The 144179-nt window shown below is 42.9% G+C and overlaps 1 protein-coding gene across 4 annotated transcripts; it reads left to right on the top strand.

The window, feature by feature from the left end:
- The first annotated feature begins 44716 nt into the window (after positions 1-44716).
- CCDC85A (coiled-coil domain containing 85A) lies at positions 44717-113990 on the top strand. 4 transcript variants are annotated; one of them, XM_021527516.2, is made up of 5 exons: positions 44717-45058; positions 47577-48492; positions 96894-96970; positions 106343-106462; positions 111998-113990. In XM_021527516.2, exons 1-5 carry the CDS (start codon positions 44840-44842, stop codon positions 112085-112087), a joined length of 1422 nt encoding a protein of 473 aa, XP_021383191.1. In that variant the 5' UTR covers positions 44717-44839; the 3' UTR covers positions 112088-113990. The 4 variants fall into 4 exon arrangements, with proteins under 4 accessions (XP_021383191.1, XP_021383192.1, XP_021383193.1 ...); XM_021527517.2 differs by lacking the exon at positions 106343-106462 and having other exon boundaries at positions 44720-45058; XM_021527518.2 differs by lacking the exons at positions 96894-96970; positions 106343-106462 and having other exon boundaries at positions 44722-45058.
- Positions 113991-144179: the final 30189 nt, after the last annotated feature.

Here is a 144179-nt window from a genome sequence, read left to right as displayed (position 1 = left end):
AAATTCAGAAGCTGTTGACAGAGCTGGTGTGGTTTGCATGAGATAAAAGAATCAGATGTTGTGCACTGTGAGTTTGGGAAATGATAGCAAAGAATGAATGCAATTACAGTAACTACAAATGATCACTGCCATCTCTCCAACTGCTCAGGGGGCATTGATACACCAATATTTAAGACTTTTTATATGGCAAATATCAAGGCTCAGTTTCCCTTTCAGATTTTTTTCCCAGAACTGAAGCCATTCCTGGAGAACACCAGGTTGTTTCAGATTGGGTGCTGCTTTTGTGATCCAATCACTTCCAAAATCAGGGCCTTACAATGCTTTTGGGCTGATTTTTTCCCCATTTTACTGTGAACTAAATTTGACACCTTGCAGACATTGCATTTCTGTTAAATTCCCTCTTCATTGTGTTAGGGCTGTTTCATTTCTCTGGGAACTGGCTTTAGTTGGAGCGGACAGTGCTGCACTTTGCAGAAGTCCTTTAGCAGTTTCCAACAAATATCGATGGTCCTTTGATGACACCAGGACAAAAAAATGATGACGACATCAAAAATCCAGATGTTGCTGCTTCACAGTATCCCAGTTTTTACAGCACGATAAAGCATTTCAATATGTGACATTCTGTGATATTTCCTTATTCATGAGTCAAACTACAATACTTTAATATCAGAAAAAATTGTGTGTGTGTTTCTATAGGTGCATCCCTAAATAATTTTAAATTATTCTGCTGCTTTGAGAGAAATGAGGAATTTCTGCACATTCATTTGAAAAATTAACACACAATTGTATACATACATTTCCTGGTATACAAAATGAATTAGAAATTGCATCTTTATGAAAGTCATACACCTGCTTACTTTTTTTAGTTGTTTCCAAAGCACAAATATTAAAAATGCTAAGAAGATATCAACAAGAATAATTTAGTTTTATGGATAATCTCACCATTAGTATAAACGGGAGCAAGCCTAACTGTGTATTTCTCCTAATAGAAGCTGGAAATCATGCTAAGGAAATGAATTGCAGTAAACATCAGATTAAAATATTTTCCTTTAAAAATGATAAATAAGATTTTTTTTTTCTTCTAGTATTTTATATGCCAGCTTTTAAAAATTCAGCTGTGGATTTCACCATATTCTCTTCAGTTTCAGGGTATTTTAAAATAGTGATTTGCAAAGAAAACATCATGTGCTGGATAGAAAGAGACATTTATTAGTAGATGTGAAACATTAAGATAATTATCTGTATTGCAGATTGAATAATTTCTGTGATCTTTTCCTAATTATAACACTCTAGTTAAATTTCTGAACTTCCTTTGCCAATCAGAACCTTTGAGGTGAGAGAGCAGCGCAGGGCTGCAGGATTGACAGTGCACCTTTCCTTTTGTTTATGAAATGTGGGCCTGTGTGTTGTTGCTTTAAAATGAACTCTGCTGCTCTTTTCAAACCCCAAACGAGGATTTGCTCTGGCGTTTTAACTGCATAACCTTGTGCTTCAAGTTATTGAAGCAGTGCAGGGCCAGAAGAAAGGAAAATGCTGCCATTAATTTTCAACACAAATTCCCTCATCCCTGCCTCCAAGGCATTGTTTGTGAAACTCACCTGGCCCTGGTGCTGTGGAGGACCGGTGCCTGTTCCACTGGCTCTTTCCTTCTTCCCTTGGGCGGTTGCCAAGCTTCCAGTGCTGTTGCCTCTCCTCCTCCAAGGGTGTAGGTCCATGGCCTTATGGATGAAGCTAAACTAAACTCAAGGAAGTCCAGCATCATCTGTGGAGTTTCTGTTCTGTTCTGTTTATTGAGAGAGACAAAGCAGGAGGAGAATTACAATTATTGCTCCAAGGTAAGCCTCTCCATACCCTGTTCTGTTCCAGGACTTTGGGCAGTTGGAAAAATCCCCTTGAATTGTGCACATTTCATTTCTCAATCAGAAGTTGTGGATAGTGTTCTACTGTGCTTTGTTTGGCTCATGGGCTGTATCTTTGTCCATTGTATCCTAACATAAGTGTAAAAGGTTTAAATTTATCAAGATTCTAATCTGTGGGATGAATTAAAAAAGAGGGATGAGGGATCTAGGGCCACATAGTTAGATAGTTGTTACTGCTGTTGAGTGTTTGCCACCAGAAAGATTTTGTAACTGAATAAAGAACAAGCTGTTTATACTTACTCTGCTTTAGAACGTATTTCATACTTTTATTCTCTGAAACTTATTGTTGTCTGCCATTGTCAGCTGACTGGGAAATCAAATACCAACTCTATTTTCTGGGTGTTATTTTCCTGCTTTTTTACTATGCCCATACAGGTGTATGTTATGCTAAACACAGTATAGGTAGGTAATAACAAAGCAAAATACTCTGAATTTTTATAATTCAAGTGCAAAGTCTGGTGACATGCAACCACATTCTTTAGAAAACAAAAACCTATTTATACTTAAACTAAATTTTGTCCCTATATTTATTGATATTTTCACCATAAAACACAATTGTTTGGTAGCTGGTGATTAATCTTGTGAGCAGATTGTCATAAGATGGTGTGGGAAGGCAGAATGGAAATTATTTCTGTTCTATTCTGACCTGATAAATTCTCAGGCATCTATAAAATTCAAGGCTTTCAAACACCCCCCAATTCTTAAAGCTTTAATTAACATTACCTAACTGGTGTATGTAACTGGTGGCCTCCTATTGTTCTATAGCAGTCTCTGAAATATTTTGCCTTTCCAGAGAGAGACTGAAAATACCAAGGTCTAAATGTTGTCTAAATGTTATAGAGAGAAAAGAGGATTGATTCAGTCGTAAGCGGTAATTGTGGCAGAAATATTAATTATAGCAAGATTACTTCACGGCAAACTATGATATTGAAAGTCCTGAATGAACATCTGATTCTGCAAAATGTAAATACAGCCTGAATTCCGAGGAATCACAGAAATGCTTATGGATTATTTTAGCACTTGGCACAAACTACACAGGAGGTATTTTTAATAAAATACTATGACATTTCTGCAGCAAATTACTCTCACTTTATAGTCATCTATGAGCTATTATTAACAGTACAGGAATAAAGCATTGAATATAGTTTGGATAAGTGTTTATTGCTAACCTACATCACACAAACAAACAAGTAAATCTTTAGCATGATGCTTTTGTTTCTAAAGCAACAGCAGTATTAGATATCCTAAAAGTTACCACAGTCATTAAATACCTTATGGTGCTGTGTCCCTGGTAATCCAATTTACAAAACTCTATTCTCAGCAGAAACTCCTGGGGTATAAGTAGTTCTCTTCAGTGAGCCCTTCCTGCTTTTCCTTGTCATGAAGCAGTGATGGTACATTTTTATCCTGTTGATAATTTGACTCTCTTTAAACTATTTCTTGTTGCCCCACTGGGCTGCTCTTTATTAGGGTGGAGGTAGCTGGAAGCCTGAAGGACTGCAGCCCATGTATCGTTCTTCCTTTTTTACTGTACCTCAATATCCAACATAGCATCATTATTCTGAGGCAAAAAGAGAAAAGCTGGTCCAGCATATATTCCACACATTGCTAGTCCTTCCTCCACATCCTGCAGCAACAGGGAGGGGGATTATTGCTGCAGAAAAAAAAATCTGGCCATAGTGGAGGAATAATCACTGCAGTCCAGCTCACCCCCACACCTCTCTTTCTCTCTCGCTCCTTCTCTCTGTGCCTGTGTTTGAGGCCCCAGCTGATTCAGTCTGCATCCATCCATACATAAATCATTGCCCTTATTCTATTGGTTACATGGTACATGGCAAGTATTGATTTTTTCCATTGCCTCGTTGCTGGAGAACCCATGGTTTTTGTGAGACTGAAAATGCAAAATTTTTTTTTTTTGTGGAGATCTTGTCAAGGGACAAAAATGACAAGCAAGGAGGGTGCTATTTTAAGATTTATGTGAGTTAAAAAATCTTTGCCTTCTCTGTTCTACTCGCTATTTGCCTGAGTCCCAAAAAGTCACGGCTTGTTTAATCCCTGCTGCTCTAGGTAGGGATACTGCCTAAGCAGCAAGGGAATCAGGAATCAGAAAGAGGCCCTGGCCATTCTCAGGAAGGCATTGCTTAATTATTAAAAGTTTAATTATCATCTGAAACATTAAAAAAAAAAAGGATAAAAAATATAATGAAAATAATGCCATTTTAAGGGAAGAAATGACTCCTAGGCACAGGATGATATGTATGCTGTGGAAAAATGGACATTTGTTTCCTTTCTGCATAACACAGGTATAATATTGTGTTTAATTCTTGAGACAGGTCTTTGTAGCATTTCAAAACATGTTTAAGAAGCATTTATAAGTGAGATTTCTGTATCAAAGTAATTTTGCTCAGCATTCAAAGCTGCCTGAAAACATCTCACAAAAAATGGCACCTTGTTTCCTCAAAAAAGTATTTTTGAGGAATAGAAAGACAGTTGTAAGACAGAATCTGAGATGTTCTCCTTCTGCCATAGAAAATTCCCTAGTATAAAACTCTCTCTTACAAGGAGCCTGATCCAAACCACACTGGAGTCAACAGGAATGTTTTGATTGACTCCGTAGGTGCTGGATCAGCCTCAGATCACACAGAAACAGATATTTGCCTCTTTATTTGGATGCAGTTGCTTTCCCCTGTTTGGAAGAAGCAGTGAAATGGGTCAAGATGGGTGGTATACAGATGGGTGTAGAATATTATTATATTTAATCTGGTCTGATTTTCATACCTTTAAATAGGATGTATTGAAATATTTATTTCCTTTACAATCTGTAGTGTGAAATGTGATCCTGTGCCATTCCTGGCTACTGGATTTTGTTTCTGTGCTTTCCTGTGTGTTTGAAAGCCACTGCTCATTCTTCCTTAGACCTTCACTGTCTTTAGACCCCAGTCTTTCACTGAATATTGACTCTGTGTGGCATTTTACCTGACTTCTTCTAGAGCAGGCGGTATTTTCTCTCTACTCGCATGCAAACCTAATACCTTGAGCAACAATGCAGCTTTAGAGCTTTTGTGTTCCTGGGGCTGTAGAAAATGAGCATCAAACTAAAATTATCAATAAAAAATCCCAGCCAGACTTCTCTTTATGTTCCATATGGCACATAAAGGAGTGGAAAGCATAACTTGCACTGGCCCTTCAGTTGAGAACCAGGTCTTGACCACTCAATCAGTCTTTCCCTGAGCAGCCTGCAAGGGTCAAAACCTTGGTTCATCCTGGAGTGGGCCATCTTCCCCAGGTGTGAGGACAAACATCAGCAAATGGGCTTCTTCCTTCACCAGAAATACAGTCTCTGAAAAATGTGCCTTTTGTCTCATTGAAAATCATAATTTTTCTCCTGGTTTTGTATATGCACAGCCCAGATATTTTTTCTCCTCAACAGTAATTTTTGCAGTGATTGAAAGGGGAACAGTTCTGTGATCTTTGTGACAAAAGGGTTGGTTGCATGTCAGTGTGTTTCTCATTCAAACCAATTCTCTGGTTTCAGTTTGTTCCTTTAACTTTTATTAGTAAAACAGGAGCGTTCCTTGGCCAGCTGAGCTGTCCTTAGGATTTTATTGTGGCTTGAAGAGTTAATTTCTTCCTGGCCAAGGGAATAAGGTGAGTCTGAACATGGTGAAGCTCCTGTCAGTGAGGCCAGAATTTGTCTTGGTCAATGGGATTTTGTAGAACTGCATAAATCCTCCCTGAAGGTCCCTGATGTCAGCTCAGCACTTCTTTAGAGCTTAATTGTTCCCAGATCACAGGTTATTGTACGAGAGTCTGGGCACAGAGATACCTTTGATTTCGTCCTCTTTGAAGGAAAGGGAGAGAATTCTGCCAAGTCCTTCTGGTGTGTGGGGGAAGTGAAGTGGCATAGACAGCATCATCCTGTGGCAGGGCTCAACATCCTCCTTCAGATACACAGGGAGAGGAAGATGGGATGTTAGAGGAATTAGGATGGGATTTTCTTTGTGCTGGTCAGAGGCCCCTAAAAAGGAAACTGGTCCTGCTCTTGATGGGTGCTGCTGCTGGCTGAGACACATGGGGGTGGCTGCACAGATCCTTTGGGAAACTCCACCTGGCTCCTAGCCTGGAGTCAATGCTGAACCCTCCTTGTGCATCCAGCAGCCCAGCCCTGGCCACAGCCCTTCTCTGTCCTGCTCTGTAACAGCAGGATGGGGTTAGTGCGGCCAACTCAGCCAAATTCTGTTTGCACATCTCTTCTGGAGGAAGGCAAGTGTTGATTCATTGTAATTTCCTTGAAAATGGACATGAGACTTACTCAATAATGATAAGACAGCAAATTTCCTTTGCTGGAAATGAAGATTGAAGATTTCACCCTCTAAGGCTTTCATAAATAAGGTTGCCATGCAGGAAAATAATTCTTGCCAGTATTTGTTTCATAGGTGAAGAAATTACAGAGCACTGAGAGCTGAGACTGAAGCTGAGATTCTGTCTGAGCTCCTGCTTGTGACACACACATGGGGAAACTGCTGAAGGACTTTGTGTCCATGTGGGAGTTTGACCCCTACGATACTGCCAAGGGCAGTGGGGGCTGCAGTGCTTTGCTCAGTGAGCCTTAGGCACAAAAGCATCTGGCTCAGCTCAAACCTGCATGTTGTAGTTTTTAAAGAATAAGTAAATAAAAAAAATTTCTACCCCCAAAGAAGGGTAATAGGAATAGCAAGTCCTTTTTGGAGCAGAACTTTCCCCTTTCTCTTTTGCTCAGCTTGTTGTTCTGCAAGTCACTCTTCTGCACCCAGCAAATAAGCAGCATGTGCTGCAATGTGCTGCAGAAGCCTTGTGGGTTTATCCTTTTAAATAGCAGTAGAATATGGTGCCGCCTCATTTAACCCATGCTGAATGCTGCATGAAATACCAGAAAAGTTATTCAGCAATAATTTTAAATCCCATCCCTGAGAAGATAGGGAAAAAAAATAAGCACAGGACTATACAGCTGGAGCATGTAGTTGCAATAAAATCCAGGAAAAGGTTATTTTACCTGAATTTATCTCTTAGCAACCAAGAATCCACCTCCTGAGATTGCTGTTCCTGGGTTACCAAGTAACTGCTTGTGACAATTACCAAACAGCTGTCCCAGGAATCTACACAGCCTTTAACCCCCATCAGCTGAAAGATGGGCTGATGACAGCCAACAAACAATAGAAACACACCCTAATATTTTATTTAAGAGCTGAGGGAAGCCACAGCTGTATGGATTGTGCAGCCAGCTGGATTTAACTGCTTCAAACTGCGTGGCCTCACTTCAGGAAACTGCTGTGTGTTTAAAGATGCATTTGGTCTGCATCCTCCAAACTTTGGGTCAAATAATTGAGTCCAAACTCTCAAGATAGGGTTTGCTGTTGTAGAGTGAGGAGTGGCTAATTAGGGAGTATGACAGTGATTTACAATTTTTTCTTATTAATTAATTGAGTTCATCTTGAGTTTTTCTGGATGCAACTGCTCCATTGTTATCACTGAGAGGGAGAGCATTAATACATCCAAGTAATAAAGGAGTGATTTAGAATGAAGGGGAAAGCATAATCAAGACTGGTAAGATAAAAGTAGTAAAAAAAATACTGAGCTTGGATGTTGAGAAAAGCTTCTTGATAATGAGTTGGATTATGTTTTGGGGTGGTATCCCAAAGGAAACAAGGGAAACTCCCATCCACAATGTATGGAAGTGAACTGGAAACAGACAATTGCACTGGAAATGTTTGATATATTGACTCGGGTGTCTGACTTGAGCTGTGCCAATTGTACTTTTTTCCCTGCTTCTTCCACTTCCACTTTCTGTATTTTAAAACAAAAATACAAATTTTGTTAATAGAGTTATGAAGAGCAGCAGTAACAACTTGCAAGCACAACATTTTCTGTGGCTGCTTTTGTCTCTGGGCCTGGAGAGCTCTAGGGCTGTGCCTTCTCCTGCAAGTTCTGAGTGGCTCCTTTTAGTTTAAACTAGAAACAGGGAGAAGGGTTTTGGAAGTTACGGGCCCCATTCACATTTACGAATCCCAGGCATGTGAGCTGGTGGGGATGGCAGCAGCTCCTTTCTCCCTGGGAGGGAACACTGGAAAATCAGCTGTCATGCTCCTGCAGCTTTTCTGTAGCATCTTCTATTGAGATAACAGAACCCCTTTTCCTTTTCCTTTTCCTTTTCCTTTTCCTTTTCCTTTTCCTTTTCCTTTTCCTTTTCCTTTTCCTTTTCCTTTTCCTTTTCCTTTTCCTTTTCCTTTTCCTTTTCCTTTTCCTTTTCCTTTTCCTTTTCCTTTTCCTTTTCCTTTTCCTTTTCCTTTTCCTTTTCCTTTTCCTTTTCCTTTTCCTTTTCCTTTTCCTTTTCCTTTTCCTTTTCCTTTTCCTTTTCCTTTTCCTTTTCCTTTTCCTTTTCCTTTCCCTTTCCCTTTCCCTTTCCCTTTTCCTTCTTTCCTTTCCCTCTCCTCATTCCATGTGTCACAATAGTAAGAAGTGGCTCAGAAAAGTCTCCACCACCTTTCCACTGGCAGCAAGTTCACAAAAGAATTTTTTTCTCTGGCCACTTGTGGCCAGAAACCACCTCTTTGGCACTGGAGGATTCTTTAGCCACCTGGGAAAATTGAGCAGCATTAATTTGGCTCCCTCTGCTTTTTCTACATAATTTTAAAAGCAAAATTGATAACATTTACCTTCTCTGCACACAAGCGTAATAGTTTTTCAGGCACTCAGGCTCTGGAGAAATTTCTGGCTCCTGCAAAAGGTTAAAAACCCCACAGCCACATCATAATAATTTCCATTGATAAAGTGATATCTCTCATGGATGGGAGTGTCCCACTGCACATACAAACAGCTTTCAGTGAGTCCATGCAGGAAGGAAATGCTGAGGATTGGGACACACCTGCAGGGACACACCTGTGCAATGGGCTGTCAGCAGCAACACCTTTTCCCTTAGAACTGAAATGAAACCTTTTTGTTATCAGTTATTCCCTGTGAGTGATGAAGAATGTGTGATTGCTTAGAAAATGAGCAAAGATCTTGGAAATACTTATTAAAAAAACCTTGAAGCATAATTTCTTGTGAGCATTAAGGACTTGTCATTGCTATCACTGCAATGCCTTTAGATGTCTGCTGTGGAGGTTTGGCCAGGCTTGTAATTCTTCTAATGAGATGTCTGAGGGAAGCAGCTCCCTGGTCATAAGCAACTGATTTTTTAGGGAGAACAGAACTGTCTCCAAGTTGTCACTGCCTGGAGAGTAATTCTTTTGCTGAGTACCAAAGGGCCTTCAGCTCCTAAGCTGTGTATTGGCTTATTTGGGTAGGAAGGAAAGGGTCAGAGATCACAGCAACTCTTCCTTGCACCCCATCCTGCTCATCTTTTGTCTCTGTGTGGAATTTGGTACAGGGAGGCTGTGCTGGTTCTGTCTCTTGATGAAAAATCATGGTTGTCCTGTTTTCTGGCTGGAAGTTGGTTGGTTACATTGACAGATGTTGCAATGATTCCTTTGGCAATGTTCTGTTGTGCTGACTGTTCAAACAGGAAATTCATCTTTTAGTATTTGCACATGTTAAATGTTTGTTTTAGTAGGAATTGGTCTGACAGCAGACTGGTCAAACTGTGTGATTTTGGAGCAGCAAACTCTGGAATTCTCAAAATCCCTGTTAGGGTTTGGAGCCCTGCTCCCTGAAGTCCTACAGGACTGACTTTTGAGGAAAAGACACTTGAACTCCAAGTTGCTGCTGTGTCACTCTTTGGGTGCCTGTGAGTTCTTGGTAGCACTGGATCCAAATCATCCCCTGCTGTGGCATTTGCAAGGTTTGTTGTATGGCAGAGCTTGTGCTGTCTTTGGTTTCCCTTGAATTTCTGCAGATTTCGTTACTGAGCTGGCCTTGTGTCTAACGTGACATATGGGAAGAGAAAAATTGCTGTGGCTGGCACTCAGCAGCAGAGTGAGCACAGCAAGAAGTGCTTCCCTCTACACCAAGACCAGCTGGATAACTTGATCTGAGAAAGCTGAATTTCCATCTGAATCTCTGACTGGTTGATCCCATTTCAGGTTTTTGACTTGGCAGGCAACTTCTTTGAAGGACAACCTGCTAATTCTAGTGTGATTTTTTTGCTTCCTAAATTTTTCATTATACAAAATCCTATGAATTATTTATTTGAGGGATAACAGTGTTTCCTATGTACTTGGCTCCTGGCCAAGATCTGTTGTGTTGTCCTTCAGGAAAAGTTAATCAGACATCAGAAATTACAATATTTACTTCTGTAAGTCTGGTACCAAGCACTTTATAGGATGCAACTCCATAGAGACTTCTGGTACATGTGTGGAGCAAAGGCTTAATCTGGTCCAAACCTCCCCAGACCCTTCCACTGACATGAAGTAGGTGAGAAACAAGAGGCTTCAAGCTACATGTGAAAGTTTCTTTGTGTCTTGGTGGCCTTTTGGAAATCCTTCAGAGCTATTTTGGGTAATTGAGCTTGGAGGTGGAAAAAGGCTTTGTGGCAAGGCTGGCAGATGCATTTCTGGGAAACACATTTGGTTCTTAGAGGGTTATTTTTGTGTCATTTGTCAGCACAGAACTCATGTGGAGGACAGCTTGCTCAGGTGAGGCAGATGACAACTCACAGATGTATTTGCACATAATTCCATGAACAATGTGTGCATATATGGAAAAAATGCTTTCTGATGTCTTCTTACAACAGTTCAGGCACAAATCACACACCACTCCTGAGTTTCTAAGGAAATCAGAGCAATGAGATAGCAAGGGGATCCTTGAAAATGTTACACCTGCAAGAAGGGAGAAGAATCCTTGAGAGTCCAGTGCTGATCAGCATTGATGAAATAAAGGAAATCCAGTGAAATATATCCTTCAAAACCTGACATTTGGGTATCATGGTGTTTGGAGTGATGTTATCAGTTGGAACTTGCACTGATTGTTTACCAGTTAGTTGCAGTTTGAACTTGTGTGGTTTTTGAAGATTTAGTGTCATGTATGTTTTTGATGGTTTACTAATCCTCAGGATTTTAGATGGTATCTTGATTTATGATTTTTCTTCTCAAATTCACCCATTCTAATCCCTGAGTAACAGTATTAGTTCTGGAAGGGGCACACTCTTTCCAAAAGAAATTTATAAGTGCTTTTATGTATGTTGGGTGAAAGTGCAGTGCAGGAAAATGCACTTCTAACAAAGTTTGGTTTTAAGCACAAAATAATCAGGACTTGGACATTATTAAAGTCACATTTTTTGTGAAAAGGAACTGGATTTATAAAAATGAACCAACTTTTCAGCCAGACCTCTTATGAATTGCAAAAGCAGCTGGGAGATTTGGCTGAAAAATCAAGGTTGGATTTTTTTTCTTCATCAGAGTTTGTAAGATGTTTGGAGGGACATAGCATTTATTTCTTATTTCTCTGAGTTTCAGGCCAGCTCTTGGAAAAACCCATCTGACAGTGAGTTTGTTTGTATATTTTACATTTTTTCCCTAAGTATGTTAGGCTCATTAGCAAGCCTTGGAGAAGGCATGCTTTGTTAAAGTGAGTATGGAAAACAAGATACTAAGGGCTCAAATCAGTCTCCAGAATATAAATAATCATAGCTTCCTTTGGAGCAGATTCTGACCACAGCTATACTGGAAGCCTTGTTCCAGGGAGAGCCATGAATGTGCATTTGCTCGGAAATGCTGCACCTTCAACAAATTTCCTCACAGTGGTGGCTGAGTTCCTGGCTCAGGGAGGTGCCATGTACCTGCAGAGGGGCTGCAGGGCATACACAGCATCCTGGAGGGCAGGGATAGGTCATGGGGTGTTGCTGGGTGGGAGATCCTGCCCAGCAGCACAGGGGGTGTCAGGACTGTCCCAAATCCTGTGGTTCCCTTGCTGCCCCGCAGCGCTGGCCAGTGGTGAGCAGGCACTGAATAGTCTGTCGCTGGCTATGAGCTCCCTGGAAAAGTTTCCTCTTCCTGTGGATCAAGGGAAAACAAATTATTTTTCCTTGCTTTATGTGGAGCTGTTGTTTGGTTGTGGCTTTGCCTCCAGCAGCAGGGGGGCTCTACCCCTGCACCCACCAAGGACGTGGCAGTAGCAGCTCAACACCCAGTGCCTTAACTTTGATTTGCTCTGTGCAGCACCCACTGTGTAAATACTACAGGATCAGCTCCAGTGTACTCACTAAAGAGGGCACAGCTCCAAACCATGCTTCAAAACCTTAAATGAAATAAGAAAAATATGTCTGTTGCACTGGGTGAAGCAGTCATCTTCAGCTGAGCATCTGATTTTTTTATGGTCATTTTTTAATTAAAAGATGGGATTTGAGAAGTTTGGATGTATGAAACATCTGTGAGCACTGCTTAACCAGTTGGCACAAGGTGGATGTATCCTCTTTAGACATAATTTCTACTTCCCTGTTAAGCCAAAGTCATTTTATTCACTATCATTATCCTAAGCTGGGTCCTTTGGTGATCTCATAATTCCAAAATTACAATAGCCAAATAAGCCTTGATTAAAGCACTCCCTGTTTTCAAGCCAAGCATATATTAACACCGGAGAAAAAAAATAGTGGCGCTGCAGTGGTACCGGAGAACTCGGAATAACCTGAATTGCTGCTTGAGTTTCCTGAGGCAGTGTAAAATATTACATTTGAAACATGCTCTGGAGCTTGTCTCCTCAAAGGATAATATTTATCTGGTTCTTGAGTTTATTACCAGTTTATTTATATGAGTCTGGTCATGAGACCAGGTGATACTTTTTAGATCCCTGAAATGTCTGACACTGCTGTGGTGCCATGTGGCAAACTCTGTGTTCTGGCTGTAAGTGGTATTTGCTGTAACCCATCTGTGCTAGCAGAAACATCTTCAGAGAATGTTTATTTTTGTCAGGTTCATCAGCTTTCCCGCTACTCTTTATCTGAGATCACCTTTTGGAGCGTTGCTCTGGAGATAACAATATTCTATTTATGTTGTTAAAAGGCCAGTTAGATGAATGTGAACAACTCTGCTTTTGGGCAGCAATTTGACATGGTGGGAAATTATGCCTTTTTAATATTTTTCATACCCTCTGTTTCATGTAGCAAAACTCCACTTGTCTCAGTAGATCTCCATAGCAGCCTGTTAACCTTGCCCAGCACGTGCAGTTTCCCCTCACTGGGTGCAATGTCATGTCTCTTGTGCTGCAGCAGCGCACGGTTCTGTCACTTGGTGGGATTTACTAGAGGAGCAATCCTCTTCCAGTTGGAGGAGATGGCAAGGAGGAAAAGATTTTCCCATCTGCACAGACTTCAGAGCAGCTCTGGAGCAGCAGGCGAGCGGGATTGTTAAAGTGTTTAACAAACTACGGCAGTAGGACTCTCTGGAGCTCTGGGACCAGCAGAATTTGCCTTCCACTTCCCTCTCATATCCTCTCTGGCTGGAGCCAGAGCAAAGGGAAGTGTTTTCAGAGCACAGTGAGTAAATGCTGCTAAGTGAGCAGGTAGGAGGAGGAGCAGTGTGCTTGGAGTATCCACTCAAGCATTTGGGGAACCCTCTGAGTACTTGATTAAAACTTCCTATAGTCAGCAAAGCTCCTTGTGAAGGCATGTGCAGCAAATCATTCATTACTTCTGGGCTTTCCTGCCCAGAGTGCAGCCTGCAGTGGGATGCAGGGCTGCATCTTTCCCTGGATAACTAGAAACCAGCATTTTTGGGATAAGCAAATTTCCCAGTTAGCTGTCAGCTCTGTGTTTAGCTCTGTGACTTCCACTACTCCTATTCTTCACCGAGGCACTGGTGTTTTTATTTTCTTATCAAGCTAATAAATTAAAAATTCTTACTATCTTTTAATTTGGGTACTGAATTCAGGGAAATTGCCCAAGTCTCCAGAGAGGAAGGAGCCTGGATCCATGCACCGACTCAATGCTGAGCAGGACCAGATCAAGTGAACACAGTGGTGTATGACCACACCGTGACCACAGGGCCACTCTGGAGGGTGGCACAGGGATCGCCTGGTCATTCCTCATGTCACTGTGCCCTGCTGAAGAGGCCTCTCATGGAAACCTGCAGGTGAATTCCCTGGCTCTGTTCATTAATGATAGCCCAGGTTTATTTCTCCTTTGTCTTGTGTCACTAATCAAGCAGTAATTGAATTAGCTGGAAAGAAGGATAAGATAAATTATGAGGAAGAATTAACTGTGTGTACCTGAGGTCAGAAGGCTTCCAGAAAATTCAAGATGAGAATTGGCTGGACTATAAATGAGCTTTAGCAAGAGGATACCAAATTCTCTGGAGAATCAAGATACAGAAGTGCATATTACAAATCAGCTGTGAAAATCCAGAAGTGTATCAAAGTCTTTGGGCAATCCCTTTCTGTTTTATGATGGGGAAACAAAGGATTGCACTTACATTCTTTCCAATTGCTGTATTTGGTGAAGGGAATTTCCCTGAAATTTATCTTCTCATTCTTGTGTGAATAGACTCTGCCAGAAAGGTATTTCCCCTTCTTTATTAATATTAAGGTAGTAAATTGTCTGTCCCTGTGTTAACTCATTGGCCTTCCTTTTTTTCCCCCTCTGCTTAGTCTGTAGTTAAAGTTCATCTTTCATGAAAACCATATGTCAGATTAATGACAGGTTATTATTTTCATGCATTGTAATACACTCTATTACCTTCTCCATCACAGCCCATGTAAAAATAATTATTATTCCATGTGTCACTGTGAATACATTTAAGATTCTTTAGGTCTTCTCTAGCAAGAGCTGATTTCTGACTCACTGCCTCATTCTATTTTTATATATCAGAATCTGCCAAATATAAACATCTTCATTTTATAAAAGGCTTTTAAAAAGATGAAAAATGCATGCTAAAAATAAACAGAAAGTTAGGTAATTCAGGAAAATATTAAGGTAATGGCAGTAAATTATTTAATAAATTGAAACCCCTTAAATAAATGTAATAAAGAAAAATTCCAGTCTTAAACACTAAAGCAGACAAAGGCAGCAGTTTATACACTTGCATTTGCTTTGACAGTTGTATTTGCTCTTTTGAACAAAGGTTGTAATTAGGTGACTTTTATGGGTTTATGAAGTTAGCTTTCTGCAGCAAGTTTAATCTGATTATCCTGGTTCCATAGCAAGAGCTGCATTCGGTCAGTTCACTTGATTGTTAATGTTCTCTTCCCATCAAATCTCGGCTGTGGCTGTATTAAAAAAAAAAAAAATACAGAAACTGGTATGGTAACCTCACCATCTGCTATGCAGCTTTGGTTTTTGTTCTGGAGTTGGAGTAGAAATACATTACTGGAAATCATGGGTTAAGTCACTGAAATTAGATGGGACCCCTGCAGTCTAATCCATAGGAACCGGCCAATTCTTTTGAGTTTTCTGTGTTTGATTAGTTGTACTGTAATTAAAGAAATTACCAATAGTCTTCTGTCTGGAAGTGATTAACCCACCAAGTGCTCATACCTATATTCTCTAAGCATCTTCAAATAATATAAGGCTTCATTCATGTTCCTTAATAAGGAAACAAATGAAAATTGTCCCCAGCCTTAATTCTGTGGCTTGTGTGTGACAAGCTGTTCTGCCTTGTGCTCAGTGATGGCTGTTCAATTGTTTGTGATTATGGCTGCATTTTAATTAAAGAACTGAAATGCTATTTGTATGTGCATCTCAGCACAGCCGTGACCCACGGAGGGAAAGAAATCCCATAATGATGGGAGCCACCTGAGCAAAGAAAACCTGGCACACTGACCTCATGGAGATATGGGTATGGTTGCTTGAATTATGCCTAAATTTCTCCTGGCCTCTGCAGCATCAGAGTTTTCATTCATTGAGGGACAAAAAGGAACAAAACCTAGGGGCAAGGAAAAAAAAGCCTTTCCCAATTCTGACATCTTGATGATGATCTTTGCTATTAAAACAAAAATAGTAGATAGAATTGTTTTGTTAGATTTGCAGACTGAAAGAGCAGCAAAATACCAATTCACTTCTCATTGGAAGGAGGAGATTCATGGCCTGTGCCCACAAAAACCTGAGATCTTTGTGCCTGGAGCAAAGGTGTGATGGCTGAGGATCCCCACGGGAGAAGCCTCTGGAGCTGGGTCCACCGGGCTGGCCTCAGGGCCCGCGGGAGGAGGCACAGCCACCTCAGACCTACCCAGCCAGCTCACTGAGCTGCCCTGCCTGACCTGCCACAGGTGCCAGAGCTCACCTGTGAAATTTAGTTCACCTTCCCCTCCCCTTGCACTCCCAGCTCCACTCCAGGTGCTGCCTGGCCGTGGGCAGAGGGACCCGAGGTTGGGTGAGTTTTTGGTGGGCAGCAGAGCCACACCTGGTGAGATAATGCTGAGAGCAGCTGCAGCTCCACTGAGCCCCCCTGCCCGCAGGGATAAAGCACAGCAACCTTTACACAATCTGGAAGAGCTAATCTCCTTTTCTCCAGAGCAGGGCTCCTAGAAAGTGGCAAAAGAAGACAGGCCAATAAGGCAGTTTTGCCTCGTCTGTTCTGGGAATATTCCTGGGTGTGTTTTCAGAGTAAATGAATTTTTGTGTTGGCCTGGAGCATGGGCTGTGCCCTGCACATAAGAAGGGAGGCACAGATACCTCCTGTGACATTCCTACAGTCTGTCATTTAACTCTTCCTATGCATAAAATGTGGACAAAACCAAGATAGCCTCTCAAAAACATGCAAATTAATACAACTATCTTGAAATAGGTAGCAGAGTATGTCACAGGTTGATAAATAACCAATGGATAACACATGCCACATATAAGATTTCAAGAGTTTTTATGAGACAACAAAATAAAAATCATTGTACAAAATTCTTAAATAAAATATAAAAATCTGTAAAATAGAAAATCTGTAATTGAATTTTCTTATTTTGATTCACTATAAATTGTATGGTTATCACAGCAGCTTTTCAGTGGTTCCTTAAAAGGGATTATTTTCATGGAATATTTTTACCTTAAAAATCAGCCCAGTTATCAGTCTGAACTTGTATCCATATTGTCATTGATGCCTCTGTTGGATATTGCAGGAGAGTGACACTGCATTGGAAAAGCTTTGAAGAGAAGCATTTCCTAAGCCAAGGTTTTTTATCTGCAGCATTGCACAGCACAAAGAGTTCTGCATAGACCAATTTAATTTGACAAATAGGGATATAAATGCTACAGGAGGTTTTGATGGACTTTTAATATTAAGGAAGAAACCAGATGTGAATCAGGTCCTGGTTTTCCCCTGTGCTGGGAACCCTGTGCTGAATCCCAAATCTGTTTTGACCAACTGATCCATCTCCTTAATTTTCATGGATTTCAAACAGAGCTCAGCTCCTCCACAACCATTTACTGAGATACATTTTGGTTGAGTTCATCAGAGTTTGTGTTAGTCTGTAATACAATATATGTAATGGGATTTTACAGGAAATAGAATTTATGGCTTCATTTCCTGTGCCATGCAAATGGAAGTTCTGTGTAATTCATGCAGAAAAATCTGCTTACGCAGCATTTGGCATTGGCTACTGCTTGCCCTCAGGCTGTAGAAATAAGTGAGAGACTGGCAAATCAGACAGGTACATTTGTGTGGGAAATGCCACTCCATGGTGCAAATAGCACATTCTGTACCTCCCCTCAGCACTGCACTCACTGAGGGGTCAATGGGAGCTGTGACCTTCTGGGGTCCTGCCAGGTGGACACAAGCATTTTGCGTTTGCTGGGCTTTTCAGCAACATGTATTCACTGAGAAATGAGGAGAGCAGGGATGCTGTGGAAATAACCTGAACTTTCTGTGGGCTGTGAAGCCATGGGGGTGTCAAAACTGGAAATGGGATGGTCTGGTTTGCACCACTGAACCTCTTCTGTGACCACCCAGTGGCACCTAGTGCCCCCCAGGCCCTGGAGAGTGGAAAGCAGAAGTCAGGAAAGGAGGGAAGCTTCCTGTTGGGTCTGAGGTGGAAAAGGGCAGTTGAGAGCTTTTGCTAAAACGTCTCAATTCATGGCAAGGTAGTGGAAGTATTTCTGCCTAGAAATAGAGTCTAAAGTGTAGAGGAGTTGTTAGGTTGTCCCATCTCACACAAAACTGCAGCAAAATGGGAGCTAGGGAGGATCCTCAGCCTCCAAAACAAACTCCTCATCTTTGGTTTGCTCTGTTTAGCCTGCTTTGGTTGAAAATCCTCGGGAGGGAGAAGCTCTCACCGTGGATTACGCTGTGCTTAGAACAGCCTGTCTTCATCATGGCTGGTACTTCTAGGAATTACTGCTTTTCCAAGGGAATCCGCATCACGGAGAAATAATAATACTCATCCTTACTGAATGTCCTTTCCAACTTTGCAAGGACTAAATGGAAATAGGGAATAAAGCTACTTTTCTGGTTCTAAAAATAATTCTTCTGGGTCATGTGGAAAATCATTGTGGAGATTATTTGTGGGAGTTCAAATGTTCAGTTCTTCTGCTTTCCTTTTTCTAGGAATTGCTGCATGGCTGAGTGTCAGCCTCTAAAATTCTCAAAAAGCTCATGAAAAGAGCTGCTCTGTTTCCTTTGGAAAAACTAGATGGCAGTGGAAGGAGAGAAAAAAAGTGTTAGTGTTTTACCTTTAATGGGATTTAGAAATAGAGTTTAGGGTTTACCTGTTTGTGTCACAACTCAAACAGGACAATAAATTAATTTGGGGATTGAATGAATTATTTTTAATGAATTCCAGCTATAGGACAGAAGGACTGCTCAGGGGTGGAATGTCAGTGAAAATCATGAAGTATTCCTTGAGAAACAATGCCATTCTTCAAGGTTAGTAGTGTGCAATAAAGGAAGCTAATGGAGCATCTTCAAAGTTCAGGAGGGGCTGTTTCATGTGCTGAACCATGGGGGCACAGCCACCAGGGAGTGTCTGGGTAGGCCCTGGGGACAGGGTAAAGTTTGCCTGAAAAAGTGATGGGTTTCCTGAAAGCTGCTGGCAAAGGCAGGATGCTGAGGCAGCAGGACTGCTGACCAGCAATTCCTGCACTCTTAACTGTTTGCCAAAATGTAATAAATTTTTTTATAGTCAAAGGCTGAAAAAAAAAAGTAAAGTGAATCAGTGCCTGTCCAGTGTAGAGCAAGTGGTTTCCTGGTCCTAAAGCAGTTGTCAAACCACAGGTCATCAGCTCCACAGTTTGTAGTTCTTTCTCTGGAATAAAGGGAAGTCAGAGCTAAATAAGCAGCAGAGAGGTTCCTTTTGGGCACACCTACACTTTAAAGGCTACCTTGCTCTTTTAGCTTGCATAAGAGCATGTATATTTAAAAGATAAATGAAATCAATCAAGACAGGGGCTCCTTGCCCTTTGCCCTCTGTAATCTTTTTTTTCCAGCACAAAATGTCTTTTTAAGTCGGGGAGTTATCTTGTATATGCGAATTCCTGTGTCCTGGTAACAAGAAAGAGAGATGGGACAAAGTTAGCAGGACTATGAAAGGTAGGAAGAGATATAGCCAGTTTAAATTTTCTCCAGCTCTATTCTGTTTCTTGTGAGTTTCATATGTTAACAGAAGTAGAAAAAAATTGGTTCTGTAGCTTGTGTGTTGCATTTCTTGCAATCTGTTTGCATGGAAGAGAAAACTCTGATGTTCCTGTAAAACTCTTTACATCAAAGAAGGGAAGAAATCAGCTCACCTGTCAATGCTCATCTTGTTTCCAGCACAAACATTTCATCTCGGGCTCTTTTGCTGTGTGCTGTGCAAGGTTGAGGGAGGGGGACACCACAGCACTGCTTGTTTGGAAAAGAATCTGTTGTACAAAAATTGGAAGGATCTTAGCCTCAGACTTTCAAATCTATTTCCTGATACCTGTCAGCTTCAGGAGCACAGCATTAGCTTTTCTCCCTCTTCTTTGTCATGTCAGCAGGCTGAGAAGAGGCTGAAATGAGCTGATTGTTTTGCTCTTGAGAGAAATTGAGGCACAGCCAACAAATAACAAGCACAGAAATAGGAACAACTGAAAAGCTTTGTCTCCTGCCTTAATAAAGTTCCTTGCCTTTAAGTTCTAGTCTGCCTAGGTACATGTTTAGCAATGAGGTTCACAGAACTAAAAAATGTTTGCAGTGTGAGATATAACTGCTTATCACGTTATCCAATCCTGATAATAGATGTGCCACCCTGGGAGCCAGAGGTTTGGGGCAGAGGAAAGATCACTTAATTCTAATTAGAACTAAATACTGAAGGGATTTGGGTTAGTAAAACAGCCATAGGCAGGAAAAAATTAGGATTTTACCAAAGAAATATGTGGGGGGAAAGTTTTACTATTGGCTTTTTTCTTCGCTTCTCAGATATATAGAGGGACTGGAGAATAATTACTGAGTAATTTGTAGTGAGAATTGGCCATGTTCCAGTGCGATAGATGTGTGTGCAGCATTTCTTCCATGTCTTCAGCCAAAGCTTTCTGTGGTGTTGCTGCTGTTGAGGATGCTGAGTCCCAGGTGACGAATATTCACCATTCCAGGCATGGCCTTTGTGAAGCTGTTCTCTGAATTAGGCCCAGTCCTGCTAGAGGAGCCCTGGGAACTCAGGAGACCTCACTTATGATCTCATCAGGACTTTGGGCTGACTGCTGGAAATTCTCCTTTCCATGAGCAGTTTAAATCCTGTGGAAAACTCCCACTTTGCAGGGATTATCCATTTGTGGAAAGTTATTTAGAGGGAGGCGCATTCCTTTTTAGAACAGCTGGCAATGGGTCTGGGCAGCACTGAGGCCTCGGTCCTGGCCATGTACTCTGTTGGTCCGAGTCTGTCCTGTGCCATGCACAATGGGAATGCACTTCGTGACTACAGCTTGCACTTTCTATTTTAGTCCCATAAAAAATAATAGTGAAAAAGAAAGCAAGGCTCGAGTGTGTAGGTGTTTTCAGATATTAGACCTCTTAGGCTATATCATGTTTGTGTCTTGCTGCAATTCTGCTTGAGAAGCACAAACCCAGCATGGCCTGTCTTTTGTCATGACCTTTGGGCTCCCAGGTGAGGGAAGTTGCATTATAAATGGAGCAGTGTTTTCATTAATTTTCTGGGCATTGTTATTAATTGTACTCTTTTTCTATTTTAATACTTTATATTTTTATTTATATTTGTTTTGTGATCTCATTCATTGGTGTATTTGCAATAATATTCCAATATTTAATTTGAATGTAAAATAGAAAAGTCCTCATGCTAGTTCATTTAAAGAACATATTATCTGCTGTCTGCTCAACACATTTCCTGTGATGCTTCAAGACAGAGAACCCTGTGCTGCTTTTATGTTTAAGAGTTTGCTAGTAAAAATATACCTCTCCTGAAGTTATTTAAAATCAGGACCTACATTTCTCATTTCCCCCTGTTGTCTCACATACAGAATCCCATCCGATACTGCTGTGCCAGAAAATGTTAGCAGATAAAGTGCAGAGCAGGTCAGGTATTCCTAATTCAGATTAATGACCCTATTCCGCTGCCTCCTTAGCAGGAAATTAGAAAGTGCTGGGAAGGAGAAAATAGCGATTCATAACACGGGACTCTCTGTATTGGCAGTTGCACTCATTAAAGCCAAGATATTGTTGTGATATAAAATAATTGAGCCTGACTTATTTATGGGATGTGGCTCATGGAGATTCCTCCAGAAGACTGCTGGCTCAATGTCTGGATCCCCCTTCCTAAGGGCAAGCTGGCCTTCCCTTGAATTCCTGCTGATAGGATATGAGTTTCTATGCAGAAGTAAAATTTTTGCCTGGCTAATTGGTCCCAGTTCAAGACCATTTAACTCCAGTCCAGCGTGGAAGTATGGAATGCTCCTTCAGAAAGTAATGTCCACACATGTCACACAGGCATGGAGTAGGAAGGAGCTCTGTGTGACGTGTCAGGTGAGGCTGGGCAGAGGCCAAGGTGTGTATGAGCTTGGATTTTCAATTGTCAGCACTGGCAGTGGTAATCTGCAGTCTGCTGAAACCCTGTGTCAGGTTGTCTCTTTTGATTCTGGGTTTGGCTTGTAATCTTTAAGGACTCTATTCACCGGATACTCCAAGGTGGCTCCGTGCACAGCTCTGTGTTGCCTTGATTGAACACTGAGGTCAGCGGCCAGCAAGAGCCAGAGGTCCCTGCAAACCCACCCCACACCTGGGCCCGCTGAGTTCTCTGCCTCTGTGTCATGAAGACAAATGGCATTTTTTTAAATTCTCCCAATGAACTAACATTCATTTTCTTGTGTCTCTTCCTTCTTTATTGCTTCCTAATGAGCTTTATTCCCATCACCTCTAGCCTTCTATTTCTCACCCTGTATTTACACCCTTGCATGGAAGAGAAGCAAATTAAACAAATTAATTAAGTTGGCCTGTCTAATTAAATGCTTTTGGTGACTTCTGGGTTTTTGCCACTTGGTTTATGCAGAAATTTTCTATAAATCTTTAATGGCCACAATTGCTGGGCTTTTTCTGTTCATAGTTGGCAAGAACATCATATTTTATTTGTATGGTGTCTCAGACTTAACTGAGAACATTTAATTCTCTAACTATATTTATATTTATATATATTACATACATGTGTATTTTTACTCTTTGTTTTTATATTTATGATAGTCATTCTGCCTCCTTGTTTATTTTTTACCAATGGAATTTTCATAAAAGTACTTTTCAGGAGCTATTTGGAATAACAGCTGTTTTCTAGCAGAGGGCATATGTGCTGTTATAATACACAAAACTTCCTCTCGACCCTGGACTGGTCAGGGTGTATTTTTTCTCCTGTTCTTCTCATGCTGCTTTGTTTGCTCTTGGACGAGTCAACTGGTTCAGAATCAAGTATTAGTTGGATCATTATTTTCTTGCTCTTGCTGATGACACAACTTCTAACACAGCACCACTCTTACCAGATGAAAGTGCCGTGGATTCTTTCCAAGGAATATGTGAACAATTTTAAATGCCTTTGCTGACATTGCTTTTACTGAACCTTTACCCCTTCCAGTCTGTACTGTGTTTTCACTTTGAAGTAATAAATACATACAGGCCTTTGGTATCTGGTTACCTTTCTTCCTTTTCATTCCACAGCTCATCACTTCATCATACCTGAAAAAAGTGATGCTCCTGTGAAGTGAAGCTTGTATAAAACAGTTCTGCTATAAAACAGTGCCTGAATTTTCTGTAGCAGTTCATGTAAGGTCTTACATGTCACTTGTTCAAATCCCAGTGGGAACCTGATTCAGCTGCCGGTGTCGTTACCCTGTAAACTTTAGTGGTGTTATGGCACAATGAGAAATATAAATTTTAAACTCATTCTTCTGTGTCATTTAATTCACTGCACATAAGCATGTCCAGGAAGAACAGCACGAGATTTTGTTCTTGCTTTTTCCATTGCAGAGATTATTGTGCAGTGTTTTGCCATTCAGCAACCAGAATGCGTAGAGATGGATGATAAACATGGGGAAATTATTATTTTACACACTTGATACATTGTAGTGAGCACAATGGGTTCATTTCAGTCCCTGGGTGTGCAGTTGCTAATACAGTCTCAGAAGGAATAAAGGAGATCCAGAGTGAAACAAAAGCCATCAATTGGGAGTTGTTATGGAGAGAAAGAAATTATCAAAAATTCTTTCAGCTGCATTCTCTTTCTATCCTTGTGGGTTTTTTATGTGCTCTTGGTGTCTTTATGTGTTGCTACTACCCTAGCGATAGAAAGGCCATGACAGCTCCCTGTGGGGAGCTTAAAATGTCAGAAAGTGCTGCAGAAGACATGAGCTAGGTCAGTGCTGCCACAGTGCTCACTTCTGGAGTCAGACTTGCAACTTGGAAAGCTGCATATCACTGGTGGGTTTATTTGTGGTTATTTTCTTTTAGTGTGAGATAGCAGAAAAATGTTATGCTGAGAAGAGTGGCAAGGGTGCCCTCATCTCTAGTGAGATTCTGGACAATTTCATTAATCCTTCTGCACTCAGGTTCACTGGCTCCAGCTTTCTTAGCTGATGGACTCTCTTCCTTGTCTGGAATTTCCTGCACTTGAGGCAGTAACAATTCAGCTGGTTTTGGGAATTCTGTGAGCAATTTGCACTCAAAAACTGGCACTAGGACTTAACAGAGGAAGCACCCGGCAGTGCTTGCTGAGATGGAGTGTTCCTCATAGAAAGATGAAGGTGAAATGATTTGTTAAAAGCTTTTGTGCAGGAGTAGTGGCCTGGGAATGATTCAGCCTTCTGATGCCAGTTCTTCCCAGTGCCTCCCAGTGTACAAACAAGGGTTTGACTTCACAAAGGCATAAATTCAGCAAAACCTAGATTTTGCCACCACATACCTGCCATGGCTCAGGAGGAGCAGTCCCCTTGCTTGTGCCTTGGAATGCTTTGGAAAGGGGCTTTCTAGGTAATGTAATTTTGTAGGGAATAATCCAATCTTACAGTCTGAAAATCTCTTTAGATATTTAGGAAGAAGCCAAATAAGGAGGGAGACAAACCAAGACGTGCAAAGGACCAAAAATAGCATGTGGAGTTTTGTCAGTTTTCTTCAGGAAAAGAAGCCCTTACAACTCTGTGCTCAGCATGTCTGATGTTTACTCACTTCATGGGAGTTGGCACTGCAGAAAATATGTATTTATAGGGATGCATTCACACAACTTTTCTTTGCACAGACTACTGATTTAGATGTCTAATTTAGGAGCACAGGCGCTCTCTGTCATCAGCAGAGTCTAAATGATGGTCTCTGAGTTACCCCCAAAATGAGGCACCTTTCTTCAGTGAGTTCAGAGCAACCTGAGGTTCCTAATTTAGGCCCAATAAGCCACATGTGCAGTGTTTGAGCCTTGAGTAAGCAGCACTCAGGGATTAAGTGCTGGCCCTGGCACTGCTTCGCCCCAAACCCGAGGCAGTGAACTCTTTGGAGATCATGACTTGGTCAGACTGGTGTGTGGCTGAAGAGAAAGATCATCTTCCTTCCCTGCTGGATGTAGCCAGATCCACAGGCCTCAGTGACTCCAGGGCAGAGACACATTTGCATAGGACTCTGCCCAAAATACCATTTATTCAGTGCAGGAAAAGGGAAATCCCTACCCTGGACCCAGCTGTACATGCTTGACTTCAGGTGGCAGGGCAGGTAGAGGCACAAGCCCCTGCAAGCTGCTACGTGCACAACTGGCTACCATGGCTGTTATCCTTGCATGAACAGAGCTGAAAAAATAAAAAAGGGAAGAAAACTCCACCCCAAAGCAACCCCCACCTCTGCAGAAGTGGAGGTTAATGAAGTGAGGACCAGAAGGAGCCTGTGACCCTCTGGCTCCTCCATCTGCCTCAGCCAAGGGCTCTTCCTGCAACCCTGCACAAATTGTGGATCTTTTGCTGCTTCTCCACCTCTTTGCAATGAGAATGATTTTATTCACAGAAGATGATGTCACAAGATTGTTGGGAGGGGATGTGACTCAATGCTTGTATAATGCTTTGAAGATGAAGAGTGCTAAGTATTGTTATTTGAGATGGCAACAAAATAAAACAAAATATGTTCGGTGCAGCTGTTTAAGCCAAATACATTTTCAGTTAATCTTTCAAGCAGGAATTCAAAATCAAAGTAAAAATCCTTGCCAACTGGAACTTTACAGTTTGATGGGAAAGTTAGAAAGAAATTAATTGGGTTTTAAATAGTTATAACTGTATTGTGATGGAGCATGGAGTGCTCATCTACTCCTAATTGCCAGTCAGTTTGGAACTGGCAATTAAGGCTTGCTCAGGGGAATCTTTTCTTCTGAAAATGAAAATAGTTGGGCTGTCTTGCATGGCACACTGTATAAACTATCAGAACTCTTAAAACATGTGCTTTTTCCACTTTATGCTGCCTTTTTGCAGTAATGCAAACCAGCAGAAGATGTGGAAAGCAATGAAACTGCCAAATGCCACCACAGAGTGCCTTGCGGGAATTGCTGTCCCCTCCTAGAGAGCTCAGCCTCTGATCCTTCCCCACAGGGCAGCTCCAGTAGGGTAATGGTTCTCCTGGCCCTCGAATAATCTGGGATCAGGTGCTGTGCTGGCCCCTCTGCATCTGCTTCTGGTTGTTCATACATGGGTCCATGACAAGAGGATTTTCCCTTTGGAGCAGAGGTGTCAGTAACCACACAGCACTTACAGTGTGATAGAGCCTGCTTGCTCCCCAGCCTTTGTGATGGTCTTTAGCCCCTCCCCCCTCAATTTTGGGAACACAGAAATTCCTGTGCTGAATCAGACTAATGCTTCAGTGTTCCAGCAGCAGCAGCTGACCTAAAACTCCATCAAGGACAGATGTGCTTCAAAATTGTTTCTACCCCGTAGTTGATGTTTCAAAATATAAGAGCAAAACTTTGCTTCCTGCAGTGTCTCTATAAAAAGGACAGAATAGCACCTTGACTTCCCAGGAGCAGTGCTGAGCCCAGACCGTTTGCAAAACACTTTCAAGTCCTGGACTTAAATTAGAAAAGCTCAACTATTTTTACATCTCAAAGACCTACCCCTTTTGAGGAAATGTACATTTGATTTAGAGTTTTTCCTGATGTTCAAAGGGGACTTGGACGTGTCTCTCAGCCTCTTGTGTTTGATGGGATTTGTGCATGTGAAGCACCTTTATAAGAGGGTTATTCATTACTTCTCACTTTGAGTGAACTCACTGTTTTCCATCTAAACCATCCTGTTTGAGTTTTGCTGTCCTGTGCAGAGGTATGCCTTCAGATCCCAGTTTTTGTTTTCTTAATACTTTTGAAGTTACTTGTTCCTAAAATATGACTCTCAGTAAACATTTCAGTGCTTTAATTTGGCTTAAATTTACACTCAAATATTAAAGTTCCAAAATAGTTTTATGAGCAAATAAAAATACGATGGCTCTGAGAAACTTTCTTTGCAATATCTTTTAGTTATGTTAAACTCGCTACTCAAGTAACTGCCTTCTAAACAGCTTTATATTGCACTCGATTGCAAGTCATTGGAACAACATTCTGTAATGGGTTGCAAATGGCATAATATTATGTGCCCCAGTTTCTGCAGCCAGAATGAACCAGATCATTGGAAAGGTTGGTGATAAAAGTGGACATAAAAAAGATAACCTTAAATCTAAACCCTCTATATCACAAGTAATAGAACAAAGTTTAAAAAAAACACCATATATTTTTCTTCTCAGAAGCGACATGAGCCAGCTCAATTCTACTTGCTGAAATGCTTTTTCTTATCATATTCCAAGTAAAATTTTTATTTCCTTTAAAGCTGTGCTTGCTGTGACAAAAATATGATTGCAAAAATAATTTTTCCTCACCTTTGGAAAGCTGATTCTCTCTCAGAATCAATTAGTTAGCTGATAGAAGAAAGCCTGGATCATATATTCTGGAACACTTAGTGGGCAGAGCAGTGTTGAAACACCCGTGGCAAATGTTCCTTACTTGAGGTTCGGCAAAATTAAAAAGTGTAGCACAGGACTGACATTTTTTCCCCCATTCTGCAAATAAACCTGCATAATTAGACGTTTACATTTCTTTCTGAGGTGTAAATCTTTTATATTTGTATGAATGTTGCTGTCAGCTACAAAATGGAAAACAGCAGAAAAGATGGTCAGTGCTTGTATGGTATTTTGCAAAATCTTGATTGGAAAAATGTCATCAAATCACTAAAAATATACATATTTTCCAGTTATTATCCTGAAAATGTTGGTATTTCAAGTGCTTTCTGAAATACATCCAGAAAATTATGTGACTGAGTTCCACATGGTGCAGCCTCTTATGCCTCTCCCAAAAAATAAACCTCAAACCCACCAACGAAATACCTTGCCTAGAGAAGTTTGGATAGAAAATAAAGCATTGTTAACTGAGGGACACGTGCCTGCTTTGTGTAGGCAATGTTTTGTGTGTCAGCTGTTTGGTGATCATACATTTTAATTAAGGAAGGGCACAGTGATGTGTGCACTTTACTTGAGCTTGCTCTCCCTGGTAAGCCTAATGAATGTATTCAGCCCCACAAGCAGGAACAAGCCTTTTGCCAGCAAGCTCTGGCACAGATCATTGAGCAGAGAGTGTGAAATGGCATCACTCAAGAGAGGGAATTGTCTGAGCCCATTGAAATCCAGCTACTGTTTTTAGTAAAATACTAAAACTACTCTAAGGTGGGGCATAGTTTCCTCCTACCTTTCTGAGAGGAAGGCGATGCACTGGGGGAGAAAGAAGTTTCCCAGACACATTTCTAGGAACAAATGCTTTTGGGGGTGGCTACATCACTCAAATTCTGGCTTTCTTAGTGCTTATTTTATCAGCTGCTCTCAAGCTTATGAGCTGCAACCGGATGGACTGTGGTCCTTTAGGGAAATGTCCCTTAGTTTTATTTCATCACAGTTCGAGAGCTGTAAGCATGAGTTACTGCACAGTCACCTTTACGTGCAGTACACCACAGTAAAAACAAGTTGCTTGGGTTTTGGTTTTTATTTTGATTTGATTTGACGTGCACAAGACTTTTCTGACTTGTATGCAAAAGAAGAGAGTGAGGCAGGAATATCAGGTGGCAGTTTTCACAGGGATGGTCCCAATGGTTAGAGCAGCAGCTGAGGATCAGGATTTCTGTCCTTTCCCTGCCTCAGCCATGGCTCACTTGTTACTGAGACAATTCACCTCCTCTTTCTGAGCTCATGTTCACAGGGATTTCTGTCTGACACAGTGTGATAACATTGACTTGTCGTGGTGCTGAGGGAATGATGTGTAGCTAAAGTACAGACTCGGACCAGGAATCCTGTTCTGGTCTGATTTACATCTGCCTGTAAGCCATGCCTGAGCCTCCTTCCTCTATCAAACAATACTGTAATCCTGGATTTGTTCATTAAGAAATCCCTTCAGTGGGTAACCTCAAAGTGGCCAGCGGTACAAAATGTCATGTGCAATGTCCATACATAAGAACGGGGTGTGTGAGGGGAAACCCTGTGAAATGGCAGGAGATTCTTGGGAATCACGCATGGAAGTGGCTCTTTGTGTGAGTCACAAAAGGCGTGGGCCTTTCTCGGGAGAGGCAAAAGGCCATTTCTCTGCAATTGCTTTCTGTGGTGCCATTGCCTCTTCGCCAGTGCTGGGGGAGGAGGCTGGAGGGCGGCGCAGGCCCGGAGGCGTGGGATGCTCCAAAGGGGCGTTAAGGAGCCCCTTTTTTTCTGTGGAGATCAAACAGGAGGGAGTCTCAGGCGGCCGGGGGAGCGGCGATGTACACAGAAGTGTAAAATCTGTGTGTATTTTATACGCGCCCACGTCCATTGGGGCCGGCGCGCTCGGGCACCACCTGTGTGCGGGCGCCACCTGCCGGCCGCAGTGTCTTTCCCGCCTCGCTCCCCGCCGCCCGCGCCGCCGTTCCCCCCTCCGCTTTCTGCGGGACGCAGGGATGAGTCGTGAGGGGATTTGGCTGAGGGGGGAACTGCCCGGCCAGGCTGTAGGTGTTTCGAACTGTGGGCGATCTCCACATGCTGTGTTACATTCATCCACATTTATCCCTCCTTATTTCTAAGTTTCTCCAAGGGAGAGCCAAGCTCTCAGCCCCAGAGGAAACTGCTCTGGGGAGAGTCCTTCTCAGTGGAGACGCCCGGTCATCTCTCACTGTCTCCGACTGAGTTAATGCCAGCAGGGATTTCTTTTAAGGCACCCCGTTCTCCATTAGCAGTTACTCCACACAGGGCTGCCCTCCCCATGCTCACAGCCTTGGCCTCTGCTTTGTGGTGCTGAAGTCACGCATTACTCCAGCCCTCTCTGGTGGGAACACACGGCCAGAAAGGGTTTGCCCTGTGTACCCTGTGAGCACAGCTGGCCTGAAGTAAGCAGCCCTCAGTCCGGGGGTCTGTGCGCTGGGGGTGCATCCAGAGGGTCCTAGAGAGCTGAACCATCCTCTCAGATCCCCACGCACCCCATGGAGCACTTGGAGTGACCGGCTCCATGTGGGCACATCTGGATAGGTTGCAAAAGCTGAGGAAGAAAAGTCTGCATCAGCATTTCTTAACAAAGACAGGTACAGAGCATGTTTATTTAAGCTGTATTTGACTTATCTATATAAAAGCCAGAGAGGCTTTTCTTGTTATTATGTTTTATTTTATGCTTTATGTCTAATTTCTGCAATTTTAGTCCTCATATCATATTAATTATTTTTGAAATTTTCAATTAATAGGTCGAGAGGTTGGTTTGTTTATCTGTTTATCCCCAAGTGATGTTCACTAAATAACAAATCCATGCAGTTCACTGAGCTGACTGAAGTCATGCCACTGCTGTTTCCGTACATCCCATGCAGTACTTCTCATGGACAGATGAGGCTGCTATGGAATTGGTTATTTCAGCTGGGGGAGTGATATTTAGGGGACTGTCACTGCCCTGCTAGATACTTGCTGGGGGGCTCTGACAAGCCTTGACACAAGTAGTTACTCCTGCCTGGCTTCTTCTAGTCTAGGTCACTATAAAGTGAATAACAGAGGGCTGGCTACCCTTATCAACTGCTTGGAGGCTTTAGGTAATGCTGAAGGTGACCACCAGTTTCACAGTGTGACACCTGTACCAGTGTTTCCCTGTTCTGTGCCAGTGTCACCTTGCTGCCATGGCATATCCAAACTTGGGTTTGCATTTAGAGGGCACTGGGCTGCCTTGAGAGCTGCTTCTCCCTTCTGCCAAAACATTCTTGCCTGGACTGCTCCTGCTGTTTTTTACCATAACTTTAAGCTTGTAGATATTAAAGCATTGTCAGCTGAAATCCCTGGCTCCACCACTGACTTTCAAATTTGTAGCCTGGCCTTAACCTTAGCACAAGCAAATGCTTATTTAGGTTGTTTTGCAAGTGTATGATTTAATGACATCACCAAATTTCTGGCTAATCAAGAACTTTCCAGAAGCAAATAATAAATGGCAAGAAAGCATATCCTTGAAGTAGATTTTATGTACAAAAACTGAGCATTAGCAATCTCATTTTCAGTAATAAGACAAAAAACACAGAATCAGCTTTTCAGATCAAAGATACATCTTGTTCTACACATAACATATAGTATAGGATGATGATGTATAACAAGCAGCACCCCTGACACCCCCTCAATGAAAAGCAGTGTCTCCAGGCAAAACTGTTTGGTACTCTTATAAATCCAAAAGAAAATCAGGTTGTATTGTCCCAAGAAAGAGCATCTAGTTAGAGCAGACCAAAACATTATTTTTCCCCAAGGGAGCATATAGAATGAACCACATTATTCTCTAGATAATGGACAAAAACCTTCTTTATTATGAAAACTTCATGCCCTTTCATAAGCATTAATAATGCTGGGGGTGTGTGGGTGGGAGAGCAGGTGGGTAGGTGTGCTAAATGGAAAAGCAAAAAGCAGAGCTATGAGGCTGTAATTTCTTATGAAATATTGCTCCATGTGATACCTTTTTGCTTTAGAATATTTTTATAGAAAATAAATACTTTGCATTTCCTGCAGTCTTCAAGTTTTTGCTGGTTTTTGTGATTGCAGTACTTCTGAAAGGCAATGGGAAGGGGATAGCTTAGGAAAGCCTTTATTTATCCCAATTATGTACAGTACCAACAGCAATGGAAATTTCCTTGTGCTCTGGGCCAGTGCCTGGATCTTGTCTAAAATAATCTCCTAGGCTCAGAGCAATATCCCTGTCCAGCTCTCCCAAGCCTCCCAAGATGGGATTCATTGCTGTTCTTCCAAAACCATTTTCCTGTGCTGCAGAAATTGGGTGGTTTTCCCTCATTATCCTCTTTGGAGGTCACACAGGGATGGATTCAGGGGAATTCCTGGGGTGGGCTCCATGTCAGAGTACCTGGAACCCTTCCACCTTCTGTTTGCTTGAAAAATTCTGTCATTGAATCTGATTCCTACACTGTGGCTACCAAATATTTCAGCTTCACAGCTCTGGCTCATGTGGCAATAATGATACTGGCAGTTTTTTCCACTTTCAGCCTGTTTGCCTCACTAATGCTATTGTAAAATTGTGAAATATTTCCTACAGTTACTAGTAAGTGTTTAGGACTGTCCTGTTCATGACAATTCCAATGAGAATTTCCATTCAGCATTCAGAAATCTTTATTAGCACAGTTCTTTCATCCACAGTGTCCAGAAACTCTTTTGTGAAGCGATCAGATTGAAATTTGTCTTCATAGTTGCACATAGTTGCACAGTTTTCTTCATGGCTGCAAGTAAAATCCAATGAGCTGGAAAATTCAGTATATGGGCCTCACTAGCCAGCTTCTGTCTAAATTAAAGAAAGACTCCATTTTAAAGAAGAATAACATTATTAAAAAATAATTAACGTGAGAATGAATATTTGCAGCCCTATTAGTCAGACGCAGGAGAGGTAATGAGCAAGATTAAAATCAGTGCTGGCCTTTCCTGTTAGAAGTTTATGGGCATTTCATGAATTTAAATGGGAAAAGGAAGCTGATAATTGAATTATTTGTAAGAACTTTATTCAGCAGCGTTTGAGTGATTGCTTTGGCTTTCACTGCTGTGCTCCCCTTTGTCACCTCAACCTGTGCTCTGGAAGCGCTGGATCTATATTTATTTATGTAATCAGACAAACATGAGAAGTGTGCTATTGATTGCATTGACTGGGAACATGTAACCAACACCAAGGAAAGGGGAACTGGAACTGGAACCAGCTGCTCAGAGACTGCTACAGTCACCTGAAGAGTTAGACAGGAGCAGAGAAGTAATTTGAAAGAGGTAACTGTGTCAGGCTGGAGAAATGCTTTTGGCCCTCCACACCTGTAACACTCGACAGTTGTATGGGGATGTGTGAGAAAAAGAGATCCCTGCAGGAAACTCTGGCTGGACAGTTTGCACTGGTCCTTAAAGGAAGGCAGAGAACGAGAACAGCAGAGCAAAGACAGGCTCAGCCTACACAACTAGCAGGGAAAATGCTGCAACATGAATTAATTTTCATTTAAAAGGTGCGTGGAACAGCAGGAGGACAAACTGCAAGTCTCTGCAGATGGAAAGGGCAGTGGGAGGAAGGCACCAGCAGGGAAAATGCTGCAAATTGGTGTTTTGGAGAAAAGTCAAACGCGTTCACCCTGTCAGCTGTGGGAGGTTTCTGTTTATTGCAGGCTGTGTGTGGTAGCTAATGTGTGTGGGTCCTCATGGCTTTGGGGATTGTTAGTTTGGGCTGGGTTTAGTACCTGAAAACCCTCAAAAACTGTTGGAAAAAAAAAATCTAACAACTGTGACTTATCCAGACACTGACATCCCTGCAGACCAGTGGTCTGCAAAGAAACACAGAAGGAACTTTTCCCTTCTCACAAAGGTCAATCCGTTTGCCACAAAAACAACAGATGTTGAAAGGAAGTAATTTTAAACTGTAAGGTTTAAATTGGCAGCAGGGGAAGACAGGTTGCCAAAATGTGTCTTTGTTTTGTGTTTCTGAAAACCTCAATTATTCCTAGTGGGAGACTTCCATGTTTGGCCCCTGCACAGATACACTTGCATTTAATTTAATCTGCTGTGATGCAGTCCTGGCTAACAGAAATGTCATGTGAAACAGATCCAGAGCAGTTGACCCATGGAGAGCTCTGCGCCTGCTCTGCTTTTTGCACTAGAGGTAATTTTTGAGATGCATCAGTGAGGGCTGCACTCGCCAGGTATCTGCTGGGGGTATTTGCCATGTGGAAAGCATCAATAGGATTTGGTCCCTGGAACTTCCCAAATGCAGCTTTTCTGGCTGGGTGTGAGCACTCCAGTAGCTGCAGGGACTTCACAGTACCCTCTGTGCATGAGCAAAGCTTAAGGAAAATGAGATCACAGTAACATGGATCTGTGGAAATAGCTAAAAAGGCAGAATTTCAGGGACAATAGGAGAGTGAGTAGAGATGTGAGTTTTCACTGAATGTTCAGAGCAGCTCTGAAACTCTAAAATTGCTTTGTAATAAGTTGTACAGGATCCTTTCTAATTATTGCACACACGTGCAAAGAAGTGAGAAGTGTTTTGTAAATGTAGTGGTCAGATAAGGAGAGTAATTGAAATGTTAATTCTAATCATATGCTATGCTCATGCATTGATTTTTTAATTCATGTTATTCATTAATTAGTTAATGCCTGTAAAGTGCATTGAAGATAGAAAATGCTAGAAATTAATATGGACTATTGTTACTATCATTATCCAATAAGTTTAATTAGTTCTTGTACAATTTAAGTGGATTATTGAGATATAAATTTGGTGAAGATGATTTCATAGCAGAGGCTGTCCTCAGAATCCTGGCGAAGTGAGCAGCTGCAGTGCCCATCCATACAAATCAGGATACTGCCTTGTTTATGCAGATTGATACAGAAACCTTCTTAGGTTTGTCCTACATGAGCATTGCATCTGATGGCTTCCCTCTCCCCAGAAATGCTCCTTGTTTAGGGCCAGGCTGGCACACGTTCAGCCCAGCCTGGTGATGGTATTGCTACAGAGGGATATGTCACGGGTCTGAGCAGTGATTTATGTCTCTGGAAGATGAGAAACAAAAAGATTATAGCACAAAGATGAGAAGATTTTTAATTTTCCCATGGGACCAGCACATTTCTGTCACCCTTTGAAGAAGGGGAGTTGCCTTTAAAGCAATAGTATCTTTAACAGGATCTGGTTGTAGTTTGTTCTCTTTGCTTTCTATGTCTATAATCATGATGAAACCCTCTGACTTTGTCATTTGTTCTTGTCTGAGCTTTGGAAGGTTGTATGGAAAATAACTGTTTCTATTTAGCCTTATTTATTTATTTATTTATTTAGAAATAGCTGCTTTTGGGGGAAGCATCAACATCTGATCCTCTTGGAAGAAAACCTCTGTGAAGTTTTCCTTTCAATTTGGTCCAAACTGCTTCCCCCCATCTCTGTGATAGATCAGGGATATTCTGGGTTTGTGTAAAGTTGAAGATGGTCTCATTCCAGAACCTGCTTTATTTCCAAAAGTAATTTCTCAGCTGCACATCTTCCCGTGTCTCTTTGCAACAGGGCTCTGTGTTCTGCATATTTTCCAAATGTTTTGATTTTAATGGTTATAAGAACCACTGTTAGAAAATCTCCCACCAAAATAAAAAAGGTATTATAGTGGAAAAAAAGAATGCAAACACACTTGCTCTTTTTTAAAAGACATTTATCAAAGTTCAATCAGCTGGAATTTTCTGACATATGGCTGACTTGCAAAATTCTCTTTAACATCTTTGCATTTTTGGCAATGTAAGGAAGTACCACTTGGATTACTGCAACTGTGTGAGGATTTTAGTTGACAAGAGAAAAAGAAGGCAATGTGATTTTTTCCCCTAATTCTTTTTTTTGTTAGCTATTTTCTCTTCTAATTTTGTTTCAGTCATTTTCTTTGTCTAAATGTCATACTACTTTTAAAAAGAGATGAGGACCAAGACTGATAAGAAGTAATTGAGCAGGTTATGAGTGCAGGACTCCTTGCAAATAATGGAAAGTCATATTTTGGAGTCAGTGAGTTTTGGGACAAATTCTAAAATTCATAGAACTGAATTCCTGTTAAAAATTAGTGAAGTTTGTTTCCTTTCATAATCATAACTTTCTATTAGTCAGTTCTGGGGTCTTAGGTAGTGGCACCATGTCCCCAGTCCTTCAGGACTGAGCCCAATTGTCCCTACCCAGAGAGATTAGAAAGTTACAATCTGTTCTTTAGCCTTGAAGAACATTGGCTGAGTCAGCCTAGGGAATCTCACTTCTGGGTTAGATCCTCCTTGGTTTCACATGGTGCTCAAGCTGCAAGAGCTTGCTATGCAAAGATCTTTGTGCACATTTTTTATCTAAGGCTACAAACAGAGAAAATGCTCATCCTGTGAAGACTGGGGGTTGGGGTTTTTGGTGTCTAATATTTCCTTGTTGGAAACAATTGTTTCAACTGCTACCTATCGGTTTATTTTCAGAACCACTTGCCCTTGGCATTTTTCATACCTCAGCTGTGACAAAATGTACAGCAATGAGATTCTCTTTCCTCTCCCTGTGTATTCCAAAGATTATGGTGTGTGTCATCCCAAATTGCTGGGAAGTGGCTGAGGTTAGCAGGTTTTTGCTGGCAGCTCTCAAGGAATGGTTTGTGCTTTAGTTAGATTAAATCTTATTTCTTGGAATTGCTAAGTTACCCTCTTTCTGTTTTACCTCTGTTTCATTCAGTTTAGAATGTCCACTCTGGTCTGTCGTGCCTGTGGCTCTGTAAGCCATACACAAGGATTTCCTCTACTTTTCTCTAAATCCTACTCTACTTAAAAACTCAAACAAACCAAAAAGCCCCTCACTCCAATGCCCAATTTCCTGAATTCATGCATCTCCTCTGGAATTGATTAAGTAATAATAGCTCAAAGGAGGATGCTGAGAATAGAAATCTTTATTTGGGTCTTCCTTTTTATTTCACTCTTCCTGTTCATAAACAAATATACCAAAATCTCCAATAATGTGCATATCATTGCAGCCTGGTGTTGTGATGATACAGCAAGTAACGTTAAGTTATCACTGGATAGAGTAGTTCACTTTCCTAACATATTGAACACAGCCTAATTAAATATTTAATGGATTTCTCCCGTTGAGAGGAATCAGCAGAAAAACTAACAAGTGTGTTCCTGGAGATGAAAGTTGCAGAGGAAGGTGATCTGTGGGGATTGTTGTTCATTCAATAACCTCATGAGCTGCCTTTCCAATTACTGTGTACCTTCCTTCCAAGAGGGGCACCGCATACATTGATATGTAGATGCATCTTTCAGTGGCCTGAAACCAGAAGAACTTCAAAATCTTACTGCATGACATGATAGTAAATGTTCAGTTGATTAGTGTTGTCTGAACTGACAATGAAGCTGTGGTTTGTTCTTTCTTTAGTTTAATGTGAGTGCAGCTTTGCAGTGAGAAATGTCCACATATTAAATGGGACACTCAGATTTAACTAATTCTGCCTCTTTCCTTTACAGAAACCAGAGGTGTAAAGGAGTATCCTGTAAATTCTGGGGGCACTGTCTTTTTATGGACTATATTGAGGACAGTCCTCTCCTTTAGGGGTTCTACAGGCCCAGCTCTAAGGGATCCCACTCCACAGCTGGGGGTCTTGGGTGCTATTGCAGTGCAGATAATTGAGGCTCAGCCTGGATAATACACTGCAGTTTTTATTCCATCCTGAATGTCATTATCAGAGCTGATAACTAATTGATTTCTGGAGCCATTGGTGTCTGCACAGGGCTGGAGCAAGTGAACAGTTTATCTATTAGCAGGCAGCTTCCTTCTACAGTCCTGTAGTTTCCAGCTGATGAAAAGGCAATGACTTTAGATCCAGCTGAGCTTTAATTCCAGCTAAAACTTAGAACTACACTAGGCATTGTGATAGCTTTACTGCCATACCATTAACTCTCCTTTTGTGGGCAACTTTTCTTGTTTTTCTCATAAAAAATGAATCTGTAGATAGCAATTATAAAAGGCAAAAGGTGTCTGCTGTCTTGGTCAGGCTCTGTGTTCACTGGGCCCTCTCACTGACATTGTGAATGAGCCCAAAGGGCTCTGGGCGCCAGCTCCTTCACCCCTGTTATTGCCAATTTCCACCAGAGCCCTGTGAGGAACTGCCAGTGAGTTGGAGAGCCAGGGCTTGCTCAGATGTGGGATATAAACCCTTAGAAATATTGCAGACCTTTTTAAACTGCTGGAGCAGCACACAGAATGCACTCAATAGGAAGTGCCATGTTCTGTTAGATAAGCTCTGAATACTTCGCTTCATAGGAGCCCAAACATTGGAGGGTTTTGTTGTTGTTGCTGTTAGTTTTTGTTCTGTTCTTTACCTTTTGTTTGTTTGTTTTTTAATTAAAAAGGAATGGGAAAAAAAAGGCCCAGTTTTAAAGAATAGGGTTAAGGAAATGGGAATTATCAGAGCTGCAGCTGGTATAAAGGAAATGAATGTTATCACAGCCACATCTGCTGGAGAGGTTGTGTTACTCCTGCTGCCTTTTATTATCTAAAAGTTAAAGGGCTTTTGTCTTGGAATTCTTTCTTGCAGTAGGAGCTGTGCAGAGCTAAGCAACCCTCAGATGAAGCCTTCGTTAGGGCTGGCAGGGCAGCACTGCAGGTTAACTTGTCAGGAAATGAGCTGTTCCTGAGCTGCTGTCCTGGCTCTGGAGCCCAGACAAAGAGGGACATTGTGGAAAGCAGCACTCCAGATGGTGTGGCCTGGCCACTGGCTTTGGGAAGTGCTGAGATGGACTTGGGCTTGCATTGAGGACATGAGACTGATATGGACTGATGTGCAAATGTCTCCTGTGGGTGTTCCTTAGTTTTAGACTTTGCTTTCCTTATTTAGTTTCCAATTTTGTACTCAAGGACCCATGCTTGCTGGATGAATGGTTTTGTTTGTGTTTTTAAACCAGACTAGTATTAAAGTGAAACCAGGGAAATTTTTAAAATAATCCAATTTTGCTTCTCTATAAATAGGTAATCCTAGTAAATATGTGAAAACCTTAGAATGGGAAGTTTGGATAATTTAGAAGTCCCTGGAATTGTTTCCCACTGAGCTGCACTGGGAAGTTGTCAGTTAAGCAGCAAGAGACAGGGAGAAATTGGCTGCTGCAACAGACCACTGATGTCTCTGTAACAAAGTAGTGAATAAATAACCAGTGATTTCACAACAGAGCCCACCATACTGCAGGCAAAACCTGAAATTTTGGGAGATCTGTTGTAAACTACAAAATCCTGCCCTACCAAGGAAGGAGCTGGATATAAAGGGCCATCACATAACCATGAGTCAGCCAGAGTGAGTGGACGGGTGGCTGATTTAAATGTTTTTTGTTAAATTAAGATGATTCTAAATGAAAAACAGTGTTACAAAACATTGGAGGTCTATCCTGTTGTAGATGAGTTTTACTTAAGCACAAATAGCTTTATAAAAAATGCAGTGAGTAATCACTTTTTGTAAAAAGGTTTTATAACAAGTATCAATAATGCCTTAATCTCACTCGTGCTTACTAAGTATGGTATAAATGCTTAAAGCTCTATTGATGTCTTAGAGGAGGACAGGTCTCTATCTTCATGTCTGTAGATACTATGCCAGTATTTTCCATTCTTCTAGGGCTGGGGAAGCAAAGGCTGATGCTGTAGGACATGCATCTCATCTCACTCCCCACCATATGGGCATGTACTTTATTTCCAACAACAATGGTAGAAAGAAGCATCTGGCTCCTTATTAACTCACTAATCAAGTATGAACAGGAAGCAAAGTCCAGTGTTACCCAAATGTAGAATGGGAGCACAATTAAAACAACCTCACAGATGCTCTGGTTATGTGTCTCTGTTGGATCCCAGCCAGAACAAACTGTCAGCTCTGCAGAAAAGTTGCCAAGCCCTCCACGATAAAATCAACACCATAAAAATGTTATAATTAATGATTTCTCTCTAACATCTATGGATGCCTTTAAGTTATTGTCTCAGGGATGTTTTCTGCTGGGTTGGAAAGGTGCCTGTTTCCATATTTGATGTTGTCTCTAAGGATCAGCCATCAGCCCACTTGTTTAACCTTGGGCAGTTATAAAGCATGTTCATTTACATGAATCTCACTGAGATTAACAGGCGGGTTCAGGAGCATGGGCCAACACCTTCAGAAGCAATTTCCCTGTCAGTTTGAGTGGCAGTATCTTTTCCTGGCTCAGGAAAAGGTTTTTTCCTTACTTACCTCCTGTGAAAAATCCCTGACTTGGGGATCCCGGGTTTGTTTTGGAGGAGGGACATACAAGTCTGCAATTAAAAAAAAAGGCAAAGTGTGATGTATGTGACACCTTCCAGGAGTTTTCATTCTATTACAGATTCCAAGTGAAAGTTGCAAGTCTGGCTGAGCCACAGGCACTGCCTAAGCTTAAGCAGGACATTCTCATTGGTCTGTATGCCTCTCCTCTGGGACATCTCTGGTGGCTGCCTGAATCAGAGCACGTTTAGTCTGCTCCAAATGCAGGCTTCTGGCAGCAGGGATGGATTTGCTTCATCTCCATCCTTGGGCTTCTGTCTTCCTTCCATCTCCCTTGCATCCCATACAGCTTCTGTGAGCCAGGCCAGTGCAGTCATCCATGGGAAAACCAGTTTTTATTCATAAGTAGTAGATTTAAACATTTTTTTTTCATTGACTCACAAAGCTGATCCAGCTTACCACACACTTTCATGGTCGCTGGACTATAAGGAAGGTGTAGGTGGCAGCAGGAAGAAGTTCACAGAAAACTTTGCTTTGTGAGAATTTCTGAATTTTGAAATGTGGAGGTAAACTTCTCAACAATTTCAAGAAGAAAAAACTTTTTATGTAGTTAGTTTTCTTATAGAATAAATAGAAACTATTTACTACAAGTAATTAAGTATAGGGCTTTAAGTTGCAACTTCTGAAACTTAAAAAGCTCAATGATTATTTCAAGCTGAGCTCCCTCCCTCTCTTCAGACTATTAATTTTAAAACATTTTTTTCTAGATTTCTTTTACATTATCTCCTAGTTGGGAATACATGAACTCCTTTCTCTCTCAAAAACATTTCTGGGATGAGAAAGGTGCATGTTGCCTGGATTGGTTCATTCAGAGTTGGCCATTTACTTTCACCTGTCATCAAGTTAGGAGCCAAGGGCAAGGATTCCATCTTTAAAAGCATTGAATACAAAGGTATCTGTACTAAAGGATTTTGTTTGTGGCCAGCTTTAGCTAGATGGCATTATCCATAATATCCTTTGTGCAGTGGAAGTGGGCATGCAGTGAATTAGGAAATACTGATGGCCTGGTGTCAGACTATTAACTTTCATATGTACCAACACTCTGAACGCTGCTGGAGACTCCATTAGGAACAGTTGATCTTCACTGTATTGTAAAAGACATTATCTAAATTATGCTGGTACAGTGACTACAGGAGTGGTAGTCAGGGCTGGAAAGTGAATCCTGTGATGGTGAAAGAACTGGAGGAGGAGTGAATGGATCCTGTGGCCAGGAAGTGCTGGCACAGCTGGCACTGACAGCACAGATCTGGTTTTTGTGATGATGGGACCCTCTTTGAGTGTCAAGGACTGTTAGGAAGGGGTGGGATCCACCCAGCCAAATGAGGCAAAAGTATTTTTGCTGATGTGCTGACAAAGCTCCTGAGGAGATCTTTAACCTAGGGATGGACAGAAAGATCTGATGACAATGACATGGATGAGGGAATAATGGACCAGACTGGTAGGCAGGAGATGCATGGCTGGGGAGCTGCCATGGTGGAGAGAGACTGTAGAGACAGGAAGGGAAGATGAGGAAGGGGAACTCTCTCCTTGCTTAGGGATGGGAAGATGTGAAGCTCTGCCCAGGGAGCAGAGAATGGACAGGCTGTGCTGGAGAGCAGCTGATGTTGGGGATGCTGTGTTGGGTATCAGCTACAGACACATGACTGATGGGAAGAACATCTAGAAGCAACTGTAACTAAAATTACTTGAACTTTTAATTTTTAAAACTCTCTTCACTTCCTTCCAATTTGGGAATGACATTTTCCAAGTATGAACTCCTCTCCAAAGTATTTTTGGAAGGTCTGAACACAAACAGTTTAGCCATCTTTGTGTAAAATGACTGCTAGGCAAGTACTCAGCTATGACATATTTTTGGCAGAGAGCTATTGAACAGCTTTAGGGCCTCATTGGAAATGTCCAAGAGTTTTTAAATCCTTAGACACTCCACCTAGCAGTCAGTCACTTAAAGCTCTGGAGGGTCTGTAGACAGCAATGAAAAGCAAGTCCTTGAGGATATGCCAGAGAACAATTCCTTGGTATCTGCCTATCTAGCAACAATTCCTTGATATCTGCATATCCAGATGTGAGCAGGACACAGCAGTGAAAATGTTACTGAGCTGGCAAAGCGTGGTCAGCTATGGAGCTTTAATTGGCTGTGGATCCACATTGCTGCTAGCATTTGGCACCTGGTGTGAAGGAACTGGAGGGAAGATGGACAGGAACTGCCATCCCCTTGCTACTGGACAGAGGCTGCAGCAATCCCAGCACTGCAGTCTCCAAACTCATTTACCCAGACTCTCCATTTCAGGCTGTGCATGAGAATTATTCAGGGGAGTATTGCAAAAATGTACCTTCAATGTGAAAATGAGCATGTTTGTTTTGGGGCAGTTGTGGCCTCGTCACTGACAGTAAAGCCCAGGAGTAGGGAAGTACTTGCCATTTGGGTAGTGAGGTGGACTGTCTAAAAGGAAAGTTTTAAACTTGCCAGGAGATGGGAGTAATTATATTGCACTTCCTACTCTGGTTGATCTTGTTACACAAGCGTGAGTGAATGTGAAATTAGATCCTCTCCTTATAGAAACGATCCAGATTGGTGGTCCATTGATACATTTTTGCTTTCATTATTAGAGCTACATTTATCCCAGACCTTTGAAGTTTGAACTACTTCCAATATCCATGCTCCATGAATTCCCCTAGCTCACTAGTGCCTGCAAAATAATGCTGTGCCTCCTGAAGGCACAAATGTGGAGGTGCTTTGTATTTGTGGGAACATGGTGTCCCCTGGAGCTGTTCATCTCAGATCTGTGCTTTCCATGGCTCCTCGTGATCAAAAGCTGTGAAATGCTGCTCCAGAGAAACACTGGTAATGTTGAGGCAAGTGGACACTCTTCCCTGAAGCTTTTGGATTAAGAAGTTCTTGGACATTTTTCAGTTAACTGTTTATTTCATGGATGGAAATTAATTTTAACTTTTAAAAATATGATATCATGTGACCTTTCAACTCATACATTGCTGAATTAGAAGAAGAAAAGTCTTTATTTATTGCTGCCAAGCTGTTCTTTCTCAGTTGCATTAAAATGAAATATATTTGGGCATAAAAGATGACAGTTCCTTTTCATGGCCTATTACTGTATTTTTGCTGTGGCTAGTCAGATGCTTTTATCTCAAGCTTTGCTCTTTGCAATGGAAAAAAAAAAATCAGAGGATTTAAGAGAGTGATAGAGTTTGAAAAGAAAATAAAATTTTCACACAATACTTGGCACTACTCAAGAAATGAGATTTCATGCTGGTAAAGCTCTGTGCTTGGTTGGAGCTCTTGTTGACAGTGATGGGCTTTGGGATTCCTCCTGCAGCTGAGCCAACATGCCACCCTCCTGTGGCACAGGTATTCATTGGAATAGGGGCAGAGTACCCTGAGCAGCAGGCTGAACCTGTGGGAGCACCTCAACTTGGATTCCCATGCCAGGACCCATCCTGGATGGAACCAGAGTGTCTGACATGTGCCTGGGAGGCTGGAGGTACATGAAAAATGGATCAGCTGAAAGAGCATCTCTTCCTGACAATTGGGAAGGGAAAACATGGAGGACTTGAGTGGGGAAAAGTCCAAGTGTAGGCCACAATGGATAGGAGCAGGAGAAAATTTATTGTGGTCAAGTACAGCTGGCAGTTCAAGGAGAGGATTAGCAGTAAGAACAAAGGAACATTGTTTGATTTAACTATCCTAGCAGCAACTTTTAAACAGGACTAAGAGCAGAAAATAGTCCTTGGTCTGGTCCTCTGGCATTGGCAGGAAAATGCCAAGGGAGCCGGCTGGGACAGTCCCAAGGGGACAGGTTCTGCAGCTGCCTGTGCAGAGCCAGTCGACCTTGTGATCTGCCAGTGCTGTCATTAACTACTTCAATTTTCCTCTCAAGAACCAAAAATCTTCTTTAATACTACATAATTCTAAAATTGCAGAACTGGAGGTTGGAAGGGCCCATTAAGTGAGACAGCCTCTTCTGCCCACAGGGGGGTTGTTCAGGGGGAGCTTTGTGATTGAAAAATAGGGAATTCAACCAGTTACTCACTTAATCATTTCAGTTCATCCACCTCTGCCTCCGAGATCTGCTGTCTCATCTTTCTTTGTAAGGAGCATGAATGGATTATCAAGTTTCATTCTCAAATAATCTAAAAAGCAGATTTATGCAGAGTTTTTGTATCTCTAAACGAATTGGGGAATGTGAGTTTCTTGCTACACTGCGGCTGGATATTCCTAGGGAAGGTGTATAAGCAGCCCAAGCCTAATTTCTGTGAGGGATTTAGCCCACCGCATGCGACCTTCAGCTGGAGTGAGGAGCTGACCTCGGCTTCGTTGCGAGCCTGTCCGTGCCTGCGAGCCGCGCTGAGCCGCGGCGGTGCTGCCCGGCGGTGATGTAATGTGTGTGCCCTCCCGCCAGCCGCTACTGGAGGCGTCGCGTCGATGCGCGGGCGGCTGCGTCTGTGCGTCCATTCGGGAGGGCGCGGCCGTCACCGGCCGGGGCGCGGGGCCGGGAGGGCCGGGATGCTGCCGCGGGTGTGTCCCGGCCTCAGGTGTGTCCGTCCCTCGGGTGTGTCCGTCCCGCCCGCCGCCCCGCGGTGGCTCCGGCCGCGCTGGCGGGCATCGGCCGGCAGGGGGCGCCCGCGAGCCGCGCGGGGCCCGCGCCGCCCCCGCCCGCACGTGGCGCGCGCCCCGCTGAAAAGCCGCGAGCGGCCCCGCGCCCGCCACTGGGCTCGGCAGCGTCCGCTCCGCTCGGTCTTCCCCGCTGCTTCCCGCTCATTCCCGCTGCTTCCCGCTCATTCCCGCTTCTCCGCCGCCCGGCCCGCTCTGCCCACCGCCATGGTGCGCGGCATCGGCACGTCGCATCCTCCCATGCATCCCGCAGCCCGGGGGCGGTGGGTACCGTGAGAGCCACCGCGCATTCCTGGCGCTGCGGCGAGGACCGGGCGCACGCAGCTGGCGCTGACCTGTTGCAAGAGCCGGGCTTGTCTTGGAGATCTTTCGTCTAGGTCTTTTTTTCTATCTTTTTTTTTTTTTTTTTCCTCTCGACGGGGGAAGTTTGTTCCCCAGCCTGTGGTTCGATTTCCTCCACACCCTTTCCTCCTCCTTTTCCTCCTTTTTTCCAGGATCCGCTGCCTGGGGCCGAAAGAGGTCTCCCTCGTTACCCCCGGCCCAGCGCTGGAGCTGGGGGCACCCGCGTGCTGCGGGCTCGCCCTTTCCCCTGGCGGCAGCCGTGGGGCGGCCCCGGGAGTGCGGAGAGGCTCCGCGAGTGCCCCGGGCTGCCGGGCCGCCACCATGTCCAAAGTGGCGGCGGAAAGTTGCGGAGCAGCGCCGGCCGAAGACTTGTCCAAGGTGTCGGACGAGGAGCTGCTTAAGTGGAGCAAGGAGGAGCTGATCCGCAGCCTCCGCCGCGCCGAGGCCGAGAAGATGAGCGCGATGCTGGACCACAGCAACCTCATCCGCGAGGTGAACCGCCGCCTCCAGCTCCACCTAGGCGAGATCCGCGGCTTGAAGGTAGCGGGATGGGCAGGGTGGGACTCCTGAAGTTTGTGTGGTGTCTCCCGCCGGGAGCCATCTCGTCAGGTAGATGGTCTGGGAGGAGCCGCTCCCGAGAACCGCATGAAAAGTGGATGAGGACTGGATGAATAGCGTTTGAACCCGCTTAATAATCAAGTGTCCGGCTAAGGGATGACCAGCTGTTCGGCAGGCTGTGGAGCACAGCTGGTTTGTGCTCTGCCCCGCTATTCTTTTGCGTTGATAAAAACGCTGAAATCTTGTCAGCTTTGTGTTAGACTTCCTTGGTTGTGAGTGAGGTTAAATAGTCCTGCCTGAAGTGCACAGAAATAAGGGTTTCTGTAGCTCACGCTGTTTTCTGTCATTATTTTCAGACAGACTTAGTCTGTTAGGCAGGCTGGTAGGCTGCTGGAGAGAGCTGGTCATTTCCAGGATGCAGTGCAGCCTGTGGCAGGTGATGGCAAACCCGTGGGCTCGGGTTTGGGATGGTCAGAACCAATCCCTAATCTTTGTGCAAAAAGACATCTGGCAATGCATCTCTGATCAAACCATTCTTCCTTGTGTGCTCATGCAGGCTGCAGTCAGGGGCAGACCAAGTCTGTAATGGCTTATCTGCTCTTAATTTCACTCTTGATGGCTGAGAAGCTTGGACCCTAATGCTTCCTTCCCACTTCTGAGGTCTGGGAAGAAAGTGTGAGTGTTTACAGAGCATTACCTTGCTTGTGGTTTATAGACATAGAAAGTTACCTTAGGGATAGCTAAGCACATTTTCTGGCTTATTGCTTTGAAAATTTTCAATAAATTCCTTCAGTGAGGTTGGAGGGAATGAGAGAAGACACACAGGTGCAGTGTGGGCTTTGGAATTATTACAAGAAAGTGCATTAGAAGAGAGGTCTTCACTTGTAGAATGGCTTTAAATGACAGAATTATTGATAAAGTGTCTTTGATAATAGTGTGCTATAAAATAAATAGTTCCTGCCTCCCAAGGTTTTGTGTTCTGCAAAGTATGTGTGTCCCTTTGGTGGTGTCTGAGGGTAAAAAAACCCATCCATGGTAGTATTGAGTAAAACTGAACCTTATATTTAAATGTAAGTTCAGTTACAACAATAGTATCTTTCAGCCAGTTACGTGCAAAAGTATCTGGGTTTCTGCATCTTCCAGATAACTGACCAAACACACTTAAGATGGGTAGGACAGAGTCACAAATTCCTCTCTCAATTCCAAACTCCTTAAGTCTTGTTTGATTTCCTCCTTTTGTTCAGATGCCTCAGCTGGAGCTTTCAGAAAGGATCTGGGAGAAGGAGTTTTTTGAGCCCTGTCTTGGTATCTGGGACTCTCCCTCCTTTGTCCTATGTGAAATAACTGCTCCATGAGTAAGAATGACCAGCTGGATGAATGTCTCCTGCTTCCCGACTGAGGAATTGTGGACTTCCACAACTTTTTTTTGATCCCACTGTGGGATCATTCCAAACATCTCTCACTAGCAGAGGTTTTTAAGGACCCCTTAAAGGCTCATTGAGATTTTTTTCCATTGTCAAGTACAGTAAAATTCGATGTTATCTTGAGGCAAAAATCAGAAAACACAGGCATTCATGCACCTAAATCTGATGGAGTTACAAAAGCTTCCTTTTCTTAGGAAACTGTGCTGAAGTGGGGTTTCCATAAGACTGAATTTTTAACAACTTTGTCTAATCTGTGGTTGTAATGTCATACATAAGCAATGGATGTGTAGATGATGGGAGAAAGATAAATATGGTTTCAAGTCCAAACTAGAAGGATGAAATACTGAAAATGTTTTTATTCTGCTGTAGTAATACTCTGAACATTTTACTTCAGAGTATTTGCTTCAGACTGTTCCTCACCTAGGGAAGGGCATAGAATCATGTACTTCATTTTGTTAAGGGTGAAAACATCTATTTAAGCAGGTTATTTAATTTCAGAGTGGTTGAAGCAATCCTGGTCAAGTGATGACTGACAAGGCTTTTTATGCCAATCAGGAACAAAATCCAGCAAATCCCTATCTTAAAAAAAAATCTCTAAAATGGTCATATTTATATGTGACTACGCTTTAGGGAAAAGCGAATATAAATGTAAATAATTAATTATTTAATAGCGCTTACAATTTCTGGTGTACCTTGCACTTTTATTTAGCAATAACTCGCAGGTGAATATTTCTCAGGGGAGTGAGATCATCATGAGAGCACTTACAATCCTTGCCCAATTTGGGAGCTAAATTACTCTGATATTTAGCATGAAAATTAATTAAGCACCTGAAACTTTTTTGCTGTATCAGAAGTTAGAAATTAGCTCCAAGCTACAGGCAGTTTTTGCTGGACAGCAGCTTTTTTTGCTCAAAGCATGGAGCTGTTAAAACGTGCCAGATCTACACATGGAATTGTTTATGCCTTACTGGAGTGCTTAAACAAGGGCTTGCAGCAGTGTTGTCCACTGGCTTGTGTAACAGTTTAACATCAATTCCTTTAGACTCGCCTCTGTCATGATAATCTTTCTCTTAAAGGACATCAACCAGAAGCTGCAGGAAGATAACCAGGAGCTGAGGGACCTTTGCTGCTTCCTGGATGACGACCGGCAGAAGGGCAAGAGGGTGTCCCGCGAGTGGCAGAGGCTGGGCAGGTACAGCGCCAGTGTCATGCACAAGGAGGTGGCCTTATACATGCAGAAGCTGAAAGAGCTGGAAGTGAGGCAAGAAGAAGTGGTTAAGGAGAACCTGGAGCTGAAGGAGTTGTGCGTGTTGCTGGATGAGGAGAAGAGTGGAGGAGCAGGCAGCCGGAGCTCTATCGACAGCCAGATTAGCCTGTGCCAGCTGACTGCCACCAGCGCGTACATCAGAGATGTTGGGGATGGCAGCAGCACCTCCAGCACGGGCAGCACAGACAGCCCAGACCATCACAAACACCACCCAAGCACCAGTCCAGAACACCTGCAAAAACCTCGGGGGGAAGGAAGCCCTGAGCATCAGAAACACCGGAGCATCAGCCCAGAGCACCTGCAGAAGCCCAGGAGTTCTGGCAGTCCTGATCATCACCTGAAAGGGCCGAGCCCTGAGCATCACAAAACCATTGTCAAAATACCTGAGCAACAAAAGCACAGCAGCAGCAGTCCAGAAACTATCCCAAAGCATGTTTTGAGTAGTAGTCCTGAACGCTTTCAAAAGCAGAGGCCTGGTGGTAGCCCTGAGCATCAAAAGCACAGCGGTGGCAGCCCAGATCACCTTCAAAAGCACACGCCCAGTGGAAGTACAGAGCACCTGCACAAGGTGAGGGGTTCAAGCCCGGAGCATCTCAAACAACACTATGGAGGGAGCCCAGAGCACCTCAAACATCTCAGCGGAGGCAGCAGAGAAGGTACCCTCAGGAGACAAGTGACAGATGAGCTGTCCCCTCACCACAGGAGTTTGTACAACGGAATGAATGGTGGGTCAATATTTGGAACAAAAGCTCACTTTGAAAATTGCTAAGGTAGTTTTGGTGTTATTCCAGCTATTTCTGCAGCAGGAATGAGGTTTGATGTGAAATGAAAGGCAATGAGTCTGGTGTTACCATTATTCCTTTAGCAGATGATTTAATTGGAGTACACGTTTGTCCATCCAGCAGGTGTGGGGAAGATTAAAGAAGTAGGAGGATAGTGCATTTTGAGTGTTGGTATAGGGTATCAAGGAGAAGCTCTCAGCCCTGACCCTGCTCTGTGCTTGGTAGATGTAAACTGTTTGTCCCTAGTTGGATTTGTGTTTGCATAGGAGAGGAATTGCATTATGTTTCTTGTCCTGCTTAAATCTGAGTCAGCAGAGTTGGAGGGGAGTGTCTCCAATTTCACTTCCACCTTCCTAATCTGCTTTGTCTGTAGCTTTAAAGATTTTTAAATTTCCTCTTTATTGATTGAAGGCTTCTTTTATCCTTATCTATAAACTTTGGAAAAGACCCCAGATGAAGAGTAGGCACAATAGAAACGAATCTGATAGCTCCTTTCAAAGCCTCACGTTTGCATATTTTTAATCATAACAAATTAAAATATAGCAAGATCAAGAAGGGGTTTATTTTCTGTTTTATTGCTGCCTTTTAGAAAGGTTTCCAATAAACATACCTAGATTTTAAGTGCAGTATATACTGAGTGATAGAAATAATTTGTTTGTCTTAGGAGAGTCACAATATAAGTATCTTGCTATTTTGAAAGCTACAAAGTTCAGACATCCTACTCAGCTGTTGAAATAACTCATTTTAGACTTAGCAGAATTCCTATAGCCTGCTGCCTTTATTTCTTCCATGTGCTTTGGGATGTTCTCATGAAGGCAATTAATGTCCTAGTTGGAAACCCTTTTCTCAGACCTTTATACTTAAAGTTGAAATTGAACTGCAGAAAGTGATGATTTTGCCTTAGCAAATTGTCTTGGATGGAGTTCATGTGCTTTCATTTCATAAGCGGCTGTGAGAAGCTGTGTTGGCGTCAGTGGAAGTGACCACTTGTTGGATCTGCTTGGGAGATGGGTGCTGTCCTCAACCTTTGTCACACTGGTCCAGTTACCAGTTGGGATTAATTTACACAATGCCTTCAGTTAGCCCCTCTCTGCAGGGGCAAATCCACATAGTTTTCAGTGGAATGTGTATTTTTGACAGGGCTGACCAACTCCCATGTGGTAAGTATAGAGACTCCCCTTTTTAAAGACTTGGAAATGATTAATAAGGTGAGTGTGTGACACATATGTGAAGATGTGCAATACAGAAGTTATTAAAGTTGGTCTTGCCCAACTTCCATTAAATGCTGTATTGTTCTCCATTCAGATTTTTGTGTTTACTATTGACCTTCTGTAAGTAGCACAAAGTATGGAACCAGACTTCCCAAAAATGACTTGTTTCTTGCACCCATGATGTTCATCAGTCCACCACAGTTTAAGTAGGAAGGTGATCCAAGGTTTTAAGTATGAATTTTTAAAACTCACTCACAGGGGAAGGAAGATGTAGGTTTTCTGCTGCCAGCACTGTAGGCTTTCTGTTTCTTTCTGTGTTTTTTCCCCCCCAAGTTGCCTTGTTAAGAACCATATTCCTAACAGTACAGTGAAAGCAGTTGTTACTTATTCCTGAGTTGACTGGCATCCTATGTGCAGCATATTTCAGTTGTCAAAAGATTGGACTCTGGCCACAAGGTGCTAGAGAGGGCAGCTGGTGCTCTGGGAGGCTCTTTATTGACTTTAATCAGAACTTTGCCTGCCCTGTGCTTTATATAATCAGTTTTACAGAGAAGTCCACTTTGGTTTGACAACTTCTCTCACCAGAAAGTTGTCAAAACTCTCTTCTTTTGTATTTATATAATTTGATGCAAGCTTGATGTTTAATTCTGACATCTGTCTGACCTTGATCAAACTTGGGAAGACTCTTGACAGCTCTGCTGTGAATAGAAGGCTTTAAACTTCAGGGAAATACTTGGCCTTCACAGCAAGGCTGAATCCTTCTGGGTATTTTGTGTTCTGATTTTGTCAGCTACTGTAAAGTTGTGGGGAACAGTTAACATGGAAGTGGTAGAAATGCTGGTCATTAGAAATTGTTATTGTTGTGAAAATGTGTAAATGTGAATTTGGATATTCTGTATGTACCTGACCCTGCCAGCTGAGAGTAGGCAATAAAAATCCTGATCTTGTTGTAAGGAATGCTGAAATTGTGACAATGGGAGTTAAGAAATGGCCTGGAAACCTGGCCCTAAATTCTGATGAGCAATACAAAAGGACATTATTTGTTTGTGATCCCAAAGTGCATGTAGTACATACAGTATTATATTGCATTGGTGGAATCCAGTTTGTTTTCAAACTTGAACTATCTCTAGCTGGCAGATGTTTGCAAATCTGTGTCAGGAGTTTGCCTAAGTTCTAAACTTATTGTAGTTCTTGTGCACTGTCATGTGAGCAGCAAGAAATGCTGGTGACCCTAAATGATGAATGGCAGAGACAGACATGTTTTGATATTTAAAGGAGTAGAATAAAATATTTTAACTACATAGTCAGAATTTACCTGAGTCAGTACAAGCCTGTCCCAATCTTCCTTGGTCTGAACTGGGCTCTGAATCATGTCTGAGAGGACAAGTTATTCCTCTGCATGTCAAACCTCATTCCAGAAGTGCTGTACTCTATCTGGAATTGATGTTCCTAATTGGAAGCATGTTTGGGACCAGTCTGGCTATTCCTGGAGAAATGGGAGCTTCTAGCAGCTCCCATTTAGCTGGATTTGCAATTCTGTCAGCACCTGGTGACCACAGGGAAGCAGTGGATTCTACAGGGTGGTGTTACCTCTTCCAGAGCTGAAGGTAAAGACATGTGGGATGGATCAGAGAGTTTGCAGGTTCTGACGGAGTGGAGCTGCAGTCAGAGCAGTTGCAGTATAATATTACAGTGCCATCAGAAATGTGATGTGCAGCTGGAGCTGCTTTGCAGGATGTGTTTATGCATTAATCATTGGCCTTCATGCATGTTTTAAGCTATGCGGGAAGTTACCTCAGCCTCACAGGCACAGCTGAAGGAATAAAGGATGAGGTGATAACATTTCCTTTCATAATTCTTCTCATCTTGTATACTCAAAGGTTTGATCTTGGTATTTTTTCTTGTATGATGTGTCAGCTTTCATTTATAAGATTTATAAGGCTTTAAAAGTACCCTCTACTTCATGGCTCTCCTACATCTTTTTCTGCAATGAGTGTCCTTAGCCTTTGCAGTGACAGAAAATAGGATGGGAGAGCTAAATTTGGCCTGGTGCCTGTTAATTGAAAACATGTGTATTTAATTCTAGAGGTTTTAACCAAATAAAACATGGTAACAATCTTCTGCTGTAATCACACCTAAATGTTCTGGGTAATGAGAACAGGGGTATTTGGGATAGAAAGATTGCTGAAAATAGATGAGAAAATATCAGGAGTAAAAACATTTTGAGAAGAGAGCATTAATACACCATAGAAGAATACTTGACAGTTTAACTCTGACACATATCTGGGGTGTAAGTGCCTCTATAAATTGATTTGCTTTCAGCATTTGCAGTCTAAGTGTTGTTTTTTTAATCTAAGTGATTTATTTTCAACTTCCTATTTTAAGAAGTCCTTTGTTTTACTCTCAGCTTTTACTTTTGTGTGAAAGGAAGGTATCCAAAGGCTTTCATGTGTCTTCTTGCTTCCTACTGAGGTTATTAATGAAGAGAAGTCAAACTGCTGACTAACACCTCCTGTACTGCTGGAGGTGTGAGGGCTCTTATAGAACAGATGCAGCATCACCTCTCCTTGAGCAAAGGTGGTTTTAGGCTAAACAGAGACTCAGCATAAATTTTGGACACTCTCTTATAAATGCACTTGTGAGAAGGAAAATTAAATTAGAAAACACTGCACTGAATAAAAAGGGGAAACTGCAGAGTGACTCCAGAGAGGAAAAGCTCATAACAATGTTACTGAGTTAACTGATATCCTCTCTGTGCAAACAATTCCCCTTTGCTGGCTGAAGAGTGGGGTGATGTTATGTTTCCATGTACGTTTGCTTACATGTTACGTTTCTTAAAGTTGAAATGCAAATAATCTGTCTGTCGTTAATGGCACTGCACAGCACTGTGTGTGATAGGACCTGTCCTGGTGGCACCCACGACTGCCCAGCTGGGAGCCTGAGGCAGCATTGCTTACTTTTCAGAGTGTAACCAAAGTCTACAAGGATCAGTGGGATTTTTTTCCTTGACAATATGAAGGGATGTTGTGTTCATTTTGGGTATTTAATTTAGAAGTGTAGAGCTCTGAAGCTTTGTCAGTCTTTCAAATGAACTCTGTAGGTTTGATGTCAAACTTTTAAATTGGTTCCAGCTGTTACTGAAAGAGAACTGGGGCATGAGTTGTGAATATGGATGTGACTACAGAATGCTGCATTTGTTATCCAACTCGTTTTTTGGGGAGTGATTTATCATGCTGAAAACGTGTTTTCTAGTATCAAAAAAATGAACCTACTAGAAACCCATGTTATAAGACTTTTGGGAGAGTTTTACAATTCCACATCCTTAACTTCACTGACATAACTCCTTTTGATTGAAATGTTTTAATGTGCAGTGGATCATCCTCCCAGCAAAACTCTGGATATGTTAATGGGAGAGTGATGCCTCTCCTGATGGAGAGTGGCCTGGTTTCACAGGTTGTCTGGATGTTCAACACTGATTCCTGCACAGGCTAGAGGCTGATCCAAGTGGCACACAGGGGCTGGGGGCAGGGTTTGCGCTTGGGTGCTGTAGCACTGCTGGCTGCAGTGGGATGTGCAGGGGGACTCAGCTGCACAGTTCCTCCTGCTGCAAGACTGAGAACACCCCGGCACCTTCTGGGAAGTCACTGCTTCCAAGTTTTATTGTCATTTCCTTTCTTCCTGAGGCTGCATATCCTGCTACAGGCGACTGTTTTGCAGTGAGGACTTAATGCTAATTCAGCCGTTGTTTGATGGAAGTGAGAGGCAGAGTAGGGAATAGAGACACTACCTTTAAGCCATCTCCAGTGTACCTCGTCTCTCTGGGAGCAAGGTCCCTGTTAGTCAGTGCTGCCAGGGATCTGGGAACTGGTCCCATAGTTCCCACAGCAAAGCCCCATGGAGTGACTCTCTGCAGCCCCGTGAGCAGTGCCCATCTCTCCCGAGCGGGATGGAGAGTAGGAGATGTGATGGCTCTGTGATTGGAGGCGTGTGGCCATCTCTCGTGTTTAGAGTGTCCCCTGGAACTTCCCTGACTGTGCCGCTGGGGCTCCAGGAGGGAAGGGCTGCTGATCAGTCACAGGCTGGTACAAACAAAAGCACCCTGCAAGCCAGTGCCTGGTCCCACCCCCTGACTGTGGTAGTGGTACACGTGGGATAAAGCTGACATACTAATCTTTCTTCTGTTTTCTTTATTTTCTTGGGCATTTTTGAGAAACAATGTATTTTCTGAGTAGTGAGTAGTAGTTTGTTTTGGAAACAGCAGAGAAGCTTGTTTCTTTTTCATGGTTATTGGGTCAAGGTGTGAGCCACTTGCCTTTACCTCGGAGAGCTTGTCAGGAGTTTGCATGGCTGTTAGCGTTGTCTGCCTGAAAAAAGTGGGCACATTTGTGTTTTTTTAGTGCCAGAATGGCAAATCCTCACATTAATGCCTTGTCGGAGTCCTTGCATAGAGAGAGTACTTTAACCTGAGCTCAGGACCTTGTGTATCAGTTCTTCACACAGCTTTTGGAGTTAGTGTTGTTAGTTTAGAACAGTAAAATATAGGTTTAGAAACATTAGTGATTAAATTGTAAAATTCTCTGAACTATGGCGCTTACAATGCAGTCAGTATATTAAAGTAATTTTTGGTAAGTGCTGCTTGTTTAAGACATTCAGCCTTGTAGTGTGTATTACACTTGCCAGTTAGAATGTCCTGTCTCTTCTCTTCATCTATTAATGTTATTTGTTTTTAAATTTTATTATGAACTTAACAATGGAGAGCTGGGCAGGGGTTGAAGCTGAACGGGTTAAGAGTTAGGGAAGAGTGTGGCAGGCAGTGTAGTGTGGGTTTCAGATTTTGTGCTGCCACACACACAAAGTGCAGGAATGTTGACAGGAGTAAGGGACAGCAAGGCATTCCAAATTACAGGGTATTTAATGAGGTATAATAAAGCCTTGTGTACATAAGAAAATGAATGGCAATGAAAATTCATTGGCTTCTAAGCTAGTAAGTTATGTCTTAATTAGTAAACTGAAGCACATCTTATCTTGGGTCATATTGTCATGTGCAAAGATCTATAGTTACTGAGGTAGCACTACGAATTATCTTCAAGTCATGATCTTGATGTAAATCTTGTCTGCCTGTGCTTCTTCACAGGTTAAAGGATGGTCTCTGTGAAGAGAATCAGCTAGGACTGAAACTTAGCTTTGAATTCTGCTTATTGCAGGAAGCAGGACAATAATCTGTTTGAGAGGGAATGAGATATGAAAGTATAACATGGGGGGGTGAAGGGCACAAACTAAAATTGCCTTTCAAAAAATAAGCTTTAATGATATAACTCTGTGCTTATTTAGTGGACTTGTAAATTTATTTGTAAGTGTTTTTAATTCTTCAAGGCACACAGAGGAGGGTCAGGATTTTAATTTGTGTCCGTGAGCATTTGGTATGCAGCATAGAAGTGTGTGCGAATTTATTGATTGTGAATGGGAAAGCTGCTATCTTGAGCTAGGCTGTCTTAAAATATGAACAGTTCTGTGAAGGCTGTGAATAAAAAATAGTCTTGGTCCTACTCCTCATTTCTACTATAAAATTTTGGGTGTATTTGCATTGTTTCTGTAACATTCATGGGGAGTGAAGAAGGCAGCAGCTCTGGACCTATGTAGTTCAGCAAGAACATGCTTCTACCCATTATTTTTTGTTAATATGATTCATGTGAACTTTACTGATTTGTAAAAGTCTATATAATAAATGAATGGTTATTTGTACCAGTGAAACAGCAGTGTTCAAGCACTGTCAAGAGTAAAAGATGTGTCATAGCTGAAAAAGCACAGTGAGCCATGTGGCAACCAACAATATGGAATGTCTCCTAAAGGTCTCCATTTTGGTACTTCCACAAGGTTACACAAGTTATTCCAGAACCTTTATGCCTACAATATTAAACATCTCTAATCTGATCGGTAGTGAGAGAGCTCCTTCAAATGTTCGACCTCAAAACTCACCAGGTTCTTTCACTGCATCTCTTTAAGCTCCTGTGAGCTGTGAAAGTTTGCCTTGCTCACCTGTGGAGCCTGTACCTGTGATTTGGATTCAAAGAAAAATATCTGCGCTTTCTACCAAGGGTACAAGGCTGATTCATCATTCTGTGATAAGCTCACATTTAGGCCAAGTACAGCTAAGCCTGAAGAAAAGCATTGATTTCCTGATCCACATCCTCTCTTGGCTCCTGAGTCTGTTTTTGGTTTACAGTGAACAAATGTAAATGATGTTCAAAATTCATCTTATGACTTTTGTGGTCTGCAGACATTGCTGAGGACATTAAGATGAGTCTCTAAAAATAGTATTGGATTATGAGAAACAAAAAGAACATTCCACTGGAGGCAGATGAATATATTGAGCACAAATACATGACTGCTGTGAGGCAGAACCTGCAAATTGGACTCAGATCCTTCCAAGGATTTGAACACTTCCCTCCTTGTTAGCACCTGACTTGCGCTGAAATGGAATGCCCAGATAGAACACAAAAGAACACTTGCTCATGCAGTGCTCTGAATGAAGTCACTTGTCTGTCACTGTCATTCACCTTATTTGTTTGGGTCCATTTTAGAACTTTATGTAACCTGAAGTTAAATTTTGAATTTTAGGTTTTTGCAGTGTCACTAAGTCCAAAAAGAAAACATGACAAGAAAGCATTCCAGCATTTCCTAACCAGCTCTCCAACCACCAAGACCAAAGGCTCGTCAGTGGTAACTGAGTAGCAGAAGATACCCAGTCTATGTCTCCTCCAGGTACAGGTGCTAAGAACTCTTTGATTCATTCCTGTTGTTGGAACTTGATGCCTGGCCTGTATTCCACTCCGTACTGCTGAAGGCTGCATTGTGACTACTTACACCAAAGCATGTGCACGTATTTTGGAGAAGAGATCCTGAGTTTTTATTAAAACAAATCCTAAACTCAGTGTGAAGACATTGGGATTTTATGTGTTTTAGGTTCTCCACAAGCATAATCAAATGCTAAGATTTTTTTTTTTCCACTTTTGAGTGGACTGGAATGTTATATTCAGCCTGAATTGCAGGATTGGCAAGAGCATGGAAGTGACTGATCTAACGGTCTTGGAAGCATGGATCCCAGAGTTTTGTGCTGTCATGTCACTCCGTCATCCTGGATTTGTCAAGAATGAGTTGAACCGTGCTGATACCTTGTATTGATTGCAATATTGCAAGTACAGCCAGTTGTATCCATGGAGTCCTGAAAAGGTGTCTGGGGAGCTCCAAAAGGAGATGTAGCACAAAAGGACTTGCATGACCCACTTTCTACAGCGATGCAAATTCAAGTGTATTTACTTATCGGTTGCCACCTGAAGTGTGTCCTTCAGGCACTGGAGTCGGTTTCCTGGGCAACATATTCTATTCCACCTTTCCTATTTTGTGGTGCTTTTATTAATTTTTTTTAACTAAAAAGACCTGACAGTTGATTCCAGTGTCACTATGGAAAATGGATATTTAAAGGATTGGTGAAGAATGTTTGAATGATAAAAAATTTCTATTGGTGTTGAGAGCAAAATACTGCTGAATTTTTCACTGAAAAAATCTATAGTTTGAATGTAGCAGACCTTGGCTGTGTCTGCTTTGTGCTTAGTAGAGCTGCACTTAGCACATGTATTTTTAAGTGAGTTGATATTAGATATTAATCCTGCATGTCACGCAAAGCTAGTATAAGATTTTTGGATATTCCTTGTCTTTTGGATATTCCTGTTGCAGGGGAAACAGGATCTTGACTGCAAAGATACAGTCAGGTGATGCTTGTTTTCAAATTTAACACTTAAGTGCTTTTAATACCTCCCCAGTTTTGTTAGATTTTGATTTATTTGTTCTTGCAGTGCTGCTCAGAAACACATAATGATACACAGGAAGCAAAGAGGCTCTGGAAAATTTTGGGCAAGAATCTGCAGTGAAAGTTAAAAGTTACTAGAAGGTTTTTATGCCCTGGAATGAAAAAAAATCCAGATAGTGTTTGCATTTTGTTTATTAAGAAATGCTGTTCCCCAGGGAAGCAGGAGTATTTTTATGCCAAACACTGAGGCTCACTGGTCTGTGTCTTTGCTCATCAGGTGTCAGGAGGGTTGGCTGCTGCCTGAGCCAGCTGCTTGATTTGCATCTCAGCTCATGCAACTACTGATATAGGGCCCAAGTGCCAAATTTGTGTCCCATCATGTCTGTGCAAACACAGTAGGAAGGGTTCTTTGGGAGACTTTCTTCACTGCTCCAGAAGTCTCATGAGCAGAGCACACTCTCAGTTCAGCCACACCCAGAGACATCTGTTGCAAACATAGAGATAAATTTCAGCAGATTTCTCTATTTTAATGGTGTAAATCAGAAGTGGCTCTTTGCAGGTACAGTTCTGATTCTGAGCACCATCCCTTCAGCAATCTAAATTCAGGATTCAGCTTCTAACTGAGGGTTTGAGCCAGCTCAGATCTGTGGAGAACCAGGGGTGGATGAGATTGTAGACCTTGGCTTGTCACCTGTGGATCTGTCCGTGTCCAGTTCCATTTGTGTTTATTCCCCATGCCATGAAAGGTGTGCCCTGATAGTGAACCAATCAGCTGGGCTAGAGGCTGACTGTGGGGAGTTGTGGGATTTTGGGGAGAGCTCATCAGACATTGGGATAATCAGACTTTGCATCATGTTTAGCTCTGGTGTTGTGAACATGTGTTTTAAAGTATGTGATGTGCAGAAAACTTCTCTCTGAATGCAAAGCCAAATGCTGAAAAGCCTAAACCTAAGTGTATGTCAGATCTGAAAGCTCACAAAAGAAATATTCAGTGACATCTATTTTCACAGATTCACAGCTTATTCTGAGTTGGAAGGGATTCACAAAGATCATCAAGTCCAACTCTTTAGTAAGTGGCCTGTGTGGAGACTGGACCCACCACCTTGGTGATATGTGCTGAAATCACCATCAGAGGGAAAGACTGAAAATCTGTAACATATTGGTCATCAGATTAACAAAATTTATGCCTCTTCTGAAAATGGCCTTTGCAGTCTGTCTGTCCTTTTCAGGCCCAAAAACTTCTGCTCTGGTTTGTGCTGCAGAAGCTTTCTGAGTTCCATGGTGTCCTGTGAGCTTCTGAAAGGTCCAGTGCAAGTCTGTGACTCCAGAGGTTGGACTGGGGTACCCAGGGCAGAGGAGGATATTGCTGTTTTCCTTTGCTCCCTTGCTTGCTGTGGAAAGCCACTGGCAAGTCCTGTCCTTGCTCCAACTTGTAATGCTGCTGTTTGAGCCTGCAGAGGGTCTGGGACCAGTCTTGTGTGACTGAGGAGAGAAAGCAGCTCTACCCAAAGGGTTTGGCTGGATTAACTCATGGCGTTCTGGCCCTGGAGAACGCCTGTGTGTGGGCTGGGACAGCACTGATGTGTAGAACATCAGTACTTTACGTGTGTGAATGCTCCCCTGGTGGCAGCCCAGTCAGAAAAAATGTCTTTATTAAGGTGAGACCTTAATGTGTATAAAGAGCTGTGGGTGTGCCGTTACCCTGAGGAAATGCTTACACTTGTCAGTAGTGCCTGGTTCCTGCTTGCAGCTTTTGTCAATAATTCTGGAAACAATTTACCAACCACACAAATAATGTCATCATCACCTGTGTATTAAGAACCATGAGCCAAACAAAAGGCAAGACAGGATTAATCAGCTACCAACTAGTGCAGATTTCCTGAGGTTTTGCTGCTGATTATTCAATTGCATCATGTCAATTTTCTAACAGCCTTATTCTTAGATTGGTCTGTTCTCAGCATGGTGTAAAAACTGGGGCTGAAGTTACGCACATGCCTAGAAAACAGCTTTATGAACAATCGGCTTGAGACAAACATTTTTAATGTGTTTCCTTTCAAAATCAACTTTTAAGGCAATGTTTCCTTCCTTCCTGAATCTCCTGAATTAGGCTAGTGGGAAACAAAGCTATTTTTAATTCTCTTTTGTGTGTGCACCATTCCTGTTAGAAGCCATTAATCTACCTTTTGCATTTACAGGGCTGCTTAAAGGTGTCCTGGCACACAAAGTGATTTACAATGAATCCACACCTGAAGGGCTGTGATAGCTTTACTAGAGGGAGCTCTGTTTTCTGTCCTGTTTCTCATGGCGTTTTTACTTTTACAGAGTAGTTGTGTAGCTGTAGTTGTCTTGATTTGGAAAATGAAGATCCCAGTACCAGCCAGAGGCATGGACAGCTCTCTGCTGTGGATTTCAGGCTGCTAACTGGTACAATCCAGAGGAGCATTAATAATAAAATAAAGCATCAGAATAAAATATGAAAATGAACATTCTTGAGATCAAAAAAAGAGAGAACACAGTATTTTGGCAAGATGGTCATCTGTCCCTCAGCATCCATCAACAGTGTGGCATACTGTGACTGTGCCAGGGTTGGGGGAAGTGGTGCTTAGCAGATATAAATCTCCACGGTGAGGCTCGGGCTGAACATCTGTGGCTTGGCAGATGTGGAAGGGAGGAATTCGGGCTTTGGAGCTGTTCTGGCTGGGTGCCAGCAGACTCTGCTCTAGCAGGTAGGTGGCTGCTGCTCTCTGTCAAACACTGCAGGCTGAAATGTTTGCTTAAAGTCCTGTGAAGCTGGGGCTGTGTTCAAGAAAACAAGGGGAGAGGTTCTCCCTGCCTGCCAAAAGCTGGAGCTGTCCCGTGCAAGGTCGCTGCAGCAGGGGCAATTCGAGAAGGGGCTGGCCCCGCTCCGGGGTTCGCTGTGGGCTCCAGAGCTCCCTGGTGCTGACTCTGTGGGGATCTGGGGTTTGACATCCTGGGGTGACAGCCCGGACATTCCCAGCCAGGGAGATGTGCTGACAGGACAGCAGCAGCGATCCTGCTCGGGAGCACAAAGTTCCTGTAATTACAGCAGCTTCCTGCCGTGCCAGGCAGCCAGTCCTTCATGGCCCTTCCCAGACAAAATGTGCTCCGTGTGCAGTCTCATGTCTCAGACCTGGGCTGAGATTAAAGAGGCATTAGTACTGCTGCTCTTTTCATCTTAATTGCAAACCAGAGCAAACACCAGGTTGTGTGTCCTGAGCATGATTTAGCAACCTGTTAATATTTTAATTGCTCTGATTATTTGGTACTTGAAATAAATGGATATTTTTAAAATCTCTTGGCAGTAACTTCTGGAAAAAAGTCATTGCTTCTCATTTTGAAGGCATTTTGTCTTTCATGCTGAAGTACAGGAACATATGGTGCTACTTCTGAGGTAGCAGTTGTTTAAATATCTTTCCTTGTAAACTTTTCTGCAGAGCCATATAATTTTCTCCTGTAAAAAACATTCATACTGTTTTATAGCTACTTAATGGGATTATCATGTTTTTATAATTGCAAACTTTTAATGGATGTGGGTCAAGAAATTAAACTCTGAACCCTGAATAAGACAAATGAGCAGTAAGCAGTTAGAAACTCAAAGAGAGTAGTAAGAAATAGTGATAATAGTATAGAGCAAATAAAGTAGTTTATCAAAACACATCCCAGGTGTTTTGAAAGGGTCAAAAGAGTAATTTTATTTTTAAGCTGACCCTTGGGCTACCACTGGCAGTCAGTAGACACGCTAATACAGTGTCCAGAATCCTCACATGGAAGCAAGTTACGTCTGTTTGTGTTCAGTCTGGTGAACAGGTCTCCCAAGTCATGGTGTTCCTTCCATGGGAAGCTTGAGTCAGGAGCATGCATTAAAAGATGTAAACCAGCAGCACATTCATCTATATACAATGAAGGGAAACTAGAAGTGTTCCTGAGTGTGGCACAGCCTGGAGAGTCAGAGGAGTGGAATAACTGGAATATTCTGTATATTTTTTGTCTACATTGCTAGACTCTTACCCAGCATGAGAGATGATTAGCGAGAGGCTAATTGGCCTGTTAAATAAACATATTTAGAAGTGTATAAAGGATACGTATCTCAGGAATTATGCAGATCTAAAACCCTTCTCACACAGCAGTGGGAAATGCATTCCAGGGGCAGTGTGCCAGGCTCCCTCTCTGCTGCCTTGGACATGCTGAGCCAAGGCTGGAGCTCTTCACAAGCCTTAGAAAATGCTGCAGGGATGAAGCATCTCCAGAAGAGGAGGAGCTGGCCCAGTCTTGCCTGGGGGCAGAACTTCCTCCCCCTACGGGATCCCAGATGGAGCAGCAAAACACAATTGCTGGAAGCAGAAAGGCAGCAGTAGGATGGATTGCACAGGATCTCCCTTCTCCTGCAACTGGGCTCAGGACTGATTGCCATCTCCAGGGAAACATCACTCAGATGTGGAGGTGGCTTTTGTAGCTGTAATGAGAGCAGGCTGTGTTTGATGCTGGAGGTTTGGAGTCGCACCCTGCTGAGTGCAGACAATAGAGTTGCTCAGAAAATAGTTTCTGAAGGTTTTTTTGCACAGAAGAAAGTGGATGAGGTCAGACAGATTCAGAGTTATATCTAAGAGTGCACAGGTTGTAAAGCGAAGGACTGAAAAAACCAAAAATGTTAGAAGGACTCTGGGCAAGGGAAAATTCAACATAATCCAACTTTAAGTATTTGGATTATGACATTAACCCTTGTTTTGAGCAGTATTCCTGTTTCCTGAAAATGAAGGTGTGGGAGAGCAGAATTAGGTTACAGGATAACCAAAGCTCCAGCATTTCCAAGTTTGAAATGGTAGGAAAAGCTGTAGGTAACGATCACTTATATAGCACTTGTTTGGGGGTGCTGAATGCAACAACTGAAATGGCTGTCATTTTTCAGTCAGTCACAGGTATCCGTTTGGTCTCCTGCCCACCTCATTCTGCTGGCAGGTGGAAAACAGGACAGGACAGGAATTTATCATGGAGCCAGCCATGGTGGAGTGACCATCGTGGTGCTGCTGGTCCTCACCAGCTCCCAGGAGCTGCTCAGGATTTCTGCTTCCATAGCACCTCTGAGCTCCCTTTGGCTTTTGGTGTCTTGAGCATTTGGAGGAGCTCCTGCTAGTCTTTCTTTATGACTGTGAATGGGGTTTTGGCAGTCCTGGCAGCTGATAGTCTACAAAAGTTAATATATTTTTGTGTGGCCTCTCCTTCTCTATCAGCGTTCTCTGTGAAGCAGGATTCTTCCCCCATGTGCTGGAAGGCAGAAATCTTTCATTATGGAGTATTTAATTTTTCAAATGACTGCTGCCACAGTATTAGTCAATAGTCTGTGTTAGTTGAACTCTGCTGCTGAATCTGAGCTTTCCTATTAAAAAAGGAGAAAGCAAAATATTTTTTGTATCCTTTTACTAAATTAATCTTAATGATTTGTGCAAATCATTTCTATGAGCTTGATTATTATTGCTGGTGGAAAAGCAATTACATTGGAAAACAAACCAAAAGTCTATAGTGAGATTAAAGCCTACAGTTCCAGATATTTTCCTTGATTTATTTTTGATAGTGGGTGATTTATTATTTAGAGTGAGATAGGGATCTAGGAATTTCTCCTGACTCCCCTTGTTAGTCCCTGCCTAGCAGCTGTTTGAACCTTATGGCACTAAGAAATTCCTACAGGTGCCTGCACTTTGGGGCTTGGAAAAAAAACCCAGATAAAGTGAATCTGTAAGAATCTGATGGTTCATTTGATATGTGGCCATACAGGGTAGCAGGTCATTTAGGGGATCCACTTGTCTCATTTTAATTCAACTAGAAAATGCTTACTCAGCTGCACAAATAGGACTATCCATCTGTACACCTATTATGTGATCAGATTAATTAAAGTAAAAGCAGTGAATTAACTTCAGTTACAAAGGCTGCCCTGAATTGCTCAGTAATAATTTAATCCTATGTTACACAGGTAGAAGGCACCATATAACTAACATGTTAAACTACAAATTTCTCATCCAACATGAATTTTGAGGGTTTTTTATCTTGTTTTCAGCATTGTCAAGGAGCTTAGCTAAATAGCCTCTACAAAAGTAGAAGGCTTGAAAGCTTTATTGAATAATTTTGAATGCTTAGTTTTAGCCTTAGGACTATTTCTAACTATAACCTGAACTAACTACCTTTAATCTTTCAGTTTGTCTAGGTGTCATTCTGATAAATTTAACATGAATCAAAGGTACTGTGGGATAGAAAGCTTTCTTGGGAGGTAAGAAAAGAAATAGTTTTGGTTTTAACTGCACAGGTTAATATGAAATTGTCTTTCTAGTTTGAAAACAGAAAGTGATCATGTGCAGTTGCCTGGGAGCATCCATCCTGCCATCCTGCTGCCAGGGTGTTTATGAAGAGTCAAAATGTTTATCAGGGAGGGTTTTTGTATTTCCAATGTCACTGTAAGGTAATATGTACTTTTCAGGGAAATACATACCTGTGGGCTGCATTTGTTCACAGCCACCACACCCCATTCCCTCCATGTTCCTGTACAGGGTTCCAGGTTGGATGTGAAGATCTTAGTGGGAAATTTCAAGTCTGTACCCAAGGGATAGTCAGTACACTGGGAAGGTGCACTGGGGGTAACACAGAGCTTGTTCTGTAGCTGTACAAATAAGCTCAATATTCAAATGCACAATCTCTCTGAAATACCACAATAAGGGAGAAAAAAGAATTAACACAAGTGTTGCCAATCCATTACTGTACTGAGGGCAGGAAATCAGCCCTGCTCTCTGCCACAAAGTGATACTATGGAAGTCTGGGAACCATCCTTGCTGGGCATCAGGCTCTGCCTAGTGCTTCAAAGAAGAATTGTGCGTGACTTGCACCCAAGCTGTGTGACAATGTGTGATTGCATTTCTGGAGATTGGAACTGTGTTTTTTTCTGTTTCCTTTTGACATCACTCTGGTGACAGCTGAGGGTCAGCAGTGTTTGCTAAAGAGATAATGGTAGGCTGATGGCCCCTCTCCTTGAGGAAATGCAGATTTTAGTCACTGATAATTAAAAATTACAATTACTGTGTGATCTTGAGTGTAGTTTGGAGTTTTTTCCTCTTAAGCCAAGGAATTTCTTAAAGCATTTCACTGGAAAATGGAACTAGATGGAGAAACATGGTGGTGGTTAAGTTGTGGAGAGAGTGAAGTGTAGAAAATAGCACGCTCCAGCCTGGTGTGGATGAAAGGAGGCAGAGATCTCTGAAGGTTGCTCTTGAGGAAAGAGGTTTATTGGGGGTGCAGAGGGTCCTGCCTTGTGCTCCCAGGCGCAGCACGTGGCTGGGCCTGAGAGGGTGGGGGAGAGGAGAGACAAAAGGATGCTCCAGGAGATGGGAAGCTCCAAGAGGAAGGAGGAGGTTCCAAGAGGGGAGGAAGTTCCAAGAGAGTGCGTGGCCCCTCGAAGCCTCCTTATAAAAGGGCTTCAAGGTGGGCTGGAACAAGGCATGGCCAATGGGGTTACAGACATTTGATGTCCCAAGGGAGGGATAGAGGTGCGGGGTGAACCATACATTTTTGGGGGGTGGGATGGAACAGTCCATTTCACCCCAGGACCCATTCATAGGCAGGGGCATTGTCCGGCTAGCTGGGAGAACTGTTCTCATCCCGATGTATTATTTATAAACAATTATATTTATCTATCATCTGCAACAGTGAAGCACAGGACTGTGGAACCTGTGGATGAAGTTCTGCTATGTTGCAATTACTCCTATGGGCATCACAGGAACAAACGTGGTGCAGTGGTAAGCCCAGAATCTTGAGGGTAAATAATTCATTGAATATATACTAACATGATATAATATATACTAACATTCTGGTTTAAATATCTTGAATGAAAACAGCATAATATGCTTTTTCAGTCACTCCCTTCATTAAAGTTGTAAAAAAGAAAAATCAAGGAAATACCGAGCTTGGATTGTTGAGCCTGTTTTCCTGCCAGGAGTGGAGTCCTTGAAGCAGGAATAAGAATTAGGATTGCCAGGAGGAACAACTGACCTTTCAATGCTTGGGGTGCTGTAAGTTGGCAGATCACAGGGGTACTTCCAAAGCAGAGCTCCCAGCCTGTTCAACCCCATTTTGATGAAAAATGACATGTCAGAGGGAGAGGGGATGTTTATCTTGCTGCAAAGAATCATTCACACAATGATTATCTTGATTTTATTTTCATAGGAACATATGTTTTGTGTTTAATCGTCAATGCCTTCCTTAGGTCTTTGCTTCCCACCATAACTAAAGTATGAAAAATCAGTGGGAATACAGTGAAGGAAACAGGTGGGGTTGGAAAAAAACCTTGGCACAGTTGGCCACACATAGAACATCTTTTAGAGCATTAACAGGGGTGAAAAAGTGTGGCCAGTAAACCAGAGGGGGAAGAGATAGAGGGATTTGGCTTTAATTTCATTTTTAGTGGGAAGAAAAAATGAATTTGTATGAGAAATTGATCATACACAGTTTGATCCTCTTGCAGGAATTTTGCCATTGATTTCTGGAGGAATGGGATGTGCCACCTTGTTTGCCTGAGACTGTGCATTTTTCTTGGTACAGAGTAATTCACTTACACTCCAAAAAGCCCCAACTCAAACAAAAACTGACACAAATAAACAAAATCTACTTCACTGCATGGAGACTAAATTAGCTTTTAAATCTCTAATATGATTGTTACGGAGGCTGAGGAAAGGTTCTCTTGAAATTTTGCTACTCGGACTAACTCCACATTGTTCAGTAGTGGCAATGGTTAATTCATTTTCTAAAGATCACGTAGATACATGAGGCTGAAACCTTGTGATTTATTTTGAGCTCTGAGGAATATAATGTGAAAACCTATTCAGGTTTTACTGGCTGGCCAGAGACTGCAGTCAGTTTAATGAGACACAGCTAAATTTACCATGATAAAGTGCTGCTCCATGCACAGAATAGATGTTGTGGTCCTGTGCTGGTGATTGATGATTTATTACCTTCAAAACTGTAGAACCAATGTGCGGAATTAATTTTGAGCGGATTATTCATTATTTTTACCTCCTGGAATCTTGTATGATTGGTAAATATAATTTAAAATTTAAAAAAATCCAAACACAAAATTTAACTCGGATTTTTGGGTTGTGTATTTTAGAACACCCCCTTTTCCCCTGAGGTGTTTTACAAACCTAATGTAGCACCAGTTTTGTGCTGCAGAAGATGTTTATAGCTCACTTTATTTGGTTTGTTATCAAATTACTGGCTTTACTCTGTAAAGCTCTCAAGGGACTGAGTGAAGCTCCAGTGTATGGATGAGCCCTCTGTACGTGGTCCTTCATTCCCAGGCAGTCCATGGGCTGATCCCAGCTGACAGCCCTCAATGTGGAGCCCCAGGCACTGGGACTCCACTCACAGGGAAATGCCTACAGCAGGGATTGATCAGAATGGGAATTTTCACTTTCCAGTCTTGGTTAAAGCTCCTGCTTTAACTGTTTAACTTCTGGGGAGAAAAACTTGCTCAAGCAGAGGGTTAGATCTAGAAAACTGAGAGGAGAATCCAGCCAGCAGGAGATGGAGAGGGGAGAGGTGTGTTAGAGGCAAGAAAAATTATTAAATGTGCTGTGGTTGTCTCTCTGACAAGCACACCATGACACAGAGTTTTGGGGTTTCTTCGAATGCAAGCAAGCCTTGGGTCTGCCTCTTGCACTGTGGGGATTTGAAAAAAACCTGTGCTGCTCCCCCAGTGGGTTCCTTATGCTCAGGGCTCTGTAAAAATGCAGATTTATGTACTAGCCTGTCCTGGATGTCTCATTTTGGCAATGCTGGGTCTATAAGCTGAGCTGCTGATGAGCAGCTCAGCCAGAGTCCTGCTAGAGCAAAGAGCAGCTCAGCTTGGCAGCATCAGCCTCCAGGACTGTTCGTGTCTGCTGCTGCAACCATCAGCTGTGCTTCCCAAATCCAGGGAGTTAGGCAACATAGGATATGTGCTCTGACAGGCTCCACAGCAACTAGATGTTGGATTTAGGTGGAATTCTGTAGGTCCTTAAGCAGTTTTGGTCCTTGCCCTAGAGAGCTGAGGTGAGCTGATGACTTTGCTTTGTGAGAGGATGTTTCATAATCCTCCTTTAAGCTTGGGCTCCTGTGCAGGTCCGAGGTGACACAAGGGCTCAGCAGTGTCTTAGCTGACAAAAGCAAAGGCTCTGGGTTTAATTTAATCCTTTATTTATTTAAAAGGAAAGAAGCTGTACTTTTGCAAGCAAGGCTCTTCTCAGCATCTGAAAGCTGGGCAGAGTCAGTCTGGATCGTTACCTGGATTTTTAACCTCTGGAAATAACACAGGTGAGCTTGTGGTGGAAAAACCATTATCTTTTGTGTCAGTCATAAATACTGTGAGGGTAAAGGTTGAAATATTAAACTGAGATTCTTTCTGCTTGCTCTTTGAAATACCAAAGACCAAGAGCTTGAAAGCTTTTCCAAGGCTTTCTGCAAACATTGGTGGTGGAATTATCATTCACTTTTTGTCAGGAGCTTCTGTGTGGTGCTGTAAGGAACCTGTGCTCCAAGCAAACACAGCCCTGTATCCTCCTCTCCTTCGAGTCCTGAAGCTGATTTGTGTTCTCTCATCACAGCACCTATTTATTCTCTTTATCACAACCATCTCTTTGGCCCCTTGTCCCTGTCACTCTGCTGGTGGTTTGGTAGATAAAATAGATTTAGTTACAATCAAAAATGCCTGCTGAGGGTAGGCATGGTGCAAGACTATGTCAAGACAAATTGTTCCATGCTGGGGGAAAACCTCCCTTCTCTGACCTGTTTTCTCTTTTGGAAATTCTCTTTCCCTTATGCTTCCCTACATATCTTCAGAAACTTCAGTGCTGAAGAACTTTATGATCTATAAGTCAGTTTTTTGGCCTTCATCTTTAAGTAAATAAGTATCAGGTGACTCTGCTTCTCCGACTTGCAGCTGCTCACAACTCCTCTATCCATTACAGACACCAAGCCCTGCAGTGCAACAATCCAGGGAATATTCTGTTTGGTAAAAATCAATCATCATGTTCTTTCTATATCTCCCTGTTTTGTTATCTGTCATCTTGAATTCATCAGAATGATCCATGTTTGGGTTTTCATCCCTAAATCTGGCCAGACTGTCTGACAAACAACAGTGGCTATGAGAAAGTTTCCTTAAAGGGCTCTTGGCACTCAGTCTTCACTCCTGGAAAAATTGTGAAAAAATGAAAGATGTTGTGGGAGACATGGGTTTGTTTTCAAGGACTGAGCTTTATGCTCAAGGTAGTCATAGAAGAGTGCTTTCAAATTACTTATGTCTGGAATGTGAGTTCATCAAACTTCTACTATGGAAATTTTTTTGTATTGGAGGAATGTATCTGAGGTCAAAAATATTTTTGTCTTCCTCAGCTGCCAAATCTCTGTGGGTTCTTTGTAGTTCTCTGAAATGATTCTCATGTGGCTGGACCGGTGCTGTGTGCTCTTCCCTGGGCAGGACAGAACAAACCTGCCCAAACTGAGCCCTGTTTGCAGTTCCTCTGGAATGGGCTTCCCATATCTCTTGGAGGTGTTCTGCCATATCATTCCAGGTGCTCAAGGCATGAACTTCAAACACTTCTCAGCCTTGGCTTTGTTTTAATGCTAAAATACATTTTACTGATTTATTTTGCAAATGCTGCTTCAGTTTCTCTTCTGTCTCCATGGTGTGCTCCTCACTTTCAACAGAAATAATAAACCTTTATATTATTATTATCAGTAATGGGGGAAATTAGCATAGTTCTGTGTAGCAATTGCTGCCTGCTCCAGGATGGATTGAGGCGAGAGATCTCTGAAGTTTGCTCTTGGGGAATAAGGTTTATTAGGGATGCAGAAAGGTCCTGCCTCGAGCTGCCAGACGCAGCACGTGGTGAGGCTTAAGGAGGTGAGGGAAGGGAGAGACAAAAGGATGCTCTAGGAGAGGGGGAGTTCCAAGAGGCCGTGTGGCCCCTCGAAGCCCCCTTTTCAAGGGGCTTCAAGGTGGGCTGGAACAAGGCTCGGGCCAATGGGGTTACAGGCACTTGATGTTTTAGGGGAGGGTTACAGGTGCAGGGTGAACCATACATTTTGGGGGGTGAGACGGAACAGTCCATTTGACCCCTGGACCCATCCGTAGGCAGGGGCATTGTCCAGCTAGCAGGGAGGACTGTTTTATATTGGCTATATTATTTATGAATAATTATATCTATCCATTTTCTGCAACAGTTCTGAATCTCATTGTAAGTTCAAAATCCCTTATGGATACTATCAGAAGAGACACCACAGTTTGTTACTATCCTTGAGACAGGAGCTCACGTCTATCATTGATGGGTGATGATCAAGCTTCTCTTGCTCAGGAGGGGTGAGATGTGACTGATAGAACAGTTGGCAGACTGGGCTTCATTTTTATATCAGAGAGATGCTGTGTGTTTCAGTGTTGGTAGTGTCCCTTCCCTGGATATTTAGCAAACAAAAATGGTTCCTCAGGGTAGGACAAAGGGTAAACCAGCCTTTGGCCAAGAGCAGCATATGCATCAAAAATGCTACTTTTTGGAATATAATTAATTAATATAATTAAAATGCCTAAAAAGCTGGGTGTTGTCAGCAAGGAATGAGAGATGATATTGAAACAGGATAAAACTTGTGATAGAAAACACTGTAGGATTCATAGCCTAGTTTAGATGCCTTTTAAAGCAAGGAAAGATGATTTACTGTACTTCCTAAAGCCAGTATCATTCCAGCTTCTGGTTCTGGAAATTCAGATAACTTGAGCTTTGTGGTCTTGATTAAATCTTGAAAAAGTTCTCTCTCTCTTTCTGATACACTTGCAGAAGCTTTATCCTTATATCCCAGGGCAGAATTTGGATTTGATGCCTCCCTGAGGATGTATTACACTTGGTATTACATGCCCACTTTGCATGGCATGCTTCAACTTAGCTTTTCCTGGTTGAAAGGCAAAAAAATAGTAGAGAAGGAATGAATGTCTTATATTGGAAATCCAGAACTAATCTGAACCAGCTCCATGAGTGTGTGAAGTTGCAGTTTCTCTGTACCTGCTTTGGTGGAAGGTTTGTTTTTAATCCAGAGGGAACAAAAATGAAACTCTTGTACATGAATTAAGCAAAAACCCCCAAATATTTGCCTGACTAATGAGTAAATAAATTTGTTTAATGGTGTGGGTTTTTTTATTTTTTTTTTAATATTCTTTTCCTTAAAGAAAGCAAACTGAAATCCTTCCCCCCAGCTGAGGTTTTGCAGGTGGGCAGTGTCAGCAGGAAGGAGAAGTCTCTGAAGGACAGGAGGATAAGGGAAAAGGGCACTGTATAGTTTTCTAGGCTGTATTCCTTACACTTAATGCAATGAGTGGTTAAAACAATAAGCAGGTTTGGTGTCAAGTTTTGGAGATATTGTACCAGAGCCAAGAAAAGGGGAGAAAGGCAGGAAGCACTGGAATGTGTTGAGGGCTTCTCTGATAGAACACATAAATAGTAACTGTTTCAAAGGGAAAGTAGAGGTTGCAGAACAGCAGAACTCTGAATTCCTGTCAGGGCTGCTTTGAGTTGTGCTGAGTGTGCAGGCCCTGGAAACACATTCAGTGTCAGAGCAGGAGAGGAGTGCTCTGCTCAGGATGAAGCCTCAGGTTTTAGCATTTATATTTTTCAGATTCTATTCTGCTTTAGTGTGTAAGTCTAGGCTTCATATTAGGGGATAGTAAGCTCTCTCCACAGAATAGGTAGACAAAGCAATTCCTTCCCTAGCTGGGGACCCAAGGACAGCCACTCCAGATCTCAGGCCCAAGAGCATAAACAGTGGTGGACGGAAGAGAAAAAACAAGAGAGATGGGACTTCATAGCCTAAACCTGTAATTGGACATTAGTTTCAATATGTAAATGGACCAGAATTTATAAAAATGAGAGAGATCCTGTGACTTGTTCTCCAGTTTGTGGCCATTTTGGGTTGTGCTGCCCATGGTGGATCTATTTGAGACCTCTTCATAAATCCCTATTTTATTATTTAGCTCCATCTAGTCTCTGTTGTAGGTCAGCCTTCACGAGACATAAAGGAGTCCTGTCCCCCCCGTGGAGGAGCAGGTTGAGGCTTCCTCGGGGAGAGATAGCCCAAACCACATGCCAGCAGCTGCTGCAGTGTCACATGCGAGTGCCACAGCTTGATCCTGAGCTGTGGGGACACTGCATGTCGTGTCAGCACAGAAGTGGCCAGGAATATGTTGCAGTGCAAGTAGTCTTGCTGCCTACACTATTTTTATTTGCCTAGGCAGCATCTTGATGAAATCAAGGAAGACTGAATCTGTTTAAAATTTTGAAGTTGAAAGGAAATAATAATTATGCTTTTCTTGAGGCCACTTCTCAGCCATTTCTTCACTTCTTTAATAAGAGTGGGATCTGAGTGCAGGAGCTGGGCTAATCTGATTTAGTAATAGCTGGAATGTTGTGGAAGATATATAAATATGATTATCCATAGATAATCCAGCCATGATGAGAACAGTTCTCCCAGCTAGCCGGACAATGCCCCTGCCTTTGGATGGGTCCTGGGGTCAAATGGACTGTTCCATGTCACCCCCCAAAGACATATGGCTCACCCCGCACCTCTATCCCTCCCCTAAAACATCAAGTGTCTGTAACCCCATTGGCCCATGCTTTGTTCCAGCCCACCTTGAAGCCCCTTTATAAGTAGGCTTCGAGGGGCCACGTGGTCTCTTGGAACTTCCTCCCCTCTTGGAACCTCCTCCTTCCTCTTGGAGCTTCCCATCTCCTAGAGCATCCTTTTGTCTCTCCCCCACCCTCTCAGGGCCCGCCACGTGCTGTGTCTGGGAGCACGAGGCAGGACCTTCTGCACCCCCAATAAACCTCTTTCCCCAAGAGCAACCTTCAGAGATCTCTGTCTCCATTAATCTACACTGTGCTGGAGCCTGCTATTTTCTACATTGGAATACAGAGATTTTTTTATTTAGCTGTTTATGCATCTTAATACATCTTGTTCCTTTCACTTTCTTTCATTTTTCTCCCCAAAAGAGTTTTAAGAAATGCAAAGACACTGTAATGAGGAGGGAAGAAAATGACTCCTGACCATAGAGCTGTGGAAATTAAATCTCTCCTTTCTTTTTCCTTCTCTTTTACTAGAGAAGGACCTTATGAATGTAACTCCATGCAACTAGCCCCCTGCAGCCACAGGGGATGGGAAATTATTTGTGTGGGTGTTCCAAATCACCAGATAAAAGAATAAAAATAGAACAGATGAGATGCCAATCACTTAACTAATTTAAGGTGGCATAATGCAAAGGGCATGTATGATGGAGAATTTGGCTTCATTTTGAGATCTTCAGGGCATTTAATACATGACATCAAATAGCGACAGCTCTTCTGAAGGCTGCAAAGATTTGGAAGTGGCCACCCCAGTGATGCAGAAGTTTTTCTTTTCCATCTTCCTTCCGTACTCTGACTTGACTGCTTAATAAAATAGTCCATTTTACCTGGTAAGCTCAGCAGTGTATTTAATGCAATTCATGGTATGGATTTGGCTAAAGCTGTGCTCTACACAGTGGATCTGGTTACCAGGTGCAGCAGAATTTAAAAAATGAGATGAATTAAACTGTGGAGGGAGTTTCCTGGGTCTGACCAATCAGCTTTGGGGTTCCAAGTGAAGGAATTCAAGCTCTGTACCATACTTCATAGGTTCTTTTATTTAGAAGTAAACAGCTCAGCAGGGATCTCTTAGCCTGATATGAAATTCCAACTTGATGGTTTTCTGATAAATAGTCTGTCTCCTGGCCTTTGCTGAAGCTCTAGGAAGAAATGCAAGCTGCATGTAAAGCTGCAAGCAGAATAAGCTGTATTTCACTTTTATAGGTATTTTTACCAGCAGTTATTTTTATTGTGCCCAGACATTAACCCCACTAATTTTCCTTTTGTTCTTTAAAGGCTTAAAACTAAAGCTTATCAAAAGACAACAGACTTTTCAGTATTTTCTGGGAAGTAAAGGAAAAATCTCATGAAGAGGTATCAGTTAAAACCAGGATATCCATCATTTTACATCCAGTGGGCTGAGTATGTTGCTTATGTTTGAGCCTTTCAGCTGCAGCTTGGGCTCTGTAGGAGTCTGGGTGGGCAGAGCTGTTTTGTGTCAACTTCAAACAGGTGAGGGTGTGATGCACATGGAGTTAAACACCTCTGACTTAGAAGAGCATCTGTGTTGCTCTGCATTTAATTTGCACTTGAAAATATGTCTAACAGGTACATGGGTTTGCATAAACCCTGACAATGAGGTGGTCCTTATGCTGAGTTTGGAATAATTTCATTAAAGAAAAGGAGGCAAATACCTTTATATCTATGTAGACTAAATCTCCTTTCCTCTAATTTTCATCACTGTGCATTTTGCTCTTCACTAAGTGCAGGAGCAGGTCCCCCAGCCCTGGTCCCTGGGTTCTTGCTGAACCAGTGTGAGAGCAACCAAGGAAATAAATACCTCCAAATTTGCCCAGAAAGTGGTTTTTGCTGTCAAAAAAGTATTGAAGTATTGACCTTGCAGATGAGTGGGAGCTGCTGGTCCCTTGCTGCTGAGTGCTCCTGCTGTTGTTTCCTGTGGGCTTCACTGGGGAAGCACTGGCATTTCAGCTGGGGGGGGATCCTGCTCCTCACTTCGAGTCTGCTGTCAGAAACCCAGGTATTTATAGCACATGCATCCCTGTGGAAAGTGCTACTATTGTATTTGGGACACTTTAGTTCTATATTTAACTCTGTTACCTCCAGTGAAAACCCTCACATTCTGCCTGTTAATTTTCCTTAGCTTGCTCACAGCTCATGCCTCATGTCACTTCTTTTTGCCTCTAGACAGCTACTGCCATATGTCTGTAGGTTCCAAAACAAAGAGAATGAAGGAACTTTCAGGCAAGTGATGAGATTAAATTGACACAGTGCAGGACTGGAGCTGAAAATGTTAGACTACTATGCCTTCTCAAATGCCCTTTTACCAGCTAAGAAAATCTGCCTTTAAAAGATGGTTGGGACTTGAGAGTGACATTTAAAAGTGAACAAAGGGAGCATCTGCAGAATTCACAACCAAGGTGTGAGTGAGATCGGGAAGAAAACCCTAGTGATTGACCAGAGGTTTGTCCCAGAGGAGGTCTCAAATATTTGTACTAATGTCACTATTTTAGCAAAAGATTCAAATGTCTCTGGGAGCAAAACCACACTCTGGATGGTGTTAGCTTTAGAAGTGAGTTATGCCTGGGAAAACAAACTTACTCAAGATGCATCCTACAGCAAAACAAACTTATTTGAGATCAGCTTACTTGAATATCATAAATTAGTCCAATTCCACTAGAATTTGATATCAATTAACTTAAATACAATCTAAATACAAATGCATGTGTTTGTATAAGCTTCATTGTTAAAAATAAGTGAAGCTCTGGTCATCTCCTCCTTGGGGACAAAATATGAATTAATTGGTCAGGGATAACTGGAAAAGGCTATAATCTCTGAGGACAGGCAGAGGGGAAAGTGAAAATGAAAATGAGTAAATGCAAAAGACAAATTGAAGCTTCATTTAACTTCTAGAAGATGTTGGAGAAGCTCTATGAAATGCAGTAGCCAGAAATTCAAAAGCAATGAAAGAAATAAAGTTGTTGTTTGAACATAGAAATAAAATTTGATACTTAGAAGCAATTCATAATAGCAAAAAGACTGAAATGTGGCTATTAAGAACTCAAGAGTGGCAGAGCAATCTGGCTGCAGCTCAGTGTGCCAGCTCCTTTGTGCTGCAACACCAACTTGAGTGGACCATTTAAAAGCTTTACTCTTTTATACTGAAGCTTCATTTCATTCTCAAGTCCTAATCCATCGATTGTTGGTAATTTTATAATAGATTAGGCACAGAGCTTTGCTTGTTTGGAGGGGATCCCTCCATGCAGAGCCTGCCTGCATTTGCAGTGTAGCTACAGGTTGTGTGCCTGGTTTGACTTGCACTCCTGTGAGCTCACCCTGAGGGTGATTTTAAACAGTCTTATTTTACTGCAGTGACTGGTTATGATTAAGGGACTTTGCAAGTAGAAATTTGTTTGGGCTAGACGTGCAGATGTAACACCACACAGATTGCATTCTAAAGATACACACGTACCTCTCTGTTAAAATGTGGCTGAGCAGTCAGAGAAGAGGTCGGCAGAAATAAAATATGAAACAAGGGAGGAGCGCTCCACCCATGTCTAGAAATGAGAGGGATGGCATTCCTTCCTACAAATGCACCAGGATCAAGAGGAAAGAGGTCACAGGACTGTGGAGTCTTGCCATTTTTTGTTAGGGTTGGGATTAAATATGTGGTATTTCTTGTTTGGACTTAGATGATTTAGTTCTATTTGAACTACACACTCATAATCTTAGTTCTATAATTTAACTTTGGAAGTCTTCTTTATGGCCTCAGGTCAAATGTAGTGTTTTCTTGGGGGTCAGTGCCTGTCAGCACAGAAGGTCTAAAATTCTCAGTAACCAGGGCTCTTAACACAGGACCATAAAGGAAGAGGTGCAGTATGTACAACCCCTTATTTTTACACTCACTTGTCTTCCACTCCCCTACCTGCTTACCAGCCTTAATATGTTTTATCTAAGGCAATAGATTGAAATGAAAAATTAAATTAAAAGGGACCAAGTCAACAATTTTTCCCTTGCAGCTTCCTGCAGGGTATAGATTTGGGTCATTTGAAGGAATTTAAATTCTTAACTAGAAGTAGGTGAAAGGTTGCTGTTTTGTCTGTCATTTTGTTGGAAGTGTAATAAACCACAGGTAACAGGCGAGGATGTTATTGCTCTCAGGTTGATAAAATCTGCTGCTCTATTCTTTTAAATTACACAACTGCCAAATTATAAACAAACTCCATGGAACACAAGGAGTTCTTATGAATTTTATCTCTTTCATTTTGCCGTGCTCAATCCTGCCCTTTATTAAAGCACCCAAGGGATGGACAGTGAGAATCGGGAAATCTCTTGCTGTTCCCAGGGGCCTCCTCCACCTCTCACTTATTGGACTCCTTGTTTTCACTAAAACTGCTGTCTCTCTTGTAGGAATGGTGTTGTGCTGCCAGACACACACACCTGCAGGGAGGGGAGGTGGCACTTCCCCAGTGATGGGGATGTGCAGACTGTGCCCTCTTTGGTATCTTCTGAGGGATATGAAAACCACCTCTGAAGCACTGGAAACTTTCCTGCTTTGTGCCTTTCTCATGGATATGGGATAAATCCCATCCTGAGACCTCACTGCAGAGTGAAGTCATAGCAGTGCTTTGAAAGGGATTCTAGGTCACAGGGGTTTTTTAAATTTTATTTTATTTTACTTCTTAAGATACAAATTTAGAAACTCATTAAGGCTTTGTCCTTATGGATTAGACATACTTAAAACAATGGCAGGATTTTCTCCAAAGGATATGATGGAATTTGTTGACAAGATTAAGGACAGGCAAATGGTGTCACCTGAAGCCCACAGGAGTTACTGAGAAGTTTGCTGATAAAGGATTTGAATCTGGCCTCCAGAATTTTGCAGGTGGAAAGAAAAAAAATTCAATGGCAGCTTATTTTCCTTCTTCTATAAGGGATACTTATAGGATCGTTAAGGGATACTTAAGGGATACATTGCTACTTCCTCACAGAAACCATGGGCATTGATTTTCCATGGATTTATGTGTGATGGTTTACAAGACTAATTTTTACAAATGCTTTCTGTTGGCAGATGTAAGCAGTGCCCTGCTGCACTGGCTGAACAACTGTCCTTAAGCAAATGGTTGTCATTAGCAGGTACTTTTTTAAGCTTCATTTTGTTTAAGCATTTTTTTTTAATCCAAATTTCTGTAGAATTGCAAAGTGGAGGAAAAAATCCATATCTAGCTCAAATTGCTGAGAAATCTTTGGGAAATTTGAGAAATTTATAAAGCATCTTAAAAAGATGGATATAGCTGTACAGTGTTGACTGTGTAATTCTAAATATAATTCTAAATCCTATTAATTCTAAATACAATTTCATGAAAAGGAAGCTCAGGGAGAGATGTAAATGCATGGGATAAATGGGTTTCTTAAATACATAGACATTCTACATGGAACTTACCTGCCCTGAATTTTTAATTCAGTGTTAGATCTCTCTTTTCAGCAGTTTCTTTTTAGAGCAACACCTTTAGCCAAGGGAATGTGAAAATTATAATCTCAAAGTTCTATTTCTGGAGGTTTCTAACTCAACATTGAACCATTTATTCTGAGGGGAGAGCTGCTGTGTGAGGTCTCTGGTGTCCTGTTGCCAAGTTTGGCTCTTCCCTTACCTGCAATTTGGCTTGTGGGACTTGCACCCAAATACCTGAATCAGCAAAAGCCTCTCTGTGTTTTAAGAGCCCCTGGTTTACCTGATACCTCTGCAGGAGTTACTTTAGTGACAATTATTTACTAGAGATCTGTTAGTGTTATCTTTGCCTTGAGGACACTGAAGTTCTGCTAATTCCATGGGAAATGCAGCTGCTGATTTCAGCTCTTGGAAGTGCTGAAAGGGATTTTTGGTTTTTGGACTCTGTCTCCCTGAGTGAACCTAAACCTCTGGGTGCTGAGAATGATGTGCTAGGGATTGGATGGGAGATACTCCTGAAATAAACTGGGATTTATTGAAGATGTTGGGTTTGTCCTGAGAACTATGATTCACAGCTAAACTTTGTTCTTTTGATGCCAGCTCTGAATGTGTGCTCAGCTACTGTTCTAGACTCCTTTATGAAAGTCAAAATTACTTCCTGCAAGTGCTTTACTACACTTTCAGTTAATGGTTTTAAAACCATTTAAATGTGATGCTATGTTCATGACACATTGTTTTTTAAAGATAAATATTAATATCTTCTTAAATATTAATATAATTTAAACTTGATGTGCTACTGCCACAAGACAGATACTTGTTCTTTGAGAAACATTGTACTGTTGTATATTATACTTCAGGGCAAGGTTAAGACTCAGTCATTCTGCATTATATCTGGATTTAAGAAACAGAAGAGTTATGCATTTAAGAAACAGAGAAATCATGGATCTCAATTATTTCTCTCTTGCTCCTTTTGGTTTCCACATCTGTTATAGCTTTGATGTGAAATACCTGCAAACTGCAAAATTTCGCTTGATCTAAACTTAAAGAATATTTTTGATTGTTTTCAGTTTCTTTAGGCTTATTTTGTTTCAGTAAGATTTTGTATCTCTATACAATGAAGAGTTTTGAAAAGTCTTGAGTCTTCCTCTGACTTTTGTAAAATCAAGGGAGATTTTTCTTTATGGCTTTAATGAAAACAAAGCTGGCACTTGGCTGCCTTTGAAAATCAGACCCATAACTTAACAAACAACACATCACTGTCAGCATTTACAGTGGATGTCAATATTTGCAGCGGCTGTAAATGGCATTTACACCATAAATATCCCCATTAGGTTAATCCTTACAGAAGTGGAAGGGTAACTGTTAGCCAAGCCCAGACAGTCCAGGTTTGGCTAGATGCAGAGGGCTCCTTCCTAGGGAATTTGTCCTGGTGGTGTGGTCACTGTGTACTGCAATGTGAGGCAGTCTTCGTGCTAAATGGGATTGGCTCTGGAGGAGGGAAAGGGTGATGGAGAGCTCCTGTGGTTTACCAGTCTCAGCCCAAGGGTAGCTCCCATGTTTGCTGATGCCAGTGAAAATGTGTGTTCTGCTCTTGGGAACATCTCCTGTCCTTTCTGCCAGGCTGTGCTTCTTGACTCAAGCCAGAGATCTTCTTAGGGTGCCTGTAGCAATTATTAATGCAGCAGTTGTGTGAAAATGCAAATAAGTGTACCTGTTTTGTACAGTATCTAGATAAATATTGGAGCAAAAATCATATTGTTGTGCTTTCCCTGGATTGAAGTGGGAGGACCCAGTGAGAACAGCAGTGGCTGTGCTGCAGCAGATTTGCCCTGTGACATTCTCCTGTGCTGGTGAATTCCCTTCTCAGCCTTCTCTCTACCCAGGGAGCCCAAGTCAGTGCATCTAAAGAGCACAGTTTGGATCTGTCACCCTGAGTTCCCCCCAAATTCTCCTAAAGGTGTCTAAATCTGTTTCAAATCTACCTTGAACCCAGAGGCACCTGTGGGTGGCAGAGTCACTGTGGTGGCCACTTGTATGTCCTTTTTCAGAGCATCACTAGTGGCTCCAAGGATGAATGTGCCAGGTCTAGACCTTTGAGAAGAGCTGTGGCTCTGCTGTGTTCTCAGTTGCCAGGGCCCCAAGGGCTGTGGGCAAGGCTGTTTGCAGATTGTTCCCAACTTGGGGGCAGCTGTGAGCAAATTCTCACAGCCCGTCCAGGACAGCATCCATCATTTCAGGCACTGTCTTCACAGCTCCTGTAATATAAAGCAGCTTCTATGTGTTGGCTTTTCATTTTTCTAAAAGGGAAGCTAGAAAGCTTTTATGATTTTCTGACACACGAGCCAGAGAAAGAATAAAGAATACAAAGGTTTTCCTGCATTTTTAGGGAAAATTGCTTCCCTTCACACCTGCTTGCATTGACTAATTCAAGTAAAATCAAGACCAAATTTTCACTCATCCCCTGCATATTAATCATCCATACAGCTTCATGTTGTAGCTCTTTAGGATGGGAACCTTGCCTTGAGCTGGTTTATTAGAGAAAATATATGTCATGGTCATTGATATCATAATGCTCATTATATTGGTGACACTATCAGAATTAGAAGCCTTTAAAAGAAAATGCCATGAGTACTCACTTCCCCTGGAACTAAATGAGTGAGTGAATAATCTCTGAAATGAACAGAGTAATTAGACATTTTCTCTCTGGAGATGGGACAGACTCCAGGAATAAATATGGGCAATTTCCATTTTGAAAGGAGCATTTGGAAGGGTTACAATTTGTTCCTTTAACAAAACAGGCCAGTTAGGAGCAAAAATGTGGGGGACAATTACTGAAAATACACGTGGAAAGAAACAATGCTTGAGTCCCTGGCTGGCTGCAAAGGGGATGCAGAGCAACAGTCAAAATGCCAGAAGTACCAGTGACATGTCAGAGAAATTGTAGAAGTGACAAGCCACCTGATGTCCAAGGACAGCCCCGTCTCGTGCTGGCTTAATTAGCATGCATGATGGTTCTGTGTGAATTCTAACCCCTTGAAAAAGGCCCTAAATGGCACCCTTGAAAATGGACTTTTTCACTCCTTCCACACTTGTCTCCTCACTTTTCTTTGCAACAGGATCTAACTTCATTGGATTTTTTTTTTTTTTTTTTTTTGTGGGGTGGGGAGGTGTTCATTATTTTAAAAAATTATTTTGCTTAAATAAATCTTAATGTTAAATCTTCATTCCTATGGCCTTGACCTGGCTGCCTTTTTCAAAGAATATTTCTCTTTTGTGGGTCTTCCAGCTGTAAAAATATACAATGTGAATGTCTGCCCCAGGGTCAAAGTGATGCTTCTGACTGTGAAGTTTAACAAAGTGCATATTTATCCAGCTGATAAACATGTCAAATGAAAGAGATGTGTTTGACAAGGAGCAGAATTTTGAGGACATGGAGGCAGATATTCACTCTTACTGCTGTCTGTGGGCTTTCAGGTGTTCTTGTTGGCACATCTCTTAAGTGTTCAAGGTAATAGTTTATGTTAATGAGTGATATGAAGATGTAAGGAAGCTAATTACTTAGTTAATAATTCCCAGTCTCAGAAAATATCAGGCAACGAGAGTAATGAGAATGGAGTAAAATCTGAAGAGAATTTCAATAAACCCAGAGTAAAAACTGCAAAAGGGCTTGGGAGTTTGCTTAATTGATTGTCTTCATGGAGAGAGTAGTCATGTTTAAAATTGTCCATGCATCATTTGTTCTAATATAATAACCAAAAACTATATAAAAGTAATTTTATTGGGGGGCAAAAAGTAATTAACCTGTCCTGTTACAATGAAACATGTTTTTTTTCTAGAGAGAATTCTGCTGGGGACAGCAATCCTACCTTTGATTATGTGCTATTGCATTATGAAAACTGCAATTCAGTCATATTCATCTTTCGTTCAACAGATTTTCAATTTAGTGGGATATGAGCTATCTGAGCTTAAATTTGGTATGAGGCTCCTTAAAGGTGACATTTCAAATAAACATATTTTTTCTGCAGTGTTTTCAGAGAGGAGCTTTAACAAATGAATGGCAGATGTGAAATAATCTCACAGTCAAGAAATACGACTTGGATGTTTTGAGTTACAACATCCTTAATTTTTCTTTTGCTTGATTAACTTTTGTATTGTGGTTCCCAGGAGCAGGAGGAATTAATTTCAGTGTGAAGTGACTCACTCCCTGTGCTCTGGGAGAGTGAGCTCTGGGGTGAGAAGGGTTTAAGGTTTCTCGAAGTCTGGAGCAGCAGGTGAGAGGAAATTCCTGGTGAAAACTGGGAGCTCCCCAGTAAGCAAGTAAAGGCTGGTGTTTGGGAACTGACTTCCAGCAGGATGCACAGATACACCAGTCCATAATAATCAATTCCAGGCTGCTGGAGAGGGAAGGGGATTGTCCTGGGAGAGCTGCCCCAGCCCTGCTCTGAGGCTGCAGCTCCGAACCTCACAGTGTTTACAGCTGGGTGGGTGTGAGGGAGAGGCCACATTTGTATCTCGTTTTGGTCCCTGCTTTGGAGGTTTCAATTGGCTGATATGGAAACTCTGGGAGGAAGGACCCTGGCCTCCCCTGGGGCTTGGTGATTCCCAAGTTACAGCAGCACTGGCACAGAGAGCAGGGGATGCAGCTGAACCTGTGCCCAGCTGCCCCGTAAGTGAATGTGTCCATATACATACAAAATAGAGATATCCACACTATATAAATATCCCAATTCCATCTCCCTCTGCCCAGGAGTCACAGAGCAGGTTGCTCAGCCCTGTGCCTGTGTTCACCTGGCTCCCTCCTCATGCCAGCAGAGCGGCTGTGCTTGGCTCAGCCACGGCTCCTCCTGGTGCTCCCACATCCATTGTCTCCAAAGCTTTCTGAGCTATTTTACTGCCCTGTGCAAAGGGAAGTTCTTTGTGGCACTGCACCCTGCCAAGGTGCCAAGGCAGTGGTTCACAGAGACGTGCATCAGCAAGGAGAAGTGGAATTTAAACTACCTTTTAATTTGTGCTGAGACGTGAACTGGGAATTATGAAGAACACCATTCAATGAAATCCGCTGCCCTTAATGGACTGGGAGGGGGGTGCTTAACCTGTAGGGCAAAATAAGTGCTGGATCTGATTGGATTAGTGGCATATTTAATCTAGTGGATGACTCTGCTGATTCAACAGTATACTTTTTTCCTAGGATCAAAGTGACTTTGGCTTGACATGTGATCTGCTTACTACCCTAAATGAACTGTAGACTGGATGGGTTGGATTCTGTATTTCAACAGGGAAAGGAATTTGAGAAATTGCAATGTACAGAAAGGGAAATTATCTTTTTACAGCATGGGAAAGCTTTTCTATGATGCAGAATTTCCTCAGATATGCTCCCCAGGCAGCAAATAATAACTCGCAAAGATGTTACCCCAGGATATCAGCACTTACTACAGAATTTATGAAAACTTGTGGTTTCCATTATGTTTTTCAAGCCTGAATCCAAAGCACAAATATCCTTTTTCCTGTAAAGGGGGATATCTGACTCAGCAGATTTGATTGAATGTTCTTACAACAGGAAGATGAAAGACTATGTAAATAGGTTAAGCATGGGCTGAATTTTAGTGGGAAAAGCATCTTGAGACTTCAGAAGCACTTTAAAAATTGATACTCAAATCACAAGTGTCTTGCTTTTGTCCTAGGTCAGTGCGTTAAATATTGAAGAATGATGTGTCTCTGATTAGACTAGGAAAGCTAATTTGGATCTTGAAGTAATTCATGCCCATGATGGGATGTCCTTTTCCTAGAAAACCCCTGTGACACAGGGTCTGAACACCTGGGAATTATGAACTGAGGCAGCTATTGTTGCAAGGGGAGAGCTTTATACAAAAACCATTTTCAACTTATTTTAATATATTTGTTTTGTGGTTCTGAGGTGTACTCTCTTGCTCCAACTCAGGCTGTTGTGTGGTTCTGTGAAAGAAACTGGTTTGGTGGCCCCAGGAGTGGATATTATTTGGGCTTTGGCAAGAAAAAGGAGAACAAAGTAAGAATTGATATGACTCAGTGAACAATTACACTGAGACAAAATTGCCAACGTTTACTATGTCCAGTGGTAAATGCTTGATGCTCAAGGGATTGTAGACTTTGGATGTAATGGATGGCAAGGAAAAAAACACAACTTTACAGGGAATTCTTTACCACCACATGAGAAACATTGTGTTTATGTTAAAAATGAGGCAGTAAAGATAAGGTTCTTTTCTGAAAATAAGATTGCTGATTGTTACTCACTTCCTCTGATTTTACTTTCCCAAACAGGTCTGCATTCTGCTGACTTCCACAAGGAAGAGATTTGTCTCACTTGTTAATTTTAACTGAGGTTATGCTTCCTTTCTTTGACTCTGCCACCCTGTCTTTTCCTTCCAAAAGCTTCAAGTCCAGGTGTGAGTCTATCCCTTAATATTTCTCTTACTAAAATTTCCAGTCCTTTAGAGATCTGTCATATTCTAAAACAGAGCAGTAACTTGTGTGTTCTATTCTTAACTAATGGAGAAGGACTTTTACCAAAATATAAAATGTCCTCAGTAAGGACAGTAATCAGCAAGCTAATCTGGAAGTTGGCACAAGGCTTGATGGCTTTTAAATAAAGCTCCTGATGTTTAGATGGAAATGATGTCTCATTAAAATGTTGGTCAGGCAGCTCTCAGTCCTCTTTACTTAGGTACTTCACCAAAAAGAGCTGCCACAGTCATACACGTAGGGGAGCTTGGTTTGATCCTGTTGTTGCCTTTCCTCTTCCTCTGATGATGGGAAGTATCCCTTGGGGTCAGTGCTCCTGGGAGTGTGGGTACAACCCTTCAGAGCATCCTTGGATCACAGACTAAAGGAAGGACTTGACTAAAACCAGGAAAAACCTGTGGCCTTCTAACAACCCCCTCTTCTCACCTCATGTATTCTGCAATGGGAGCGCTTTTCTTGCTGTCCTGCCCAGGGTAAATTGTCCCTGTGTGCTGACTGTGGAGCCAGAACCTGGTCAGCATAGAACAAATGCTATCAGCAAAACTCAGCCAGCTGTGTCAGCTGCCTCTGCAAGCATTCCCTTACCAAAAAGTGAAAATGAAACCTTGGAGTATTGTCTTTGAACAAACAGGTGTGGGAGCAGGAGGACACTGAGGTGGAAAAATGTTGGAATCTGTGATATTTAAACCATCTTGAGATTGTAGAAAGTCTCTGTCTCTCATCCCTGCTGCTAAAGAAGAAGATGTAATTAGTCTGTGTTGGTTTTTAAGGTTGTTTATTCTTGTTTATCTATAACATGTTCTGTCTGACTTGCAGCAGGTCTGTCTTGCAGGATAACGTGTGAGGCTCTGCCCCTCAGTGGGATGTTATAAACATTATATACCAGAAACTACGTGTGTTATATTTACAATAATGTGCTAATATCTATTACTTATGCTGAACAGTGTGTCTCTAGTCTAAACCAATAGAAAAATGCCAACACTACAGTGAAACATGGAAGGCATGAAGAAGAAGAAAAAGGACAAGGCATGCCAAATTTCTTCCATCTTGCCTTTTCCATCTTGCCTCTTGAACCCCTTATTTAGAATCCTAAAATTCTACTTTTGCACCCATTCCACACTGATTATTATTTATATCAAACACTCAGCTTGTAATTCATCCTGTAAGGTTGAAAACTCTTTTCCATGGACAGAGATCAGAGACAGTGTCTCTTGGGGCCCTGTACAGGGGGGTTCTCGACCCCCTTGCCAGGATCACAGACCTTCCAGGGCAGCCAGAGGGATGCCCTGGATTCCCACGTAAAAACTCACTGCTGCTTCCTGGGATATGGGCTAGAGATGTGTTAAATGCCTTTTTTGCCTTCTACCTGTTTGTAAGAGTGGGACAAAAAAAAAGGTACAACCAGACCAACCCAAAGCCCAACAAATAAAGCAAAAGGAGCATTTCTGATTGCTTCTCACTCCACTTGCTGCTCAAGTGCTTTGGTTACAGTTTGGCTGATGAGAGCATGGTGGGACTTGCCATTGGTGGAAGAGTTCAGTTCCCTTTCCCTTGGGAAAAGCAGGCTGAGTAGGGAGGTGTGGAGCTCTCAGTGGCTGCTCTGCCAGAAGAGTGTTTATGCTATGGGAAAAGTGAGCTTATTCTGGCACCTTTCCAGGAAGACTTTGTTTAGTGTGCCAGCTCTTTCTGGGGTTGGTGTGTCATAATTGCTGCTCTGGGAAGAATGGGAGGAAAGGAGATTCCTTTTAGTCTCCAATCCTGTGCTCTGTTTTTCTGTCAGTCTTCCTTAGGACTGGAAGCTTCTGTGGGCTTTGAAGCTGAGGGCAGTTCTCTGTACCTTTAGTGAGGCCAGGATTGCTTGTTGCCTTCTAGGAAATACCAGGGGGGCTGGGGTCATCTTTTGTGTAAGATTTAGGGATGTTGTTAACAACTGTAGTGTGCCAAATCTTGGTGCCTCTGAGGCAATCCCATAACCATGTAGAGCAGGTGGATGCAGGAAACACTGTGGGATGTTTTGTGTTTTTCCAGCTGGGGTGGATGGGTTTCCTTCTTGTGCTCAGCATGCTGTAAAAGACGTGACAGAGGGGAATTGATACAGGTTTTCTCCTGCAGGTAATTGATACAGGTTCCCATAGCTGAACTTGAAAACAGGGTTTTCAAGGAAAACCCTTGGAGTTTTCAAGGCGGTGGAAACCTGAGGAATGGCAAGAAATAGTGCATGTGGATTGGAACTGGTTGTCAGGCTCACAGAACCCATGAAATATGTAATCCTTCTGCAATAATTTATTGCTACAGATCTTGTGTTCATGTCCTAAGTCACACAAAAACCTCATTCATAAATTTAATTTTGGTCCAATTGTTTCTGCCAAGTTTTTCTTTACAGGAAAAAAATCCCACAGATTTCTTTCGACCATATCCACTTCCAGCAGTGAAAAGGAAACCAGGAATTCCTGGAATTATTATCAAAATTCCTTTGTCTCCACAGGGCAGGAAGCCAGACTGCTTTGTTTTAATAGCATTTTTCTAGCCTTAAACATCCAAGGCTGTCTATGTGTCTCAATTTTCTCCAGAAATTTCTGGATGCTGTCTGCATTTTGTTACAGCACCTGCCCTGACAGCTCATTTATACACTGATTTTACCTCCCTTGCCCACAGCACTACAGTATCTGAGCTTTGTAATAAAGCTGTAGGCAGGCTGCTTTGCTTGTGTTTCTAACATGACTTGCTGTGGTCATACATATGTAATATAATGGGATTTGTAATCCCCTCCCTCCCCCGACTGTTTTACTTATTTTCCTGCAGTTTGTAGTTAATTGTCAGTATTTGCTTCATTTTCTGGAATTTATTCTATTTTATAACATTACTATATTTTAGTTTAATTAGTAGTATTAATCAGAGATGATAAATGAGACAGTACCACCTGCTTGGAAAATACTCATGTGTCTCTTTTTGCTTTTTGCCTGCTGATGGGGCAAATTCTTCCTCCTTGTAACCCTATTAAAAAAAAAAGCTTTCAGGGTAGCCAGAATGAAATCCTGGTAATTTGAGGGCAGGTAGTTAATGGAAAAACCCTCCCTTCACATGCACATGTCCACGCAAACACATGCACTTGATTTTTGAGTCTGACTCATCTTTCAGCGTGTGTTGAGTGACCCAGGAGGGTCAAGAAAGGTCCCTGAGGAGCTCCTCATGCCGGGGGCAGAGGATTGCTGTGTGGAAACCTCAGCGAGAAGGATGCGACCGCTCCCAACAGCCTTTGGAACCAAAAGCCCTGCACAATTATTTGTATGCTTGGGGAGAGGAAATGCGTAAATTGCTTTCCTATTAGTGAAGTAACCAGGAAATAAACAGAGGAGACCCTGTTTAAAACGTTTGTTTTGTTCCGATGGTGGAGATAAGCAGCTGGGAGAGCTCTCAGGTTGGTCTGCTCTCCCCAAGTCATCCCAGCTTTATCTGGATGTCAAAGGTCCTCATGTTGGACACAGCACTATAGCCCTGCAAATGGATGCAGATGATTTAGAAACTTGAGGAATTATTGTAACTATTGATTCGCCATTTTCAGGTGCTAGAGCACTTCCTGCATTTGGCTGATTTCATCCCCGCTGGATGAAATGGTGCTTGGAACATAAAAGAAGTTGCTGGGCCAGCTGACAGCAGTACCATCAATTCCTGTGTTTGAGGGACAGCTCAGAGGGGCACATGGATTTGGGAATGGCTGTGCTAGGTGGCTGATTTGGATGGACACACATCTACAAGGGTGGACAGACCATTCTGTGGACAGCAATTGAAGTCCTTTAGTTAGGGCTGCATGGAGAGATAGTTGAGTCTTGGAAGCTGCTGTAAACTGAAAGTACTTCCTTGGCCTCTTTGGTCAGGAAGATGCTCACAACATCTAAAGCCCAAGGATCAGCTTCATTAACTCTAGGGAGAAGTCCCCTTAGTGGGGGAGCTGCCAAGCAGCAGCATCCTAAGGAAGCTGCCACATCTGCTATGCTGGGATCTATGGGATCACTGGAGAAGTCTCAGATGCAGCCCAGGGAATGGGCAGCTGGTTGTTGGGTGTGCTGACTTGAGAAATCTCAGCTGGCTTTGCTACAAAGACATTGCAGATTCACAACCAGCAGCAAAGGAGAGGACAAGGGGCTCCATTTACCATGTCTGGAGGTAAATAATTATAAATCATTAATTCAACGTCTTTATAGCAGATAAATGTGCCTAATACAGCTCTCAGTAATACTTGCTGTGCTTTCTTACCTTGTGTTAAGATTACTTTTAAATTAAGAGTGTTTTAATATAACAGGAGTGTATGTTGATTGCAGTGAAATAACACTGTAAAGGCACTGAGAAACAAGGAAGTTGTTTATGTGGATCATTTGGCTTCATCTGAAGCCCTAAAAAAACAGAGGTTCCCCTGGTTTATGCTTCTCAAGTGTTGTTCTGCACCAGTCTGTAATGTCAGTTTGTATCTGTGCACTTTCACAAAATAAAGCACAGTCTGATTAGGTCCCAGGCCCAGTTGCAACAATGTAGGATGCAGCCACAGGAATCTCAGGAAGGCAGCAAAGGCAACAAGGCAGGGGAAAATATGGGTTTAGGACAGAAATAATCTCACCATGTGGATAGGGAAATACATAACAGGTGCCTAAACTCCACCCCGGGAAAGCTTGGAAGCCTAAATGTGACAGGGTTTGGCTTGTAGCACCTGTGTCCCCTCTACCCTGGCTGCTGGGAATCTCTCTGGAATAATTCCATAATTCCAGCATCATATCAGGAGCACAGAGATACTAATCAGACATGCAGATCTTCAGAAATTAGGGAAATAATGAGCTGAAACTGGGCCAGTATCCTCTGATGGGTGATGTCTGTCTGGTCTGCTCTGGCACAGGAATCTTTCTGCCCCTAAGGTTAGGATATGTGGGCTGTCAGGAACATGCAGGAGACATCTGCAGAGTTTTCTTAAGTGCTGAAGTAGTTGGAGTGCTGATTTCAGCCAGAGCTGGACATTAGGCTGATTCCTGATCCCTGAGATCCCTCTTGGGGCTTTCCCTCCCAAGGATTTTGTCTGGAGACATGGATGCTCCAGCTGTGGATGGAGTGAGCAACCTAGGAGATGTGAGTCCCTACAGAGGAGCATGCTTGCACTGAAAGATTATAAATACCTTATCATTTGATTATTTCTTTTCATTATCCCATCCCCAGTCATTCCAAATGAGTCTTACAGAGGAGATAGAGACTGCACCAACAACCTTTCCCTCTGCTATTGTGTAGCTGCCAGATGAAATGGATAGAGCTAATTTTTCCTTGGAATTAGGTTCTGTGCTGAGATTGCTGGTGCAGTATTTTTACAAAATGCACATTTTTCCTGCTTTAAATGTGCCCAGATCAGGAGGGACAGACAGGTGTTACTGTACCATAGCTCTTTAATGGGCTCTGGAAGCAAGAGGATGGTTTCAGTCCCCAGGACATATTTAATCTTGTAACATCTTTTACTGCATTTAATAGCCTGTCCTACATCTTAATCACTCAGTGTAGAGCAATTAATCCAAACCCTCCTTTTGTCCTGATAAATTTAAATCTCCACTGGGTTTGCCCAGGTTGGCCTGTCTTCCTCTGGCAGTTCCCCAGCTTCTGCCCTTGCCTGCTCATGAGAATGCTTCTCATTGCTCCTCATAGAGCTGGATGATCATACACATCTTGCTGCTTTTTTGCTTGAATGCTTACTGGTTTTGTAATTTTTCCTGCTGTATTTACAGGAGGCTTTGGATGCTGTGTGCACACCACAGTTCATGCAGGATGCTCCTGTTGCAGGGAATGAAGCATCAGCAGAATCACAAGTGAGGAAAGGAGCTGGAAACAAAGCCTGAGAGAGTGGCCCTGCTGCCCCTCTTGCTTTCCTGGCACTGCCTGCTGCCCAAACATCTCTTGGAGCCCCTGCCTCTCCATCCAAATTTATCCCATATAAAGACCAGAGACTGGTGGTTTCACTGGCAGGGGGAGGAGGAAGAGTTGTGGATTGGCTGTTCCCCACATACTTAGGTTGCTATTGATCTTTGTTGTGAGTTTTTGCATCTCTTTTGTAGTTGTAGCAAGATGTTCAATGGTTCAATGGTTTCAGTAATGTGAGAGCTTCTATTTCTGTACTCTCAGGAACCTCATTTGAATTTGGGATTGAGTCACACAGCCAGAAACTCATAAAAGAGGAGTTTACAGGTTGGATAACTGCCTCCTAACAAGGCATTAGATGAGCATAAAAATGACTGAGAGGTTTTGTCTGATTCAGAATTCCTGGAGATGTGGTTTTCAGGTTTGGCCTAAGCTGTAGTTTGCCAGGTGGAAGCCAATGTATTTTTAACTTGAAATTCCTGTATCAATAATAAAATTATCACCTAAACTAACTTTTCTAAACTATGTCTCTTCAACATCTGATGATTGGAGCTTGTGAAATACAATTTTATGAGCTAAGAAAAGTGGCTGTGAGCATCTGTAGGGAGTTGTGGGGATTGTGAGTGATCTTTAGTGCATGTGTTTGGTGTCTCAGTCAGTTTGACCCTGTTTTTTAGACAAATCATGCTGTTGCTGGGATGCTTTGTATTTTAATTTATAGTATTTTTTTCATTTTCTCCTGTAAATGTTAATTTAACAAAGGCACAGCAGAACTGGGAAAAGCTAGAGGTGGCTCTGTGGATACAGTGGTTTTTCAGTGGCCAGATTTGCTGAGGATCCAGGGCTTTTTCAGCAAGGGACACTTAAAATATGCAATTTCATGTAACCGGGAGGCACCAGTGTGAGGTTGAGATTCCTGTGTGAAATCAGGTGGAAAGCTGGAAAAGACAAGCCTGAGAATAACCTGGCTTGGGAAAGGAAGCAGATGAAGACACTGGGCTGGAGGGAGGAATGAGTACGTCATCTCCCTTCCCTAAGCAAAGCTGTTCTCAGCTGGTGCCTTTTCCAGCCTTCCAATGGATTTTGTGCAGGAGCCTGCTGAACATCCATCCCCCTTTCCTCTGTTGTGTTTCCAGTCCAGGGGCTGTGCCTGCTCTTGGGGACATTCCTAATGAGCCCAGGAGAGTCCAGTGGCACAGGGACAAACCCGAGTGTTGAGTTAATGGAACCAATAAAGATTTTACCCATCATAAACCACAGCCAGTCAATACCAAAACAGGCTGACAGCCAGTGGGAAAGGCTTCAGCAACAGCGTAATGGGTTTGATTTTCTGTTTCCATCAATACTGTGCCAAATGTGTTTAGTACAGGCTGAAGGGGAGCTAACAGAGTATCAAACAGGATGGCAACAAAAGCCTTGCTTTTGTCACCTCTAGCACCAAAAAACCCCAAACAAAGCAAGGTTAGTGTTTCAGCAGCCCATTAGTGTGACAGTGTTATCCAACTGTTAGCAAGAGCATTGCCTCAGCTGACATCTGAGATAATTTTTAGGTGCTCCTGTAGTTGAATCTTTTATTCTCCATGCAAGGTTTTAAAACCTTTTTTAAATTTTTTTTAAGCAATTTTTTTTCCAGATAAATTAATCTGGAAATTTTGTTGCACCTAAAGCAAAATATGCAACAAAACCTCCAGTCTAAATCAGTAACATTCTTAAGTGGAAGCCAACATTACATGTCTAGTAAGTTGTATCACAGGCAGCATTTGGGTGACCTGGGGCATTCCTTGGTGACCTTGGGAAGAAGCAAAGCCTTGGGAGAGCTTCACCACAGGGATGTGTGTGCACAGTCAGCCCAGACCTGCTCACTAAACTGCCTGATCCACGTGGCACCTAAACCCAGGCAAATGCAAATGCCTTGGAATCTGAGTCAGACCCCATCACTGAATTGGTAAAGGCATGGCAAAGGCTGCCTTAAGATAAGGAGCGTATGCTTTCTTCTAATAAATAGTTAATCTGTGATTAAAAGCTGGTGCACCTGAGAAAACACACTATTTTTTGTGAAATCTGAATAAAATTCTCTGATTACAGAGGTAATTAGCACCTGTCTGTGTGTAATGTGTGCTGAAAAGGGGAAACATGGCACGTGATGCCTGAGAAGTGTCCGGTTGCCACTGCATTGTGGATATTTGAACCAGGATGTGCCAGCTTTTCCCTTTCCTAGGATTCAGTTTTGACATTTGGTGAAATAGCTCAGCTTAGTTAATGATATTTTTAATTACTGGGAGAAGTCAAGAATTGCTGGATCCATAATCACAAGGAATCTGATCTTGGGGCTGGAGAATTTCAGACAACATCAAGACTGAGAAATGCAAACCCTGTCTTAGTGCCACGGTGCTCACTGTCCCAAAACTTCCTGGGAGTATGTGTCTTTGTCATAAATAGCTCCTAAACATTTTGGTGAGCTTAATAAAATCCTGCCTTGGGCAGATGTCTTTCTTTCTACATGATATCACTAATCCCAGTGTCGCTGCGTTGTGGGCGAATTAGGCTGCACTCTAAAAAAAAGTTTTCCAGCACTTCTTCAGTAAGGGATGTTATGTAAGATGTACAGCCCTAATAGAAAATCACAGGAGACAGGGCTAAAAATGACCTTGGGAGGTCTTCTGACCCTGCCCTGAGGAGGTGGATGCTGCCAGTGCCAGCTCTGAGTGCAAGGGATGTAAATTGAGAGTGTAAATCCAATAGTGCCATTTGATTTTTTTATATCCAAACAAGGTAGCTGAAAGGGGGTGGATTGCAGTGATAGCATGTCTCAGTCATGAATATTAATATTGAGGCAATTAAATCAGATGACTAGGAATTCTAGGACAGGGAGATGCTTTGCATGTCATTGAATCTGTTCCGCAGTTAGTAGAGAAACCCTTTCCTAAATGTGTGGAGCCACCAGTTAGTTACAGGAGGGTTTAGAGTACCCCTTGCACAACCTTGGTTTTCATTTCCCATTTATTAAAAAATTATTTAATTGTCACTGCAGTGTGCTGGGTGTGGATTTGAATGACCAAAATCTGATTTGATGTGCAATTATTAAATTCCTCCCAGCACAGTGCAGGAATCTTAAAGGTCTTTTCCAACCTAATGAATTCTGTGGCTTTGGAAGAGCACCATAACAAAGGGAGTTTGTTGAAGTTGAATGTACCTCAACCAAACTCTTGTTGCCACACATCAAAGTATCCCTACACCCAACACGCTGAATCCTTTGCCCAGGTAACTTTTTGGCAGTTTCCCTCATTTATACTCTCAGTATTTAAAAATGTGCCCCAAGGATTCTGGAGACCTCCTTTAGGAACATGAATACCAAAGCAGGATGTGCTGTGAAAACAGAATCCAGGTGAATTTTGCATTATCACCAAATCATGTTTTTTCCATTTTCTGGCCATGAGGATGTGAGGACTACTTCAGAACAGCCTTCTGTCCAGCTCTTGGGTCTCCCATTCTGTCTTTCCCTCAAATACTCCTCTGGATAAAATCCCTTGGATAAAATCCCTTCCACCTGCTGTACTTAGCTTGTTACTCCAGTTCCTATGACAAGTAGAAAAGTAGGTTGAACCTCTGGGGTTTTGCCTTCTGTGGGGTTCTTATCCCTTTTCCAGGGATCTAGTAAGTGTATAGAGGATCTCAGACTTTAAGATCTTCTCCAGTGCAGTCCCACAGCTGCCTGTGAGTTTTAAGCCTCAAAAAATAAAAAAACCCAAAAAACCAACAGAACCAAGACAAACACAGGAAGAAAAAGGAAACTATCTGAATTACATTACATCCTTGCCCATTCTAAAACAGCAGAGGATAATGTGGCTTAAAGTATATTATGCATTCCTTGCTAGACTGAGACCAAACACAGTCATATAAAAATGGATGAAGCCAATGCACAAATATGCCTTTGGCAGCAATGTGTCTGATAAAGTTTGACATGACCCCCAAATATCTCCTTTCTTCAAGAGTGTGGATGTCAAAAGAAAAAGATGTCAAAAGCTACGTAAATATTGGTGTTGTCTTACAACATGTTAGAGTGACAGATGTGGAGAGAGGGTGAATTGTCACTGAATTTCCCTAAGAGGAAGATATTTTTCTAATAGTTCAGAAAATAGTTTTATTTCAGCCCTGAAATGAAGCACTGCATGTTGATCATGTCCTTAATGATGTTAAGAGCACAGGAAGCTCAAGGAAGGAAGCTCATTTGGTGGTAACCCATTCCTGAGAATGGGAATTTTCCCAAATTGTTACATCCTTAGCAATGTCTTACAAAGGGAGATGGGAAGGAGTGGAAATCTGGAAATCCCAGAGGAGTCAAATCTGGCAGTAAAGATATGAGCCAGTGACTGTCCTGTTTGTACAGGTTGTTCCAGGGCAGAAGAGATGGATCATACAGGTCTTCTCATAAACACTTTTAGTGCAACTTTTGTTTGGTTGGGTTTTTTGAAAGTTTGTGGACAATGTTTCACTTCATGTGTTTTCAATTTCTCCATCTGCTATGTCCTTGACTGACTTTTTTTCCTCTAAGCTCATAACATCCCAGCATAAATATATTAACAGATCCTGAAATATATATGTGTCTAGTCTATGTGTCAAGAAGACTCACATATATTAGGATTTGCTTGCTCAAGCCTTTGGTAGATGACCTGATTTTTGCTTTTAATCAGATTACAAGAGGAGATTTAAGTAACTGTTTCACACTTTGGAAGGGTTAAGAAGCACAGAGATTCCAGACCAAATCCTCAGCTGATAGGAGCTGGCATTGGGGAGTTGAGAACTGAGGAAGAGTTGTGTGATTTGAAGCAGCAGGGATCTCTGCTCTGGACTCCCAACAGACGAGTGAAGGAATAAAACTAATAAGAGGTGTGTGTTGTCTGAGGAGATAAGGAATGCTCAGCCAGGAAATCACAGAAGGCCTGGAGCTGAAGAGAATCCAGAGGGGAACTCACATGGAGGGAACTGGTGGGCACAGCTGGGAAGTTGGACTCGAGCATGAAGTCCAAACCCACACTGACACAGCAGTGAACTTGTAACCAAGGAATTTAGAGCTGGCCAGTGCCAGAGGGAGATCCTGATCCAGTCCCTCTGACAGGATGGGTGCTCAGGAGCCATCTCACATAGAAAACAGTAGAGGGAGGGGTTAGGATGTGCTAGGGGCTGTTGCCTGTGCTAACAGCTGTGATGGTGAGGGAGCTCCCGCAGCTCTTCCCAGGAGTGCCTGTGCTGGGAAGGAACTGATTTGGTGGGAGGGTCCCTGTCGTAGGGAGTTAATTGAATGAGCTGTTCACCTCCTAAGTGCTCATCTGAGCCAGGCTCAGCAGCTCTCCAGAGATGCACCCATCACTAACTATGAAAATCCTCATGCAGCAGAGCATGCAGAACCTCAGATTACCTCTTCCTCTTTTATTGCACAAGGCTATTTTTAATCCAGTGCCTGGCCGGGCATTAATCATCTTTGACAAATTACTGTTTGTTGTCTTCATGTTGTGTAAATTCCCATGTATGTTTTAGCCTATTGCAGTCATGTAAGAGCAGTAAGTGACACCTTATTTCCCTTATTTTACGGGCAGGCTGCAGTAGTGTTGAGCTATCAGAGGAAATTCATGCCCAAATCAATCTGTCAATTTAAACCAGCTGTGCTGCCAATGCAGCTTTGAAGGGCTGTATCAGCCATCAGCACTGCCCCGATACCCATGGATTTCATACCATCAATCATCAATTTTGCTAATTACATGGCAATGTGAGTACAAATGTGTGATGGGAATTGACATCTTAGAGGAAGTTGAGGGGATCACTGAGTCAGGAATGAGTACATGAAGAATTCCACCTACATACAAAGAGGTGCAAGAGTCACAGCAGTTTTTCTGCACCTTTTTTCTTACACTTGAGTGCTACATTCCTAGACATGTGTCTCTCTTAGATCCAGGACTTTGAGAGCAGCACTTCTAAGTGACCCAAGAAATGTCTGATGGTAAAGCTTGTGGGAGCTTTTAGTGTCGGATTAGGGATCTCCTCTTATGTCAAGTTCTTGGGAGAGGGCTGGAAGTGACTCATGTTCTTCACAGTGCACCAAAGGTTGCCCTTGTGGAGGTCAGCAAGTGCCTGGTGAGCAGAGCAAGCAGGGTTTGCTCTTTGTGCAAAGTTTTGAGGGCAGAGCAGGGTAGTCCCTGGCCTGTGGGGGAGAGGAGAACACACTGAGAGCTGCACTGTGCCCCGGCAGGTCCTGCTGTCAACCATCTGGGAACCTCCCAGGCCCTGGGGACACACAGCTGCTTCCCAGCCCAGCCCCAGCTGTGGCAGCACGGCCTGGCAGGAGCTGGGGGGGAGCCCAGGAGCTGCAGGGTGCCCGGGGAAGCTGTGTGTGCCCCAGAGCCCCGGGACTGTGTGAGGGGTGCCTCTGACCCCGGGTGCCCGCATGGCACCATCTGGTCTCCCTGGGCTCCGCAGTGCTGACCCTGTGGGATATTGTGTTATCTGCATGGACCGTTTCCAGGTGGGGGTGGGTTGGAAGAACTCAAGCCTGCGTTGTCTTTCTGTGAGATTCCTTGGGCCTCAGAAAGGGCCACCTTAAGGTGCAGAATCACAAGCAACAAGGAATTGATCAGTTCCAGGATCAGTATTTTTTGATCTGCCCTGGGAGGAGCGGAGTGGGATGTTCCATGGATATTTGAGAGAGGTGGTCTGCTGTAAGTACAAGTGAGAATGTAGTGAAGGCTCTGGCACTAGTAAACACAAGCAGATCTCTGTGGATAATACAAGTTTTTTTCTGTTTGATTTTTTAGAATCAACCTTGTCCTATGTTAGGCAGCTGGAGGCCAGAGTAAGACAGCTGGAGGAGGAAAATCGCATGCTGCCCCAGGTGGGTGCCAGCCCCGCGGGAGTGCCCAGGCTGCAGAGGGACCAGCAGCCCTTGTCCTTTCTGCATTTGAACACTCACATAACCAAAGGCTCTCACATCTGTTTGCTCATCATGCTATATTTGAGCAGGGGATTCGTTTAAGGCTGTGACAATGCTTTCATTAATTTTTTTCCTTTGCAGGCTGTGATACCTTGTTAAGAAAAATTTCCTGGAAACTGCTACTTCTAATTAATTAATTAATTAATCAATGGGTTGGGAATCACAGTGAACTGACCCCTTGCATTCTGGTTTTATTCCAAGTGGTTCTTGTTAAAATATCAACTACTTTTTATAGTTAATGAAAATATTTTGCTCTAAAAGTACAAACATTATAAGTAATAATTGGGTTATATTATTTTTAATACTTTAAGGACTATATTAGCTACATTAATGCAAGACTGAAAATCAATTGAATAAATAAAGAAAATATGATGTTAAAAGTTTTCCTAACACATTCACAAGAATGAAAAGTTTAAAAGTCTTGTACAAAAAATCAAAGACACTTGTAATCTTCATATATACACATACCTACCTACTAGAATGTATTTCTATTATATTTCATTAAATAGTCCTTAGAAAAACCTTTAGAAAAATCCTTAGAAAAAACAGATCTTCAAATGAAGTTGCCCACTGGAAAAGAAAAGAAGTTGGATTTTGTTTAAATTTAACACTAGTCTTTGGTCTGACGAGGAAAAGTGCACTTTGTTGGACTTAATACCATTGTTTGACTGTAAAATCCAAGGTAACAGTGATGTAGTAAGAAGTAAAATCTGCTGGCTCAGATTTGTTGCCCTTTTCCTAAGGCAGATTTTAAGTAAAGTGTGGTGGCTTTTCCCCACACCTTTCATATGACAGCTGGAAGGGCCTCTACAACTCTTTGCTTGGTGACCTTGGGCACTTTGCTTCTCTCTACCCTAATTTTTGGATCTGGAAAAGAAGGACAGCAGGAAATGTCTACTTATTAACATGTAAACAATTTTCAGTAGGAAAGACAAAGTTTGATCCTCAGTGATAACTAATATTATTTTCTTTTCAAGAATGAAGTTCAGGGCAATGTTAGCAAACCCACCCAAAAATACTGTGTGGTTTGTATTGGGTCTGGAACAACAATGGAAGATAAATTGTGCAGAACATTCTTCATGGGCCACATCTTCCAAATCTTTAGATGTGTCCTTGTGTTTTATGTTTGATTTGTCTGGGTTTGAGGTGCGGAGGCAGAACGCACAAAAAGCATTCCCAAATCTTACCAAAGCCTGGAAAACCCACCCTGTGTGCATTGGGTTCAGAGAAAATACCTTGACTGGGTGCCAAACCAGAGAGTAGTCCCTGTAAAACCAGCCTGGCACCTAAGCCTGTAGCTCTTGCAAAAACTATTGGAACAAAATATGCTGGGTGTAGGGTTTTGAAGGGGAAGAGTGAGGTGAAGAAGCCTGGAAACTACTTTTTGTTTTCAATAGTCAGGTCAGTTTGTCTTATGTGTGGTTCTGTTGGCACAAGGCTCTGTGGTAGAGTTCAGAAAAACCTCCTCATATCTCTGGGTATTCATTGTAAGACTTAATGAGTGGCAAGAGTTCACATTTCCTGACATATTTTACTTTTCCTCCTGGTTGAAGTCATGGCTTTGGGAAGAGGAAGGAAGTGTAGACACCAAGCTTATTCTGACTTTGCTCTCATCACCTCAGTGTTACAATTGCCTGAGCTTGTTTTGGAGGTTTGTTATTCCTGTGGGTCCCACCTTGCACATGCTCACCTCAGTGGTGATCAGGTCCTGTCACAAAGAGAAGGATGCAGGATGGAAATGCATAAACTCATTCCATTTAATGGGAGGAATGGGAGTTTGTTGGGCATGAAGCCAAGCCAAGTGCTTTTGACAAATAAACTGAAAATTTACAACAAGCTCCACAACTGATGAAGGTTTTTGGCACGGCTCTTATTAGTTACAGTGTACTGCCTTAAAATTTCAGGACTGCCTCTGTGAGAGATGCCTTTTGCTTTTGCTTTTGCATAGTCCCTCTCTGATGGGGTGCTGGAGGACTGGGAGGGTTTGGCACTTAGGAGGGAGGTGAGAACTCACATTCATGAGTGTGGAACCTCTGCTGTCTCTGCTGAAGAGCCCTGGCCTTGTCTCAGGCTTTTTTCTCTCCTCCTGCCATGCTTTCCTTCTTTTCCCTTTCTGCTTTCAAGGTCCTTTCTTCTCCCCCTTTTCTGCTTATGTGTCACTCATGGAAATGCACTGACACATTTGTTGACACCTCTCCAGACAAATCATTCTGTTCCTCTTTCACTTAGATGTGGTTCTTTTCTAATTTCTTTTGCTTTGTTTGTCTCTCTCCATATGTATTAGTTTTCTTTTCAAAACCCCACAGACCTCTAATGTAAAGATTTTATTAATATTTAGGGGCAAGGCCATTTCCAAAGCAAATGGTTTTAAGTGCTGCCATTGCTGTTCAAATGGAACCTGAGTTTCAGCTCTCTCTGCTGTACCAAAGGGCTGCTTTGTCAGGGGAATTGCAGTACCATCGCTGAGTCAATATTTTAGTTTGACCAGGTAATAGAAAAGGTGTAAAAATGGGAATATTCACTTAAGCCTGTTAATGTCTCTTGCTGTGCTGCACAGTGGTTGAGAAGGTGGTTCAGAGCATCGGAGGGGGTTTCAGAGTACAAGGAGCCGTAAGTTGCAGTTTTGGTGAGAGCTGTTCTTTTGCTGTTGATGTTCTGTTTTCCTTCTCTCCAATAACAAGATATGATCCAGACCCTTTCAGTTTCTGGCCACAAACAGGACTTTTGAACAAGAAAGCAGTTACTTTTCAAGATTTATGGCATGCAGCTGGGTCTTCTATTGGGAATGCCAGACTGTGCTGGCTGTGGTCAGGCCAAGGGGTGAGCAGCTTGCAGTGGTGCCCCTGAAACACTCCTGTGGGCAAGGCTGTGGACAGCAGGGCCTGGGGGCTGCAGGGCTTGAGCAAGAACGTTTCTGGTTAGCTGGATGGAGTTCAGGCCAGAGTAGCTCCCAGTGGGGCTGAGGCAGGAGCAACACATGAGCTCTGGCAGTGCCTTCTGCTGACTGAAAACACACATGGAACTTCAGCACCACTGGGAATCGGGCTGTGCAGCTGACGTTGAAAAGGGAAAATGCAGCATCAGCAATGCTCTAACCACCTACAGCATGTTGACCCTGGCTGGAGGCTAGGTGCCCCCCCAAAAGCTGCTCCATCAGTCCCTTCCTCAGCTGGTCAGGGGAAAAACACAGTGGAAGGCTCATGGGTTGAGATAAGGACAGGGACAGATCACTCCCCAGTTACTGTCATGGGCAGAACAGACTTGGCCTGGAGAAATTCATTTAATTCATTGCCACTCTAATCAGAGTAGGATAATGAGAAATAGAAACTAAATCTTAAAACACTTTCCCCTCACTGCTCCCTACTTCCCTGGCTCAGCTTTACTCCTGATTTTCTCTATCTCCTCCCCATCAGCAGAACAGGGTGGACAGGGCATTTTTTCTTCCTTCTTGAATATGTATCCCATTTACACTGAGCTGCAGGGCTGAGAACTGGGAAGCCATCCCTAAAGCCTTCCTGTTAATAAAACCCTAAATCTTCCTCTACCATTCAGATCTTATCACACTGGTCCGCTACATCAGGACATAACACCTATTCTGTTGTAATGAAGATGCTCAGAGATAATTAATAAAATATTTAGGGATCAAAGATTAGATTTGGATCCCAGTTGCAGCACCCTGAGCTGTGACAGCCCTGTTATGTCAGTGAGTATCTTCAGAGGCCTGGAAAGAGGAGTGTTTTCCCAGACTCGCTGTGGTGCATAACTGCTCCCTATGTCTTTTGCTGGGGGAAGCCAGAGCAGGATCTGGCATCCACATGTCAATTAGCTGAAGATATCCCTGAGTTTTTGTAGGGGTGGTATTTCAGGGCTGATCAGCTCAGCTGAAATGCTCTGGGAATGTGGACATCTGTCATATAATGACAGTGAGTGCATTTGCAAAAGACAAACTTGGCAAGTCACCCAATTTAAATTGCTTCAGTTCTTATTTGTTTCATGGGAGAAGGAGGAGACTTTTCCCCTTCCAGCTCTTTGTCCTTGCAATTCAGCTTTCCCTTTCAGTGAAGGGGAGGGAAAACATTGCCAGGATGCTGCAGACAAAGTGCCAGGGGGACTGGAGCTGGAATGCAGGGAGTGAGCTCCTGGACCAGGAGGCAGTTCTGGTGCTGGGCTCAACTCAAGCCCTTCTGCTCCCTCTCATCTGGGCTCTCCTGCCTCTGTTTCCTCATTCTTGCCTTTCCAAGGCTTTTGGTCCTTTTCCATCTCTTTTTGCTGTATTTATTTCACTTACACTATTGATTCAGGCCCCTTTTTATGGGGTTTGCATCCTTGTTAGTCCATGCCAGTCCTGGTATGTTAAACTGGAAAATGGCAGGTGTGACTCTTTGGCACACATTAGTTTATTTTTAAGCTCTTCCAACATTTCCATTTCCTTCTTTCTTCCCCCTTCCATTAGATTATCACATTTTATTTCAACCCACTTCCAAATCTTTCAAAAATCTTTCATTGAGGTCTGTGTTTTATATTTTCCCTTTTCATGACATTTATAAATTATAAATCTAATTAGAGATGGGAACTGTTTGGTTAGTGTTCTTTTTCCTAAAATCTGTGTCACTTGCAGTCCCATAGTGTTTTTCTCCTGACTTCCTTAGCATGTAGAATAGGAAATCCTTCAACCAAACTGTAATTAAAAGCCATTGAACAAACTGATGTTTCCTAATTATGTCATCAAATATTTGCTGAAAGAAAGTGAATCAAGAGCATCCACCCACCCAGTTCCTTCATGTGCTCCCATCCCCAGTGTAACTAATAGGCCATTAGTAAAGGGCTCCAGTTCCCAGCAGCTGAGGTTCTGGGCAGAGCCTTTATCTCAGGGTGTCCGTTGTGCTGGAAGACACAAGTTCATGAGCTTCAACTTACCAAGACACAAATTCAAGAAAAACTTGGACTACAGAGAATTGCAGCTCTCAGAGGACAGATAGTGCTTTTTTCTAGTTATTACTCAAAAAGTCTGGAATTACTTTGTCCTTGGGATTTTTTAGTAGACTCCATGGAATCATCTGGATTTTACATGTGTAGCCTCCAAGGTGTGGAACTGCCACAGCCCAGAACATTTTCCTCTTACCTGTTCATTATCAAAAGAGGTTTCTGAAGGGCTTATTGGAAATGGCTGTTTCTGAGGGGGCGAAGCCAGCAATGGTTTTGGCCACTCAAAAATCTGAGTCTGTCTCCAACCCACTGTGAGAGTGTGTGGATTTTGACAGCAGGTTTCTGCTGAGGTCTTTGAGGACAGCTGAAAAACTGCAGTGTTTGAAGATTAGGTATTTTAATTGACAGGAATGTTCCCTAAAAAAATGTCACTGTTTTCTTTAGTGTGTTATTAATCCAGCAGAGCAACATGCTGCAGTTATTGCTTTCTGGTTTTCCTTTCTCCTGCCTGTTTGAAACACGCTGACAAACACTGTCTGTGTTTGCTTTGAGCTGTACAGGGAAAATGAGGGCTGGGGAAATCAGGAAAAAAAGCTTTGAAAATCAGGTAGTGATTGAACTGGTGTGGCAGCTACCCAGCAGGAAGGATCTGCTTCCCAGTAAACCACTTGCCTCTAGGATAAGAGGCTGCTGCACAATGAGGTAGGGCTTGGATGGTGAGTGAACAAGCAGTACCCAGCAGGCAGGAAAATCCTGCTCTCTTGGAAGCTTTGATGGTGTGACTGTGAGTGTCCTTGAGGCAGCCATGGATTGCTTTTCCCTTCCTGGCTCTCCCTGTGTGCCAGGCACCTCTGGAGGGGCTGGCACATGGACTCCTATGGACTGAGCTGGACACTGGGCTGGGCACTACAGTGGCTTTCATTCATGACTGTCCTTTTCAACAATACAGACTGAAAAAATGGAACTTTCTACTGACTTAAGTAGAAAAGGTCATGATTAATTCTCTCCATCACAAAATACCCTGTTTCACACAGGGGTCTTTATTCTGACCCTGACCAGGGTACAGGGCAGGGTTTACCTCTGGCACTGTGGGAAAATGGCCTGAGTAGTAACATTTTGCAGTTAGTGTGAGTGAAATGCTAAATTTCCATTCATTTGGGCTTTTTTTAGGTGATATTACAGGGCTGAGTCAGATTTCCTGTTCTTTCTATTCACAAGAGTCACGTTTTGGCATTAGATATTTTGTAGATTTACATCTAACAGCAAATGGATCTTTGCATTCAGGGATTCTGATCTTTGTGGGAAGACATACACGGGATATAGTGTGGGTTTTATCTGCTCTCTGCAGTGGGATGACCTGCACACAGATCCCTGTAGGCTCAGAAGAGGCCATGTGCACACTGCTATGCTTGGGCACAAGGGCTGGCCAGGGCCAGTAGGGAAGGCTGGTTGTGTGAGATGAGCAAAAAAGTAAATGATTTCTCAGGTGCTGATGTTATACAGTTGTTTGTTCACAATTACTCCAGATTTTTAAAGTTTTTAGAGCTTTCAACACTACTGAGCTATGGCTTCATCCTTCCTGTCTGATTTGGATCCACTTTCACTGTTTGTCACCAGATAAGAAAAGATCTGTCACAGGGAATATGCTTCCAGTGGCTAGATGCAGGTGCTGTGTGGAGCTAGGGAGGAGGAGGAAGGGAGAAGATTGTTCTTCCCATCCTCGAGGTCCTGTTCAGGATCCAGTTGTACTCAGGGCTGGGCAGTGACAGGGGCCTCAGTGCAAGGACACCAAGGGCAGGTTTTGGTGGAAGGTGAAATGTGTCCCTGCTCTCTCTGGGAAGCAGCAGCTGTGCCAGAGGCTCTGCAGAACTCAGTTCCTTGTCCCCCAAGGCCCCATGCTTTGGCAAAATGTCTTTTCCTTCTGCTTTGCTTCCCTGCCTCTGGAACTCCTAACAGCAATGCTGGAGTGTCTCCAGCTCATAGGGCCCATGCTCAGGCTAGGCATCCCCCTCATCCCCTGGAATAAGCTTCCTCCAAGGGAGGCAGAAGCTTTACTACCTCAGTGGAGTGGCCTCACCTGGCATGAGAAATCCCTGAGCTGGTGAAGGGCCTTCAGGGCTGCAAAATCTGCCTTACTTTTTCAAGAAAACTTATGTCTCTTATCAAGGACAGGGAAAGGAAGGAGAAAGATGTCCACAGGGGAAATAATAATTTTCAGTCTCATACCAGTATGTGCTGGCTGCTTGAAGCATTGTGTTCACAAGTTTCTCATTCTCATGAAAGGAGACAAAAATGTGCTACATTTGGCAGGGAAGAGGCTGTGGAACACAACTGCCTGGAGGAAGGCTTGAACTCTGAGAGCAGCACCACTTGCATGAGGTTTGGATTTTATTGTGTTCAGGAGGCTTTACATGTCTAGTCAGTACTCATTTTCTCTGCATTTTAATGGCAATATTTCTATTTTCCATTCAAAACTGACCAAAATATTTCCTGCCTCTGGAATTAGTAAAGAAACAGAATATTTTAATTGGTAAAAGCTCCAAAGCTGACAGACTGAATTTATCCTAACCCAGACTTGTTACAATCTGCTTTATTACCCCTTTTTCTTAAACTTTAATTTCCTTTCTCAAAGTACAGCATTAAGTCTGGCCAGTCACTAACAGATCTATAAATCCTTCCCAAAGCAAAATAAGTCCTAAACCCCCTCCCATACCTCACAGCAAACTGCTCCTAGTCCTTGCTGGGAGGATTGCAGGATGCTGCCCTGCACAGCCTTGAGTGTGTGCTGCTTTGTCAGCCTGGTTATGAGATCCATTAGTGCCCACTCTAATGAGCTACATGGATCCAGTGCTTGGCAGGAGGACAAATTTGTCTATGAAATGAGGTTTCAGATTCTGGCTTAATGTACCTTTTCTATGGGTTTAGCATATGCAGCATTCTGGGGTTTGGTGCTTTTTAATGTATTTAATTTTTTAAGTGCTTTTTTAAGATATGTGAGGTCCAGTCCAGATGACTGTGGGGGTCAAGTTGATGTGTTGGGTGGCTGGGAGGGTTCTCTCTGCCCCTTGGTATTGCTCTGAGCCTGCACTATTGCTTCCAGTGGCCTTAGCATATCCCAAGAGCATTAGGAACTAGCTTTGGTCTGGGTTACTTTCCAATGAATTTTCAGGCAAACTGGATCTGTGAAGTTCAGCCTCGTGTCTTTGCTCTTTGCCCTTTTTCTCCCACACTCACCTTCATCTTTTCCTATTGTTTAGATTAGAGACAGCCCCCAAAATCTCTGCCCTGCACTATGTGCTTGCTCAGCAGGGCAAATGACTGCACATGGGGCACTGATCCTCATCAGAGGCTCTTTCCACTTTTCCACTGTCATTATTTTTCCTTCAGAAATGCATTTCCCACACATTCCAGCAGGAATTACTGCTACATTATTCCCTCGGTCTTTGAACCGTTTTGTTTCTTTGTATTTCTCTCTCTCTTTTTCTTTTTCTTTTTTTTTTTTTTTTTTTACCCCGAAGTTCTACATGAGGAATGAAAGGGAAGAGCAGGGCGGGGTGGGAGCGGGGCTGGGGCAGTCCCTACAGCTGCAGCTCTCACATTGCTGCCCACTGATGCAGCAAGACTATTTTTAGCATTTCTTCAGAGCCGCCTGCTTGCTCAGGTTACAGGAGATGCTTTACATCCTGCAAAGTTGGAGGTGACTGGGCTGGAAGAGTTTAGGTAGCTTGCGTTTTTTTAGCAGTGTCTTGAAGAGCCCTTCCAGGTGTCCACTGGGAGGACAAAGCCCCTGAGGCTGTCGCTGCTGGGGACAAGTTGACATCTCTCAGGCCAAGGGGGCCATGGCCTTGCTTGGAGGAACTGGAGGCAGGGAAGGAGGGAGCTGGCAGCCTGGAGCTCCTGACTCCTTCCCTGGTCGGCTGCCACTCAGCTTGTGTTGCAAACCTCGCAGCAACGTTCAAAAATAAGAGTTCTGCTGAAGGAACAACCTCCAGAATTACGGAGATAAAATTAGACCTAAAAACCTTACACTGAGGTTGAAATTATCTCACTAAACTTTGTAGCACTTCTGTGAGGCAATGTACACATATAAGAAATTTTGTTACTATGTCCTGATTTTTCCAGGGAGACGCCCTTGAGGGCCAGAGCGTTTGGGTGACACTAAGCAGTGTCACCCACTCTGCCTCAAGTGACCCTGGGTTACTGTGGAACGGAGAAAGGGGGGCTTTGGAGTAACACACACCTTCAGCACTTCTCAGCCTTTTGCAAATGAACAACGAATAACTGACATCTGTTTTAATCAGTGATCAAGCTTTTTGTGTATTAAATAGTGTTTAATTTTTTGCGAAGGATGCCATTAGGATGCCAGGAGGGGCGGAGGGGAGTCACTGCTCTGCAAACGAGCCAGCCAACATCAGTGGACATGGCTCAGCCTCTCAGCAGTCTGACTCAGTGGTAAATGCTCTGAAGGTAATGCTGCTCCTCTGGTACAGTCCATGCAAAACGTCCTGTCTGTCCCTCAACACGTGTGTATTGTCCTGGCAACATCCCTGTGGGCACCACCAGGATGTTACTGTCATGAGTGGAGTTGTTTTGTTTGTCACTCATTGCATCTGTGGACTATGTGTTTCCTGAGGGGTCCAGCCATCTCAGCTGTGTTGATTCCAGCTGTAGCTGCTTTTCCATGTTACATTTGTAGTTTTTCTTTGAGGCTGGAAGTGGTGTTTTGCTGAATAAGGAAGTCTTTCATTGAGTATGCATGTTTGTGCTCCAGTGGACTACAAGGGATTCCTGTAACCTGTGCTGAAAGATTTTAATGCAGAGATAAAGCCAAAGCACACAGTATATTTGTGTTAAAAATAGCAAAGACTGCAATCCCAGGGTCAGTGTTGAAACTCCCTTGGGAACAGATGTGTTTTACTCTGAAGTGAGGGCTGGATTGCAAAGGCCTGCATGGCATTGATACACAGCAGTTGACACAAGTAACCAGAGGCGTAAAGTTTCAAGTTCTCCTTTTTGTCAGCAGAAAAATAGTTGCAATTAAAGAAACTTAGAAAGTGTTAAAGATTCCAAGGTTTATGCGGTGACGTGAGACAAGTGGTTGAGTTCACTATCTCACTGCAGCACAGGCACCAGTGGTGTAGGTGTTCCTCTGGAGGGGAATAAAACTGAGGGAGAGCTGAGCAGAGTGAGGGCTGTGTATTCCTCTCTCCCAGTGCTATCTCAGTTGTGGCTGTTTGGGGTTTTGATCACCTCTTCTCTCCTGTGCTTTACTCATTTCTAACCTGCTTCAGGTTAATTGGGTGTTATTACACACTCGTACAGGTATTGGAGGGACATACTTGGTGGGGGAGGTTTGCCCTCTTTCTGGAAGGGACTTCTGCAGACATTTGCTCTGGTTTTGAGCTCAGCAGTGCTGTTGACTTACCTGAACATCTGAGTTCCTGCACAGTGTGATTGTGCTCCTCAGGCTAGGTGACACTGGCTTCTCCTTGGTGGAGCCTGAGGAAATGGGTTTATGCAAGTGAACCCAGCACAACTTAGAGCCATCAGATCCCTTCCTGTAACACAACCCCCCGGGCACAGCAGCGCTTCCTGCAGCCACCTCACCTGTTTTCCTGGCATCCAGAGGGGAGAGGCAACAGAGAGTACCCCAGCCCCTCTCCTGGTGCCCTCACTGTCATGTCCCCTCTGTGGTGGCCACCCCAGCCATGTCCCTGGCAGTAGCACTCTGCCCAGGAATGCACCATTCTCACCCTTGTACAACCTTCCCAGCTCCCAAGGAATGCCTGGGTCAGAGTGCTCCAGGTCCTCTCTGCATCTTCCATATATTTCACCTGCTGCTGCCTAGAAAATAAAGCTATGCTGGGTAATTTTGTCAAGAGATCATGTGTCATTATGGAAAAAAGCCTTTTGTAGTTCTCTTAAAATCCCCCTTGGTAAAGGCTCTTCCCTGAAGAGAGCATTTAACAAGGTGCTTTTGACAACCTGTAATAACAGCTGGTCTGTGTAAGCAAAATATTAGAACAACAGCTGATGCTTTGCTTGCTGAAATGGATTGATAAGAAATACACAGAGTTTAGTTCAATATGATGTGAAAGCTGAGCTTTAAGTTCACTAGGCGGTACTGCAGCAATTGATATAAATGAAGTGTTGTATCCAAATGAAGAGTGAACTGTCAGCTCACAGACTGCCCGACTTCCCCATTCGCAGTCAGGGAGCAGACCCTGCTGTTTCCCAGGGTGGACACATGGGTTTGTTCCCACTTTTCTGGGGAATGCACACTCTGCAGAATCGAGTGCAGGAGGAAGAACCAGCCAGCACCAGGAGCCTGCTTTTCTGTACTAATTTGGCAACTTGGAATTCCTGCAATAAAGAAATAATCTCTGATATAAAACCTCATTGTTAGTGCAACCACTTGTGCACAGCAAGAGACCTGAAGAGCAGGAATATGTTTTAAAGGGACATTTCCATTAGGAAACAGAGGAGGGTGTTGTTAAAATACTGCTGTTGTCTTCCTGGCTTTGAAAAAAAATGAAAAAAAATTAAACAATTGTCTCGATTCTCCTTCTGGTGGAAGAAGTGGGGAACAAGAGCAGATCTTTGGCACCCAGCTGGTTGGCTAAGGGTCTTCCATGACATGCTCTGCCAGGCAGGATGGTTGGAAGAATTTGCCATGTGTGTGTCCCCATGCCTGGGCCACTTGTATCTGACCAAACTGCTTGTGGTACTCCATACAGATTTGCTTTGCACTCAGACAGCTGGAAAAACATGCAGGGTAAGTTTAAGGTATTTAATTTTCTATTCCATATTGAGCCTGGAATCACCTGAAGATGCAGAGTAATCTTGGTTTAAATGCTGACAGTACACCCTTGAAGATTTTATATGGAAATTAAGTAAATTATTGTTTCTGTAAGGCAATTACTGTTTTATTAGGAATACTGTAGTGGTAACCTATGGGTTAGTATTGATCAGAAAAATCTATGTGTATAATATATCTGGGATAAAGTCCAGTATGACTCAGCTGACCTGAATTTATCCTTCATAAGAATAAAACTTGACAAGTGTGATAAAGTCTGACAGCCTCAGTTTCCCCACCTGAACAATGGCCATTTTGTATTTTTCTGCCTATGATATTCATTCACAATTTATGGATAAAACCCCAGTTTGGAAGTTATACATATTTAATAGAAACCCATTAAAATTCTTGTGAAGTAAGTAATGCCATTTCCAAAATGCTCAATTTGACATTATCACTTCCTTTGTGTAAATCTCAAATATATACTTGTATCCCACCTTGTCCCTTTGTTCCCCAGCCATTCAAAGCTCTGCTGCTGAAATGCTCCCTCTGCATTGAAATGCTCCCTTTTCCTCTGACTCTTCTAATCTGTGCCTGATTTGACTATTGATATATTGTTATACTTTTTAAATAGTTGGTTATTTCCTTTCTGGTTTTGTCTTTTACACCCACCCAGTCCACATTAAAAGCACAGGGGATTTGTGATGAACTGATTATAATGTTTCTTTTCTTTTACATTCTCCTTGCAATTCCTGCCAGGCTGTAACTCAGTGTTTAGCTGCAGCCTGATGCACTGTGGGTTTTTCACAGGAAACATTTGCCATGGCATTGTGTTGCCTGTGAAAACAGTGGAATGATGACAAGTTTCACTTTGAGCTCCAGAATTTTGAAGTGTGGTTTTGACTGGTACCAAAATGCAATCTGGTACCAAAATATTGCAAAATGCAAATATAGATGTGTAAATCATTCTGTGGGAATTTTGTGGTGATATATGATTGTGCTGGTATGGAATTGGTGCCTCCTTATCAACAATGTATTTGGGAATGGTTTTGCTTTGCATTTATAAGCTTGTAATGCCTTTTGAGAATGTAGCCACATGTGGCAGCAGGTTTAGAGGTAGTTCATGGCGTATTAGAGAGCATGGATAATTCCAAAGTACAGGAATGTCTGGAGGGGTTTTATTCATGATTTTCTCAGGTTACTGGGAAGTTTTGCTTGCAATTCACTTTGGAAGGGAGGCCAAGGGAAGGTGGGACACACCAGTTTGGATTATGGGTGTAGCTGGGCAGGAGAGCTCAGGGAGCTGAGAATTCCAGGGGTATTTCCTGCTGCTCATGGAGTCCCACAGGGCTGGAATGCTGCTGCAGCCAACAGATCTGATGGGTCACACCTGCAGTTGGGTGCAGGTTCCTGCCTGGCTTCCAGGCACATTCCTGCATCCTGGCACTCAGCTGTGTTGGAAGTAAGCTAAAAAGCAATCTCTGTAGCTGCACTGTGAAGCTCACAGCTGTCCTTTAGGTGAGGTTTCTGCTGAAATTTGGGATTTTTTTGAGTGACATTTTGACCCCAACTTGTCACTTGTGCTTAGGACATGGGCTCTCTTGTATGGGTTTGTCCCTTCCTAGCAATCAGGGGCTACTCATTCAGCTGGGACAAGGGACTTTGGGAAGAGTCACCCCCTGGTTTATTACTGTGTCAGCATTAACTGCATGGTAAATATTGTCTTAATATTTACTGAGAAGAAAAATTGTTGAAAGTCATGGCTAGGTACAATGTGCCTTCTCACAAAAACTGCCCAGGAGATCTTTCTCTTTGCAAGTATTAAGTTAGGAAGATCAAGAACCAGAAGTTGGAAAGAATCCAGCCTGGCTGTGCCACAGACACCCAATTTGGGAGGTATCACTGAACCCCCATTTTTCATGCTGTGTTTCACTGCTCAGTGAACACACACGTTTTTTATGATGGTGACTTGGGATTCCCGGCTGCAACACTTTGGTCATATGACAAGTTTGCAGTGTTTGGGTCATTCCCACTCGTTGGAATTAAAAGACAGTTCCCTTTAAAGACTTGACTTTGTTTGGCCCTGTGCTTTAGCACTGTAGCCATGTTGCTTCCAGTCTAAAGTGTTTCTGGTTTTCATGCTTAAACTCATGTTTTCTTCAGCCAAAGCTCAGCAAAACTGGGTTATTTTCCCATCTCTTGCACAGAATCACAGTAGGACCTTGGGTTTGTTCTGCCTTTGCTCATCAGCTACAGGAACTACCATTTCAGGATGTCAACTTCCCAGGATCCAGATCCTTTGTTTTTATTCAGTGCCAGCTAATGCAGAGTCGGTACACTGCTGGACTTTAGGCACTGGTAAAATACAAATAATGAATGATGACAATGGAAAACAGCTCTTAAGTCCCTTGACAGTCATATTGCTCTTTTCCTGGAGATTAGTGGGTGATCTAGTATCAGTTACCAAAAAAATAATCTGAAATTGTGATACAATTGATAGGAATCACCATTCTTGTCGCTAGTGGTCCTGGGAGGCCTGGGGACATGACACAAGCTACTGGTCTTGTGCTTCTTTTCTATCAACATTTCTATAAATCATTATAAAATACTTCCCTGGGTGTTGGGGGGTATCACTTCTCTGCCTATTTAATTCCAGTATTGTAATGTGGGTGTTAAGCAAAGTATAGCACAAGTGCAGGCACAAATTGCTCTGACCTCAAGGAAGAACTAATGGACTAAACACTTCTAAAGCCTTGCTTGATTTTAAGATAACAAGTAAACCATTTGCAATAGAAAACTGCTCTGTGGGTTTTAAACTGGAGACATTTAGACACCTCTGGATGGATCTTTGTGCTTCTGAATCACATTCTGCAATGTTGGGGAACTAGTTGGACAGAGTTTCTATTGAGGTCTGCAAATACCCTCAGTCTTGTGTGTGGAGTGTAAAATATCCCAGTGATGCATGTGCCAGTTCATGTATTCCTGTTTTTAATAATTTTTACCTGGCAGCATGTGCTTTCCGTGTTCAGAAGGAATGTTTTGTCCTTTGAGAGACAGTCTCTGCTCCTATTGTGTGTCCCTGCCCTGTGTCCTAGCTGTGCTGCATGGTGTGTGGGCTGAGCTGTGGCATTCCAGATGCATGTCCATAGGAGCACCAGTGCTCCTTAACTGAGAATAATGAGCTCTCTTTCCATCCCTTCCTCTAGGTTGTGTGGAGGAAACTTGGAGATGCTGCAGGGTCGTGCCCTGGAATTAGACAACACTTGTCAGGAAATCAGTACAAAGGACCCATGTAAGAAGCCCTGAGAACATCCTCTCTCTGAAGAGCACTGTCTGAACTGCCCAGGAGAGGGGAAGCACTGCCTGTGTCTGCCGCAATTCCCAGCTGACGACGGGGATCTGCACTGCAAGAGACTGCTGGAAAGGGGGGACGTTCTGCACAGGGGTCTGGTGGGGAGCTGTGTGGCAGTGTCCCCCAATCCTGCTGTTCCAATATCCCAGCTAATGAAGCTCTGCACCCTCACTGCAACACTCCACCCCTAGAAGCACTGAGGTATTGCCATCCTAACCAAAAGATATTTGGGATTCTGCAGGCGTTATGCGAAATAAGTTTTATTTTGGTTAATTACAGTGAATCTCTGATAGGTCTGAATGAGTTTTCCACTGGATTTGAGAGAGGTTTTTCAGCAGACTGGAGAGACACTGATAAACTGTGCCTTTGGTCTCCGCAGGTTTGAGAAAGTCGCTTGTTAGTAACTCACACTTCAGTCTGTAAAGGATCTGTTAATGGTGCTTAGGCAATTTCCAGGTGATTTTTTTGCTTTGGTAGAGTACCTGCCTTTGGAGGTGCTAAAAGATCATAAAGTCCTAGCCAGCCGGTAGTGTAGCATAACTACAGTACTTGTAGTGATCCACAATTTCTTTCTAAATGAAAGTTAAGATAGCTTTCTTTTTGATTCACTTTGATGCACATCTTCTGAAGAGGTGTAAGGTGTTTAATGAACAGCCCTTTAATGAACAGAATACTTAGGCATCATTATTACAGGTCTCTAGTCAGGATTTCCATTAGAATTTATTTTGGAAATTATATTCCAATTGTCAGGATGCTAATTTCTACTGTTTAATTTAGAGACATGCTGGTTTGTTTAACAAGAGCCTACAAGGATCTAAAAGATTGCACTGCATTATAAAAAAAGCTTTTCTTGCCACTGTAGCGTTCTTTCAAAGAAAAAGGTTTTATTATCCTCAGAGCATGTCTTTCATTATTGTGAGGCAGAAAGCTCTAGTTCAAATTGCCTGAGATTTGACCAGACGGCGCCCTAGATGTGCTTAGTTTATTTTTATCTCTATGTATGATCCTAGTTGTGTGTATTGAATTACAACAATAGATATTTTGTGTATATCTTAAAGCAATGATAGTTTCATGTATGAATGTGCAACAGGCTTGTGACTGAATGCTGTTGCTTAACTTTTTACCATAGCTGAGTATCAAAAACACTAATAGAAATTAATTTTAAAAAATAGGAATGCAACAATTCTTGGGTTTCTGGTTTGTTCTTGGTTACTAAGATTTGAGCCAAAGTCAGAACTTCTGTTTTACTGAGCTTGGACTGTATCTGTGGACTATTTGCAGTAAAATGTAGCTCTGTTGCTGTACAATCTTTTGTTATATAGGAGTATGATGTAAATCTGCTATCTGTCTTCAGAAAAAGTGTGTTAATTTGCAGCAGTAATTATGTTGGTTTCTGTTGTTATTTTCACTTGGTACCATTCAATGTAAGACCTCTGATCCAGAGTTGCTTTCTTGAGAAAATTCCTGTTCACTGCTTCTCCTTGAGTTGAAAATGCAGACTCCAGTGTTCTGTTTTGAACCACTGCTCTCCTGTGTGGTTTCTGATATAACCCCCAGCCCAGACAGCTATCTGTTCTTTTCCTAGGTTGTTTTCTCCCCTATATTGTTTGCAGAGTTCAATTTCAATTGTTGTATTCCTATCTCTCTGTATGTATGAAGAGCTGTAACACCTGTACTTGTGCCTCAACTCTGGACGTGCAGGGGCCAAGTGAGGGACACTGGTCTTTTGACACTACACTTGTGTAAATTTTGATACTGTATTAAAACTATTTTTTTACAGTTCTGCATACGATGGGGTATCAAGTATTGTGTTCATCTTAGCAACAGTAATAAATTATAGAATCCCACCCTTGTTTGCTCTCCTTTACTCACTGAAGCTCTGAGCTGCTTGGGCTTACAGGCAGGAGCCATTGAAAACGTTTCCTGCTTGGTTGAGAAATTATCAGCACACTGTAGATTTTTCTTCATTTTCTTGCCAGGTGTCTTTAAAAAATCCCAGCAATGTGAAGTTGCTTTGCTGTTTTGTGCTAAACAAGGAATAGCTATGGGTAGCTATGCAGGGGGGTTGTGACCAGGTGCAATTCATTCAGTCCTCAGCTGTGCTGTGTCTGCAGCCCCAGGAGAGCTGTGCTGGTTCTTTCTTCTTGCCCTCCTCACAGAGTAGTCTTGAGGTGTGAACAGGAGAATGTAGAGTTCCTGGAGCCTTCTTGTTCAGGTAAGGGTTCTGGTGGGGCTAGCAGTGTTCTAGAATGTGTTGGTGGCCTTGTGAGTCACTGCATCCCTGTCCCAGGATGAGCTTGTGTGGGCCAGGGGAAAGGGCTGGCTCTTACTGCAGAGCAGAGAACTTTCACTGAATTTTCTGGAGAAAAGAGATATTTAGTACAATCAATATCTTTAATCTAATAAATCCCATGGGACCTCCTTATAATGCACCTTCCTAAGGGGAGAAAGTGGGTAGTGTGTGGAGAAAGGGGGCTCTTGTGAGAGTCTGTAGCCTGTTGAAATGCCTCAGTGCTAATGAATAAAAATTTCTGTAGTACTTGGGGACCTATAGCTCCTCTGTCTTGCTCCCTGCCCCTGTGGTTAAGCCTTTTTCAGTGAAATGCAACTGTGCCAAGCCTTGTGGACTCTTTGTGCATTTGTTTTTAGCAGAATTCTGCTTTGGTTGAAGATTTGCACATGTTGTTACAGGGCCTTTCCCAGGATCTGAGCTGAACTTGAATGAACTATAAATTCATTGTGAGAGTGAATTTTAAATAGCACTTGTGTAGTGGATGTATGGAGTGGATTTTACCTTCTGTACTGCAGGGAAGCTGCTTTGCTGAAGGGTTAGAAGGTAAAGAATGGCACTTTGTTTTCAGCAAGTGACTGGTTTCAGTAGAGCCTGTTCCCCAAAGCTGCAGTTGATGGACGTGTTTATGAACGTGGCATGAAGCCAGAATGCCCTTTGTAATGTTTTGAGCAGAACTAGCCCAAACAGCCTCTGTGGCCTGGGGACAGCGCCTGGCCCAGCGCTCCTTTGTGCTACCAAAACTTCTCAAACACCAAATGCCCCCCAGGCTCTCTGTGTTGCCCCCCAGCAAATACCAGCCATGCCAGGGCACTGGTTTGTTTAATTCCCCAAATGTTTTTGAAGTAAGTCCTAGGGTTGTGTGAATTATTTATACTGATCTCACGACTTTGATACAGAAGAAAATGGCTTTTTTTTAAGTGGTGCTGGGCATGGACTGCCAAAATCTCTGTCTCCACACTTGTGTTTTCCAGGCTAAGGTGAACCAGCCATGAATGTCCCCAAACCAGCACAAAACTGCAACTCTGGTCATCCAAGATCCCTAAGGTAAGAACTTGATAGCAGCTCTGCCTGGAATGAGTAAATATAGGCTCTACATTAATTAATCAAGCAGCAAACAGGGATTTGCTGGGCTGATTTGTGGTTATGGTACTTTCTAGCACATACAAGAGAGGATTGTGAGGTGGTGTTTGCCAGAGCTGGAAACTCAGGTCTGATGTATGCAGTACTGGGAGTGAGGGGGAAGGGGAACAGCCAGAGGAATGAATCAGTCTTTTCTTAAAGAAAAAGCTCCTGCCTGTGACTCCAGACTCCTCCTGTTTTTTAATCCCAGAAATAGCATGGCATAGTTGAGATTTTCAACGTGTGGAAGGTCAGAGCAGGGGAAGGCTTAGCAAGACTATGTGGGATTGGTAGGGGTCAAGCAACACAGAGATGGTAGTGTGAAGAAAAATAAACTTTTGAATACTCTTACATAAATAAAAATATGACTGTGTTTTAAAAGCTTAAGATACCATAGACCAGAGACAGAAACCTTACTTGAATCTTCCTTAACTGTCAAAGCTCAGACAGCTTTGTGTGAGTAATTCTAAAATTCAGAAAAATTGATGGTGATGATGAGAAATAAGTAAAGCCACAGTGTCCTGTGATATTGATATAAGGGCTTTACTGGAGCCAGGCTCTGGGGAGCTCCAGCCTAGTCTAAGCATTAGTGGCTCTCCTCATGCTACTGGCTTGTGGGGAAGGACCCCAGAGACTGCATCACAGGCTTCTGTCTGAATCTGCTTCCAAAACACCTGGTTCACAAAGAACTGCCAAAATAATAACACTGAATTATTTAATATGTTTGTTAGAACATGATAATTACTCTCCTCTTGAATAAGAACTTGTTATAGTGATATCTTCAAAGCACTGGCTGTGGCCCTGAAGTTTGAAGTTTCTTTGCCCCTCATTACTGTGTATAGGTTGAAGTAGGTTTAAAAAATATTTGTGAGGCTGTAGATAAAAAAAAAATAAAGGAAAAAATAACACTGGGAGCCCATTGCCAGTTTCTCTGGAAGAAAGAGTACAAAGGGAAGGGGGATGGGGACTTGCCCTGCCAGCCTGCTGCAGGTGAGTCTCATGCTGTGTTTATGGGGGACATTTGATTTGCAATGAGCTCACCTATACGTGGCAAACATTGAGGGAGAGAGAAGGTGGTTTAATCCTTTCACAGGTGACTTCATTATCTTTTTCTCATCACTCTCGGTAAATGCTAGGGGCTCAGATTGGCTTGTAAGCAGTGGTGTTCCCAGACCTGAACACCTCCACTGTGGAACAGGAGGGGTTTGATGGCATGTTTAGAGTTTTTTTCCAAGAAGCTTGGGAAGTCCTCCATGGTGTGACACAAGGAAGGCCATCCTGGCTCAGACCAGTGTGCTGAGCCCTGTTAAACCACAGCTTCACTCACAGCTTAAGTGTAAAGCTCAGAGTGAAAGGAAGATGTTTTCTTGGGTTTGGAGGTGGCCTTTCCAAGTAGGATCCAGTTTGTTGTCAGAGCAGTGGGATTGGCCTGAACATCAATCAGTGGTGTGGGGTTGTTTTCACAGGTATTAGACTTCATAAAGGAGGAAATACAAAATCTAAAAATACGGGTTTTTCCTCCCCCTGCTGAAGGGGAAATTTCCACAGTGTGCTGCATGTTCCCATTTAGGAAGGCTCAGAGCCCACCTTACCCCACCTTGAGAATCCCAGGAAAAGCACACCATGAAACATGGAAATGTTTCCATGGGAACTGTTCCTCTACTTCTGCTAATAAAACAGACCTATAATACCAGTGACAGCAGGTCCCAGTTTCTGCACCAAACTACAAACAGTGAATGCTACAAAGGGAGCTGGTAAAGAGCAGAAGTGTAAATCAACCGAAGTGCTAAATTAGGTACGTGAATGCCTCTCTGTGAGAAAGCACAAGCAGATAAACAAAGCCCTTGGGAAAAAAAAGATCACTTTAATTACAGCACATCCAGCCAATATAAGCCCCATGGATTGTGTGAAATCAGGTTTGTTCTTCTGATCCACAGCAGGAAACTGTAGCAGATCAAATGTGTTCAGGGAGGCTGTCCTGCTAATTGCTGCTCCTAGCTGAGCCAAAGCAAACTATTTAGACAAAGGAGAGAATTTGCTTTTTATTTAGAATTAATTATGAAATAGCATGTCTTGATGGGCTTCACAATCACACTACATTTTCTGGGGAAAAGAAAAAAAAAGTAGTTCTAATCCTGTGAAATAATTGGAGAATTAACCCATTGCTTCAGGCTGGAACCCCAACATGTGCATACAATTAGGTGTAAGATGAATGATGTCATGAGTAAGGCCTTTTCTTCAATCACAATGAATTATGAAACTCATTTTAAAGCCTTCCTTACAAGAATTCTTGTATGTTCTGATGTTAAAACTGTGGAGTTTTTGGGGGGTTTTCTGCTTTCTGGCATGATTTTCACACTTCCTTTTTGTTTTTATTTTTAAGCCTGTTGTGGCCATTTTACAGCATCTCTTTGGCTTCTCACTAGGAATTTCAGAGTTTTGCACTGAGTATTTTGGGAGTTGAATGTATTGCTTGGGTACTCTCACTTTATGCTGCAAAACATGAACTTCCTGCATTGTTCAGCTCATGTGGGCTGTCTTGGAGCAGCTTATCCACATTTGTAGCCATGGACAAACAAGGCCAAAGAGGCATGGAAGAAGTTGTGGTGGTAACCTGACAGAATGGAAAGTGCAGGAATATCCATACAGAGCATCCATAATCCATATGTACTTATGAATTATGTTAAGTAATAACTTTACTGTGTCCAGGAAAATGTTTCTGCAAGTGCTGATGGAAAACTGAGCTGGATGGGAAGGCAGGTATGTGCCAGCAGAGAGCAATAAATGTGCTTCTCTAAAGGCACTTTGGAGGCATTTTCAGGTGTAAAAATGAGCAGTTGGTTTTAAAAAAATGCAAATAAATGAAAAGTAGACAACTTGAAGCTTTCCTAGCTGCTTCCCGTGGCTCTTTTGAAGCTGCCTTCTCTTTTTGCAGATAATAGCTCCATGTGACAGCCAGCTTGACTTTTCCCCTGCTAATATCCCTACCTTAGTAGGAAAAAGGAACAATGGAGAGAAGAGGCAGCCAGTGATCAGTGCCTAGACTGGTGCTGATAAGGTTTTATCTTGGATCTCAATTAATTAATTGATGCTGAGGTCTCAGTCAGAAATGTCCTTGCTTGCTTGTGGAAAGCACCAAGGGCTTGGTCCTGCTGTGTCCCAGTATTCATTTGCTGGGATCGGGGCAGGGGTTGTTGAGGGGTCCCCCAGATTCCCAGAGCTGATTTTTACAGTGGGGTTGTTGGGGATGTTTCTGTCCCCCAGATCCCTGGAGCTGGTTTTTATTGTGGACTTTTTCACATGATGCAGCTGGGCGGTGAGAACTGGCAGGAGCAGCACGCCCCTCGTACACCCCTCAGAGCCCCTTCAGAGCCTCATCTCCCCTCACAACTCCCGTCCTACCTCACGGCACCATCTTCCCTCACAATTCCCCTTGCAGCCCCATCTTTTTCAGTTTCCCTCACGGCCCCATTCTTCCCTCATTACTCCCTGTCTCCTCACAGCCCTGTTTCCCCCTCAATGGCCTCATTCTCCCCCTAATTCCTCTCTCGCTCCCCTCTTTCCTCACACAATCCTCTCTCTCCCGTCATCAACCCCATTTTCCCCTCACAGCCCCATCTCTGCCATCTCCCCTCATGGTGCCATTCTCCCCTCATAGCTCCTCTCTCTCATGGCCCCCTTCCCTCTCTCCCCTCACAGCCCTTTCTCTGCCATCTTCCCTCACAGCCCTGTTCTCCCCAGCACAGGACCAGGCCTTCACCCCCAGCACAAGTACTCGTCATAAATACAGAAAATACTGATCTGGGAGAGTCTGAAGTGGGGGGGGTGGAAAGTGGAATTTGGAGATTTCCAGTCCTTTGTGTCATAGAGGGAAAGGGTTTTTCTTGGGCTGGATGGAATCTACATAAATAATTTTGCCTCCACCTGCGGCTAGCTCAGGAGCTGTTGATGTCACAGACTGAGGGAAACTTTCTGAATGCACGTTATAAAAAATGGGTTCTAAGTCATATTTGCTGCATTTTAGTTTTCTGTCATCATGGAAAATATGTAAACAGTCCATAAATCAGTGATTGCAAAAGGGAAATATGTTTAGTCTAATTACCCCATGCTATTCATTTGGCTGGGGAGGAAATATTAGGCAGGCTTTTTTCTTTTTCTTCTTTAGAAGTAATTAAATATGCTTCCAAAAAGGTTTTGGGCTAAACTGTCTATTAACCACATTTTTAATTCCTATTTTGTATATTGCTTGCCTCAGAATTCCAGTGGCCAGAACAAGAGGAGCTGAAATTGTGTAAGTTAAGGGATAGTATTAGAAGAGAGCTGTGTAACCAAAGTAACTCTCTGCTCAGATGTGTCTTAGGATTTTTCATTCTTTTCAGATATATAAAGATGTCCAAAGGGCAGCAAAAATGACTGCAGTGCTGAACTGTAACTGCACACAAACCCAAGGTTTTATTCTGTTTTCAATTACTTGAGTGATCCTTACAATATTCCAACCAACCAGAAAATTAATGCTGGTTTACCAGGTATTCACTTTAAAAAAAAAAAGGGACCAAATCCATTTATGTTGCTATTGCTGCTTTACTGGTGTAGTCCTGTTAACTGGGATTTCATGGGTATAAATGACTGGAAAACTACCTCAAAATGATGCAATTTCTATTCGTGTTTTGGTGTGTCTATTGCCATTTCCTGAGGAGTGTAAATTACATGAAAATTGTCACAGGTAGTGATTAAAAAGGTTTAAAAATCGATTTCACCTTGCAAGTCAGTAGAGAGGGGTAACACTGTATGGGGTTTACTCTGGGTGTGTGGAGCTTGGGCCTGAAAAGCATGATTATGTTATTTGGTTTTAGCTTAGTGTTTGTTAGTATGTGGTGTTACTTGCTGTGGTACTACTGGAAGGCATCTGGGAATGCTTGGTGGCCTTTTTCTTGGGAACACTGCTCAGAAAAATCCTGCTGTTTGAACTCTGCTCCTGAGGGAAGGCCCTTCCCCTCTGCTGCTGACTTCAGCCCTAGTCCTTCAACTGATTTCAGAAAAGCAAGGTAGATCCCCAACAGCCTCATTAACATCATTTTTGTTAACATATTTTCCCTCAATTTTAAACCTTCCAACAGGTGTCTGGGTTTTTTTGTTTGCATCAGTGTGAAATATTTATTGATGTGAAGAAATGCCTTCATCTCTTTGAGAGCCTTGTTTGCTTTGCACATATTCCTGCTGTGCTCAGGAACATTTGCTGCTGATTGGAGGGGTACAGCTCTGTTTGCAAAGCAAAGTGCTTGCATGAGCAGATTTCTCCCCTTTGCCTCCTGGTTTCTCTTCCCAACTGGAGTTTTCCAGGTGCAAAATGGTCTTCACTTAGAGAAAAGACTATCTGGGTTTTGTCAATGCTTGGAGGAATAAAACTTTGCAGCTGAGAGCTGATTTCAGTTCTTCTCCTTTCCTACCTTGGGTCTGGAGTTGGTTTTGTGGCTGTGCCAGGCAAGTTGGCAGAGGCTGCTGGGGCTTGTGAAGTCTTGCTGGGCTGTGGCTGGAGCAGCTCCCCGCTCCTCTTATCCTATAGGACTATGTTTTGTGTAGGAATGTTGTGTTTGTTTTGTGTCAGAATGTCAGAGAAACAGCTTTTATCCTGCAGACAGTGACAATAAACATTGCATTTTGTGATGCTTTAGCTCCAAGTCCAACATACCACTTCCCAGCCTCTGCTGTCAGCATGGCCCAAAGCAAAGATGTGGATGAGGGAGAGAAGTAATGCACAAAGAATTCTCTGAATTCCTTTGCTGTAGTAGGTGCTGTGAACCTCCCTGGGATGTGTTGCAGGGGTGGTTTTGGTCCCTCTGTGCAGGGCAGACCTCCAAATCTCAATATTTCTATGTGTGTCTCCCTCCTGACCATGGAGCTCCTGGCAACCAAAAGAGGTTTCCCATTTGTTGGCAGGGGAATGGGTAATTGCTGAAGTGTAACACCTCAGTAGTGGCATCTGGGAGATTTTGGTCTGTCATGTGGAATACCAATGCAAAAATGTTTTCTGTGATTTTACCATGTCCAGTTATTTGCCTGGTGAATGGGGGAGATGCTTTTTTGGGGCTGTGAATGTGGCCTGATTCTCTGAGCCCCCATTGGCAAACAGGAGCACTCCCTCTCAAGGAGAGAAGGGCACCCAGGCACGGGGCAGTGCTGTCACAGCAGCCCTGGGCACAAGCAACCGTGAGTAGTCATTTCCAAGGGACCTGAGCAGCATTTCCAGAAGAAGCTCTGGATGGCAGGAGAAGCAAGGAAGCCCCAGCCCATCTGCACATAGTAGGTGACAAAGTTCCTCAGCTACTGGTGTGTGTATATATATTTATATGTTTTAATTTTCATGAATGTTCTGATTTGTATCTGGTGGTTTGTATGATATATCAGTTGTTTGTGTAAATAGATTTTTACCTACTCCAAGAATTACCCTGGCAAAGGCTTAATAAATTGTAGGAGACAGGAATGAAGAGGAAAGTGTAACCTTTAACCAGAGCATAAAGAAATAATAGATGTGGATTTTTTTTTGTTTTCATCTGTAATGAATGTACACGATTTTTCTCCATTACTAGCTGTTGGCTGTGGAAGTGAAAATATAGAGGCTGGCAAGGCAAGGCCGTAGAAATGAGGAAACACTAGTACATAAACCCATTTGCACTAAAATATTACACTTGTCTAGAAGATAAGTAACACTGTGTGCTAGTAGTGGTAGCAGTGATGGTTTGCTATCAGACCTCATAATTTATCCCATGCAGAGCATTGCCTGAGGAGTAAGGGCTTGATAGATCCTCTCAGCCACCCTGGTGTAGCAGGAATTGAGGTTTTGTGTTTCACTCTTAACTTAGTGGATCAAGGAAGAGAAACCAGAAAGCAGATTGATGATTAATTTGCTGGGTGTGCATGTTATTATTGCTGCAAATCTGTATGGCTTTGTCCACCTGAGGATTGTGTGGTCTCCAGGTCACTAACAACATGTGCCTGCTTGCTCCAGAGGAGCTGGTATGTTAAAAAAAATAGTATTTGAAGATTTTTCAAGAGTTCCTCCTTGGGGTTTGTAGGGTGGGTAGCTCAGCCATATCTGAGATTGGTGTTCAAATAAGGTGGGCCCAGGTTTTCGGTTTTATTGTCTGTGCTCTCTCTTTCTCTAAGTGATTGTGTCAATGTGCTTTGAGCTTAAAGGAATGTTGCTGAGCATATTACAGGTTTTTAAAAGTGAGTTTGATACTGCTGTAGGGCAAAAGATCGCTGACTAGTGGGGTTAGCCTTCAGTCAGTGCTGTGTGGCCATTTAGAGCTGATGATGCAGCCACAGGTTGTTAAACAATTTTAAGCAGGCCTATCTTCAAAGCTTGTAAAACTAACATTTAATGAAGTAAAACACAGATCAATTGTAAATTTCATGCAGCGGCTCAGCTGTATTGATTGCAAGGTTCAAAGACTTTCAGTATGGCCCTATTAAACACCTATAATGTTAGGGTTGAATTGATGCTTGGTAAATGCTAACAAGGTTGAAAATAATTCCTGCTTTACAAGAATCTGCTGCTTTCCGGTCAGCAGGGAGGGGTGGGAGTTGTTTGGTCACACAGCAGCTGCTCCTGGGTCAGTCTGGGCTGGAAAGGCAGCAAAGGCAGCGCCAGTTGCTACTGAGTGTGCAGGTGTGGGAGCTCTCCTTCAGCACTCCCACTGTGCAACTCTCGTCTGCCTTTCCCCGAGGGGATTTTTGGTTCTTACACGTGGACAGGGCTAAACCTGGGCCAAGTGGGACAGCCAGGGGAGCAGTTTGGCCCCTCCATGCCTGCGATGCTGCGGGTGGATGTGCATGGTGGCCCCGGGCATGGACCTGTGTCCGCCACAGCGGCTGTTTGGCAGGGCAGATGAGAGCGTAATTTAGCTGTACTTGGCTTTAGCGCACTAAGAGCTGGATCCTGGCTCTAGCCGGTCCCCTGGTGAGAGGTCTGTAATTTGTAACCACTCAAGGATGCCGGCGGCTTTTCCTCTGCTCCATGGATATATGCCAGAATCTGCAGGCTCGGTTTAGCTGTGCCCCCTCCTGCCCAGCAGCGGGATGGGAATGGGAAGATGTATGATAAGGCAGGCAGTACGGCAAAAATAAAATCAATACAGATCAACTGAAGGGTTTTAATCCTGCCTTGTAATAACTCCTTATCTTTCCATGCCCCATATTCGTCACAATGTGGTGTCACTGAACGCTGCTTGCTTGCAAATCGAGTCAATGTCCCCATGCAATGTAGTGACTATAAATGTGTACACACACACACCCACACAGCAGGAATGCACCCCTTGCTGTGAGAATGGGGGGTTGGCATGGAAACAAACCCAGGCGGCTTCCAGGGTGAGTACAGCAAGGCTGGGCCCGAGGAGAACAGTCTGGGTGCTGTGTTTGACCCTGGCAGCTCCTGCTCCGGGTCGGCTGACATCCCACACTTCACACCTGGGTAGGAAGGGCTGTTCTTCTGTAAAACAGCAGCTCCCTCTCCTGTATAGATTCTGACAACAGCAATTAGAAACATAGCAGCACACCAGGGAACTGCTAAATATAGAATGGCCTGAAGGGATGAGCTTATATTTTCTGGATTTTTTGGTGTGATTCCCCACCCCTACCTGCCTTATGGATGGTGCAGGAGAATTTAAAGGTCCGGTGACCAAACTACCTTAGAAAGAGGAAAAGGGATCCCTACTTCTACCACTGTGGTATAAAGAATAGGAGTAAGGAAAGTCCATCAGGAAATAAAGGACCATTAACTCAAAATGAGATTTTTCCAGCCTGTTGTGGATAAAGCTCCTGCCAGTTCTGGGCTAAGGAGGAGGAAGAAATGCTGAACTGAGGGAGTGTGGGGGCTTCAGCACAGCAGGATGTTGGTCCTGCACTGGACCTCTGAGAAGGGAGGCTTTGCTGAAGCCCAGCCAGGTCAGGGCTGGGCCCACAGTGCTGTGGGACATGACAGCTTCTCTACAAGAAATCCTGCCTTTAGGAAATTCTTTCTCTTTAGGAAATGCACAAAGGGTGAGCATTTTAATTCCCAGATGTCTTAATTCCGAATGAGTTGTTGTCACTGCTGCAATAACACAAAATTTGCTTGCACGTAATATATTATTTATTTAATGAAGGCTGAATGAAAGAGCTCCCTCGCTCCCTGTCTGTGGTGTGCAAATGTCTAGGGAGGGTTTGGTGCTTGCTTCAACAGCTCACGCTCCTAAAGATTCGACATCTTGTTTATACTGCCTAAATAGATACATGCTATTTCCAGGAGCTGGTGTTGGGCTTTTGTGACAGTCTTCATACACAGTTTCATTTTTAGTGTAGGAGAGGTCACAGCATTTTGCCAACTCAAAATACCTGACACTGACAAGAGGAAGCAAATTTCATTAAATAAAAAAGGGGTCAGCACTGAACAGGCTGATTATTTATAAATAGTGCCACCAGTCGATACCTGATGGTTTATTGGACTTAATGAAATTCCTGTAGCCAAATGTGTATTTTAAGAAGGCATTTGACCTTGGGCATCTCTCCTGCTGAGAGGATGCTGTCTGCTGTGTCAGTGGTTCAAAATCAATAACCTCCAGCGCTGTCCTGTTGAGAGCTTGTGTACTTAAGGGTGATATTGTAAAATGTGACAATATTCTGCTGACGAATGACTTAATGTCCATATCCCTGTGGAGAAGGGTGGGCAGGGTTATGTGGTGGCTCTAAAAATGCACTGATAATGAATGAAGAAAAATTCTGCTGGAGATACCACTTTACCCATTTAGCACTTGGAGCTGCTGCTCTTGTGTCAGCCTTTACCAATGCTGTCCATGGGGGTCTGGGTGAGACCTGTTTGCTGTTGTGATTCAGAAATTTAATGAGATTTCTTTAGGGCTCTGGAATTCATATTTTGCTATTTTCCTGCTTTTAATCATGGTAGCAGGGTGATAGTCCTATATGCAGGAATTATGCTTGTCTTGTACACAAAAATCAGTGCCCAATTCTCACTTTAAGGGTAAGCTGGATGTTTTAGGCTGTTGCCTATAAACAGTTTAATGGTGAACATCAGGAAGGGAGAAGAGCTGCCTGATGCCAGACTAAATGGAGATAAACTGGCAGTGGCTGCATTTATTATATCAGTTAGAAGAGAATCTCAAGCTAGAAAAATTGTCTGCCTGTAAAGGCCAAAAGGAAAAAGTTGAAGTTCCTTTTAGGTAAGACAGTTAATTCACATAAGGGGATGCACACTGGTGGACAGATGGGTGTGTTACCTTGCAAAGGGCTTTTGAAAATATTTAAGGCTCTAGACTGAGATGCTGCACATAGAGGAGCTTCTGGGCACAGCTTCAGTTGGAGGTTCCTGGCACTACTTAATGGACTAGGGCTGAGCTTGGATTTTCTGGATTCCTGTGTTTGGAACTGGGGTGTAGATCAAAGCTGAGGTACTCTATAAACTTAGTACGAAATGCATGTTGGAAGATGTGTAGCCTTTCACCAGGATAATACTATCATACTGTTACTTCCACATAAACATCCCTAGAATGGCTCTAAACCTCTGGCTGTGGAAACACTCATGTGTCTCTTACCTGATGCAGGCTGACAGGAAGAGAAGTAATAAATGCAAGTTTACACATAGAGGTGTAAATGCAATTTTCCAAAATAACTTTTTTAATAACATCTTTTAAATACTTTATGTATTAAAGAGCTCAGTGGGTCTCTTTTTAATATACAGCATGATTAATTCAAATGAGAAAAAACCAGTCATGCAGACAGGCTTTTCAGCTAATGAACAGGATGCATAAAATATGCTCTGCCTCACTAAGGTATTATTGTCATCTGACATTTTTGGAAACTCCCATGGAATTTATTTTACATTAGCTTCTGGTAGTGCTGATGGAGTGGGTGAATTATTGCCTCTTTGTCTTGAGACTTGAGCTAATCCTCTCTGTAGATTTTTGGAAGTTTCTTTTGCATGATTTTGAGATAGGCACATTGCTAAGAGAATTGCACACAGGAAAGGTTATCCCAGCAGCACAGGCAGAAGAGACACATCGCTGCGGGTTAAGGCAGTAGACTTGTAAGACCCATTTTCTGTGCTAGTAAGAGTTAGAAGCTGTTGCCTGTTTTAGTCCCTTGTACATTATCTGTGTAATGTTTTTCAAATATGTTCTGGGCCTTGACCAATGGGGCTGGCTGCCAAACCTGAATGGATCTCAATGCTGCCTTCTAGATGGGAAGGGAAAGGGGCTTTGTGGTGATCAGTAGCTACATTCTGGCAGAGGCTGGGGGTGTCTCCAAACAGAGCTATCCCAGGACACTGCCTGTGTGTGGAACACTGTGTGTTTTGGTCTTTCAAAGCAAAATGCTCCTGAATGAAGTGGAATCAAGCCTCCTTAACACGTGCTTTTAGTAACCTCTTGGCAAATAGTCCAGAGTGAGTATTTTCCAGGACTTGGGTATGGGGTCAGAAGCAGTGTCCCTCATATCTTTCAAATATTTGATATGAGTAAATGCATTGCTATGCTGAAATAACAGTTTGTAGGCTGAACGTGACATGCAAAAACCCAACTTCCTCCCTGGCCTGAACAAATAAATGTTTTGGGGAAAATATCTTGAAGGGAAATTCCCTTAATAAAGCCTAGTTTATGGTTTTCTTCAGTGAGCTTTGATGTTTCAATGTGTGTCTGTCCTGGATTATGTGCAGAGCATCTCCCAGTATTCTCTACCTGTAAATTCATCTAGCAGGGAGTCCTTCATTTCCCTTGCTCAATCAAAAAGCAGATTTTGCTCTCTAGCTTCTGAAGCCATCTTATTATGGAAGAGATTTTCTGCCCTGAAAGAAAACAGGCAGAAGAAAACAGGAGTTGTTAAAGAGATAAATGATAGATTCAGCCTTAAACCCTGAATTTGCAATTTATTTGCAGCAAATGTTCAGGGAACACAAAGACAGGACATCTGTTTCAAGTTATTCCCAAAGCAACCTGCTTATTCAGCTGTAGACATCCCCTCCTGCTCCTCTAATGAGCTCGGATCTCACAGTATTCCACGTTCCTTCCTTTGAACCTGGGAAGAGCTGTCTGAAGCAGAGGAGCACTTCCCAAAATTCAGCATAGATAGAACCCTCTGCATATGTGCTGTTGGAATCTCTCTGACTCCCACACTCCTGGAGTTGTGATGGCTAAATTAGGCATTAGTGTACACGCTCCTAATGTAGGATGTTTTGTGTGAAACTAGAGAAGTTTTGGGGCTGGTGAAGGATTTGGGATCTGGCCTTGAAGACAGAATTTTTCAGTGTGATCCTTTTCTAATGCACTGCTGCCAATTGACATTTACCATTGACTGCTTATGCAAACTAAGGGGTAGCAGAAAGATACTGATTTATATTTTTTTTTCCCTCCCTGACTTTAATTTTACAAAGTAAATACCAGAAAGAACTGCTTTGCAGGTGCTTTTTAGCACAGTGAGCATAATGCTTGGGTAATGCAGCTGGAATCCTTGGCCAAGGCTGCAGAGTTTGGTGGAAGCTCTGGACTAAGCACTCACAGCCTGCAGAGGTGCCCACAGCAGTGGGAAAAGTGCTCCAAAATGGTGCAGTCATCTGCTCAGGCAACCTTCTTTGGGAGGATGGGAATCAATGCCCTTGAAACTTCACAGAAGGGACAGAGCCTTGTCTGAGTTCCTCACTCTGAAGGTGTCTGTGGCAATATGGTGCCTGCATTGCTTTGGAAGCTGGAGATTGAAAATGATGTTCCATTTTACCTGAACATTCTGAGCTGACTTCTTGTGACCTGTACAGAGCAGAATAAATGGGGCAGCAGATGAGACAAAGAATGGCTTTTGTAGACTCCCAGGGAAAGATTCCTGCTTGGGCAGAAGTGTCCCTTGGAGCCTCGCTGTGTGTCCTTCCTTCCTTACACTGTGCTATTTTTTGCACTCCCTGCAGTCAGATCCAACTGTGTTGTGCTGGCACCTGCCAGTAAATATTCTGAAATAATTTTAAGAACTTGAAAGACTTCATGCACCAAACCTTCCAGCTGCCTTTCCAGCAGCAAATGATGTTCTGCCCCTAAAGCCATAGTTGATGGATATGTGTGGGGAGCAGTGGGTGGCCCCACCCCTAAGCCAGGAGGCTCTGGAGCATGTGGCTGGATTCAGGCACAGGGTGAGGCAGCCCAGTGGAGTTGAGGGAGCCACTTTGCTGTCATCTGTACAGTCTAGTAGTATAAAGGTGAGTTAGGTGTGAACTGGGAGATGGGATGGGAGTATCCAACAGTGATGGTGTTGTCTGTAGTCACTGACCAGAAAAAGTATTTCTGAAACTGCGAAAATGGCTGTTCAGTGCCACCCCAAATATCAATGCCTATGGAGGAGACAGATTTACTCTCCTGATCAAATAATCTTCCTGCTTTTGCCATCCTGAGCAAAGACTCTTGTTCTGTGTTGGTTTTTAATTTCCCACTAATTTTTCAGAGGATCAGGGTAAATATCAACAGTGCTTTTTGGTGCCAACAAAATTCTGGATGTGAGACTGGGATGTGCTGTGGTACTGGTGGCAACCAGTTCTGGGTGTGATGGCTGGGGGCACCAGAACTGCTTTAGCAGCTTTATTTGTGTCTCTGCTCCCATGTCAGAAGCTCTGGGTCACACTAGTGAGCCCCTGCCACGTGCCAATAGCAAGTGGCAGCAAGAGCACGAGCCATACGATCTTTTCTGGTGTGAAATCTGAAAGCTCTGGCAGGGAGTAGAGGATTTTTAGAAAGCTTTTACATCAGTGCTGGGTTGAAGAAGTCTGTGGGATTCTCTGTAACAGGAAATTGTGTCTGCATGTTAGACCTGACTGGATGAAACCCTGTAGAAGTGGCAGGTTGAAGGATGTGTGAAAAAAAATATGATCTGCAAAAAGCAACAAAAAATTGCATATAATGAAAGGGGATCTGCAAATGTTTCAGTATAGGGCACCAAGGGAATCATCTTTATCATAGTAGTGATAGTCAGGTCCTCTTTGCTGCTTTCTCCCAGGAGAAGCAGAGCCAGAGAACAGAGCTGTGACCTTCTCTGTTGAAGTGAGCAGAAGCAAACTGCCCCTTTCGCCACAAGAAAAATACTGGCAGTGTGTTTGCCTGTTGCACAGAGCTGAGCACTTGGATCGTCTCTAACTGCAGGCTTTCCATTTGTAAAAAACAAAACCAAAAACAAAACAACAAAAAAAACCCAAAAACATTTCATGCTAATTAGTTTTATTGGGCTTGGACAGCTGCCAGGTAAAAAGCTGGGTAGCACAGCATTGGCATGGTGCTCCACGGGCCCAGACATGCTCCATTTCCAGTAGCTTTTACAGTCTTTAGTGACTTATATTTCACAGTTATTGCATATCCTGAATCAGTGGAGCCAGTATAGTACATATCCAAGTGCCCTTTGCAATGCCCAGTATTAAAATTTATGGTATTTAAGTTGCTATATAGGTAGAATCAAGTTTAATGATTTTTTCTTTGTAAATGGGGTGGATTCTTCCTGTTACTGGCAGTTAGGCTTGCTGGGGCAGAAAAACAGATGAGAGCATGGAATTACAACAGGCTGTAAACTCAGTTTAGCACCAACTATATATAATTATACTTAAGAAATGACAATAATAGCTGAAAACTATGGCATGATAGAAAAAATGTAACTCTTCCCTGGATGAATGCCTTTGCTATTTGTACCCAATTTCACATGCTTAGCAGCTTAGCTCTACATTGATTTCTGTAAATGGTACTGTAGCTCACGAGGTGGCATTTAGCACATTAAATGGAGTAAAGAGGAGTAGTGGCCCCTCAGAGGGCAATCAGGGCTCTGAAAACTCTTCACTGGGACCATGAGAAGTGGGAGGCTGTTATAAAGATTCTGCACACCATCAAAACTCACCCCTTTCTTCCCAGGAAAGGCCAAAGCACAAACACTTGTCTGGAACCTGGGGCTGGGCCTTTGACCAGGGACTGGGAAGTCCTTAGTGGACCACTGATCCCTGCTGTGTGTATTATAACTCTTCCAGACCAGACCTTTTCCAGACCCACTACTGCAGTTTTTCCTCCAGTGACTAAAAAGTTAAACATGCACAGCAGATGTGAGACCCACTAGAGCACTGATCCTAGTGGGGGGAGCACCAAAGAAAGATGAATAGCAAACTAACAGAGTGGGACGTGACTGGGTTTTTGTCCTTCTTTTGGAATGACCAGTTTATTCACTCCTCATTTAGAAATTAAAATGAAAAGGGCACATCTTCGAAAAACATGCCGTCCATTTTGAGTTAGGGATTTGTTCCCTTGTGTGGCTCGCTAACCTCGGCGGTAAATGTGACACTAACTGATGTGTGGCTGCAGGATCTCAGAGGATAATATGTGCAGGTTCACAGTGTGTGGGACAGGCCAGCAGCCAACATCCAGCGCTCACCAACCAGGCGTGGAGGATGCCAAAGATCAGCTTGTGCCCCTTTAACCACAGGACATGTAAAATTCTACCCCATTTAAAACAACTGATTAACTCTGGTGATATCTTTGCCGTTATCTCTACCAAGCAATAGATTTGTCTCCATCTAAGTCTTCCTTTAGGAACAGTGGAGTTCTTGGTGCCTCAGCAGGCTGTATGTAGATATCAGCTTTGTTTAAGCACTGTGATAACTGACTGTAAGGAGCTGGTTTTATTCCTGTAATATTCATGTTAATAACAATAACTTTTGAGAAACCTATTAGAAGTCTGCAATAGTAATTTAAAATAAAGGTCATATGCACCATTCCCCATTCCATAAAGCTCAAGTTAGTAACTTTTGATGGGTACATTATATGATGCTGCCATCCTGGGCAGATCACAGAATCAAAACAGGTTCCTATTTCATTCACCTGTAATGAAATGCTCTTTTAGCTAAAACAGATGTTTCCAACAGAGGGAAGGTTTGCTGTTTAAAATGCATCCCACCAATACTGTGGGTGTCTGCCAATGGACAGCAACCCATAATCTATATATAAATTAAACAAAATTCCTTCACGAAAAGAATATTATTAAAGCTGCAAAGTCAGACACTAAGAGGTGAAGAAATGCCAGCATCAAAGTTTCCTGGGTGACCTCAGTTTGTCCTCTCCTTTGGTCATGCACATGCATAATGATGCAGTTTATAATTATGCAGCCAGAATTTACTCCTTTTTAAATGCCATATCCCCATATTCAGCACCTGAAATGCCCTTGCTCCTGGGGCTGTGCAGTGCTGGAGCCTTGACTCTGGACTGTTGTTACCTAATCCAAAAAGGTGAGTTACAGAACAACACCAGCACTATTGGTAGAGGAGACCTGTTGGGCTGTTCTGTGGATTCTGCTGGATTTTCAGCATCCTATTAAAACCAGCATTACCTCATTGTGGACGAGGGTGTGAGAATGAGGCTTCGCACCTGCACAGGTACTGTCAGAAATGGGCTGTGGGCTTTGCATACAACACTGTAAGGAAAAATTATGCTGGAAATCTTTGAAGAGTTTCTCCTGGTGTTCTGTGGCTCTGTTTGGGAGCATATGTGTGTCTGGTGAGCTCTGGTGGGGTTTAAAGCTCATTTGAAAATAATGCTTGTGCTTTATAAGGCAATGTACTTCCTAGGAAATTTGGAGCATTGTTCTGGCAAGAACAAAGAGGACAAGTTTCTCCTGTCTTCTGCTCCAGCATTTTAAATTTCTTTCTGCATACTTCTGATCTTAGGTATGTAATGAGCAGGGTCTATGCCTTTAATAATGTTCAGCTCTTTATTAAAAAGTCAGCTCGGCTGGGGGCTGTTGTAGCTTTTTCCTGGTACCCAAAGGGTGAGAAGGCTGCAGTCTGTCCCTGGAGTCTCCATGGCACGCTGGTAGCTGAAGGTGAAGAGGTGTCCAGTCTGTATCTGAAGTCCCGATCAGCAGACCGTCCTCTCTCCTTTCCTCCTGGCACACTGGTAGCCGAAGGGTGGGGGGATGTCCAGAGCCTGCTACCAAGGATCCAGCAGCAACTATCCCTCTCCTTCCCTCCTGGTAACACCAGGAAGAGTGTCTGCTTTCCTTGTGCCTGCTTCCCACAGCCCAGCCCAGTCTGGTCCTCTGCAGGTTATGGTGACAGGTCAAACACAGACTAGGGATGGGGTTCCCTTTTCCCCAACCAGCACACCCATCCAGCCCCCTCCACTGTGCCCCTCTTTTTCATTTTGGGGTGTTTTTCATCCCCAAAATCCCCTCCCATGATTCCACTGGATTATTTTGCATCCCAGTCCTAGTTTGGGTGGGGGTAGGTGATTCCCAGGAGCAATTAGGTAATTAACATTTCAATGTCTGTACTTAGCTTAAGCCAAAGTGTCCCAGGCAGGCTGTTTTGTTCATAACAAGGTACATAAAAGATTATTAAAAAAAAATTATAGCAGGAGTGCATCGTGATGATTGTTGCACAAACAGTGATATTCACAACTTTCAGAATGAACCAATTGGGTATGATTTCATACCTCCTTTCACAGACTTAGCAGCACTGCAGCTGCAGTGTCTGATGGTGGCTGCAGATCTCACTGGCCACTTCAGCAGATCGATCCCTCCCTGATCTGCTGCTTTTGTGCCCAAATCCCTGCCAAGGCACGGGGAGCTCTCAGCATGGCTGGAAGGAGCTCAGCCTCCACATCTGAGTGTGTGTAGGGGCCATGTCTGCCACCTGAGGTACCTCAGCTGGCTTCAGCTTTGCTCCGGAGCTCTTGGCTGTGCATTAAGCCTTAGCCAGCAGTGCCTTTCATTTCTGAGTAAATGAAACTGGGACTGGTCTATGTAAGTCTGCTGTGCTTCAGCTGAGCTTCCAGCAGTGCTGAGGGCATGAGATCAGCTGTAGATCAAGACTGTGCTGTGTCCTCAGCTTATCTTTTCCGTCTGAATTGTCTCCCCTTTTGTTCTGTGTCCTCTTTTCTTCCTCTTAGATGTGAGGGTTGACACTGTAACACTCTGTGCTGCTGGGGCAGGGGGTGTTCTCAGCAGGTCCTGTTTGTGCAGGAACCGCCTGCCTGACACAGGGACCAGTGTCTGCAAGGGCTTTCTGATCTCTGTGAAATCAGAGTACAATATGCATACTGAAACATGAGAGGACAACTCGAGCACAGAAAACTAACAGGAAATCAGCTTTTCTATATTAACTCTTCATCTGCTTTGTCTCCTTGTATTGTCTGTGCACAGTGGTCTCTTGTTTTGAATTTATTTGTTGTATTGTCAACAAAAGGGAAAAGCCTTCAATTTTATCAGCATGGGGTTTTTTGGTAGAGGTGTTAGAGACAATAGAATCAATTTTAAATTTCTAGAACAAATGCGTAGACTTACACATTAAAAGTTCAATTGTTTTCTTTTTACATAGAAGGTTTTGTTTAATACTTGAGTTTACTCTTGCTTCAGAAGGCAGAGGAAATCCTGTTATAGGACCAGAGACAGAGAGTCATAACATAAGTTAAACTGAAATTAGACATGAAAATTTTTTTTTTTTTACTATTTTGTCTCTGGAGCCTAAGAGAATGGTGCCTCTCTAGTGAAGGCACCACAAAAAAGGAAATTCAGCCTAATTGGAAAATATTTTATTCCCTCTGAGACAGAAGGGAAAGTCTGAGCAGAAATATTTCTAAGAGTGTCAGTCCGTCTCTCTCTGATCAGACTGGGCAAACCCAACAATTCTAGTCTGGTTTGGAAGTTACTTTGCAGTTGGAAGCCTCTGGCAACAGTTGCCCCAAATATCAGCAGACACTCAAAACCCCTTGAAGACATAGGAGAAAAAGAGAAATTTGTTTACAAGTTTATTCCTTGAATAGTTCACATACAACAAATTTAGCAAGGTTGCATCCTGGCATAAGAAGTTTGCAGAAACTCTGAATTTTTGAAGTTTGCAGAAATGGAGCAAAAATGTGAGGGTCTGCAGATCAAAGTGAGTGGCACTCACCTCCCAGGGCAGGTTCCACTGGAGGCTCTCTCTGGAGGTTTTCCTCAGCTCTTAGTTGATCTGTGTGAATTATCCTTCAAATGTGTTTCTGTAAAGGAAATATCATTCTCAGAGGCAGGCTCAAGCTGCTAAATGTTGTTCAAAGAAAAAAAATAGTGCCGGTTTTATTTACAGACACAAACCTTAGCCCATGAGGTCTGTAGCATCAGTCTGCCTTTATCCCTGTGGTAACAGCTTGGTGCAAGTAGAATGGGAAAGGACTTGGGCTGGTGTTAGGGAGAGCTGTGTTCACAAGGTGTTTGCTGCTATTTCCTTTGGGTTTGCTCACAGGGAGCAAATCTTGTAAGGCTCTGTTTCAGATAGGAATCTAAAATATGGAAGGACATGCCTAAATTGCAGAGATCTGAAAATGTGGAGCTTTGCTTCTCCAAACTCCACTGTTGTCAAACTCGGCAGAAAAGTGCTATAAATTTGGTGAAAGTGAAAGCCACATCAGACTCATGGTGTAAAGCCTGTGCTTGAGACAGGCATCTCAAAGGCAGTGAATATATGCAAGCCACACTTGCAGCTAAGGAACAGCCTTATATCCTTGTGTAGAAGTTTATCACCTTCCTAAGCTCATAATGTTGATTTTTTTTTTTTCCCCTGGCTTGAGCTGGTGAATGACTCTCATATGCTTGCAGAGGACCAGCTTGCTGTCATCTTGTTGGCATTCTGGTTTGCCGCTTGCAATTAAATCTGAATGTTTCTACGTGCCCGTTCCCAAAAGACAAGAACCTGCTGGCTATGAGCTTCCCGGTGACAGGGATCCAACTTCCCACTGTGCTCACTTCGTCTGACCTTTGGAGCGTGGAAGGTTGTGATGCACCAGCCTGCAGGGAGCGGCGCGACGTCTCTTAATTGTGCTCTGTAATCAGCGGCTCGTTTGCAACCCTCTGCAATGACACAGCTTTGTCCTCCAGCTGAGGGCACCGCGGGAGGCCACTCTGCAGACAATGGCACGAAGGAAGATCAAGTATTCCCGGCAGCTCTGCTTCGAAGCTGGGAGGCTCCCGGAGCTGAGAGAGGGACCTCGGCGTGTCTTTTATGGTGTATTGATTGGGAAAGGAAACATAAAATACTGCCTAAACCCACATTCTCTTGGGAAGTTTCCATTACCCAAGGCAAAATGGGACCCAAAGGGCTGGGATCCTAAAAAGTACTTATTCCCTTATAAAGATGTGTGCGTGACCTTGGAATAATCCAAAGTCAGGAGAAATAGGTCCCACTCAGTCTTTCTTGGGAGTTAGCAGGCTCATAGGAAGGAACTTGTGATACACACCACAATAAACTCTGCAGGCGTTAAGCTGTGTGAAGCAAGGGAAACCTTCATTGCATCATCAAGGGTAAAGGAGCTGCAAAGATTTTCTACTTCTCCAAAAAAAGGAAGAGTGAAGTATCTGTACTTTGGTTTTCCTTTGGATTAGTAAAAGTCTGTGTATAAGCTCTGTATAGAAATGGAAGCACTTAAGTGTTTTGCACAAACATCTTTCACCCAAACAGCTAAAAATCGGTTTTTGAAGAAATGGCAACCACTGGGGATGGTCCAGAAGAGATATCACTTTGTTTCTTCAAGGTGTCCATGCTTCAGGTGCTGCTCTGCCGGGACAGCTAAAAGTGTTGAGGGCAGAAATGGCAAAATAACCCCAACATTGAACTGAAGAGCCATGTGCTCAGAAATTGGTTGAACAAGACACTCTGTGACCATGAAATCACATTTGGGAAAGGCTGAAATAGATAAGCTCGGTGCTGAAGCTGCTTCAGGCTTGTGCAGGAGCAAAGCCTACAGTGTAGGATGGCTCTTGGAGTCCTTCTTTACCTTCCAGAATCCTTTCTGGAGCATTACCTTTCTCACATAAAACAGTCATTCCCTGCTTTAATGGATTTTCCTGAAATATAATCTGCATAAATGGAACTGCTGCAGCCCTGTCTGGATTGAAACACATAATGTTGTAGGATGGAAAGAAATAGCTGTGTTTTTCTTCAAGGCAAAATTTCTTATATTCTTGACAGTTTTTGAAAAAAAAAAGTGGTGTATGTGGAGTGAAAATTTTTGATAGGGAAGTGAAATAAAAATGAGTTACAGCTCAGTTGTTTCACTTTTTAAAGGTGAGGTCTTAAATTTCTTAAGTGGCCAAGTGGCCATCCAGATGCTAAAAGGCATAACGTTTACAATTTATTACAGCACATTTTCTCCTTTATGTCCTATAAAACACTGTAGATGTTCTTGACCATACACCTCTGTCATAGCATGTGAAATGTACCTGAAACGTATACATTCCCTCCAGCCAGGGGACCACAGGGCTGTGCTTGCTTTAGCCTGTTACGCTGGTCCGTGATGAGCAGAAGTTGGAATGAACTTTAAAAACCTGAAGAGCAGTGATGCCAAACCAGCAAAATAGTAGAAGGTCATGTAATCCATATTCTCCTGCATGAAGTGGGCTCTAAAGCAGGTCTGGCCTCCTGTGGGTTGTACTTGACCAGGAAAGCAGATCTGTGTTGCAAATGAAGATTTTTGTACTTTTTATCCTTTAGTGTGGGGGAAACTGCATCTTGATGTTGTAGAGACTGAGCCTTAGAATCACAAGGAGGACAAATGCAAATAAGGAAGAGTCATGAGTGTCTCTCTGCCTGTGAGGGAAGAGGAGGGTGAGCAGGGAAAGCAGGCTGAGGAGTGACTGCTCCTCTGACACCACTGACTGCAGACCCTGGGGTTTCAAGGCAGGGACAATATTTCTCCTGGGAGTAATTCAAGCCCCAGCTGATGGGCACTGGGGAGGACTTGGCTGGATACCCCAGGCCTGTTTGTCGTGTGCTCCAGAGAGATGGGCTCTGCATGAGGTACAGGTTTCAGAGCTGGGATGGTTGCAGCCCAGGCAGGGTTTGGCAGCTGCCAGTGTGTTTGTTGTACACGTGGTGAAAAGTGGGCCAAATTATGGGAAGGAGGTGATTCTGTGCATGTCCTGGTCAAACCGGGTGTATCTTGCTATGCTTTTGGCAGTTTGGCTGTACATGTATGGCCTTACATTTCAGAGGAATCAAATAAATCTGACTGAATTGCATTTAAAGTGCTGCAAGAAAGTCAGTGGTTGGGCAGAGCTCAGCACAGGTGGCACTGGAACATCAGTGATAGCACAGGTACCTCAGAAATAAGATTTTTCAAACTCAGGGCTTTTACATGTGATAAATCAGTAACTTCTTACGTACCATAAGGGAAAGCTGTGCACTATAGAAAATACTGATATTCAATTTGCATTTAAGCACCTCCATATTATATATATATTTAACCATCTGTATTTATTAAAAAGACATTCTGGTTTATGTTAAATGCTTTAAACATACAGTGAACACATAATATAATAAATATATAGCATTTTTTTCTTACAATAAAATAATAGCTATATTTAGTTTACTACGCTTTATCTTATTAACATGAGTTTTAATTAAGCCTAGTAAAAAGATTGTCTCCTGTAACAGTTTGGTAGAGCATTATGTTCCAGTAGTGAACGCATTTAATCTCTTTAGGGAAAATGGGGAAAAAATGTGTTTTGTGCATTCTAGTGGTGAACATTAAGGACATCTTCTGGGATGATATGATGTTGGGTTGAAAATCCAACGTCTGAACAATCATGTTGTTCCTAAATAAATTGATCCTGCATATATGGCCTTAACTGGACATGAGGCTGATTTATAGGGGGTACTTCCATACTTCAGATTGAATGTATAGACATTTTAATCAGTATGGGGTATTTCTAGAGTGTATCTGGGATAAGTAACAGGCAAAAAAACGAGGTTTCCCAAATTGTCAGTACTTTTACTGGTGTATAGGAATAGCTCTGCCAAAACATTATGGTAGATGGCCCATGTCTAAAAACCTTTCAATGCAATGGGAATTTTTCCATTGCTTTCTCTGGCATTTGATTCAGTGTCCCTGAAATTTGGCTTAGAAACCTCACTAAAGCTGTACAAAAACTGTTTATTTCCATTGCTGCTTAAGCAAACCAACCTGGCATGGAGTATAACATGATTCTGGAGGCTTAGTTGGGTTAAACTGTATTTTTGTGTGCGTGTGTGTTCACAGGCTTCCTCCTAGCCTGTGGATTTCTGCCACAGGACTTATTTATTGCTCTTGTCTAGAAATCAGGAGTTGGGTGGATAGATGTGTCCTTTCCCTGTCAGACTGCTCTGGGTGGCTCAGGGTAGCAGTGGATTCAGACACCCTCTCAACTACCTCCAACTCTACTGAACTAAAACACCTGGTCTTAAATGGGGAATTTTTGTAGTGTGAATTAGTAGAGGAGCACATTTGGAAGGTTCTGAAGAAAGTCTTGGGTGTGTCCATTTTTGTTATTCCTGCAGTCTTTGCAAAGATGTAACACCCATCAAATGATGTGGGATCACTTCTGAAAAACTTTGTTCTCACATCATCTATACAAATCCTTTTTCTGTATCAGGTCAGAGCACAAATGCTATGGAAAATATGATTGATTGGGAAAATGATTTTTCTGAGAAAAGTTCAACAAAAAATGACAAAACATCTTTGCCATCTGTTTCCCAAGAAGTACAAACACTGTCTTGAGATATTGTTATTTTTTTCCATACTTGGAGACAATAGAGAGCCTGATTCCTTCTCCTGAGAAGAGTAATAGATTGTCTTCTTTTAGACTAGGACTGGTATTTGAAATGCTCTTGGGGTGCTTGTCTTCACTTATCTTCTCTTTCTTATCTCTTGGGCCTGCCAGTAAGCCACTAGAAGGGATTTTTTCATTTGTTTCCATGTTATACAATGTCTTTATCATTTATATTCAGGGGAGTAACAGGGCATTTTAAGAGCACAAGGCTGTGTTGCTTGGGAATCTCAGCTCTGCACACATTTGGCACACCTTTGATTTGTAGGTAGAGAGTTTTAAATCTATTTTAGGGTGTTTCTTTTGCAATAAGTGCAGAATGGCTGTCACCATGAAACCAAACTCTTGTGCTAGGGTTTGTGGAAACCTGAGCTAAGAATAAATGTATTTTACTGCTTATGGGTACGAGTCTGTTCCAATTTTGTGTGTTGTGCTGAAACTGCTGAAGGCAGCCTGTGTGAGAGTGCAGATGTTCTGACACCCTGCCTAAGTTAACATGTCCTCACTTTTCCTGGGGTCTGAGGGGTTTTTTTGGTGACTATTGTACTTGTTTGTGATCTACAATTGATTTTGGTCAGTTACATTGATGGAGGGATGGATGTTGGCTCCTTGGGGAAGGATCCGTGGCCCTCCCTGACTCAGCTGCATTGATTTTCAAAAAGTTCTCCCTCCCTGAGAAAAAGGAGAGTTTCAGACCTGACTCTTTCAGAACCACAGTAAAGAGTGTCCAGATGGATGTGAGGAATGGGATGAAACTTGGCTCACAGCCTGGGAGAACTGTACAGTGAGGATATAGCCAAAATGTCCCTCTCTGGCTTTCCTGACACTCTCCTGGCCCTTCTTGCTCTCTTCCCTTGCAAAAATCCACATTGTCCTTTCTTGTCTTTTCTTTCCAACTCTTTATTGCTTTTAGTAATGCTGAAAGGATCTCCTGCTCAAGCTGCCAGACAGGCAGCTTGTAATTACAGAAGCACAAAACTAGCACAAGAGATTTCCCAGTTTGACTAGGATTTGTATGCAGGAAATCTTCTCCTGAGCCCATGTGAGTGCAGAGGAACTTTGCAGCCCAGTAAAGCCCCAACCACCCCAGCTCCCCCCAGAAGAGAAGGGTAAAAGCTTCAGTCAATGTATCCCATACCTGTTCCTTTGAAGGCAGCAGCTTTCAGGTGAGCACTCAGCCCTTTCACTCTCTGTGAGCCCTGGCTGCCATCCAGGGCAGCAAGCAATGTGGGACCAGTGTTCCTAACCTGCACCCTCTGGAAGATTGTTCTCTGCCTTCATCTGGTGAGCTGGGTGTGGAGCAGGGGATTTGTGGATATTGTACTGCAAAGGGAAGCGATTCTAGGAGGTGCTTTGGGAGAGGCTGAGGAGTCTTCCATGCCATTTCCAAAGCAGAGCTGTTCTTGAGCTTATTAGCACTGAGCCCTCTAATTCCAAGAGGCTGCTCGATGGCCACTCGGGAGATAAGGGAAGATTAAACAGAAGAGCATAAGTGCTTGAAGATGAATCCTTAATACCTGTGATGAAAAGAAGTCTGGATTAAGTGAGAGTTACACCTCTGTGAGCTTCATTTCTGAGCAGGGATAGCTGATCTCACCCTCAGCTTTCCCCAGCTGCCACTGGAAATCAGCTGGTCCAGGCTGGAGAAAAGTTCAAGCCATTCTGGCATTAAGCTAAAATATTTTCTGCATGTTTACACTTTAAAAGAATAGTTGTGTAAGGGACTGAGTGGAATATTGATTGAGACTCAGCATCTGGTGGCAAAAGGATTGTTTGAAGGGTGGCATGAGTTTTGTAAACACGCAAGGAATGAAAAATGATGAATCAGAGGAATGTTCTGTCAAATAATTGCCTTTGTTAAAAGAAGATACTCCTTCCTTTAGAAAGCCTCTTAGACTGAGATAAAGAGAAGTGGTAAAGTGTGAGCAATAATCCCGGTTCTTCTACTGCACTTTGAAAAATAAGGACAAACCTTGCTGAAATACCTGTGTATTTCAACTCCTACTGTTGGCAAGAAGTGCAGACCTGCACAGGAGGATTCTCTCTTTCTTTGGGCTGGACTCCATCTTGGCTCCAGGCTTGTCCATAGGGATTTCACCTGCAGAAAGCATACTGTGGGCATGGCTGCATGCCAGTGGCTACTGCAGTGGTGGGAGGGTTTATAAGAAAACCAAGAGGACAGCTGAGGTTTTGTCCTCTTGGAAATTACTCACAGGAACAAGAAAGTAAGTGTAGAGAGGCAGCTCTTGACTCGTGCTGCGGCTGCTCCAGGTGTTTCAGCCTGTGCTGGGTGTCCTGGCTGTCCCAGAAGGCAGCAGATAATCCATGAAAGGAAGGGCACAGAAATGGCTCTTTCAAAAGTTCCCATGTTCCAGCATAAATTGCCTTCTACTGGGCAACTAATTCAGCTATAAATAACAAACCCAGCTCGGTTCCATGAACAAATCCCTGGCTGAGTGATGATAGGATGGATTTGAATACACACAGGGACTTCACCCAACCATGTTCCACCCTAAGCTGCAGACATCTCACTGGCCAGGGAGCTGAGCAGTGTTAAAGTCACACCAATGAGCTGTCTGGACCGGGACATTCAAAACCTGCTGTTTAAGGAGAGTGAAACACTTCCATTGTCACATAAAGACCTGGAGTGTGTTGTTTGTGTTTCCGACCTGCTCCCCACAAAGTAAAACTGAACATTGAACAAAGAGGTGGCCTCTTCTCCCTTTCCAAGGATAGTTGCCATTTATTAAACGGGATCTGACCTTGGCCTTGCCTGTTTTGCACTGCTGCAGTTGATGAACACTCGAGTCTTTGACCAAAGGCTTTACTGGCAGATCTGCCACTAGAGAAAGTCTGGTGCAGCTTTGGCCATGTTTTGACTGCCATGCTTGAGCCTGCCTTACAGCTTACCTGGGGAGAAATCTAAAAGAATTCTATGTACATAGAATTTGGTGTGGCCTTTTCCAGCAAAATGATTTTGTGTTGCTCCTGGAGAGCCAATTGCATTGATGAAGCTTTTGGAAGGAAAGAGGAGCTTAAGCTCACAACTTTGAAGGGACTCATGCTGATGTATTTATTTCTAATGTCTTTGTCGGAGCTCAACCATTTTAGGACAAGAAAAAAATTTTTTTCATCTTTTTCTAGATTTTGTCATTCTCTGAGAGCTCTGAGGTAATAGAACCCCCCTGAAATGTGCCTGCAGCTGTCACTTTGGGGCCTGTTTCAATACATACTCGTGCCTGAGTGGTTGTCAGTGCCCTTTCCCTGGCACTGCCTTCCCTGCAACCCTCACTGAAGTGCCCTGGATGGCAACACTGAGCAGAACGTTGGCTTTGCTTGTGCTGATTTCCTTTCATTGTGATGCTTTAGGCCTGGTAGCAACTGGTGCATTATCAACCATTGGAAGCCAGGAGATTCCAGAGGGAAGGGACCTGAGGGAGATTCAGTCAATTGCACCACTCTGCGCAGGCTTCCCATAGGTTTCCAGATCATTAAGTGCATTAAGATGACATTTAGACAGTGGTCAAAACCCACAAGAGCCAGGGATTTTGGACTTTGGGATGAAGCTCAGGTTTCTAAAACTCATGCCTGTGCCTCAGCAGCCCTCTTTGTCCTCCACACAGTGTTCCTGGGGCAGTCTGTGGGAAGTTGGAGCAGTTGGCACAGCCCAGTGCAGGGGCTGGACTCTGTGCTGCACCAAGAGCCGTCTTTGATGTCTCCCGCTGGTTGCATTGTGACTGCTGCTGCTGTCGGGGAGATATGTAGTGCAGTGAGCTGAAGATACTGATCTGATTATGGTGACAGACTATGAAAATAAACCTTTCTCTAAGAGAAGAGTTTTGACAGGTTTTTCAAGTGCACCCACAAAGCTTGGGATATTATACTTTATTTTCTTACTGCTCAAAGTGAAAGGTTGCATGCACTAGACACACATGGATATGTGAAATTAAATGCATTATGAAAACAATAATTTTGAGCCAACTGTATACCTCTTAAAAACTTGTTGATTTTCTGGCTGTTTTGGGTCTGCCTGAGATGAAGTTAATTTTCCCTACAGTGTTGAGCTTTGTCTTGGTAGCTAAAAGATGTTGGTCAGACCTCAGTGCTCTGAGCAGTGCTGGCATAGCATTGGGGCTGCCTCCCCAGCATTCCCCTTCACCGGCAGCCTGGAGGTGGGAGAGAGTCTGGGACACAGCCAGGACAACAGACTCAAGCTGACCAAAGGGATATCCCATTCCATATGACATCAGCAGCAAAAGCTGGGAAAGAGTAGGAGAAGGGGAGGGATTCATCATTATGTTGTTTGTCTTCTGGAGCAATCTCTACACATTCTGAAGTCCTACAGCCTGGGAAATGGCTGGACATTGCCTTCTGATTGAAATAAGAGAATAAATATTTTGTTTTTCTTTGCTTCTGTAAACTGCCTTTCTCTTGATCCACAAGACTTTTCCCATCTGATTTTCTCCCTACTCTGTTTTGCTGGGGGGGAGTGATGGAGCAGCCTGTGGGGATGTGGCCTCCAACCAGGGTCACCCCACCACACAAAGGGACTTCTCCCCTTACCCTGACACTGGACCAACTTTGCAAAGGCAGCTGAATGACCTGAGCTGGGAAGTAATGGAACCCAATTGTTCATGGATTTATACCTCACAATTGATTGGGCTTTGGCAAAGCCTTTCCTGCAGGACAGAAATTAGTACGGCAAGAGCTTTTTAAGAAAATCAGTTTGCAGTCACTAAAGAAGGGAAAAATTCCTAATTATATATGTAATCAGTTCTGTTGGTGAGACAGTGATGAGCTTCCCACAGAATTGTCTGTGGAAATATCTTTGTCTTTTTTTGGAAACAAAAAACTTTTGGAGAATACTTTTGGGGAAAAAAGGTCATGACATTTGAAAGGCACAAAGGCAAAACAATACAGTGATTTTTTATTTTTCCCCACAAACCTCAAATCTGCAGTGCCTGAGCTCCATAACTCGGTCAGCAATTTTCTTTCCCCTCCTCTCTTTGCAAAAGAATTT

The sequence above is a fragment of the Lonchura striata genome, chromosome 3 (assembly GCF_046129695.1).
Source record: "Lonchura striata isolate bLonStr1 chromosome 3, bLonStr1.mat, whole genome shotgun sequence".
NCBI lineage: Eukaryota > Metazoa > Chordata > Aves > Passeriformes > Estrildidae > Lonchura > Lonchura striata.
This window is presented reverse-complemented; position numbering and strand designations above follow the sequence as displayed.

Excerpts from the sequence above, each read along its gene's own strand:
- CCDC85A (XM_021527516.2), top strand. The coding sequence starts at position 44,840 with ATGTCCAAAGTGGCGGCGGAAAGTTGCGGAGCAGCGCCGGCCGAAGAC. Across the intron at positions 45,059-47,576 it reads GCGAGATCCGCGGCTTGAAG|GACATCAACCAGAAGCTGCA; the intron begins GTAGCGGGATGG and ends TTTCTCTTAAAG. Across the intron at positions 48,493-96,893 it reads TTTGTACAACGGAATGAATG|AATCAACCTTGTCCTATGTT; the intron begins GTGGGTCAATAT and ends TTGATTTTTTAG.